General features: G+C 48.6%; 4 protein-coding genes across 11 annotated transcripts; 2 read left to right on the top strand and 2 right to left on the bottom strand.

The window, feature by feature from the left end:
- Positions 1-8,231: 8,231 nt before the first annotated feature.
- On the bottom strand, positions 8,232-41,206 carry mtcl2 (microtubule crosslinking factor 2). 5 transcript variants are annotated; one of them, XM_023834142.2, is made up of 15 exons: positions 40,794-41,206; positions 39,388-40,695; positions 37,180-37,404; positions 33,030-33,188; positions 22,482-22,544; positions 19,996-21,210; positions 18,655-18,792; positions 17,534-17,656; positions 17,104-17,334; positions 16,799-16,942; positions 16,286-16,462; positions 14,614-14,871; positions 13,180-13,229; positions 11,511-12,906; positions 8,232-11,391 (listed from the first exon to the last, which is right to left on the bottom strand). In XM_023834142.2, exons 2-15 carry the CDS (start codon positions 40,267-40,269, stop codon positions 11,218-11,220), a joined length of 5,235 nt encoding a protein of 1,744 aa, XP_023689910.2. In that variant the 5' UTR covers positions 40,270-40,695; positions 40,794-41,206; the 3' UTR covers positions 8,232-11,217. The 5 variants fall into 5 exon arrangements, with proteins under 5 accessions (XP_023689910.2, XP_023689909.2, XP_023689907.2 ...); XM_023834141.2 differs by having other exon boundaries at positions 17,534-17,659; positions 18,655-18,789; XM_023834139.2 differs by having other exon boundaries at positions 17,534-17,659; positions 40,794-41,205.
- A 4,431-nt stretch (positions 41,207-45,637) lies between these two features.
- osbpl2b (oxysterol binding protein-like 2b) lies at positions 45,638-61,815 on the top strand. 2 transcript variants are annotated; one of them, XM_023834151.2, is made up of 14 exons: positions 45,638-45,812; positions 51,873-52,034; positions 52,977-53,100; positions 53,326-53,401; positions 55,608-55,742; positions 55,998-56,095; positions 56,274-56,456; positions 56,796-56,903; positions 57,153-57,242; positions 57,405-57,525; positions 57,969-58,094; positions 58,227-58,350; positions 58,467-58,557; positions 58,745-61,815. In XM_023834151.2, the coding sequence occupies exons 2-14, from the start codon at positions 51,998-52,000 to the stop codon at positions 58,845-58,847; spliced, it is 1,416 nt and encodes a 471-aa protein (XP_023689919.2). In that variant the 5' UTR covers positions 45,638-45,812; positions 51,873-51,997; the 3' UTR covers positions 58,848-61,815. The 2 variants fall into 2 exon arrangements, with proteins under 2 accessions (XP_023689919.2, XP_023689921.2); XM_023834153.2 differs by lacking the exon at positions 45,638-45,812 and adding an exon at positions 45,837-46,105.
- A 675-nt stretch (positions 61,816-62,490) lies between these two features.
- Positions 62,491-70,356, top strand: LOC111855272 (proteasomal ubiquitin receptor ADRM1-like). Its single transcript, XM_023834123.2, has 10 exons — positions 62,491-62,643; positions 63,114-63,341; positions 67,605-67,721; positions 67,876-67,999; positions 68,489-68,575; positions 68,688-68,769; positions 68,990-69,252; positions 69,535-69,692; positions 69,873-69,975; positions 70,080-70,356. Exons 2-10 carry the CDS (start codon positions 63,132-63,134, stop codon positions 70,187-70,189), a joined length of 1,254 nt encoding a protein of 417 aa, XP_023689891.1. The 5' UTR covers positions 62,491-62,643; positions 63,114-63,131; the 3' UTR covers positions 70,190-70,356.
- A 178-nt stretch (positions 70,357-70,534) lies between these two features.
- On the bottom strand, positions 70,535-128,936 carry lama5 (laminin, alpha 5). Of its 3 annotated transcripts, none has more exons than XM_072701793.1 (80): positions 128,351-128,936; positions 126,436-126,588; positions 112,549-112,666; positions 110,434-110,552; positions 110,095-110,265; positions 109,446-109,543; positions 107,806-107,921; positions 106,797-106,915; positions 106,235-106,325; positions 105,953-106,087; positions 105,768-105,827; positions 105,523-105,663; positions 105,255-105,392; positions 104,521-104,655; positions 104,248-104,382; positions 103,994-104,131; positions 103,756-103,805; positions 103,417-103,516; positions 103,178-103,230; positions 102,789-102,894; positions 102,500-102,599; positions 102,084-102,240; positions 101,330-101,468; positions 100,564-100,706; positions 100,331-100,434; positions 100,108-100,261; positions 99,781-99,944; positions 98,715-98,823; positions 98,326-98,423; positions 98,035-98,239; positions 97,735-97,861; positions 97,515-97,654; positions 96,951-97,066; positions 96,413-96,624; positions 95,851-96,052; positions 94,444-94,588; positions 94,217-94,357; positions 93,879-94,040; positions 92,780-92,893; positions 92,455-92,538; positions 91,878-92,108; positions 91,111-91,224; positions 90,474-90,604; positions 90,132-90,212; positions 87,453-87,667; positions 87,013-87,113; positions 86,743-86,926; positions 85,108-85,251; positions 84,748-84,884; positions 84,192-84,302; positions 83,950-84,061; positions 83,401-83,568; positions 82,930-83,126; positions 82,671-82,787; positions 82,417-82,571; positions 81,807-81,948; positions 81,478-81,580; positions 81,259-81,372; positions 80,987-81,172; positions 80,116-80,258; positions 79,838-80,017; positions 78,989-79,128; positions 78,420-78,585; positions 78,171-78,304; positions 77,891-78,056; positions 77,547-77,684; positions 77,264-77,424; positions 76,740-76,872; positions 76,365-76,508; positions 75,983-76,113; positions 75,740-75,895; positions 75,149-75,269; positions 74,898-75,055; positions 74,592-74,781; positions 74,037-74,189; positions 73,747-73,906; positions 73,470-73,600; positions 72,915-73,008; positions 71,924-72,043; positions 70,535-71,804 (listed from the first exon to the last, which is right to left on the bottom strand). In XM_072701793.1, the coding sequence occupies exons 1-80, from the start codon at positions 128,612-128,614 to the stop codon at positions 71,656-71,658; spliced, it is 11,067 nt and encodes a 3,688-aa protein (XP_072557894.1). In that variant the 5' UTR covers positions 128,615-128,936; the 3' UTR covers positions 70,535-71,655. The 3 variants fall into 3 exon arrangements, with proteins under 3 accessions (XP_072557894.1, XP_072557895.1, XP_072557896.1); XM_072701794.1 differs by lacking the exon at positions 101,330-101,468 and adding an exon at positions 100,952-101,081; XM_072701795.1 differs by lacking the exons at positions 106,797-106,915; positions 107,806-107,921; positions 109,446-109,543; ... (3 more) ...; positions 126,436-126,588; positions 128,351-128,936 and adding an exon at positions 106,575-106,603.
- Between the last annotated feature and the right edge of the window lie 13,351 nt (positions 128,937-142,287).

The following is a 142,287-nucleotide window of genomic DNA, read 5'->3' as shown; positions in this document are numbered from 1 at the left end:
CAAGATAGAAGCTAGCTTGACTCTAAGCCTGATAACATAAGCAGAGTACCTCCCCTCCATCCTGTCCTCACCAAAACCCTCTCCCCAGAAAGGTCAGTATAATCCTCAACATCAAGACTACTCTGGATGTCGCCTAATCTTCAACTGTTCATTTCATTGTCTGTTCAGCCTTGACGTGGGATCTCCAGGCACGATTGTACTTCGGTAAAATGCTCGCGGTGCTTCTGCGGTACATCATGTCACTGTCAGCAGCTAGCAGGGTCTCCTAACAACGCCCGGAATGTTCTACTATTGACGCGACATTTGCATTGCACATATATCATCAGGCACAGCTTGCTGTAAACAAGAGCAGAGTGTCTGCAGTCTGGGTGTAGTATGGATGGCCTCCAGGCCATTTCCTTCAGAAGAAACCTGTCACTTAGTGTTTGTGTACTCAGTAAAACCCAGGCTTTGTGTAGATGGGGATAAAATGTACCCAGATCAGACATCACCGATTGGTGACATCACTGTGAGATGCATACCTAGCAGGCTGCTATTTCTTTGCCTCTCACCCTCCTCATAATTCCTGAATGATTAATATTTTTCCCAGAATCCATTGCTGTAGAATTTGCGTAATTTACTTACGAGTCTTAACTTCTTCCTGCGCAGGCTACCGCTCACTAAACCTCACAGTGCTGTTCCATAATATATCAGAATTCATCGTGCAGGGTACCATTCCAATTTTGAGTGTTTTCGTGACAAAAAGGAACGTCTCTCTTCTGTTAACGTGTGTTTTCATAATGTTGCTGCCATTTTGACAGATATTAAAATGTTGCCCGTCCTTCTTGAGAACAATATTATCAACAGTTATTAAGCTAAGTCAGGGTAGGCTACACTAAAACGGCATGTCTCAGTTCTGGTTGCAGGGATTTCCCGCTTTCCGAACATTCACTTTATGTCACTTTTTATGACCTACATAAGCCCGTGTTTTCACTAACCTAAAGATATGTGAATAAAGGAGAAAGACAAACAATGCATCTAGCATTTGCTTACTATCCCGCCATAGTGACTTTTCGATCCACGACGGACCACAAGTACAATGGATATAAAGGAGCTGAAACATTTCTAACAATTATCGACGTTCTAGCCATCATGATGTCATAAGACAAAGCATTTCTCATGTGTTTGTGGTGATGCTGGTGTAAGCATCCACTAGGCTGACAGTTATGAAGCATAAAAGTACAGCACAGACAATTATACATGATAACTGATACAACAGTGTGATACAACTGTTATTGGTTTATGTATTTACTATAATGTACATTTTATCATTATTTAGTCTACACCATGTAGGTTGGTGTAAGTACACTATGACGTTGTCACAATGGCGATATCGCCTGCCTATACATTTCTCAGAACATATCCTGGTCGTTTAGTGATGCATGACTGTATTGATTTTGGTAAGAGAAACTACACTGTACATAAATTATTTATACTTCATACAGGCTGTGTATCATATCATTCCTGCTTTTACTGTATGCTATTGTTATTTTAAGGTATGTTTGGTATGATTTGGTAGATACATTTTTTTCCATGGTGGGAATGCTCAAAAAATTTCCCATAAAAACAAATGCCAATTGCTTCTCCGCTTCATGCCATTTTGGCTTACGAAAGGTTTCATAGAAACACTCTTGGATATTGGGGGAAACCTGTATAAACACTGACGCCTAGGGGGCGCTCTTTCCACTAGGTATCTGGGTCTTTCCTCAACCAAGTGCTTTAGCAGAAGCCTTCGCCATCAGCAGTCAGATTATTAATTCAGGGAATTACGCAGAGGCTCCATCCCGTGATCTGAGAGTTCGGGCGAACATTTTAGTGCCTTAAGTCAGGATAATATTCCAGGCAGTTGGGGCATCAGTGCCGTCACAATATTTTTCACTTAAATTCTGACTGCAGCTTATGATTCTCTGCTTAGATATTGCAGGAATCTATTGTACTATAGACTATAGTTTCTCTTGGATACGAAGTTTGTGTGACTATTAGATAGACAGGTCTATGTTGCAGATGATACATTGCTTCTGAGCTGAATCTGCAAAATGAAAATTGAGAAAAACTAGGTGACAGAGAGGCTTTCTGGTTAATTTCATCAATGCAAAGCGACAAAACCTCAATGTTTCAGTGACGTATTATTTCGGGTCGTTTGTGGAAGAGTGATAATGAGCCCACAGCCAGAATATAATCAAGTCTGATTTGTGTGGTGTATCTTTCTGCATGAAAGGTAGATTTGGGTGACATATTCCAGTTAGTTACCTGTCCAAAATACATCACTATAGTTAAAAAACATTTCAGGGTTAGTTAACTCATATTTATTCAGATTGCCTGCCTGACCTGTTTCTAAAGTGGGTTGCTGAATTGTTCTACCCAGTAAAAAACTGTTGGATGTCCATGACAAAGGGATGGTGCCCTAGGGAGCTGCCTAATTGGTCGACTGACACAGCCTACAGCGCCCCCCTGCATTGGGGTTACAGTGGTAGCATCAAAAACACAGCCCCCTTCTCTGTGATGTCATCATCTCGGACGTTCGTAGGGCGACCTTGTTGCTCGGCGGTTAGATGAGAGCAGGCAGATAGCCAAAGGTGGCGTCTGTTACTTCCTGTTCCTGTCTGTCAGCATCTGTCAAGTCAATTAATCCTCTGCAATCATTTTCGGATCCAAACAGGTTCTTACTCCCTTCTGGTCTTTGAGTTTATCTGGTGATGTTTTAAAAGCACATTCACCGCAGTAGCATTTCTGTACCTAACACGGCAGGCTCAACATAATACATTACAGGATAGTCCTTTTCCAATTTAATTAAAATGTGAAGGATATCAGGAACATATTGTATTGCCTCGAATATAAATGGGAAAGGCAGACACACATTTCTCTGAATGAGGTTAGTCTTTTGTGTTTCTTAGCGACAATTACAGCTCTCTATGCATCAAGCTCTCGTTACAGGAGGCACATCACAAACTGCCAGGTACAAACTGCCCCCCCCCCCTCCCGCCAAAGTATGTTAACAGGGTGTAAACTGTCGTTATAGTCAGTCTGTGAGTGAACAGGTTTGCCGAATAAACTGCAAAAACAGCGTGCAGCCGCTGACTTGGCGTTTCTGTTCCTCGCGAATCCCTGCCGCACCGCTGCGGCCTATCAGAGACATATCCGTGCTTTGAGGTCCAGACCCCTACACAGCAACCACCCGGCTCCCTGGACAGTGCAGCCGTGGGCCTTGTGGGCGGAGCCTGGCTTCAGCGCCAGGGTCAGTCTCACTTTTACTGGAGGAACCGCGTCGCCCCCCCTCCCCCCATCCTGTGATTGTGTAAAGCGCGCCCCACCCTTCTCATGCCCCGGCGATAACATCGCGAGGTGATTGGATTTGGCCACATCAGACAGGGAGGAAAACAAGTGGCTGAATGTGGTGATACAAACCCGCTTCAAAACCCCTCTGCTTCATTTCAATTAAAAATGTTGGTTTTTTTTGTATTCTTGGCAGGATACTGCACCATAAGCTGTCCTTAGCTGAACTCTGCGTTACGGAGCAGCGGATCTGTGTTGATCAGCGGAGGGAGGCCTTCCCATCGTGGCTCTGTTTCCAGAAGCAGCGCTGGCTTGCTGAATGCTGCACGTTGTGTGTGGATACGGGGCCAAGGTCTGCTGGGGTAGGTAAGAGGCGCTGTGTGACTCCGTGGCTTAGGTCACCCTATCTGTGAACAGAAGGTTACTGGTTCAAATCCCAGAATGATGTCACCATTGGGCCCTTGAGCAAGGCTTTTAAACCCCAATTGCTCCCAGGGACTGGCTGATGAAAGTGTCTACTAAATAAATTTAATGTAAAAAATGTTAAATCCCCCCAGTGTGGAGATAAGATGAACTTTATCGACCCTAAAGAGAAGCGCATACAGCAGTGAGGAACATAAAGTGCAGATATACAGTGCAAAGCAGAGCATTGCACCTAGAAAGCGATTACCAACATAGGCCTCGAACCCACAACACAGAGATTAAGAGCTGCATGCTCTACAAACTGCGCTAGTCAGTCCAAGATCCATGGATTTAAAGAGCAGAGATCAGATGGAATCAGGAAGGCGGATGATCTGGCCACTTACACGCCACGTCCAATATTCAGCGCGGCGTCTTTCAGATCAGCAAGGCTAAACATTCTAACGTTATCCGGGTTCCATTTGGCGTATGTACTGACCGAAACGTTTTCTGCTCTTATCACATTTTTTCTGGTCTTATCACATTTATCTGATTATACTGTTACAGAAGCCCTTAGTCCAGGTAAATATGGAGAAAGATAATTTACGGCAAGTGTGGGCTTGGAGCATGTGACTCCTTTTTCCGGATTCAGAGCAGAACTCGGATTGATCCTCAATGGGATTAGTGTGATGCATCACTGCACTTTATAAATAGATCGCTGTCATCAGCCAGCAGAAACATGTGACCTACATCGGATATGGAGCCATGCCCCCCTTCCCGGGGGCAATCGAGTCATAACAAGGGGCAAAGCGGAGGAGGAGGACCTTCTGAGCGGGAGGTTAATGCGACGCCTTTTTTTCATGCGGGTCTCTGGGGTGACGAGTAGGATGCGCAGTCGGGGCCATGCAGTGTGTCTGCAGTGCAGTGTGGCTGCAGTGCAGTGAAAAGGACGTGAACATGGTTCTTGTGGTCCTCAGAGCTGGGCTTAATGGTGACGCCTGCGGCTGGAACAGACCCGCTAAAAAAAGGCAACTCCAGGGGGCGCTAATGCTACTGGGTTGAGGTTAGGGTTGGGGTTAATGTTTGGCACAGCACTGGCAATTGAACACAGAGGCCTCTGACTGACCACAGGGCCCTCGATCGCTGGTGAGCTACGCACAGATCACCTCTGTCACTGAGCTTTCTCTGTCACAAAGCGACCCTAAACTCCGCATTAAAGGTGGTGCTTTCAGTGCTTGTGGAAAATGTTGTTTGATCTGCCGCTTGCTCTCCTCGAATGAATAGTTTTGAAAGCAGACAAGCAGAAAGAAGCCATATTGCCTTATTTCATTGTCTGTTTGGTGTATAGAATAAACAAACTGCATCATTTTAGCTGAATACGAACAAATGGCAAAATGGCTTCATAAAGTGAGAACAAAATGTGTGTGAAGCACAGGAAGCTCCTTTATAATTAACTTCTAAGGGTATAGAGAACGTTTGCAGTGTTTTAGGAAGGATGAGAGATTGGGAGAAGCGGCCCAGCCCACGTGACTGTACGATTGGCTTGTTTTGGTGCGTTCGTTTTTCGGAAATTCCGAGTTGAGTGACATAACGTCCGACAATCTCCCGTTCGAGCTACCACATCTCGGAACAAACATGGCTGCCTCCATGAACACGCTGCTGTGTGTTGTTGCTTTATGTTTTAGCAGATTTGAAGTGAGATTATTTTTTCCGAGAGACAAACAAACAAGAAACACAAACTAGTCAAACTGCATTAAAATAAAATATTTTAGTACATTCATAGCGATATTCTTTTAACCGAGAGGCAAACAAACTACAAACAAATGAAAGACACTAACAAGTCTGGTAAAAATCTGATATTGCATGCTAGGATACTGTTATGATATGATATTCTCTAAATCGAACACGTGCAATTACTGTACATTTATAACAATACATTCAACAAAATAAACATTTTTTAAAGATTTATTAAATAGAATTACTGTTGAGTGTGTAAGCCGCCATGTTGAAATTACGTCACAGGGGAAACTCAGACAACAAAATCTTGTCCGACTTCAACGTCATAAAAGAGGCGTGTTTCTGACGGGAAGTGACGTTTTTCGTGACGTTTTCATCCAAGTTCCGACTTGGAGAGAAATGATCGAATAATCGAACGCACCATTTGAGTAAGAGGGCAACACAGTTTTGTATGTTGATTGGTTAGTAAGCGTGAGGTAAGGAGCACATGCTGATTACAGCGCATTGCCACATCCACCACACAACAAACCACCTCACGGTGGAGACCGGAGTGCAGCGGGTGATACCTCAGCGCCATGCTAGTCTGAATGGTCCTGCCACCAACCCCCAAATTTCCTTGTGAGTTGGAGGACCTCCTTACAGGACTGGATGTAGATTAACATCTTACCCAGCCAATCGCAGGTTAAGGGCCTTGCTCAAAGGCCCAACAGAGAAGAATCACTCCGGCCATTCACATGATTTGTACCAGCAATCTTCCAGTTGCTGGCACAGATCCCTACCCTCACAGCCACCACTGCACCCAGTTAGTGCGGCTGCCAATAAAATTGCGTTGTACATCCAATCCCCATATCATGTGGGTCTGTTCACTGTAGGGAATCTCACAACTGTCTTATTATTCAAAATTTAATATTTAACTGGAGAACACTGCATTTTTGTGATGCTTTCCAGGAAAAATCATTTGGGTTCTCATGAGCCTTACGGGCTGGTCTGTTTGAGTATGTGCATTTATGATTATTATTGTTGATGTGTGGCGGTGTGTTCGGCTTGTTAATGATTAGCCATACGTGTTGTTGAATGCAGTTATGTTTTTACGTCATAGATGTTTTGTTTTGGTGTGTCTATGCAATCCATTGTGTAGGGTCATGCTGTTCAGCTGGGGAAGGTGACCTGCTGGTCCCATAGGAAAGGCTTAGTTTGTTCTCAGTGTTGCTTGTGACAATACTCCCTTTGAACTCTAAAAGGGCAGCGATTGTTGTTATTGTGATGCTGCTTCTGAGCTGCACGGTTCGTTAATCAAGTTCCCATACAGAAATGACCATAGTGCTTTCAGACGCACTATATCTAAATCCTTTTACAAACATCGCATCTATTTATAGCAGATGCTTTTGCCCAAAGTTACGTACAGACGAGGATCAGAAAGCAGCACCAGACAATGTCCCTGCAGTAACTGGTGTTAAGGACCTTGCTCAAGGGTCCAGTGGGGATATAATTACTCTGAAAACTATGGTATTCGAACCAGCAATGTTCTGATCAGGAGCACAGAGACCTAAATTGCAGAGTCACACACTAAAGAACTAGCAACTATTGCACAGCCAAACAATTATCATGTTATAGAAAATATGTATATGTTTTCTGGCCAGGCTAAGCTTCCCTACACACTAGTCGATGAATATGTTTTAATATATTTTAATATACTGCATATGAAGAAGTTAATTACCGTGAAGTGTTTGTTTCGGATGCATTTTATCACAGTAAACATTGAGTACGAAAAAGCCTAAAGCAGGGACTGATGTAAGTATTTTAAAAACACGGCAGATCGACGCATGTTCATGTTATTCACATTGGGAAGTTTGGAGCGTTTCAGGTTTTTTTTCCCTCTCCTCTAAGCAGACCGTTATTTTGCTTATCAGGGTCTTTTTAAAAAGAACGAGGTCACTTCCTGTCTTGTCGGGTCGATTCAAATGCAAACTTGTTTTGGTTCAAAATACAGAGAAAGAGAGAGAGCGAGAGAGAGAGAGAGAGAGAGCGAGCAGTAACTGCACGAGGACCCCAGATGTTCCCAGAAACGTGAAGCCACATGCCAGCTGATCCCCGATTTCCATTCCGGTGATGTAATCGGCTACTGTGAGAGTCACAGGAACAGTGGATCCCCCACTCCCCCCCCCAAAAAAAAACCCCCACAAAACAGCCAGCTGCCAAAACTCCCTGCAAAGTAGGAAAAAGGGAAGAACAGACCCAGAAAGACCGTTTTCTTTTTTTCCGCTCCACTCGTCTGTCAACCCCAACCCCCCCCCCCCCCCCCCCCCCCCCCAGCCCGGAGCATTTCCTGCTGTTTCATCATGTTGCTGTGCGACTGGGAGTGGAGTCTGACAGTTACATTGGTGACAAACTGGGGAGGGCCGGCGCAGGGGGGGGGGGGGGGGGGGGGGGGGATATGCTATAGATTTGTAACAGAAAAACATCAGAAATAGCGGTACTGTGGAAAGGCGCCTAGTTTTTCTCAGAAAGGGAGTTTCAGCGTTGGTCCATAATATGAACATTGCAGATGGAACGTAATGGCAGAATCTGCTGTAATCGCAGCAACATTTCTAAAACAAAATGCTCTTTCCTTTCTTTTTTAAAAGGGAACTGACCACGTCTTTCCTGGCAATTTGTAATGGCTTTCCATTTTCACTCAGTAATAAAATTAATTGATGAAATGATACTTTTGTTGCAATTTATGAATTCTGAAGTGGTCCCAAATTCTCAATATTTCTAGAAATGATGACAGAATTGCTCATGGATTATTTTTAACATTTATTTGTGAAACATGACAACCAGTAAGCAATGAACTTTGGCAGTCAGAAAGGCCTCTCCCCTGCCTCACAATCCAAAATGAAATTCCATTGCATTTTCTTTAAATCCATCCATTTCCTAATATATATTTACAGAATTTCTAACTACACGCAGACAGGGGAGTTTACCTTTTTAACATAAAAGGAGACTCAAATCCATTAAAGACGTTCCATTTCTCCATTGCAAGGATAGAAAGAGTATAAATATTTTTTTTCTTTTCAAATTAAACTTTTACGAAGGGTATGCTTATTTCAATTTAAAAGTTATTAAAAAGAACAAAAAAAAACAAATATACAGGCAGTTGTGCAATAATAATTTAGCAAATATTATTAACAGTTTTTAACTAAGAATACATTTTCATATTGCTACACACTGTAGTTCTCAGCTGGGCCACAAGGGGCAGTCATCAGCACGGAGTGTGACGCACAGATGGTCTCGGTGGCAATTCCACAGAGATGACATGGTCACATGACTACTCCGATCCTTTCTCATGTGTCTGTGTTTAGCCCACCTGTTTCACTGAAGTGTCCCTGCGGCTAAGGCCAGTGAGGATTGGGGGGTGGGTGCGGGGAGTGGACAGGAAGGGCACTATACAAGGATGCTACAACAGTGGAGATATCCCACTGTACTGCAGGAATGATTTGTGCGGGAGATTACTGACTGACACACTGCTTCAAAGCCAAGAAGTGTAACAGGATGACCTCAACTGTGCTAAGAAAACCAGTTAAAACAGTTATAACAATAATAATAATAATACAGCTAACATATTTACAGTAAGACAACAGTTTTTGTATTTGTCGCCAAATACTGTAGTTCTCAATGACTGGACTGGAATATTGTAAGTTAATTTCCGAGGACTATGATCTGAACGCAAGGAAAATATTTGAGCTTGAAATGGTTTCTGATCGGTTCAGCTTTTCTTCTTCGCTTTCCTCACTTTGTCCCGGGTTCGACAGGAGTGGGGAGGAGGAGGGTGTCCGTGGGGAGAGGGGGGGAGGAATGTCGTATTTGGTCATGTGGTCATGCGCCAGACCAGTGTTTCCCAATCCGGACCTCCAAGTGGACTGTCTGGCAGGGGGCTCGGAGGGAGCAAAATTGTGGACCGGCTGTGGGTCCCTGAGAACCGGACTGGGAAACCCTGCTCCACACAGTTTGGTCAGCATGCGTTCTTTCTGCGGTCAGACTCTCCTTTGCCTCCGGTTGGATTCTTTAATTACTTTTTCTTACCACCATATTAAGTCTGTAGGAAAAAGGCACTGACGTGACCTGCTGGAATTAACCATCGTTTGTTTATTTTAACGCTCTTCGTTAAATCAGGGAAATGAGTGTGACGTGCCAGGTGTATTCCTGTGATCGTTAAGGTACTGAGCATGAGGAGGTAGCCATTTTGGAGACAGCAGCATTAAACGCCGGAGGACAGAATTTTCAGGTTCACTATCTGCCATTCTAACTACCGTCGTGATCTGTGCATCTGCTCTCCATGTGACACTAAAACAGTGTGGCCGTCACTTTCACGAAAGCAGGGACACTGACACAAGCTTCACGCGCCTAAGACATCAGCGATGTTGGGAGACGAGGTCGGACAGTCAATCTCAGGCAGCACGAAGTCGGCATGCTTGGCAAGAGATTCCTCCTGTCTTTAAGGCATCTGCCCGGAAAGCTCATAACACACTAGTCTTAACTAGAGAGCCAGAAGTGTGTAACTGCTATATCACTATATAAACACACTTAACGAAACCTGTTTGTCCAGCACCATCAAGACAGAAGATATAAATGTTTAAAAATAATTTTAAAAAATTAAAAAATAAATCCCTCAGTATCAAAAGAACATAAATATTTAGCTTTCTCCTTTTTAGTCCTTTTAAAATTAAGAAATAAAATACCAACATGAAATATGTCATAAAAGGTTTCATAATGGGTGCATACGTCACTCCCGAAGCTGCTACGCTTCAGTGTCAGGAAGTGACACGTTGACCTGGACATCCAACCAGTTTTGGTCGTTTCGGTTCACCACCAAATGCCTTCTGGACGGAGTTCAGAACAGTAAAATAACGTCAGAATACAGAACGTAGATAAAAAATGGCGTGTGGTTCGGAAAGGATGGAGGAAAAACAAAACATCAAAAAGGTCCCGTCCACTAAGGGTGGTTCATGATTCTGACCCGGCATAATGTTTACAGCTGGGTTTGGACCGCCTGTAATCGTGCATAGCCTCAAAACTGCATGTGGCAGACGAGGCAATGATAGCCTTTCCTGTGAAGTATACTGGCTGTATACAGTCTGAGCCACAATAGTAGCTCATATCAATAAAAAAGTACCACTTTCAGGGAAGATGGACTTGAGAAATATCTATAAGTGAGTTTCTTTCTCTAATTTGTATTGGATTCCTGTCATTCTGCTAAGACCTGCTAGATGGAGTTTCCCCCGGATCCCATGTCAGTAAATGGTCTGATTCCAACACATCTCTCAGATGAGGCATTCGTGGGTGGGGGCGGGGGTGAATCTGGCCACCTTTCGAGGCACGGGTATTAGAATCCTTCTACCCCCTTTCCTTGGCGTGGGGAATGAGGCGATCACGGAATGGTTTGGATTCATCCAAAGAGGTTGCATGGAAGAAGGAGAGGATAATTCTCCCTTCAAATTCTTAACCTTTGAGGGGGGGGGGGGATTGCTACAGAATGGGATGGTGAGGCACGTAAATGCTGGGGGGGCAAGAGGGGTTTGACAAAGTTAAGTAGTTAGAATACAGCACAAACAGTCAGTAGAGTACGGTAAGCTGTATTCCCAGCACTCTTGCTCTGTCCTGGTGATGTTGCTTCCTGCTGGTAGTCTTCAGTAGTTTGGGCGATATTCTAGAAGACAAGCTCTTTTTCCTTGGCATTAGAATCTGACATCTAGCCAGTGCACCTTTCTGCCTGGGTGCGGGAGGTGCAGATTAGGCAGAGCCACCTCCTGTCCCCTCACTCCACGGGGCCACATCCCCTTTCTCTTCCAGGGAATCCGGCGAGCGCAGCTTGCAGTGGCCTGGGCCATGACGGGTGGCCAGGCGGGATGGCCGGGAGAAACAGGAGGTCAGAGATGGGGAGGTGCATTCGCAGGCCGACTCCTGCTTTGGGGTAAAGACAGCGAGATCAGGAGTGGATCTACATTTGACAATGCTCGAGGATGTTTCCTTTTTCAGGAGGCTAAACTAGGGGTTACTTTGGGACAGTCGCCATGGTAACTTACCTCGGACGCAGCCTGGGCCTGCTCATCCCGCTGACTCTGCTTCATGAACCTCTTGTTAACAATCTTGGTGACATTGTCATTCCCAGCCAACGTGGTGCTGGGGGGCCACTCTGGCTTCACCTCATCGGCCGGCATCCCCTCCCTGAGTGGCCTCTCCCCTGCGGCTGGCATGGGCGTCTGCACCCTGCCACATACGTTGCGGAAGAACTCATGGACGATGCCATATCTGTGGACACCGGGCTCGGCGCTGGGTTTGCCAGCTGCCTTGGGACCAGTGCTGGGGACCTCCATCTTCCACAAGGACTCCACACTGCCTGAGTGCTCTACCACGTTGAAGAGGCTGGACAGGCCGTCGTTGAGGCCGCTGAGCACAGGACTGTCACGGGTTGTGGTGGAGCGGGCCCAGGCAGAACCGTTCTGCCCACGGTGGTGCAGGTTCCACAGGCTCCGGTCCTTGGATCCATCCAGCTTGGAGGACGAGGCAGACACTCTACGCTGGAGCTTGGGTGAGCCGTACTTGGGTGAGCAGCACGGCCTCTCGATGCGACTGTGGACCTTCTCGAGGGAGCTCGAAATCTGGCGTGAACGTGTTGATGCCAGTGAGGACACCCGTGGTGGTAGGCCCTTGGCATGGAGACTGCTGCTCCTGGGCCCCTCAGTCTGGAGGCCCACACTGACAAACTGGGCTGTCTGGGTTCCGGTGCTGACCACGCCCACTGTCTGGCACGCGGTATCCTTGCATTTCCTCTCCAGGGAGCTGGAGCGGATGGCTTGCCGGACACAGTTGGTCATCTCCTTCATGTCATCGCTCAGGTTGCCTGAGATCTCCAGGTCGTGGAACGGTGAGGGAAGGCCAGCTGAGGCCACGGAGGTAGGCCCGTTTTCCAGCAGTTCCCTATGCTGCTTAGAGAACTTGCAGAGCCATCTGTCATAGGTGCTGGGAGCAGGGTCCTCCTTGTCCCCAGGTCCTCGAGATCCTTCACCAATGTGCGAGCTTCCTGGCTCATCCTGTGGTGTTTCCTTAGCCAAGCACCTCTCCATACGTCGAACCACGGGTGGGCTGTAGTAGATGCGGATCCCAGTCTTGTCGGGGGCCGTGTAGCTCCTCTGGATGTGCTTGAGGCTCTGGTCCAGGCCTGGGAAGCTGCTGGTAGTGGTAGGACAATCCCAGGTTTTGAAAGGATCTCCCTTCTCTAAGAGAGCTACCTCGCTGGTGAGGTACTTCCAATTCTTCTTGTTCAGGTCATTCAAGTCAGTGTGGGTTAGGAGGTTGGGCAGGACACCAGGCTGTCTGTTCCTTCCCTTAATATTAATCCCATCAATTTCACGCATAGGGGCAAAAGGACAGGTTTCTAGAAGATTCTCAAATTCTGGCACCGAAGAGATGGATTTGGTCCTGCAAATTACAAACGAACAGAGGAAAGCAGTGAAGACAACAACTGGATGGTACTCTATAGAACAGGGAACACCAACTGTTGGGACTCCAACATGCAACGGGACCCAACTACTAATCCATCCTACTCCCGGCCCCAGGTGGAAAAATCAATCGATGGGGGTTACCCCCACCCTGACCGCAGTGGACCTTGGAATTGTGTTGCTGATAGAATTTGGGGAAAATACTTAGGAGATGTCTGCTCATGAAGATCTGCACAGTTGAGAGGAACCTCACCTCTTCGCGTCTGCTTCTGATGATCCCCCCTTTTCTGAAATCTTCTCTGGCTGCAAGAAGTGCAAGAAGTCAAAGTTGAGAAAAATGTAAACACTCGGGAAGGAAGACACAATAACCTTCTGAAATTGATCATCTCTCTCATTTCACTATGTGGAAATGATCTAGAAATTCCAGCTGTGCAAAAACACATCAGGGAACATGACTCTTATCAGTCACACAGTTGTACTGCTAATTTGAATCCCATATTCCTGCTTCCACAAGGTCATGAAGCATTAACCAAATGACGGTCTTTGATCTGTTGATGTGGTACACAGGACCCTCATGCACACCTTTCATGCACACTCCTCGTGCACACCAGGTGCCCTACTCATCCTCCTAGCCCACAAGTAAGCAGCAGAAGTTGACAGCACAAAGAACCCGCACAACACTTCTCGTGCTGTTGGCTTCTGCCACTTGTGTGTTATAGCTTAACTTTGGTTCCTCTCTACTTTTCTCGGGTTCAGCAAAGCAAGAAAAGAGCCCGGACTGACTGCCTAATGGCCCGGAAGAGGCAGAAGTTCCATGGGAATGTGGCTTTCCTGTTTTTTAGGAATGGGCCTCAATCTGCGGCAGACTGGATCGGGTCCAGACAGGCAGTAGGTCCTGCCAAGTGGAGCAAGGCTTTTTTTGTAGGGACCCAGAGCTGACTGGGTCCCATTAAATCGAACAGGAAGAACGGCGACCAGATCAATGCCTGAGGGTCCTTTTCAGCTCTGGTACATGAATGGACAATCACTCTTTAGGAGATAAAACACTAACGGCATGCTTAGCGATAAATAAAACAACAGTGAAGCTGGATGTGTACGACACGGGATTTTCAACAGCTGGCCGCCACAAATATCAATTGGCCTTGATCCATTACGGGATTTAATTTAGGGTTTGCCAGCATCAACAAACGGTTCTGAACGTGTACCGCAAGCCCAGAAACCATCCTTAGTCACTGAACAGCGATCTCTACTCCCTGTGACCAAGCAGAGTACTTTACGCATGACTAATCCCACAGCTTCCTCGGAGGAGCACGGCTATATTTCATGCTGCTGTGCATCATGAGGATTCACTTCCTTCCTGGCTGTGGCTGAATCCTCGTGAGAAAGCTTCCCCCACATGTTGTCCCTGAACCCACAGCTTGCCATCATGGTAGCTGCCTACAGAGGTTCAAACGGCTTCTCAACGAGTGCCGCTGGAGACACGAAATCACTATGTGTGCATCATAATGACACACTGTATCTCTGTGGTAATTCGTCGTGATGCCATTGTCTTGGAAAAATCAAATCTTCTCCATAAATAGCGGACATAGAAAAAGAGTAATAAGAAAAGAAACAAGGAGGAGAAGTGGACGGGAATGCAGGGCAGGTTCCCAGGGGCCAAGCGGAGGTTCAGGTGCTGGCGGCTAACCTGGCCGGTCTTGGCCTGCGTGTCTCGCAGCCGCTGCTCCCACTGGCCACGCTCCTGATTGAAGCGCTCCAGCAGTTCCAGCTTCTCGCGGCTCCAGTTACGCTCGTTGATCTGCAGCTGCTTGGTCAGGTCCATGACGGCGGCGTAGGAGTCGGCCAGAAGGTGCTGGTGCTCCTCGCGTTCCCTCCTTAACGCTGCCTTCAGCTCTGGGGCCTCCTTCTCAGCTGCCATTCCAGCTTTCCCTGCCTTGGACTCCAGCTGTGAGGGGGTGGGATGGCTGGTTGGTTCATGGCTATGAGGACGCCCACGTTTTCAGGCATTAAATTTGGCAGATTATATATAAAAGGCACAGAAATAGACTGATACATTTCTTGATGATAAAATAAAGAATTAAATAATATGTGCGAATATTTAAGGCCAATCAGATATAAGACAATCAGATATACAGTGCCCTCCACGATTATTGGCACCATTTTTCTAAAAAAGGGTTAGAAAAAAAAAACACCTTTTTGTGAAGTGGCTTCACAAAACCTCAGTGTGAGATGACGTTACTTCACCAGAAGGTGGATTTTTTCTACCCTTTTCACAAATCTTTACAAGGGGTGCCAATAATTGTGGAGGGCGCTGTATATATAAAATATTTAAGAAACAAAACCAGCAACACACCAATTCTCTCAGAACTAACTACAAAACTTGGAAATGCGTTATTTACAATAGGTATGTTTTCTCCCCTGTTACAATTGGACTTGATGAGCAGTGATGTCTGGTTTAACAGCTGTTGCTTGTTTCTGAGGCACAGCAGTCCCACAATCAACACCAGACCCATTCAGCCACCATATTAAACACAGGGGTCAGCATGAGTCTCCTCTTTCCCAGCATGCAATCTGGATCTTTACGAAGTTTTTGAAGCAAACCTTCGTTGGCTCACGTGAGCCGCAAAACCCATCGGTTGCATACATAAACACAATAGTGCTCTTTTGTCCTGGACATGAATGAGGAACCGTTGCAAGGGAAACTTGGGAATAGTACCAAGGCATCCATTTTTTCCGGGTTCTGGTCAAAAAGTCACCCAACCTTGAAGGCCCAAAGCAATGGCGACTTGCCATCGGCTTCCACCGCCTGCCTTTCACACTACGCCAAGGTCAATGTCAGGATGGACGAAATGACGCTGAAATACAGCTTGCTGAATGCAGTAAATCTGCCCCCGGCTGCCACGGCATCCCATCAGCACGGTGCCTTTCGGGTGCCCGTTTTCCTTACAGCTCGTCTGCCAGCTCCCCGTAAAACACTCAAACTGCACCTGGCCGCCTTCCTTCACCGCAGTTCTGAGACCAAATTAACATCACTGGCATCAATCGTTATGGAATATCCTTAAAGGGGCTGAATTGACGGCTTTGCTGCTTTTTGGGATAATGACTTATTGCAAACTCCTACAGAAAGCTTAGAGAAACACCAAAGCTTTACGACAGGCCAGAGATATAGTCTAGTACAGTGGTTGGGCTCTGCTGGAGCTTTTCAAGGATAGACTAAAGCTTGCTAGAGATTCTAGTGAGATTCCAGACCATGGATATTTTTATCAGTGGTGCTGAACTCCTTTGGAGACACCAGAGCTGAAGCACTCGGTAGAATCGCTCTCATGACGTTAACGCGAGTATGGAGGGCAGCTGCTCACCTGCGCAATGTGACTCTTAAGCTCAGTGCGCTCCGCCTCCCATGAAGCCTTTGCTCGGGCAAACTGCTGGGTGAGCTCCTGAGATCCCTGCCGTTCTTCTCGCAGCTCTGTGGTCAGGTCATGTAGCGCCCCCTTCAGGTCTGCCAAGGTGCTGCTCAGCCCACTGGTCTGTGAAAACTTTGTACTTTAATTAATTATAAACTGACCGGTATTTCTATTCACTATAATTTGTATACTTTATGCAGCCAATAACGAACCATCATCAAATAGCTGATATGTCTTTGGGACAAGGAAGCCGTTCGATTTCTGACAATGAGACCAGGAAAATCAGTCCCATTATGAAAGCTGTATCATCTTATAGCCATTTCGTAATCTTCTCAACTTGTACGCTATGTCAGATGCTGTTGACCCAACAGCTCTCTTCTCAAAAATTACTGTAGCTCTCTGTGAAATTCGTAAACATGAACCCCCGGCTCTGGGACAGATCTCACAGACGTCTCAGACGGCTGGCACCTGTTTGATGGTCCGTTCCAGCTGACACACATCCTTGGCCACAGGGCTGGACTCCTCCTCTGTCAAGGAGGCCTTGTTGTCCCCCTGATGGGAGGCCAGGCCCTCCTCCTCCAGCAGCAGGTAGAGGTCCTTCACGTTATTCACCTGAGGACAGAATTCATTTTACCCCAGAACCGTTGAAACACAACAGTACATTAAAATATACTCCCTCAACCTTCCCTCTATACCTACTATTGCAGCACTGAAAGGGTTAATGTAGTGCCCTCTAATGAACGTCAAAATAAAAGTCCCCTGTGCTTGCATACCTCAAGGATGTCCTTCCCTTCTCCCTCCAGCTTCTTGCCCAGCCTCCACTGTTTGAGGAGCCACCGCAATTTCAGGCTGAGCAGCAGCAGATTCTGCTTCAGCTGCTGGGACTCCTGCACCATTAGGTTCCTCTCCTGGCTCCAGAACTTCTGCTGGAGGCGGGTCTGTAGGCTCAGACTCTGCAGCTGGAAGTCCCTCCGCACCAGGGCCTTCTGGTGCTCCTCTTGCAGCTGGGAAGTGAGGAGGCCGAGGGGGGTTGGTGGAAGGGAGCAGGTCCCAACAGAAAGTGAAGACACGAAGGAATGGATGACTGGGAGGAGACTATAGGGAGCTGTGTGTGTGTATGTGTGTGGGGGGGGGGGGTTCAGGGGCTGACTGCAGTGTGTGGGGAGTCCATGGTGCTGTTGTTGTCTTAGTGACAGCTGGTACCTGCACCAGTTTCTGGGAGTCCTCCCTGCGCGCCTGCCTCTCCTGGGACAGCTGCTCCTGGACACTCCGCACACCGTCCCTGGCCTCCGACAGCAGTACCTGCAGCTCTCGGATCTGGTCTAGCTGCTGGGGAGAGGAGATGGCGAGGATGTCAGGCGCGAGGTAAACGCCCCCCCCCCCCCCACCACAGCAGGGGAGAGAGACGGCTCGTCTGGAGGGGCCCAGCTGTGCCTCCTGTCTGATTTACGGGGCTTCGGATGCGTGCCGGGCCGTCATCCCGGCTTACGGCAATCCAGAGCATCTCTGTAAGGCCGTTCTGCAAAAGAGCATTGCTCCATTTCTGCATAGCGCCAACGATGCAGAAGAAAATTCGCAATCAGCTACAGCTGGGATAGGAACCCGATGTTACCGCGGTATCCAGTTTGAGCCTGACCATTGCTGCCTGTGACCGTGTCCCTATTTGGTTGACAGCCATCGCTGTGCCACTTTCCACAACGTGACCCCGTAACACTCCAAAACAGCCTACGATAGCATCTGCGCTGATGGCAGCTTGCCGGAAGGCTCCGGCGTCGGCAACTGGCCACCCGCCGACTTGATGGTGTGAAGACAAATATGTCCAATACGAAACCGGCTACCAAAACAAGAATATTTATTTAGATAATTCCGGAATAACCCTTCTGAAGTTCGATCTAAAATTAACTCAACTCCTCCTAAATGCTAATGTTAGCAGAGAGATGCTGAGGCTTAGTTAGATGGGAGCAGCCGGTCGTACACCGATTCGGGAGGGCCGTGAGACCCCTGAGGGAGTGAAGTCCACTGCGGAACAAAACGCCACACACCAGAAGTAACTTTCATATTATTTTCTGCTTTTGAGAACAATAAACGAACATCCTGTGGAAGGAGATGGTGCCATTGTGTTGATCTCAGGCATCTCGGCCTTATAGCCTGAACAGACTTCCCGTTATAACCTGTGTTACCATGGAGACTGTTTACCTAAAGGTCAAATCAACAAGGCTGTGGGCAAGCTCTTGACTGCATGCAGCTGTTCCAAAACATTTCACTGAACTGATCTGAGAATATTCCAGAAGGGGCACCTTGTGATTGTAAGTCAACTGACACACCTCTGTGGTGTCGGTCTCCTTTCCCTCTGGTTGCTGGGTGTCCTGGTCCTTTTCCTTGTTGTCCGCCTCCTCTGTTTTGCTCAGGTGCACGTTCTGACCTTTGACCCGATGCGCTGATTGGTCCCTAAAGTCAGGCTGCTGCATGCATGGGCAAGTTAATGAAAACAGAACAAAGGATAAAGAGAGGGGAGGCAGGACAGAGGAGGAGAGGGGGGACCGGGAGGGTGTTAATGTGGACCACAAAGGGGGAGAGGAGGAACAGGAGGAGGAGGGAGAGGAGGATGAGGGGAGGGGTTCCAGAAACAAAATGGGACAAATTGATGGTTTCCGTAAAGAACATCAAGAGAACTTACAAGACGAAGAAAAGTATGTAAAGAAAAAACAGTTTTGCCACAGCGGCATAAGACAGCATGGAGAACAGAACCAAAACAAAAATGAGGACCAAGAACAACGACTGCAGGGGGGCAGGGAGCGGGAGGCGGGGGAAGAGGAACAGAAAATCAAAAAAAGAATAGAGAAGAGCGGAAGAAGGAGAAGAAGAGAGAGAGGAAGTAGGAAAAGGGGAAAAAACGTGTGTAGGAACCGTCGGCTATGATGCTCATGCAATGAGGGGAAGAGCCGTGGGGATTAGCCTCTGATGGAGATTTCCGGAAGCCTCCCATGGCCAGCTTCAGTCCGATGTACTTGGCCACATACCAGGAGAAGCTGGATGCTCAGGTAACTTCCTAAGGTGAGGACTACACCGGGGAGGTGGCGGTGAACCAGCAGGTCCAAACTAATATTATCCATCCATTAAACCATCCATCCACTCATCTCCAAGAAACACTTATCCAGTAGAGGGTCACAGCGGGTCTGCAGTCTACCCCAAGCAGCACAGGGCATGAGGCAGGGACTCTTAATAATTAGTTGGTTGAAACTAAATCTTGGTCTGGATTTTTACTTTCTGGACCTGAAATGTCTACCTCTGGACACCAGGGTGATTACATATATATGGACAAAAATGCTACTAATACCATAATATTCTGCTCCTGAATGCTATGTAAAATACACAGCTGGTCATTAACTTCCATGCTGAACATTACAGCCAGGAGGATATTCAGTCTAATGTTACATTTTAATAAGAATATCTTTTGGGGAACTCCATTAGAGGCTAATAGGTGTCAGTCTACGTGTGTGTGACCAACATGCACCCGGTTCTGGAAATTTTAAGTGTGGGGGTGTTAGTGAGCTTTGGGATGGGATATAAAGGAGAGGGATAAACAAAAAAATGTTGCGAGGAAGGGGAGAGTTCAGGGAACGGAGGAAATCAAAACAAAAGGCAGGGGGTCGAAATGTCCTCACCTTCCGCTCGACCGTGGCCTCCCTGCTCTTGCCCTGGTCCTCGGTGTTGCTGCTCTCCAGCAAGGGCCCCTCCACTGACTCCCTGGCCCTCAGGTCCTCCACCCGGTCTATGAAGGACAGCAGCTGCGTCTGCAGGACGCCCAGCCGGCCATTCAGCGCCTCCATCAGGGGCAGATCCTGGTTCTTCTCTGGCTCTGCCGGTTCGTTAGGGCAGGATGCTGTCTTGCGGTAGGGGAACAGCCAGCCTGAGCCGGACGCAGTGAGCAGCTGGATGGCAGTGGTGACCAGGTGTGCTTGGTCCCTCACTGCCAGGAGGGCCTCATAGTCCTTCGGTTTAAGGCCCTGCAGGGTGGCCTCGACGTGCCCGTCCCGGCCGCCCTCCGCCGGCGTCTTTTCCGGCTCTGCTGGCGCGCCGCTCTCACCGCCCACAGGCCCCTCGCGCCGCTGCTGGCACGGCACACACTCGGCAGAGTCACCAGCCTCGGCGTCCGTCTCCATGGCGAGCCGCGAGTAGGACGCGAGGTCGCAGCGCTGCAGGTTGGACAGCAGCACGCGGTTCTCGTACTGCAGCTTCTTCACCTTGCCGCTGAGCTCGCCGATCTGCAGCCGCGCGTTGCGCAGCTCCTCCTGCGGCGGCTCGCCCACCGTGTAGCCATCGCCGGCGTCCTCATCCCCTACCGTCCCCACCGCCAGGTCCCCCTCGGGCTCCTGCTCCGATTTGTAGCGGTTAAGCTCGTTCATCAGCAGCTTGTTCTGCTCCTCCATCTCCAGCAGGGAGCGCCGCAGCAGCTCTGCCTCCTCCTCCACAAACTGCAGGTGCCTCTGCAGCTCCACGGTGCTGTCTCCCGTGGCCACACCCCCTCCCAGTGCCAGAGGCCCCGCCCCCCCAGGCAGGTCCTGGCACTTCATGTCGTCCATCTCGGCTCGCAGGCCCCGGTTCTCCACCTCTAGCTCCACGATGCGGCGACTCAGCAGGTTGGCTTCCTCCTCCACCAGCTTGAGGTGAACCTTGACCTCGGCCTCACGGCTGTGAGGCGAGTCGGCCACCTCCTCCACGGACAGGGAGGCGTCCAGGTCTCCGTAGAGCGAGCGGTACTTGGCCAGCTCCTCCCGCATGCCCTCGCTCTCCTTGGCCATTTTGGTCAGCTTCTTGCACATGAGCGCTGATTCCTCCTTGGCGAAGTGGAGCTGGCACTTGAGATCGGAGCTATCCTCCTGGGAACCACAAGCGACACCCCAAGTGAGCACCCCCGCCTCAACGGGACAGCTGTGCCCCCCCATTCTGCATTTTCTTTTTAGAGCCTAGGCCATTTCGTGAATTCATGATGGACGGATATACCGATCCATCCATTTTCTATACCTGTTCGTCCTATGCAGCTAGGGGCACAAGGCAGGAAATAACCCAGGATGGGGTGCCAACCCACCCCCCTCAACATGTCTTTGGACTGTGGGGGGAAAGCAGATTACCCAGAGGAAACCCCACGATGAGAACGTGCAAACTCCACACTCATAGAGCCAGGGCGGAGACTCGAACCCTGGACCCAGAGGTTTGACTTCTACTGTGCCAGTGTGCCCCCCCAGATGGATACACGCATATCTAAATGCATTAACCTTCCATTGTTTTATTTATTTAGTTATTGCTTTATTTTTAAACATTTATTTCCTTAATGTCCTTTTTAAGGATGCTCTATTAATGTACCGTGTTCTTTCTAAATCTGTCTGCACTATGGATATTGTCTTTGTACATTCTCTTTGTTTTGCACTGAGTGTTTGTTTGTCCGCACTTTACGTTCCTCGCCGCTGTATGCAGCAGAATTTCTCCTGGGATCATTAAAGTTCATGTTGATCTTATCTTATCTCCTAATATAATCCCGCCCACCAACTCGGGATGAAAAACTCTAGGGAACTTGGATCTGCTGCCGATTCCCTTGACGACTCATACCTGTTTCTCGAAAATATGAAGGAAAGTACTAGGAGGTTTGATGGGGAATTTCAGAGATTTCATCATAGGTCAGAATCCCCAAGATTGCACGGCTGCGTGAGCAGGATCAGTGCAGTGTTACGCAGTGCACAGAGACGAAAGCTAAGCTCATAAAATGCAGTGTGCTTTTTGGCTGCCTCTGGGAAATACACACATGTGTAGTTTGACATTGTTAGATAGAGAGTTTGTGCTTTTAAAATGAAACCGGTCTCATTCAACTGCAAGTTTGTGTGTAATGAAACCCGCTCCATTTTCATTACTGAAGGGGGGGCAGGACACATTCCCCACCTAAAAATCCCCCTACAGGCTTGAATTCACAGCAAGAAGCATAAAAATGACACAATTTTCTACATGCAGCCATCGGGATGGGGGGGTTGGATCGATTCTGCCTTTTCACCAGATCAGAGCTGCGGTCTCAGGGGCATGGCCTGTTCTGCTGTCTGCTACCTGCCCCCCTCCCCCGCCTGCGGCTCAGGGCACCTCTGCACAAGTCCCCCCACCCTACCTGGGGAGAGGGCTTCTTCTCCGCTTTGTTCGGCTGCCGGGAGCTTCTCTTTTTCAGTGAATTCTGTCAAGAGAAAGAAAACACATTTATGGCTCGGGAGGAAATCTCATACATGCGAGACGCTTGGCGTGCATACAGCTGCCAGTGCACACAGCTGCCAGTGCACACAGCTGCCAGTGCCGTGAATCAGCGGCCATGTGTAAATAAGGGGGGGATGGATCGTTCGGGGGTGTCATGGTACAGGCTGGACACACACACACACACACACACACACACACCTCTCAGACACACGTGCCATTTTCTGTCACGCTTATGCGGCGCTGCACTATCTCCAGCAGCCATCTCCATGGCAACCGCCCAAAATGATGAATGCGCTACGGCAAACAGCGAAGCGGCCCACAGATTATTCTCCCGCTGGAGCGTCTGCCTTGCTCTTAAGCACAAAGAGTGGAATAAGTCAGACGCAGGCGGGTGGGCAAGTGGGCAGGAAAGCAGCAGGAAAAGCTGCGGGGTCTGCGAGCAATCGGACATAAAGCCGCATGGGGACAGTGGCTCCCGTAACATGTCTGCACGCCGGCAGCACGTCGCAATTCAGCTGCGAAAAAAATAATCAACGGGCTCCAAAACTTCATTGCTAAATCGATTAACTCTCCCCGCACTGCGACTACGGCGTCAATTTCGCATCGATCCGGTTTCTGATATGTTTCACCTCTCGCTCGTTTGATCCGATCTGTCGCTAAGGGCGACGGGGAACCACACCCCTGCCTTCCCCAGTGCAGAGACACACAAACACAGGGCACATGAAGTCCAAGCTGATGCAACCTGGCAAAGCTCCTGAGTGAAGGAGCCCTGCCATCCCCAGGCATTTAGGCAAACACATCCTGACCTAATATGGGAAACAAACAGTCATGCAGGACCAGGGAGGTAAATATTTGGCGAAAGCGGCAAAGCTGAACAGACAAATAAAGCGCTGACGTCAGGTATCTCCCATGCTGAGAGGCCCCCTCCTGCCCCCCCGTGTCTGCAGGGGAACGTCACGCTACCTGCCTGGTAATCACACACCTCACATGCCTCAGCTATGTACCTGCAGAAATCTGAGCCGACTGCCAAGCCCAGGCTGAGTTCTGAAAACGGGTTAGTAGAGAACGACATCCGGAAGGGATATTTTTCATGACACAACCTGCAACCTTCAGGAAGCGAAACCCACTATGTTACATTCAAACTGAAGATTAAAATGCAAGGTTTGCATTTGGTTATAATTTGCAGCATGCTGAAGAGTATCTACATATATGGAGAACAAAGTCTGGCTTAGCCATGCAATCCAAACACCAGTTGTCACTCATTCACCAAAATAAATCTGATTGGTCTGGTCATGGTACATTCACAATACTCATTACCCTATTGGTTTAAAACAGTTGCTCTGAAGAAAGGCATTCTGGGTGTTGCTTGGAGTTTGCTGACCAGTAAGTGTAAAATTGGGCCAGCTGACAAAGCGCCACCTGCAAGCCGTGGATGAGTCCTGCGTCACAAAGGAGGCGATTTAATGGGGTCTCCGCTTACCTCACAACTCTAAAGGGTTAGACAGGGAGGTCAAGATCACCTCATTCACAGGGTGTTTCAGGGGGCTTGGAAATGCTGACTCTGAGGATTACCAATGTTGCGAGTCCTAGCCAATCCAGGTAGATGGTGATACGACCCGGGGTGGTTGGGGAGGGGTGGTGGTTCCTCTTACAGTTACATTAATGCCTCCATCAGACATTGAGACAATAGACGGCACTGTCGATGCCCCATGCTGGCCCTGGAAATCAGGAGTCAGTCTGCTGCTAAAACAACAAAGAGAGAAGCATCGGGTTTCACTCGACAGTAAACGCTGCAGGGCGTCACGGACGACCGCAGTGTGGGGTCCTCTGTTATGGCTCCCCGTGACTGCTCTGCTGGGCTTGACGGGAACCTGGGCGGGGGGGGGGCTGTTCAAAGGGCTTTGAAGATCTGAGGCTAAGGATGGGGGGGTGTTTACAAAGACCCCCCCCCCCCCCACCTCCCATCTTCTCTATCAAAACACAGGCACTACAGGAAAGAGGCTGGGATTACAGAGAGCTGCCTAAGTGGCTCTTTGGGCATTGCGCACCAACAGCGCCAGTGTGTCACACGGCAACCAAAGCGTCAACACTGCTGCCCTATAAGGCCGTGCTACCTCCAGTGTTACCACCAGGTCCCGACAGGAGAAAGGGTCACTATCAGGTCCCGACAGGAGAAAGGGTCACTATCAGGTCCCGACAGGAGAAAGGGTCACTATCAGGTCCCGACAGGAGAAAGGGTCACTATCAGGTCCCGACAGGAGATAGGGTCACTATCAGGTCCCGACAGGAGAAAGGGTCACTATCAGGTCCCGACAGGAGAAAGGGTCACTATCAGGTCCCGACAGGAGAAAGGGTCACTATCAGGTCCCGACAGGAGAAAGGGTCACTATCAGGTCCCGACAGGAGATAGGGTCACTATCAGGTCCCGACAGGAGATAGGGTCACTATCAGGTCCCGACAGGAGATAGGGTCACTATCAGGTCCCGACAGGAGATAGGGTTACTATCAGGTCCTGACAGGAGATAGGGTTACTATCAGGTCCCGACAGGAGAAAGGGTTACTATCAGGTCCTGTCAGGGGAAAGGCGACCTTTTGCAGTGTGAGGAATATGTGGAAAAAGGCAGATGATGATGATAATGATGAAGATGGAAATGATGATCATCATCATCTTGGCGCTTCCCCCATTAAAGGCAGATGAGATTCTGAGAGCCACTGGGCTGCTCCGCTCACAGCCGCTACCGCAGACCATAATCGGTCTCCATGGCAACCACTCCTGCCGCCCTTCAGCTGAGTGGCTAACGACGAAGCCTAGAGCCGATCGGGGAGATTAGCTGGTACCCTCCCAGGGTGAGATGGCTGCGCTCATCAAGCAGGCAGATGGTGCGGCAGCGGACAGGGCTTGCCCCCCTCCTCCGACGGAGGCCGTGCGTGCAGGGGGGGTGGTACAATGCACGCCTCTCGCACTCGCCATTAGATTTTATTACAGGTGCTTTGCATTTTTTGGTAGCAGGTGAGAGTAACCGATGAGGAATTAAGTAAATGACACGGGAAATGATCAAAAAGTCCAGGAGAGACGTGTTCCGGAAAGGACCTGGCCTGGCGTTGGGACTGGTATCCGCGTTCATGTCATCTTAAGTTTCCATTGTATGCATAAAAGGGGGGGGGGGGGGTAGATGATTCACTAACTTCCCCTCCCCCACTGGCTCGAGGACATCTGAACCGATGGCAACTGTTGCCAAGGGAACCTCCATGAATCTGAACACTCAGCTCCTGAGCTCACCACCATCTGCCTCGTGCAGCACGGCCGCAGAGATCCAGCCCGTGTGCAACCAAAGCACGGTGCTGAGATGCGACCCCCCCGAAGCATTACGACGATCGCCGTGGAAACGCTGAGCCTGCAGGACCCGCCCCCCCACCTGGCTCCCGTCCTCGTTGGGGGGTATCGCACCAGGGGTGCCCATTAAAGGAGGCTTTATCCTGCCCTAAAACACGGCTCATGCGTGTGTGACGCTGGAAGCGGTTAAGCGGTTTCCTGGCGCGGTGGGGGTCTCCCACATCCCGCCATGACCTCATCTCCCCACTCAGGTGGCTGGCTTTTAGCAGCCCGTGACAGGGACGTAATTCCTGCGGGTGATCAGCCATCGTGGCAGGGCGGGCCGGCCCTTCTCCCGTCGCTAAGGCCGTGTCTCTCCATCGTTGTCATGCGGCAGCCTAGAGATGGTACTGGAAAGTCCCAGGACTCTGGAGTTGCCGTCACTGTTTGCGTGCTGTGTTCAGGCCCCCCCCCCCCCCCCCCCTTCTGATTTCTTGGCCCGTCCTACGTGCTCATCACACATCTCTGCTCAGCCTGAACACTTCAAAAGCGTTGGATTGCGAATGGTTGCCACGGTGACTCCCGTAAAGGGAGGGAAAATCCGAGTCTTGTTAAAATTGACTCATTTTAATTAGTCAGTTTATGTCTGCATATTAAGCAGGACTATAGGGCTGCCATAGGTTCACACTTGTAGGGTGTTTCTATATATCTGCCGCAAACTTTCATAAACCTCAATATCTCTATTCCATACAACAGCAACAAACAGGTGAACAGACAAAAACATTTAGTCCTTCTTCTTCCACCAGACAAAATTTTTTCAGCAATGGACCACTCACGGGCCTGTCCTGCAGCCTTTTGCAGACGAAAAACCTCCTCAGAAAACATTTCTGACCATCCAAGCTCCATCAGAGCTGGCTCGGTCATCGACTGAAACGGTCTGTTTACGGCCATGTCATGTGGTAAAACCAAAAAAATGCAGAGCTGGAATCCAGAGATTACACCGGGGTGTTTGTGGTGCCCAGTCTAGGGCCCTTAACTGAACCACTCTCCAGTTTAACCAGCAGTAGAAAACCCACAAAAGATCACTGTCAAAAAACAAAACAAAAATCCAGTCTCTTCCAGCGAAATGTAATCAAGACCACAAGCTCTGGGCTCATTAGAGACCCCCGAGCATTCAGCCCTTATTAAATCCTCTGACTTGCTTCAGTAACGTTTCATAGAAGCTGCCTGCTGTCCCCAGGAAACTGAGGTGGGCATAAGACTGGGGTCAGCCTCCATTTTAGAGTAGAATGATTTAGAAACATGTCTCCCCAGTGTTAAGTCTTGGTTTGAGGTTGTGCCATAAAGCCAGCGTTTTCCACATGGAACAGGGAAACCATCGGCCACTTACTGCCTCACTGCGACAAATCTCCATGCAACTGACAGCCCTGCTCATGCGGAACCAAACGGAACACAAGCGCTCCCTCTGAAAATTCCAGGCCTGAAATTCACACCCTTCTGCTGTTTGCTGTGAACATAAGACTACAGCATTTCCACATATCTTCCTAGCATGCGGGGAAAGTGCCATCTTCCAAACGTCAGTGCGGTCATGTCCAAAAACCTGGAGCGAATCTCCGACGTCCTGCCCTGCCCAACTTCTGCAAGCTTTGCACCAATCTCGAGTCAATTTTCTAGCGTGTGCACCTACTGTAAGATAGACAATGTGTGAAGCTCCTTCATGATGCTAATGCAGGTTCTACACTGAGCCTGGACACGGGTCTGGGTCCAGCTGCAAGTCCCTCAGGATCTCAGTACCCGGGGAGGGACATTGGACCGTCTCTATGATCCTCCACTGTTCTTATTGACACGCAGCACATTTTGATCACCCCCCCCTTGGTGTTTCATCCAAAAATCACCTTGAGATCGCCAAAATCCATGGTGTCTTCATCCACACCGCTCTGGGCGGGTTTAGGTGTTTGATCACCGCCCGCCTTGGCGAAGCATACCTCCAGCGATCCCGTGATCGGAGCGTGACGAGCCCTCTCTGTCATCATCATTATGCAATTGTCGGAATATTAGCCGTGTTTAATTAAAGTGTTAATTAACGAAGGAGCAGGCCTTCATCGCTCAGACAGACAGAGAGCGCCTCTCCAGAGCAGGCAGTGATGAGCGGTGACAGTAACTACAGAGGTGACCCAGGTGATTCCATCTCCCAGCTCTCCCCAAAGAATCCCACGCGGAACCCTGAACTTTCCGCTGGAGCCTCTGAGTGGAATCCAACACCGTTACTCGTTTAGTTACATGTCGTTTGGTATCAGATGATGTCATTATTATTTTTATAACATTGCTTGAGTATTTAGTTTTAATGAGAATATCGTTATTATTATATTTTAATAATATTATTTTGGGCAAAGCGGATGACTAATGGCATGGGCGTCGTTAGGACCGATCACTTGGGACTGTAGCTCCGAGTATTTTAGCCCCGATGCCGATCTCAAGACCCAGGTAAACTTGAGTTAGCCCCTGATCTTTTCAGTAGACAGAAACGCCCCTGATTAACGGCGAGATGTATATTTATGGGTTAATCCAAAACATCAGGTCTCCTCAAGGCGACTCCTTTCACCAGCTCCTGGTATATTTAACGAGCTCTGGTATCAGTTTCAGCTCCTTGTGCGGTCTGTCTGGGTTACATCTGCCCGAGACCGTCAGGCTGCAAACGGAGCACAGCTGAGCCCAGGCGCCGCACGGGAGGCATCGCGCTCATCCGCAACCGGGGAGCCCGTCCTCCATTCTCTACCGCGTATAAAAGCTTCTCTACAAAAAAAAAAAAAAAAAAAGCGTTTCAACCGACCGATTTTATACAGCGAAAGAACGGGATTCAACAACACAAAATGCAAAGCAGACGAATAAAGGTTTTTCCACTGATCTAGGATATTCTGATGCGATGAGAATGTAATTAGCTTTCAAACAGCAGGTGGCAAGACAATCAGAAAGTCGCGACGGATCGACTGTAAAACGAATCCTATTAACGGGCAAGACGGCAAAGATATTTCAGGACAGCTTGAAAGGATGAAGGCAGATTACCATAAAAAAAAACCTTCCCTGCTGTCTCCCCGGTGAATATTTACAGAAAAAAACGACTTATTTACTTTCTGCAAATTAATTAATCATCTGATATTAAATGAGCGATTGCCGCTTGTAGCCCAGCAACCGGATAAACAAGCAAAACACGTTTCTGGGTCGCAGATTTGACAGAGATCAGGGCGAGCGACCTTCGCTGAGCAAGCGGTACAAAAAAAGCACAAAAACAACGTGAGCTGAGATTTAACAGAGAGCAGATAATGGGGGGGGGGGGGAGGTTGAAGAGGTGCCTGAGAAAACAACAGCTTGTCAGGGTCTGACACCGTTATGCATGCCTCTTGGCAAACTGTCCGACCTGAGAAGAGGGATGGGGAGGGGTGGGGAGCCAGATTGCCCCCCCACCCCCCGCGGCGATGTGCGAGTCCTAACCGTGGGTCACCGGGCCCAGCCGAACGTGAGAGAAAAGGCACTCGAAGGAGCAGAGACCCGGGGCGGGGGGGATCTCATGGGGATGCCGAGCGCAAGGGAAGCGTGAAGGATTTCGCTCCGATCCTTGTTCAGATACGAACAAACCACCCTGCGTAAGACATGGCTTATACGGGGGCGGGGACACGCAGTCCTGGGGGCAGCGGAGCGGGGACCCGGAGCGCACTGTGATGGCACCAACAGGACTGTGTCATGACTGTGACTGTGTCATGACTGTGACTGTGTCATGCGGCCAGCAAGGAAGCGAAATGCTAGACGAGGGAGGTGGAGGGTCAGAGTTTTTAGACCACAAAGCTGCCTGAGATACAGTCCAAGACTCCCGTGACCCAAACCAGGACAAGCGAGTGGAAGACGGATGGATAGATGGATGGATGGAAGGGAACTTCAAGGTCATAAAATCAATTATGCTAAAAATTGTACTTTCCTCTGTAGCTAATTTATAATATAAATATTAACACCCTCTCATGTTTATGCATTATATTAACAGGTTTATTAAAAAAACTACACTAAGGGAAAAAATCCACTAAAATGTTAAACATTTTAAACGTTAAGCATCTATCTATCTATTTATCTATCTATCTATCTATCTATCTATCTCTCTGTTAGTTTTCACAGCAGCCCCTCATTGGCTGTTGTCACTGATGGATGGATGGATTACATTAAATGTAGATTTACTACAGCAGTTCATTGTTGAACAGTGCGGGAAGTGACTTTTCACATTTTTATACAATCTAGCCGCCTTATTCGGAACATAGATGGTGGAGATATGAATAGATCTGGCACGTTTTTGTGGCTGTTTTTGGGCCGATCAGCCAGGCCGCTGCATCACTGGTATGGGATACGGGGCTAAAAAAAGAATGAGAGAAATCAGGGCTGGGCGGCCGGTTAGGGGGGGTGTCTAATAGGGGAAGCGAGGTAAAAATACAGCTGGACTGGGGAGAATCGAAGCGGATCATCCACCCAGGCGATGGAGTGGAGCTGTAGGCCGGGAGGCGCCTGGGCGTCTCTGGGAGGCCGGCTGGCCATTGGTTCTGTCCCCAGGAGGCTGCTGGGAACTATAAACAGCACTGCAGGAAGGCCTTCACACCAATCAGCGAGGCTGTTTCAGCCGGCAAATCATGACCGGAGCGTTTCTGAAGCCAGCATTCGAGGGTCCAGAATCAGACAAGGAGCATATGCAAAGGAAAAACAGGGCATGACCCAGTTCTGCAGGCCCTGGACGTGCTCCAAATATGTTAAAGACCCAGCTGCGCCTGGCTCCGCCCGCGTCTCTCTCCCATGGCCTCCGGGTGGCGCTATCCGCTGACACTGCGGTAAAGCAGTCTCAGGTTTCACGTGAGGGGAGAGCGGCGGCTGCAGCACACGGCCGCCAGCGTATCCGCCCAGGAGCCCCCCCCCCCTTCCTCCACCCCCCCCCCCCCGCAGCAGGCTGACATTCACGCCGAACGTGACACCTATGAAAAGCGCCACACCAGCCTCAGTAGCCCCTGAGAGCTCACAGCCATCGATCTCTGGAGCGTAAAAATGAACCTTTTAAAGGTGAGCGAACCAGCCCATGGAGAGAGATCGTTTTCTTTTGTCAGGCAGCTTGTAGGAGGCCGTGCTGCCGCTCCTTCACCCCCCCCCCCCCCACCGCGAGGGAGAGGCCCCCATGTCGACCGCTTTGCCCGCGGAGCCTCTTTGTTGCCGACTCCTTGGGGGCATCTGGTGTGACGTCCCGTGAAAATCACGCTGTCTTCATTCCGCTTTCTTGGAAATCTCCTCCCTGAACGGTTTGTAAACGGCCGCACCCGGGTTAATCAGTCGAATTCAGGGAAGATCCTGCTCCGGCTGAACTAAGGGGGCACGGCAAGCCGCCGGAAGGGGGGGCGGCAGTGAGGGAGGTTTATTTGAACGTACAGGTTCTCTAAATCGGAGCAGCGATGTCTTTCCCCTGCAACAGCACCTTCTTGAGATGAATTGCTGCGATGGGGACCTCCGATTGGATGATGTAATGCAATGGGAGAACAGCCAATGGGGTGAAAGGAACACAGAGGCATGGGTGGGACCAGAGGAAGATGACAAATCGGACAAAGGAAGATTTCCTTCTTTTTCTGCCGTCTCGCCTGGAGGTGTATTGGTGTGTGCTAGTACTCCCTGTGCTTCGGTTAGAATTTAACGTACATTTAGAACATTTGTTCAAATATTCAAATCCCCAGCTGAGCGACGGTATCAGGCTGCATGCTGATCTGTGAGCAACTACTGTCTGCATTTCACTTATAAACAAAGAGCTGTCGGGCCCGAGAGGAGTCGACCAAAAAAGGAAGGATGAAATGTAAACCGACGCAAATGAGACTGAGGGTGTCCTTACACCGAGAGCCCACCAGGAGGCAGCCCCGCCCCCCGCCCTGCCCTGTCCTTCACCTCCACTCGAGGTTGTTGTTGCCCATCCCCTGCCTACCCCCTGGAGTGGCAACAGGGGGACGTAAGATGAGGTGGGGGGGGGGCAATGTCAACACTGCCTTCCTGCTGTTACCATGGCGTTAGATTACAGGGTTATGGCCTGAAACGACACCCACATCCCCTCTAATGCATAAGCGACTCTGATGTCAAACTGCTGTGATGATTAAGCTGTTAAACGCATTTAATTTGGGCCGCCCTGCCCAACCTAATCTGCCCATATCTTGGTCAAAGTCAGAAGGGGCCTGGAGTCTATCCCAGGCAGCAAAGGGCACAGCCTGGACAGACCGCTAGTGCATCACAGGGCATTTACACACTCACACACACACACGTACACACGCGCCGTACAGGCAATTACCATAACTGTGCATCCTTGGACTGCAAGAGGAAACCTGTGCAAATGAGGAGAGCATGGAGAGACCCTCCACACACAAGCTGAAGTGAGATTTGAAACCGCAACTGCAGGAGAGAGAAAACAGTGCTGCCCATTGAACCACGTCGCCTAAATTAGGGCTATTTAATGTTTTAATCAATATTACAACTGACCTGCAGTTCCTTTATTCCTGACTGTAATGTGTTTCAGCAGTCAGCTTAATTTACAACGAATGTACAGTAATTTACAGTGCCTGTCCAGTGCTTAACACTCACACACAGTTCTCTCTGTATCCACAACAGAGGAACAGACAGTGACGATTTTGTGCCGATCAGTCAGCCAAGCGTGGGTAAGCCCCCTAAATGTCAAAACCGGCTGAAGCGAGCCAGGGAAGCCGAGAAAGGGCCGGCGTATGGCTGAGAGAGACCCCCATTGACATGGGGTATTCCTTGCCACCTTTCAACTTTCTTCGCCATGGCAACTGGGCGACAAACACGGAAAAGACCAGTGATCATCAGGAAGGGAGGCAAAATCCAGACTGTGAGAGGTCACAGGGGCGCCCAAGTTCGGAAGTTATTTCTGGGACAATGCCGCTGATTTTATTTTGGTCTGAGGAAAAACCATGGGGGAGACTTTATAGGTCAGGAGAACGTGGACGACCTTAACATCTACCGAGAGGTTCCTTCAAAATACGTAAAAACCGTTCCTGGACTGGCCAGCCTTCCACAGTGCCCCAAACAAAGGCAAACGGACAGGAAGCCGTAGCCCCTCCCCCGGCCCCCAACTGCAGGACGCACCTCTCTGGTCTTTTCCATCTCGGTCTGCAGGACCTGCTTGGAGACCTCCAGATCCTGCAGCCGCTGCCGCAGGTCCTCGTTCTCCTGCTCCAGCTGGGACCTCTTCTTCTCCACTGCCTCCAGCTCATTGTGCAGCCGGATGGATACGTCCTTCGCCACCTTTGTTCCGAACACAGAAACGGAAAGGTGCACTCGGGTCACTTCAAAGGCGTCCTATACTTCCGTGACACTTTAACATGAGTATCTTTCACTTTTATCCACAGAGATGCAGAGTTACCTGTTCTTTCAGGTTATTTACACTGAACACTTCCTGGCTCTTAAAAGTTACTTTAAACTTACACGCCTCCACCTTTAATCATTATGTCGTGTGTGATCAACCTTAAATTAGCTGTGAAACATCTCTAATTTCCCCCAAGTAAGATTCACGCACAAGGCAAAGAGTCTGACTGAACGATCGTTCCTCCTAATTTCCTGTGTCTGTCGGAGCTGGAGAATGAGGGCCAGAGGTTGGGGCTGATATAGCTGTTGGAGAATGAAGATTTAATGATGCTCTGGGACACGCAGCACAGAGACCCATCAAACTGCCTTAGCTTAAACATGGGCATCGCAGCAAAGACGGTTTCTGCATGGGTCATAAGAGGGACATGCAGGGAGTGTAGCCACAAAGGTAGGGAGACAGACAGACAGACAGACAGACAGACAGATAGATAGATAGACAGACAGACAGTGACAACAGTCAATGAGGGGCTGCTGTGAAAACTAACAGATAGATAGATAGATAGATAGATAGATAGATAGAGAGGCAGACAGATTAGATAGATAGACAGACAGACAGACAGAAAAATAGATAGATAGATAGAGAGATAGATAGATAGATAGATAGATAGATAGATAGATAGATAGATAGATAGATAGATAGATAGAGTAAACTAGTTTCCTTTGGGATAAATAAATTATCTATCTACCTAAATACCATCTTGGAAGATATTCAAGGGTGGATCATACTCGCAGGTGACAATGACATCCTGATGAGCTGGAAAATCTTCAGATCATTCAGTCTGATGGCAGCTGACAGTGGAATGTTTTTACAGCAAAACAGCTCCTGACTAATCACTAAAAAATCCAGCTAATTGAAAATGATCGCGGGCGAACGGCGACACGCAGCTGTGTGAGAATCTGCTCCCTCGCTCCCTAACTGGCAGCCGGAGGCTGGAAAGGGCAAGAGGAGCCGAAATGTGGGAGGGCGCAGAACGCGGGCGGCGGGGGGGTGCGTAAGACACCCCCCCCCCCCGTGACGACTCGCCCACCCACCCACTCAGCCGGCACCGGGTGGCAGACAGCCCACACTGTAAAATCAATACCCTTTTTCATTAACAGCCCAGAAGGCTTCCCAAGGCAGCTCTTTAAGTGTAAGGCTACATTTTATAGCAACAGTGACTCTTGGTAGTAGTAAACCAATCAAACTGACTCTTTATACATGTACAAGGCCTGACCAATCAAATGTGTGACACTCTTCAGCCAATCAAATGCCGCTATTTCTAGACAGTGACTGGACTTGTTGACATAAGGCTGATTTGCTGTGGATTGCCCCCTCCCCCACCCCACTACTGTATTCTACTTTAATTTGATTTGGATTCACCCTAAAGGAGCTGCTTTGAAACAGAAGACTGTTCTGAGGTGCTAACAGAGTCATCAGCAGTCGCCGTAGTGATAAACACCACTGTCTGCTTCCTGCCTGTCCGTGATGAAAGTGTGTGCGCGAGTGCGTCAGTTCACTGCCGGCCTGAACCGTCACGGCCGCAAGCCTCGAGCGACCGCTCCGAACGACCGCTCCGAACGACCGCTCCGAACGACCGCTCCGAACGACCCCGCCACAGCTTCGGAAAATGTCACGCAGTCAGCCCTGGAATGCTACCTCTCGTCGTGGCAACACAGCGAGCACCGTGGCCTCAGGGACTGGAGCAGCTTCTCCTCTCTCTGTGTTTAATAGATGCCTGACCATATGGGGAGGGGGGGAGGGGGGGGGATGTCAGGCCCCCAGCTGCGTGCCTCTCAACCTGACAACACCCCCTGACTTTTCCAGGGACACCGCTGAGTGTCCCCCTCATCCTGCGGAGTAGACTTTCGAGGACTACCCTCGGAATGGTGAATCAGCCGTATCCGCTGCCTCAGAGCCAAGCCGGATGAGTAACGATCCCTCTGTCTCCACATCAAAGGCGGAGACTCTACCTCACGTGCTGATCCTGCCCCAGCTGCTCAAGAGAGGGGGTGTGCTCACGGGGGGGGGGGGGGGGTCCCATCACATTAGCATTTATTTGTTGCGCAGCAGGTAAGGACACAGTGTCTGTGATCAGAAGGTCACCAGTTCAAATCCCGTAGTCAGTAGAGTGTCATCACCACCAGGCTCTTGAACAAAACCCTAACCCCCCTAACTGCTCCAGAGACTGTCTGACGCTGCTGTCTGAGCTGAACATTGCCTTTGATAAAAGTGTCTACTAAATAAATAAAATGTAACTGTAGTCTGCCATTCTGAGCAGGAGGACAAGCGTCGAGACAGGAAGTGGATCCCTCTTGAAGGACAGATAAGACACGCAGAGCATCGGGACACATCCACAGCTAGGAATTCACCAACCATAAACAAAAAAAAAAAAACAGGAAATGCACTTCCTGCGGAGGTCATGTTCCCATATGACACATTTCACTACATACTCACCATCCCTTATTTGGAGAACTTGATATATAAACATTTCCATGACACGGGTCCCAAACCACAACATTTAAAACTGGTTTTCTAAACGATTTTGCAGATATCTCCAAATTCCCTAACCCCAAATGACAGTCCCTGGGGCAGTTGGGAGTTAAGCGCCTAGCTCAGAAGCCCAACAGTGAGCTCATTCTGCTGACCCTGAGATTTAAACCAACAACCTTCTGATGACAGGCACAGCCTTCTAACCCACTGAACCACTCGTCACCCCACAGAAGACTACCTCATAATGAACCCATTTTTAAATACTGCCTTCAGCTTACTCCGGGTTTAAAGTTACAATTATGGTGTTTATTAAACAGGCTGCTGTGGCAGGACTTCAGGGACGCCTCGGCCAAACAGCACTTCTAAGTCTGGCCTCCAGCTAAATGATGTTTTGGTTTTAGCTGGGCAGCTGACAGCGGAAACCTGACCGGAGCTGCACCAGTAGCGCAGAGAAACAATCGCCCGAGTGTTGGCGAGCCGTCTCAGAGTCTCAGGGGCCACATTCATTATCTGGGGCTTCTGGTACCTTCCGTGGGGCCTGGGTACTCGCCTAGCACGAGACTTCTGAACTCGACGACGCGAGAAAGGAGTCCCTCAGAGTCGCTGCAGCCTCACAAAGAGGCACAATGTTAGCTTTGGGGATGAAGGGGGCCTTTCTTTCTGCACTTTTTTTTCCTTTTCTTTTTTTTTTTTTTTTTTTTTTACAAATGCCCCATTTTTTGTGAGGGACAGCGACAGCGGGGCCGGACTGGGGGAAATGACATCATCCCCTCCCTCCTGCTTTCTCCTCCGTGGCGTGTGAGAGAGGTCTCTTTGTGCGAACAGCTGCATTGAAACATTGCCCCTACTGTACGGGCACGGAGAGAGACGTGGGACGTTCACGCAAAGCACCGAAAATCATTCAAGCTGGTTTTTAAAAGCAAAACCTGTCACCGGCCAGTAAATCTGCTCACTTCTGGGTAATTCATCCTGCCAGAGGCGCTTTCCTGAGTAATGCTGACTCTTTTTGGATTTTTTATGGTCTTAACTGTAGGTTGGGAGTATTGAGGACCTTATGAATTTCAATGTGCAGATTTCTGCAGTTGGTCTCACATTAACATTTTAGGTCAAACATGCAAATGGGAGCACTGATTTACTGAGGGGATACTTTTATCCAAAGTCATATACAGATGTGGAAACCATCTACAGGGTATGCCAAAGTGCCCACAGGTGATATGATTACTCTTCCAACCAAGGGATTTGAACCCACAACCTTCTGGGCATGGACACAGACCCCAACCCCCGGAGCTACACACTATGTAGAACAGGGAAAAAAATATGCAGATGCCTGGCTCAGTCCACAATTCCATGCCCACGGAGATATGCATGAATGCCCCCCCGGCCACCAAGGCGAAGACCCACCTTCACATCCTGCTCCAATGTCCGGATGAGCTCGCCGTCCGCCTGGCCGGTCTGGGCCACGCGCAGGCTGCGGCGCTCGGCCTTGCGCAGGCGGTACTGCAGGATGCGGCAGGTCTTGTTAGCCTGGTCCAGCTGCTGCCGCAGGTCCTGCAGCTGGTACACGTCGTCCTCCATGTACATGTCGCGCATCTCCAGCATCTCTGAGCGCAGCTCGTCGATCTCGTCCTGGACACGGCGCAGACACAGGGGGATCGACGGGGGCACGCGCTTCCGCTTTCATCATCCCTGTCATCATCACAGTGGCTGAAAACGTGGCTCTGAGCACGAGGTGTAGCCTGTTAGCACAGTATGCTAACAAGGTGCACTATCTACCAAGGGCCCAAGGGAAAAGAGCCGCTTCATTGTCTCTTTAACGAGGCATGAAGCCGTACAAAAGGATCAATTTCCAAACGTAATGGTGTACCTCTAACTTCTCAAGCCAAATTCTCATTGATTGCACATACCCCCGAAAAACGTTAAGGCCTGTTTATACAGCCTTATAAAAATCATGCAACAAAACAACAGAATTAACGAATCAACCATTTTCATTGCAAGAAATTTTGTATATTCAACACGTGGCAAAAAACTTTGATTTGATAGTCTTCTGTGTGGATTAACTGGTACAAATTTCATAATTTATATATAATTTGACATCACGCCTATACGGACCTGAAAATGTGTTCAATATTGTGTGAATCCAGTCATCAAAACAGATAAAACACATTTTAAAGGTAAGCTCAATACACAAGGAACACTTACACAAGGAAGTTATCTTTACACAGACCCTCCTTCATTTGTGTTTGCATGACCCCCTGAAAAACGTTAACTGTAGTAATAAGTGAAGTAAAGTATTTAAAGTATTTATAGGGGTGGTGTAAATATAGGCCACTCATTGCAGACAGTGCCGAGGAGCGCGCGGCAATGTGGGTCACGCACTGCAGCGCGTCTCACGTGATCCGCCTCGCTGGGGGGTGCTGCAGCATCTGCACGGCGGCGCTCAGCTGCATCTTTTAAATGGGCCCCTCCTCAAATTATTTTAGTGAATCGTTTTATGCGCAGGATATTAAATGGGGAAAAAACTCCGCCGAACGTGGTCAATTAGTACGAGAGCTAGGTGTGGTGCAGGTGAAGGCAAGCTCATGGCTGGAACAAGAAGAGCCGAACGCTATTATATACATACAATGTTACAATGTGGTAAGATAAACACTATGATCGCAAACAAAAAAATGTGTTTTATGACCAATAAACTGAAATTAGAATGTAAGTGCGTATTTCATTCGTGTTTCCAAAAATGTATCGTTCATCACACCAGGGAATTGTACATTAAGCATGTTATATGTTAAAAACACATATTAAATATTTCGGCAACCAGTGTATTCCTAACTGTATTAGATAGCAACAACGTTGAGTCAAATATACAAATCAACAAAGCTAACAGGCCACGTTAGTCTCAAATTTGCCTTATGAACTGTCTTTGTAAAAAATAACACTGCTGATTTTGCTGTGGAGTTACCCTGCTTCACCCCGACCAGTGTTCCAGCTTATAATCACTATTCTGCACACTATGCGCGAATACAGATTTTGACGCTGCAGGTTATTCATCCTTGTTAATCATAACATAGCATATGTTTCAAACGCACTTACAGACTATACAGAATGAAGCACCCTTCAGTATATATCCGAAAACAGTCGAAACGCATGTAAACAATCGTAGTGTAGCCCTAAATTGTCCAAAATAGAGTGTGTTCATTTTAAGGAGGAATGTATGTGTACACACACAAACACACAAATATATAGGCCTAAGTGTGTGTGTGTGTGTGCATATATATATATATATATATATATATATATATATATATATATATATATATGTGTGTGTGTGTGTGTGTGTGGATTAAGTTTATATTACGTTGTTTTAGACGTTGTGGGGACCATTAAAGTTAAGGTTAGGGCTGGGTAGGGGTTAAGGTGGTCATGTTGTGATTAGAGTTCTCCCCATAAAAAAGAATGGAGAGTCCCCACTAAGATATAATTACAAACCTGTGTGTGTGTGTGTGTGTGTGTGTGTGTGTGTGTGTGTTGATATACAATGGCATTGGGTTTATACCCGAAGATGGCGAGACGGGGACACTGTTGGTCAATGCACGCCAATAAACGCGCAGCCCTTACTTTTAAGTAGTCGTTTTCCGATCTCAGCTCTTCGATCTCCCTGACAAACTCGTCGTGCATGCCGTCCATGAACTCTTCGGTCAGGTCGGAAAAAGCCAGCGATGTGCTAACCGGCATGCGGCTGTCAAAGGAGGCGAGAGACCTCTCGTCGCCGGGAGAGACGCTCCCCTCCCCGGTCTCCAGTCCCAGCAAGATCCTGTCCTTTTCTGCTTGGCTCTTGGCATGGTGGTTACCCCGATCGCCCTTCTCCAATTCGAGGTCCCTGCTTTTGCTGTCCCCTTCCGTCCCTCCTCCGCGGCTGCTGGTCTCTGTGTCGCTGCTCAGCGCGTCCGTGGAAAGCTTGTTCTCCTCAGACGGGCAGTCCGACAGCTCCGAGCTGCTGTCCGTGGGCGATAGCTTACCGGCGGCGCAGCCGGAGTCCTTGCTCGAGTCGTCGGAGGCGTTACTGGCGTCCGATGTCTTCCTTCGTGCAGATTTACTCAACTTGCCGCCGCTCTTTTGGGAACCTGCTGCAGAGAGCAGTGATTTCCCCGACAGTTTCCCTTTTTCCAGTTTAATGTCTTTGCCGGGGCTGCGCCTTGTTAAGCGGCTCCCTAAATGCATACCTCCAGGTTTAATGCTCAGCGTCGGAGCCCCGATACCCCCTCTGATCTTCGACAGGGACCATCCAGGAACATCTTTGGGTCTTGCGGGCGATGGGGCTCGAGTGATCTTCTTCTTCTCGCCGACTTGATGCGTGTGCACCGTCGCCTGCTCCTGCCGGGGCTGCGCCTCTCCGCCGTCGCCGCTCCCGTTCTCGCTGTCCATCTTAAGCCGGAGTCTCCTTTCTTTCGTGGAGGCTAAGTGAGTGGGCGAAGTCGCGTCAACCTTTGTCTTTGTCATTCATTCCGCTGTAATATCAACCATAAAACAGAAACTAGCGCACAAGGCAAGAAGTTCCCCCCTAGATGAACCGCAAGAGCGCAGCTTTTCAAAACCTTGCAATGTTTTGCAATCACCAGAAATTATCCAATGATGAAAATAATCCACAACGTTACGGTGCAGACGACAGTTTTGTTCTTTCCCGTTATTGGGATTTAAATGCCTTTAAATCGTCTTCTCGGAGACTTGAGCCACCCTGTCGCCTCGATTTCCCCGTATAAAGAAAGGAGTGTGCGAATGGGGGGATTTTCTCTCTCTCTCTCCGCCCAGCTATAGCGGCTCTGTCTGTGACGATCGGCAGTCTGGATCCTTTCCACTGGGCTTCGTATCCATCCCACGGCTCTCTGCCGCCGCCGCCGACCACAGGAGGCGTGTGGATGATCCCTCCTAAAACGTAACACAATAATCGAGGTTACCCTCGGGTTTCTCCCCGCATTCTTGCTCGCAGTGTAACTAGTGGGTACCCATGAATTATGTATACGTACCTAGAGGTGTTGCTCGGTAATAAATAATCGCCGGCCGCTCAAAGTTATTTTAATATAAGCCACTTCCTAGATTTTTTTCCCCTTTGTATATGCAACTCACTTATAGAAATGAGATCCTGCTACTCATTACTGCACATGCACATTAGCCGTGGGCAAAGCAATTATTCGTAAAAAGGTGTTTCCGGATAATGTTTTCATATTATTCACGGTGGATTGTTTAATTGTCCTTATTTAATTAGAACACACTCCATGTAAAACCCGGTACATAATTTTCACGGTTCCAGAGAGCCTCTTGCTTCAGTACACAGCTTACCCACCATAATACACACGCCATTATTTCTGTATCCCTCGTGATTTGACGTTAATGTATTGTGGGATTCAGAAGCCCTGTGGCCTGCCCGCTAATCAGTAAGTGCTCTCCGGTTTCCTCCTCAGCGACCTCCCCTCCCCCAGTTCTGTGCCCCCCCCGACCCCCTTCGTCTTTTTTGTTCTTTCCCCTCCCTCTCGCCCCCACGCGTGTTCATGCCGTTCACTCCCATCCCGATTCTCCTGCTTCTCCGTGTCGCGCAGTTTTACGAGGTAACCGCTCTTGCGCTATTGTTGTTTTTTCCTAAAAAAAAAAATAAAATAAGATGCTTTGTCCTGGTGTCTCTTAGAATAAAACTATTATAATTATGTAAAATGTTTAATTTTTTCTTAGCGCACTTGACAGATTTTTTTGAACTCCAGAAACAAAGGCTATTATTACCATTGAAACAAAGCCATTAATTAACGTTCTGCTTATGCAGGACCTTAGAAATTCTGATTTAATTGCACGGGTATGGGGCGGTTACATGTCGCATTTATGACGGATTTTACATTGATATTTTGTATTACATTTCTGGTATTTGAGCCGAATAACTGATTCCAGCCAGCAGCATCTCGGCCACAGCTGAATGGGGACAGAAGTTCGCGTGTCGCGACGCAAAACGCAGCACATGGCCCGTAATTACCTCTTTATAGCTGCCATTAACCCATTGATTATTATGGAGCATGTTAGCCAGCTAACCACAGAGGCGGTTTTCTTGTGAAGTGTAGCGCTCTGTAGCAGCTCTTGACCCATGTTATCTGCAAAGCAGATTGTAGTGGCGCTAATTTGAGTCGGGGCTCCCCAAACGGATCGTGCAGCACCAGTTCTGTGTAAGTTCATAAATACCTCGAGAGTTTTCTGTTTTCTTCTGAACAGTTACATTATTTTCATCTAGTAGAACTTGCACCCTATACCTCCCAGTCCTTATTGATTATTAGTGTTTAAGGTGTAGCTATAACGTAACAGGTCGTCAGATGTTTCATTAAAAGAACATATCTGTACCGAGTAGTTATGCTTATTTAGATGTTAAATGCAACATTTTGTTTGCTTAAGTCAATCAGGCCTACTTGCACTACACTGTATAATATTTTTAGGCCTAATAGTTGTTAAATAGTCCAGTCCCTTTGCAGGGCTGAAGCATTGCAGGCCTATTACGTTTGTATTAATCAACACTGGGAAAAGTTGCTTCCAGAAATATCCACTTGGCACAGCATGCGTTCACTACTCTTGACAAGAGCCCAGTTCACTTTTTTTGGAGCCTTTTCGCCGCCGATACACGCAGAATAACGTCGTTCGCCTAGCATATTAGCATGTTTCCAGCACGTAAGCTTGGTGTCTAATGCCACTTCGCTAGCTTGGGTAGCTTTATGAGGAGGGCCATCTGTTTCTGTGGGTGCGATACAAACAAAGAAATTCTGTTCATGCCTGCCGAGCCTGGTTGGCAGAGGCTCAACTGGAACAGAGGACGGACACCATCGAGGTCTGATAGTTCATTACTTACAAACATACACAAGCATGACATTAAACACAGGAATGTAAACCGAAGTGAAAATGAATTGCTCTTGTGCCCTGGACCTGAAGTGCAATGTCTCAGGGTATTAAATAAAGTCGGCCAATATGCAAATCAACATAACAGCTGAGTCAGCAGGCCTTCTTGTCTTTTTTCTTTTTACCTCTGGTTAAATGAGATTTTAAGAACCCGCTCCTTGTTATGTTGTCAGGACAGTATGGCAAGCGAAAAAAGAGCAACACGTACCTTACAGCTTGGCATGGCTGTGGGAAATACGCATTTAAGTACATTATGTATTTTGAGTGTGACACTTAAGGATCGTTGCATTAACATTAATTTGTGTATAAAACTGTACAATGCTAACATCCGATTCAGTAGAAGTGTCACACATTTCCATACCTCACTGGTAACCACTAATGTACAAATCCCTTGGGGAATTTGTCTTGAAGAGCCTGGATGATTTCTGTCTCTGATTGTTCCTGATGTGCGCAATAAACGAAACAGCCAGACGCAAACATGTCGCAGTCGCGCAGACTGGATGGCCACTTTGGTTTAGATTGCAGTAATCTTCAGTGTGACACGCAAATCTTTAATTCCACAGGGCTGCAGCATTGAGATGGATACTGTGACAGGCCCCTGAGGATGGGTGTGGTCTCTGCTTAGAAGACATACAAACAGCCACGCTGGCAAGATTTCAAGGATGAATAGTATCTCCTTCAGCTGTAAACATACAACATTTTAGGCACAAGTTTTTGCAGTTCCTTCAATGTTCAACTATAATGATGTATACAGAATAAAAATCTTTAGTCCTTATGTTAACTCCCTCTGAGTCACTGTAACATGATCTAGTTGCATAGCAGACTGTCCCAGTTAATTCTTCTTTCTGTACTCATGATTAATCAAAAACAAACATATAAAAAAGACACTGTTGTCACGGTGATTCAATGGGTTGCTTCACATGTCTAGAGTTGGGTGTACAAATCCTGCCTCAGCTCCCTGTGTGTGAAGTCACATGTTCTCCTCATGTCATGTGGGCTTCCTCTGGTTACTGTGGTTTCCTGCAGCCAAGCCAAAGACACACAGTTAGGCTAATTGTCGTGTATTTGTCTGTGTGCCTTGTGATGTATTCACATCTCATCTAAAGAGTACTCCTGCCTTGTTCTCTATACTGCCTGGAATAGGCTTCAGTCCTCCCACCAATATGACCAGGATACGGATAAGCGGTTGAAAGATGGATAGATGGAAGCATTTGGCTGGAATTTATGCAGAGAAACTTGAACTCAACGTCATCGCTTTAATGCAATAGTCCACTATCCCCATCTAGTGGTGACTTCAAGAACACCACTATAAAATGCAGACATGAACGTCGAAACCGAATAGGCCTGTCACAGAAAGGTTACAATTGCGAAATAAAATACCCGTAAAGTTAGTCATATTTTAAAAGTTATGTCTCTTAAATAAATATGTGGTACAAATACGAGGATTAATTAATTAATTCTATATAATCAGGTAGTTTCAATATTATATTTTTCTTTTTTATTGTATTTAATACTATTCCGTTAGGCAGCTTAAAGAGAGACTGAATGTACAGTTTGGGGCGTCGAAAACAAAGCAATCCCGTAACATCCAGAAGCGCCAATAATCTGTGTGATTACCGTGGATAATTCTCACTGTAAGGCTCACTTCTATGGATCAAGTTCACGGCTGTTTGCTCCTGGTTGCCATGAGGCTATGCAGCGATGCTGTCGTAACAATGATTATAATTGTGCATATATTAACTGCACGGAGCAGCAAGCTGTTTTCTATGGCAGTTTATTAACACACCGCTCTTGCTTTGCGGAGGCTGTCAGTGACCCACGGGGGTTATGTTTTATCCCATGCTGGACTGGAATCTACACTTTCTGGGAGAATCGTGAGGGTTCTTGTCTCATCAAATCACTTCAAGCCAAGAAACCGTCAGCCTCAATCAACATCAAAGATAGTTAATAAAGGAATCTAAATACAATGATGTCTTTCTTTCCATCCCCTCTCACTCTGTCTGTACACACACAAACAAACACACACACACAGTGGCTTTCATTTGTTGAATTACTAAAATCCTTCAGTAGGCTGCTGATTAGTACAGGGGACATAATGGTGTCACGGTCATATCAGGTCTCCGCTCGAAAATACTACTCCATCAACAAGTAAGGCCGATATAGATATCAGTGACTGCATCAATTAAACTTTTCATTATTGATGAAGAGAGCAGTACCAGCTGGCCTATCCAATCTGTACTAAATAATGCACCATATGATATTTATTTTTAAAAACAATTTTGTGGGGAGCGAAAAGATGCGGCTAATTTGTTTTGTATACACTGGTCTCCAGTTGCAACAGGGTAAAAGTATTCAGCAATAGTATTGTGCAGTAGTATCAAGATCATCGCTAAAATGAGCAGTTATACTAGTATCAGTAACAGTAGTATTATTAATCACCTACTAAGGTGATCACGGTTTCCCTTATAAGATGACGTAGCAGATGTAACTTTTTTTTCAAAGCTGCAGTTCTGAGAAATGTTCTGGAAACAATTAGTGGAGTTTCCGAATTCGACTCACTGTGATTTTACGATTAATGCGCTTTTCTGTGATCAACAGTGTGGTATCAGACAGGGACATTTTGCATTTGAATCTGCAGTATCAGAGTATGCTACATTTTAATCAGTTTTAAACACATAATAAAAAAGCACACCACCTGTCCAACTCAATACAGAAAATGTGCAAAAGCAAATACAACTCCACATAGCTGACACACAACTCAAACCACAAACAACTCCATCACGCTGTATATGTGGTTTCCCCAACAGCGAAACGGCCCGCCTACATTGACAGCGCACCGGCCAATAAGATTCGCGCAGAAGCTCAACGGCGCTTACTTATTGGCTGGAAATGATGCCTATCAATAGAGACTCGGTTCCCCAGCTCGGCCGGACGTGCGAGCCGGAGTCGGGCGGTGCCCTTCCTGGGATAGGATAGGTCGGTCCGGTGGATTCGTCCCCGGGACCGCCCACCTTTTTTGGTCGTCCACTTCCGCCTCTGTGTCGGCTCCTTTCGGCTGTCCGCTGTCGGCGCTGTCCCCATCAGAGGAGTAAATACGCGCCTGGGCTTCGCTAACATTGCAGGTGAAGGAAAAATAATACGGCCAGCGAGTTGTTTTTGGTCGCTTGTCTGTGGCTGTTGGCGTCACGAGCGCCGTCACTGGCGGCCGCCTGACTTGTCCGTCGCGCGGCGCGAGCAGGCTGGCGCGCGGGTGGGCTGGCCTCTGATCCGCTTCCCGCGGGCGGCTCGAAAATACCAGCGGGGAGAAGTAACGATGAGACGACCTCCGTTTGCGGGCAGGACGAGCTGCCGAGGCCGTGTTTGGAGTAACGCGTCGCCCCTTGACCGAGCCGCGTCGGGTTAGCTCGCGGTTAAGGTAAGGGGCGCACCGAGCCGGGGCTGTAGCGCGGCGTTCACCGCCAAGGCGAGGGGTAGACATGGGTTCCTTGTTACCGTCATAGCCACGTAGGCCCCCGGTCGGCCTCGGTTGCCTGGCTCCTTTCGCAGACTGGCCGTGATCCAGGGTGACCCTACCAGCCAGTCTCCGGCGACCCCTGCACCCCCATGTTCGTCCTCTACGAGGCCATAGCACGGGCCTCCCCGGAGACCGTGTGCGGACCGATCAAGTGTTGACATAAATTAGGTACACCTGACCGGGCGAGCGGCACGGGTGACATGAAAGTGACTCTTGAAAATGTTCGGATCCTCTTCTGCGCCATCCTACCTTTTTCTGTCCTCCCATTAAACGCCGCATTTGATACCTAGATGTCTGTTATAGACCTCTGAAAGTGAGCGATTTGAAATCCTCCGGCTAAATAAAGCAGGACTCGTGTCGTGTGCCCGTAGGTGTTCCTCATAAAGATTAACCGTGGCCAGCTGAATTCATATGCGACTGTTTTATGCTCACATTCAGCTTAAAATGTTTTTGGAAGCCTCCTGTATGCTGTTCTCTCAATAGACCTAAACCGATTTCTTGCCTATGTGCGTTTTAAAAATGCCATTGAACTAAACTGCATTTATTATATTTACATAAGTCATTACACGGATGGTGAACATTTGTCTGCCTTTTCAATCTTCCTGGTTACGTAAGCTTTTGGTCAAGGTGATATGTATGTAATGAATAAGGCAGTATGTTGGCTGGTTTGTCGAGGCGTTTTATGAATTGGCATTGGTTGAGATGTACGTTGATTTCTTGATCTTCAGGAAGGACTGAGTGCCGTTTGGGTTTTTAGTAATGTGCTTTCAGCAAGCTTTGAGATAGTCAGACGTTCGTGTTGTGTAAATGAATCTGTGCTTTTATTTCCTTGATTAAGTCGAGCTGGTGATATTGACTGGTCTGTGAAGCATTGTCTGACCCCCCTGTGGCTGTGTGAAGCTGAATTATGCTTCAGAGGACACCCTTCCCCAGGGGCCTTGACTGCAGGGAGCTGTCATTGGTTACAAACACTGCTGTACTCACTGTGTAAAATCTTTACTGATCATTTTGTCTATGTAAGTCTGCCATGATTCTGTTGCTCTATGAACCTTTTACTCCTCTAATCTTTCAGGCTGGTAAGAGTCTTCTCGTCTGGCACTTAAGGCAAAAATACCATATACTAATGTTTCTTTCCATTAGGTGTAGATTCTTATTTGTAACTCAGTGACACTGATAGTCTTCCCTTAATATACAAAGTAGGCTTTGTGTATAACGAAGTGTGGCAATTTTTAAGTTGCTACCCATGCATGCGGAATGGAGCTATATAGGGACATTTCTGTGTCCTGATGCAATGGGATTGTTGAATATTCATTTGAAATTGAGTGTAATTTTTTGTGCGCTTTTAAAAGAATATGAGGTGCGAAACACTGTACTTGAATTTGGTAGCGTTCTGCAGCAGTTATGGAGGTTGCCTGCAGATCAGGTGCATAGTCAGGCCTGGGATTCGCGGAAGTCCTGTTATCTTCACTACAGTGTCTTTGTGTGTATCCATCTGAGATTTTGCTTGCTGCAGCTCCAGCCTGTTAACAACATTTCGAAATCGTTGGTATTCCTAAGGAGGAATATTCCGTGTGGGATAGAGAGTGCATTTGCTTGTGAGCACACATATCGGTTTTTGCCTTGGCTGTACTGCATGGCTACCTTTGTGGTTACTTAATAGAAGTGAATATTCTGAATAATGGAAAGGAACCAGAATGAAGGTTATTAGTTGTGATTCACTGACATTCCCATGTAGAGTTATATACTATTACTACCTTACTACTTGGCATTTTCACCCTACTATTTTTTAAGCTGATAGTGTGACTTTAACTCTGTATATGCTGTGACTCGTACTCAAACACAAGTTTTGTTCATAGAGAGGCTCTCGTTCCAATGGCCTGGAGTATGGCAGTCTGATGTGTAATCGTGCAATGGCGCCGCTCATAAGTTGCCTTGCCTGCCTCCTCGTTATCCCTCAGACTTTGAGGAATTTGTCGAAAAACATTCTTTTTCTGTGTGAAGGTTCGGGGAGTTGATGTGAACATTGCATTTTATGGGCAGGAATGTCAAGCAGAAATCTTCTGCGTAGGGTGTAAAGTAGCATGTTTAAAATTAATTTCTAAAAAAGATAAACGGATCAGAGTAGGTTGTTCTATTTATTTATTTATAAAAAAAAAAACAGGATCTTTCTCCTACATTTCAGTATAGCAACCTCAGCTGTTGTCTGAGCCTTCTGTGTGTACAGTATTGTGTGTCAAAGTACACCTGATAGCATGCGGGTCCGAATGTTGATAGAGTGCCATTATCTCTAAATGGGCCGCCTGGGTGTGTTTGGGTCTCCTCTCGTTCTTAACTCGCCCATTGCTCAGTGTGACTCAGCTCAGTAAATGCGATCCTGTTTAGTAAACAGCGAGCCAGTTGGATGTGACCATGGGTTCATGCCTGTCTTAAAGCAGCAGACGTAGGTGATGGAGTGTGCCCAGGGCGCCTCGCACAGACACTTATTAGATTAGATTAGATTAGATTAGACTTTATTAATCCCACAATGGGGAAATTCTTTGAGAAACAGCAGCAATAATGAAAAAAGGACAGGATCCATAGGATTAGCAAAAAAATAACAATACAGATAATAAAAACAATAGAAAACAATTTCTAAAACTGTATAAATATATAAGAAAAAATGTATTGCATCTTCTCTTTTACTTATAAGTTAACATTAAGTTTGCAAGTTCAAAGTTGTTTGAAATTCTTGGTAATTAGATGATTTTGTGGTCGATATGAAGCAGCGTGTGCTTGTAATGCGCTACTCATGTTGTATATATATTTTTTTTGTTCCTCTGACTGTGCTGAACTCCTGTTTCATCCCCCCACAATAGAGTTTAAGGTTAGTTCAGAGTAAAGACGACGATAACCTCGATTGCATTTGTGGTTATCTTTGGGCTGATTTGCACTTAAGAAAATAGCTTTAAAAAAAAGTTTTTTGTTGTCATCATATAAAGGTCTGCCGATATTGTGACTTAATACTGTAGAATTGCTTACTGTACAAAGTAAATCATGTTATACATGAATGAAATTATTTCATTTTACAGAGGCTTATAGAAGCACAGGTAATTATCTCAATGTCATATCACTTCGACTGCATCCTCTTGGTGGGGAAGTCAGTATGTCATCAGGAGACACTAAGTCATAAGCAGAATACAGGAGCGCAGAAAAGACACCGCAGCCCTCTAAGGAGTACCTGTTGTGGCCCTGGATATCTTTTAAGATTCAGTGAACCCGTATATTTTGGTTATTTCCCAAAATACAGGAGTGACAATGGGGAAAAATGTACATCTTCTATTCCCTGTGACAGTCATGTTGCAGTTGAATGTTTTGGTATTCTTTGAGTTACTGAGGTCTCATCTTGGTTTTTTTCCATGTGACTCGCATGTATTTCTCAAAACAAACATGAGCCACATTGAGGTAGATACCTTAAGCTTGGTGGTATTTGGCTTTTGGCTTTTCAGTGGTGACTGCAGCTTTTGTTTCTCTGGCTTTGGTCTCCTGTGTATTCGTGGTGGGTTTTAAGATATTTGAATTAGTGCTGCAGGATAGTGCATCGCAATGTGTTATAATCACCAGGGCTTTAGATGACAGGCATAAACATTTGTCTGGAGGCTGGATTTTTGGTACTTTGCGGATGTTTACTTACGCCCACAATTTGGTAAGCAGATTAGTAGTACACCTGAAATATTAGAGAGATGCATTTTGTGATGCCGAAATGTTAGTAATTTGTAGAAATTCAGTGAATCCTTCTGTTTATTAAAATTTAGTTAGTGGCGGACGCCACATGCTACTATTTTGGTATATCATGGAAGTGATACGCACTGAAGTGGCGGTGAAGAAAGGAACAGCTGAACAACTGTAATATCTTTTAAAAGAGGAGACTGTGGATAAACACGTAGATGGTGTGGCAGTATTTTTGCAGTTTAAAGTCCAACACGTTTATTAAACGTAAGAATACACCAAATTTATACAGATTACTAACTTTTGGGCGTCACAATACGCACAATACAACACAATACATGCCATATAATCATAATGTGATATCGTGCAGCCCTAATTTGGACTGAAGTAATACATTTCTGTCATAAAGGGTACACTTTTAACCAGAAGGTTGCTGGTTCACATCTCAGGACTGATTTTACTCTGGTATCATTGAGAGAAGCTGTGTCACCCGAAATGCTGTGGTTAAAACATCCAGCTGTTTGAATGAGTAGTACTGGGTTAGCTGCTTTGGATGGCTGACTGAATTTAAATAGGGTGATTTACACAAGCCAGACCAGTTACTGAAACCTTGACATTTATGCAATCTCTACCCAGAACAGGAAGTTTGTATCTGAACAGGACAAGCAATGAAATAGGCCTTTTATTGCGACTGATATGTGTAGCTGGAATAGATTTGTGGTGATAATGGCTTATTTGTGTTTATATATAGAAATTAGTACAAAAGTCATTTTTAAGATAATTGGCTGTAGATCGACTGCTTAAGGTGGTTATTTTTCATCACTAATTCATCACTATTTATCAAAGCCTCACTGGGTCATGTTTTAAAACCTGCATCCTTCTTGCCTGAAAAATAAGATATTAACCGGAGAGAAAGTGTTGTTCAATGTCCAGGTACTCCTTGGGGGGTGGAGACAGCACTGAAATGGATTACCCTTTATCATGCAAATTATCGCAGTTTTTTTTCCTTCCCCTGCTATACTAATGTGTAAAATAAGTTTGAAGTTTTGCATTTGAAATTGGACTTCTGATGTTTGCACTCACTGTAGAAGAGACCTGGCAGCAGCAGGGGGCCAGACGCTGGCCGTCTCACATTTTCCCCCATTGGGCCGCAGAGCTGTGCCTCTGGGTGTGGGTTAGCTGGCTTTGACATTGATGAGTCAGGCCTTTGACTGCGTACAGCTGAGTCCAAAGTACATGCGTGCAGCTGCCTGCGCTGGGTGGGGAGAGCCTCATAGACAAAGGATGCCGGTCGCTATTCCTTCCCCTCCACCCGTTTCGTGGCGGCGTGAAAAATCGATCGGAATGGTGAAGGTCATTCATACAGCACATAAGCTGATGAAACTTTATCCACAGCGTCAAATCGAAGCTCTTGGCCCCTGAAGCATCCCGCGTATGGGTTTGCCGCAAGATGTAAGCGTTCTGTGAAATGCTAAAAATAATCGTGTTTCTTTTTTGGAAGGTCGGCAGGCCAACTCGGATTGGAAGTGTATTTAATGTGTCCCCTGGGTGAGCGTGCTCTCCACTGCCGATCCAGCATGGCCCTCTCAGTGTCGCCTACGGCCTGTGTGTCCTGAAGGGTCAGCGCACACCCTTAGTCCCCTTCCCAGAGCACCATCTAAGAACAGTGTCCCAAAAGCGAGTGGTGGGGAAGTGGAAGACACATAGCTGGTCATACCATTTTGTTTTTGTTTGTTATGGTAATGGGTTCAGAGGGATGATCGGTGCCACCTTCTGATCTTTGGCTAGAATTAATTGTGCAGAAAGGAAAATTAGTTTAAGCAGTTAATTTTAGGTGTCAGTTCTCATTGCGTGCAGTGTGGAGTGTAGTGTTTTCACTGAGTGCGCACTCCTTTTGCGTAGTATGTTTGGCCTGGTATTTTTTCTCTGCTGATGTGGAGTTTGTGTGGATTCCTGTTTTCAGAGTCCCCCTGCCTTCCTCTGTGCTGTGGAGACCGAGGAGCCTGAAGAGTGACAGACACTCCCTTATCTACAGGAAAGACAATGTACTAGGGAAATCTCCATCGGGGAACAGCAGTAGTTTAAAAAATGAACAATGAAGACGAATTCTATGATGCCGTTACAGGTGAGCTGTTGAATCACTGGTGTGAACTAACTGTCAAAACACTTTATTGCACTTCTTCCCCCCCCCCATCCCTAAAGTAGACTTCCGGTAAATATTCAGTAAAAATCCCTCAAGCATTTTTTTATTAATGTGTATGTTACTGGATATGACCCCGTTCATCGATAAGTGTGATCTGATAAGTGTGACCTCATTTAGCTAATAATTAGCGACTGACTTTTCAGGTTCTCTTGCGGGTGCCATATGGGCAATTTATGAAGTGCTGAGCTGGCTTTCGTGCCACTTAACCCTAGAGGACACCAGCTGTGAATACTTTTGCTTATAGGCCTGTAATCCAGGTGTGAGCAGCACTGTTTTATCCTGGAGTTGTTGGAATGGAGTGGAGGGCCCAGCTTCTGTGATGTGCTGCGTATGATCAGTGTTTGAGGAGATGCTGACGACACCTGTGTGTTTTTAAAGCCATCAAGTACCGTGGGCTGAGAGGAAAATATAATATATGCCTTTTTAATCAGCCCCCCATTTGTTCTTTTGTTATATAAGAGTATCACAGTGCCAGATCAGCTTACCTCCATGACTGCTGTCTTTAATAATGCAGTGCCCTCTTCCCCCTCAGTAATTAAGTCTATAATAGGGAGCGTGTTGCCTTTGAAAACAAATCTTGAAAAGATCGATCAAGGTTATTGCTTGTCATTAAGCAGCTTTTTAATTGCTTGTCTAAGCCTAATGATTTATGAATAGATAAGTAATTAGTATGTTGGGTAGCTGTGTGCCGAGCCATGAACAGCTGCCTTGATACGATACATATTCAGTACATGAGAGTGACTGCATGGAGACCCGTGTTTGTATTTGTGTGCCGGGAGCTGGGTGATACTCAGGAACTATTCCTGCCGATGACTGAGCGCATGAGGGCCTCCTGCAAACACCCATCTTATGTGCCCGCCGCAGGCTTGGACTCCGATGAGTCCTGCGAAGGCACGTCAGAAGCCAGCTTCAAGGACGCCATCGTGTTCGACGGGCATCCGAAGAACAATGGCGCGCCTCTGCAGGAGAACGGAATCAAGAGGCACAGGTATGCGCAGATTCCCGCCGTGCCCTCTGTGGGCCGCAGAGACACACCTGCTCCACCACGCAGTTCGATTCTCATCCACGTTTCCCTGGACCAAAGGCCTAAGCAAAGCTTTTCACCCACACTGAATATTAGTGAAACCACATTCGACACACTTACACATGCATGCGTGTAGTTTTGGGATTAACCTTCGAATAAGAACTAATATGGTGTATTTCTTCCCAAAAGGACGACTTTACCAGCACCTATGTTCTCTCGTAACGACTTCAGTATTTGGGGAATTCTGAAAAAATGCATCGGCCTGGTAAGGAAAGCTATGTTAGTCTTGTTAGTCTGGCTGATATTTGAGTTTTGAGGTTTTGTTTTTGTTGTACACGTGACATTCGTTCTTGTACGTTTCTCACCCACCATAATAACACATGTAGACACTAAATACTGCAGCTGATGTTAAATAATAAATAGCAGAAGGTAACCCGCTGTAACAGATGAGCGCTTTGCATTTACATGTGTAAGATCTGCCCTGGAGGTGGAGAACCCGAGTGAGTGCGCGTGTGCGAGTGAGTGCGCGTGTGCGAGTGAGTGCGCGTGTGCGAGTGAGTGCGCGTGTGCGAGTGAGTGTGCGAGCGTGTGTACGTGTTAATGAAACTAGGACTTTTGATACCTACCTTGCTTGCTAATAATTAGTGACTCCTTAAGTTTTCTGGTACTCTTGTGGGTGTCAAAAATGAACCCCCACAAGTGAACCCAAAATGAAGTGCTCAGTTGGTTTTCTGGCCACGTCACTCTATAGGTCACCAGATGCAAATCCTCCTGGTTTTAACCTTGAAATAGTTTGAACAGCCTGGTTTTAGTCTGGTGTTGTTGAAGAACATAAGTACTTGTCAGAAGTTGATGGTGCTGGTGGGCTTTCCTGGTAACTTAAGGCATGGTGTGACCAAGAGATGTTGTGGGTGATATTGACTCCCAGAGACCCTGATCATAGCATCTCCGCTGATGTAGATGGGAGCAAGTGCTGATGGTGCAGGCTTCTTCTCTCTGAATGAGCAGTTCCTTTGTCATGCTGACGTTTGAGGTTTTTGCAGCGCCTCTTGGTCAATAAGCCAACTTCCTCCCCATGGGTTGTGTTTGCAATTAATGGTCAGGCCTGACCCTGTCATCAGCAAATGTCGGAGTTGGAGTGAACTGTGACAGTGGCAGTGGGCTCAGCATTCTGCTGTGGGAGTGGCAGTGTTGAGGGTTCATGTGGATGAGGCTATAAAGTGTTCAGTCAGTCTGGACACAGTTACAGTATTAAACACCCAGTTGCCGCCTTGGATGGCAGGATTTTATCGTCCTGGGTGGTGAGGAGAGCGAGAGATGCAGCATCCTCTATCAGGCTGCTATGGCCATATGCAAGCTGGGTTGATGCTCTTGATATTTCCCAGCCTCTCCACGTTCCTCATTACTGTGGGAGTGAATGCCCCCAGGTGGTAATCATTGAGAGTGCGCACGTCGGTATCATATGACAGTGAGATAATTGTAGCATTTTTAAAGTCAGTGGACTGTCTCATAAAGAAATGAAAAATGCCTAAAAACAGCTTCGACCTGATTACAAACCTAATCTGCGAAGAACTGTTGGACTTCTGTAATAGTTTCCACATGCATTATTGGGTTGTCACTTACTTTGATGGGTCATTGTGACATCAAATCGTGCAAGATTACATTAGTGAAATTCACTACTAAATTAAAGTGAAGGAGTTGTACCATTTTAATGAGATGTTGGAAGCACCATGGCAGGCAATGTCAGTGTATTACTGTGTGATAGCTGTCACGGAAGCCGAGTTCACAAGGTAAACCTAAAATGTATGGTTGAATAATCCCCTGCCCCCCAAAGCCGTGCAAGCAGTAACGTATATATCTGTATGTGTTTCACAATGCCTGTCTAGATAGATATATTCATTTGCCAGATGCTAAGTAATGTATATTTTTGAGAGAGTAAGGTTAGACAGTCGCCGGAGTAGTTTGGGTCAGTAAAAGGCCTTACTTTAGGGCCCGATAGCAAAATCACACTGTTACCCTGGGATTTGAACCGATGACCATCTGATCATAGGCTTAGTGTCTTAACCTATTGAGCCCCTGTGTGTGTGTGTGTGTGTATAAAATATTCAGGTTTTTTTATATATATATATATATATATATATATATATATATATTTCTAGACTGGAGGAGGTGTAAGGTGAAGTCTGTGATCAGCAGGTCGTCGGTTCGAGCGCTGGCCTCAGCAGAACAGTCACATGTTCATGGGCCCTTGAACAAGGCCTTTAATCCTCAGCTCCAGGGACACCACGTGATGGTTGTCCCTGCGCTGTGACCCCTGAGTTAGGGAGAGAAAGCTGGGGCAGACAGAGACAAATCCCTATGTACCTATACACGTACATATGCAAAGGCCAATAAAGGACTATTATTATTATTTATCTATAGCCCACCTCTTTAGCAGTGTGACTAAATCCACTCGTCTTTGGCTGTCGCAGGAGCTGTCCAAGATCACCATGCCCATAGTGTTTAACGAGCCACTGAGTTTCCTGCAGCGCATCACTGAGTACATGGAGCATACATACCTCATCCACAAGGCAGGCTCCTTGTCTGACTCGCTCGACCGCATGCAGGTGAGATCCTCCTGGCTTTTTCATTCAAATATGAACCTTGAATTTAAAGAGCATTAATTTTAATGCTCGAGTAAGAAGAGTGAGGTTAATGTAGGTGAATGTGAAGTAAAGCGAGGCTTCTGTCCAGGCACCTGGGCTAGTTGACGTTGTGGCATGCGGCATATGGAGGGATTTAACTCCAGTGTGTCAGAGAGAGGGCAGATTGGGGGGGGGGGGGGGATGTGGCCATGCACCTCATGTCACCGTGTCCCACAGGCTGTTGCCGCCTTTGCCGTTTCTGCCGTGGCGTCCCAGTGGGACCGAACTGGAAAACCTTTCAACCCACTGCTGGGAGAGACCTACGAACTGACGCGGTGAGGGCGAAGTTAAACACGCTCCCTCTTTCTCAGTCTATGACTTCCCATTGCTTTATAGCAGTCAGTGGACAGCTTTGTGTATTTCACAGTGTGAGTGTGTTAGAAACAGGCAGGAGGTCGAGACTTTCTCCTGAAATAAGACGCAAATCTAACGCCGTGCCCCCCACCTCCCCAGGGAGGAGCAGGGCTACAGGTTAATCTCGGAGCAGGTGAGTCACCACCCCCCGGTCAGCGCCTTCTTCGCCGAGAGTCTCACTGGCGACTTCGTGTTCCACGGCTCCATCTACCCCAAACTCAAGTTCTGGGGCAAGAGCGTAGAGGCGGAGCCACGTGGGACCATCACACTGGAGCTGCTCAGGTGAGACTGCCCCCCCCCCCCTTCAGGTCTGAGGGAAAGACCAATCCCAGAAGCTCAAACAGATTAAGTAAAACCTCACCTAATATATTTACTTATGGTCAAGGACTCCGGGAAGGAAGGAAGTTTTGTCATTTGTACAAGTGCAATGAGATAAATACCGTATAACAATACAGAACAATAACCTGCAAATAACGGAATAGTGAGAATATGATGTTCATATACTGTATATGTTATATGTGCAATAGTTTGTGTGCATTGCTTTCCTGCCGAAGTTTTCTAATCACAAATGATGGGTGGAGGCAGATAATAGTCATTGTGGGGTGTGCGCGTGTTTTTCAGGCACAAAGAGGCCTACACGTGGACAAACCCTTTCTGCTGTGTACATAACGTCATATTAGGCAAACTCTGGATAGAGCAGTACGGCACTGTGGAGATCGTCAATCACAGGTGAGCAGGACTCGCTCTCTGGGACGCGCCCCCAATAGGTATGGCCTCCGCCACTTATCTGCCGCTGACTGATCGCTGTAAGTCGCGTCACTCACCCCCAACCCTGGGGCCCGCGTCACTACGCTCCTAATGTTTCATCTTGTGCAACGTCAGCTGAGGTCACTGGTCCGGTTATTGAGCTTTTACGCGAAGGTGTGGTTTGATGGAACGCTTCTCTGCCTGTCTCTCCCCTGTTCCTCCTCGGGGCAGTACTGGTGACAAGTGTGTGCTGAACTTCAAGCCCTGTGGCATGTTTGGCAAGGAGCTACACAGAGTGGAGGGTTACATCCAGGACAAGAGGTGGGACTCCGCCCCCCCCCCGCTACACAATTCATTTCTTTACATATATATATGATGTGTTTAACAGTGCCAGTCTGGATACATTTATCCATCTAGCAGTGATGTACATTTGTACACGGTCAGAGGAGTTTGTGTCGGTCACGTAGCCTCTCTTCCTCCCAGTAAAAAGAGACGCTGCGTAATCTACGGCAAGTGGACGGAGTGTCTGTGGAGCGTCGACCCACAGGCATTCGAGGCGTACAAGAAGGCCGAGAGGAAGGGAGACACTAAAAAGCAGAAGCAGGTATGACAAACTACGCCCCTGGGAGCCCAGCTCTGCCCCCTGCTGGGGAGTTTGATCAGAGGCATAGTAACCCTGCTCCATTCTGTCTCCGTATCCATTCATTTACCGAAGGGTGATTTTTAGTTTGCTCAGCAGATTTGTGATGTGATGAATTGTTTTTATTGCTCTTATAAAGTGTTTACTCTGTGGTAGGATGGGGCGGGTTGTCACCGCAGGTTTGATATATAGCCCCAGTTGTGTGAGTTCTGTTTACCTTCCGGTGCTGAATTGTACACTATGTAGCTTGAGTCATTACTGCACCCCCCCGCAGTCCTTTATTATACTAGTGTGTGATATCCAGCATGATTTATTCTGCACAGCTGTCTGGATTTTCTTGATCCACTTGATTTCTTTGTCGGGGGAGGGGGGTGTGCCCCGCTAACGCTCTGCCGTCGTTCCCGCAGGAGGAGGTCGCGGGAGCCGAGAACGAGGACGCGGACGAGATGCCGGACGTGCAGGAGACCGTTGCGGTCATCCCTGGCAGCACACTGCTCTGGAGGATATCGTCCCGGCCCGCTCACTCTGCGGAGGTGACGCAGCCGATGACACGGGGCAGGGAGTTTCACCCCCAGCAGAAAGTGCCCTCTGTGTCTGTTTTTAAATGCTGGCACCGAGTGACGTAACATCATGCCCTCGTCTTCCTCTTGTTTTCCGCCTCACAGATGTACAATTTCACCAGCTTCGCCGTCACCCTGAACGAACTGGAGCCAGGCATGGAGGTCGCGCTGCCCCCTACGGACTGCCGCTTGCGGCCCGACATCCGGGCCATGGAGACCGGAGACATGGGTACCGCCATCTGTACCTATTCTTGCTGGTCCAGGAGATAAATATTCATCGATTCAACCCTTGTTATACATTAAAATGAATAGGTACACGCTGAAGCGTGTTGCGTATCTTTGCAGATCAGGCCAGCAAAGAGAAGGAGAGGCTGGAGGAGAAGCAGCGGGAGGCTCGCAAGGAGCGGGCCAAGGATGAGCAGGAATGGTCCACGCGGTGAGCCGGGGCGGGGGGGGGGGGGCGGTTCTCCTGGCAGACACATCCTAATGATGCTTTGCGATGGAGAAGGAAAAAACCTGAACAGACATCAGCTTGTACAGGAAATAACATCATCAGTACAGAAGTGAAATATTTTAAAACTTTCTGCAACACCTCAGTAACATGTTGCTTTGCTCTGTTCCAGGTGGTTCCAGTTAGGCACAAATCCACATGTGGGAACCCAGGATTGGATCTACACTGGGGGGTACTTTGATAGGAACTACACTGACTGTCCTAATATCTACTGATGGTGTGGGGGCGGGGCCATGCCCCCCCACATCCCTTCACAAAATCATCACAATGTCTCCAGTGGGAACTCTGAAAATCCTTAGATGCATCTGTTCTTTTTATTTTTTATTCAGCACAATTTCCAACATCCATATGAATACCCCTGCATATACGTAGCCGGTTCTGCCTGAACCCGTCACAACAACGTAAAAATCAGGGATTTAAACCATCGCTCGATTGTAGAAATGTATTTGGAGACAAGTCGCCCAGTATGTCTCAGTTATGAAATGTGAGGCTTTATTTTGTATGTGGAATATATTTTGCTAACCTCAGTGTCATTATTGGGAATGAAATAGCAGCATTGAAATAATCAAGGCAGACAAGTTGGTTAAGGAACATGGAATGGCTTTGCAAGTTCAAAGTTTGTTCTTGTGGCAGGAAATGGGTGTTGAACCATGGAGCAAAGGTGCTTTATGGTCATTTAAACGTATAGCTGTATAAACTGGTAATGTGTAAATGTTAAGCTATGTAGATAGAGGCCCTCTGACAAATAAAAAAACATGTAATCAAAGTTTTAAATGGTGTTTCTCAGCTATTGGGAAAGGTTAACATGGTTAACCTGACAGTCCTAAAATAAGGCACAATTTTCTAGGTTTCTAGAGTTAGACACTTAATAGCTATTCACTGTTTCATTAATCAGTACGTCCCTTTGTTGTGTATGTGCTGATACCTAAATCACCTGCCATTCTGGATGGACTATTTGCTGTTGAGTAGGTGCAGTATAAACACTGCATGATCCTGTACTTCTGTCGTCACTACCTTTGTGTTTATGTGTTTCAAACTGATAGCTTAGGATTCATCTCAGTACAATATGAACATCATTTGCTATCCGTTAGCAGGTTCACATGAGGCTTGAATGAATACATATTAACTTCCAATGGTACGGACCACCAAAATTGTTTGATCCTTCCCACCTCAGCTTTTACAGAATATCCAGATCTTCGGGTACACAGTTAATTTTAGTATAAAGATTAACACTTTTATTTTTGTACTAAAATGTTAAAATGAGCCTGAAACTTTTGTTTCAGTAATTTGCGTTATTTATATGATCACCAGGACATTGTGCTTTTGATCCTCTGCTTGTCTCATAGAGTAGGCTGCTGGTTGGCCCGCTGAGGGATGTTTTGAAATAGGATTGACCAATGGGCTGACCCGTTCACCGATGCATGTGCGCAGTGAAAATGGAGAATAGTTAGTGATAAAGAAACCTGTACGAAGATGTCCCTGTATTGTAATGCATTATTCGGAGGAGTACAAAAAAAAAAACAAAAGTTAAAGCTTTTCACATTTTTAATCGCGAAGGCCCTTTGCGAGAACCTAATAGTAACATCTCTATGGATAGTAATGTCAGTGGTAGACAGGAGAATGAGCTGCTGGTCTCTTTTCTATCAGTATTCCTCGTTCAGTCTTAATCCCACAACTATAGCATCTTAACACAATCCTGACAGTCAAGCCTCATATGTACAGAACAGCAGTGACTGTGTGACCTGGCACATTTAATGTTAATTCAGTGATTTAAAGAACATTCTAATTATGGGTTTTAATTCTTATTTTCCTGCATGCGTATTGAAAATATTTTAAGTGACACAGTACAGCAGCTGCTTAGTACCTTGTTTTCCCAGTTTCTAAACCTACCCTAAGTGGTTTATAATATTTACCACCATTAATATACAGCAGTAAGATGTGCACAAGCAAAATTGCCGGACGTGCATCGCGTGGAAAGCAACAAGCTGTGTGGTTTTTGTGTTTGATTCTGGACTGCAGTTTACAGTGTTGGATGATTTTTCTCAGCTCAGAAAGTGTACCCCCACCTCGTAATTAGCTTCCAAATTCAATAATCATTTATTTTTTTTTTATATATATATATATATATATATATATATATATATATATATATATATATATATATATATATATATATATATATATATATATATATATATATATATATATATATACACATATACACACACCCCCCTTCATTGTCTTTTAAGCTTTGACGTATCCTGGGAAACATTGCAGTTTATTATTGTGAACATTAGTATGCGCAGATATTACGGATTACAGGCAGATGATCAGTGGGATTGCTTGTTTTGCGTTGTTTTCTGGTCTAGTATGCGTTATGCATTCAGATGCATATTTTTATTTACTCCGTTACAGGAATTATTTCAGCTAAATTAGCCCATTTCAGTAGAACAGCTTCTAAAAGTAATGTAGTCTTCCATGTTAGGCATTAATCACTGACAATGTACCTTATCCTATACGCGAGACTTACCCTGTCATAATACTTAAAATTTCTTGTGGTCTAAAACTCTCAAATCTATGCAAGCAACAATGTCTTTGGGTGTGTGTGTGTCAACTGTGTACAATTTAAAAGCTACATAAAAGGTTGAGGTTCCCCCTCACTGCAGGTGTAAATAGATGTCACAATTAAATAGATAACGCCTGTGTGTTGAATGTACATATCCATCGTTATTTTCAGAGTGTCAGGATGGGAAGAGTTCACCATATCCTGAAAAGTATCTGCATATTTTGGGGTTAAGGAGACATTTCTCACTCGTTTTAAGCATGTCATGTTGCTTTTGACCTCATTTTCAGTAATCAAATAATGAGAGATTTCATGAAATACATTTTATTTTGACATTAAATGTTTCAAGAACCCATTGATTTATGGGAAAAAGTTCTGCTTTGCTAATCTGTTGCACATCACTTATGCCTGATTGTTATTTACATGTTAAAACAGGTGAACTAACTGTGCAGGTGTCTACATATTTTCACCATGATTGTACAGAAAATATATAAAAATTGCTCTGCTGCTGGTTGTTCCTACACTTCATTACTGTCTGTCTGTACATTTGGTAATTTGTAAACTAGCAATATATAAAAAAATCACTAATGTAACACCATTAAATGATAGTTTTTATTTTACTTTGTGTTTTTTGTGTATTTCTTTTCAATTGTTAATCTACAGTCCCAACTGCATCATGCAACTGGCAATGTAAAACATTTCCATTTATTTACAAATACTGCAAAGGATGTTTGCAGTAATAAATATTTTGTGCAACTGGTTTATTTTTAATATTTTAAATTATTAAACTTGGGGTTGGCGCTGTGGAAAGTGTCATGACCTGTGAAAATGTTCAGTACTTATATATATATTCATTAGGTTACTTGCTGATTTAATGTAAAAAAAAATCGTAATAAAATTTTAACCAGTTTAAGTTTGTTCTTTTTTTAAAATAAACAACTAGTGAACCAGTCTTTTTTCACTTACTGAACTGTTTTATACTAAACGATGATACATAAGAGAAACTGCATAACACCAAGTTTAAGGAAACCTCCTCGGTGCGTGACAACTGTGCGTCTGATCAACCCGTGTGGGCAGATGTTGCGCAACTGTGAAACTTGAAAGTAAAGTTAAATTAATACATATTGAGAATATTTTTCAGGACAACAGCACGACTCTCTTGTTTCTAACGCTTCTTTTGCACCTTGGACCAATTATTCTAAACATAGAACACACGGGTTGCGCAGAGGCTGTTCTATGACACAGCAAATTCAACCCCAGGTGGCTATGGTAGCGCCTCGCAGGCGGTTTGATTGACAATCCATTGGACCAATCGAAGGCCAGAGATCTAAACGTTCCGATCAATCCGAAGCCCCCGTCCGATTTGCGGAAGTGCACGGTCTTGTTCCTCCGGTAGACAACGGCTGGTTACTCAGAAGCAGAGCATCTCACTTATCATCGGAACGAAGGTAACGCCGAAAAGTTACACTATTTATCAAAATATATCTATTGTGTCGAGGTCTTATGTACACGTGGGTAGACTATGCTATTTCCACTCACGTTTTCTGGTTAAACATTCAGCTTAGTTTGCTAACCGATTCTATTTAACCGTCGGCTAGCTAGTCGGGTAGCTGTTGGCTAACAATGTTTCGGCAGCGCAGGGTTGTTTATCCCGGAGGCGGTTAGGGAACAGCGGTGTTGTTTTCTGGGGGGAAAAAGGACTCATTTCGGGGAGCAAATGTGGAGGTTAGCACAGTAAAACGCACTTTAGCGACTGGAAAACCTCATGGGGCCGTGCGTGCGGGGTTATTCGCGGGGTGCAACCGCTTACACTAACCGCAGCTTCTGTAGAACGGCGTTAGCTGTTTACTGACGCGGTTTTAATGATGAGCTTATGAACTGGGTCTTTGCGGAGCGTCTGACATTTTAGTATTTTTAGTCACAGGCTTTCACTGGCATGTCGTCTGGAGCGCTCTTCCCAAGCCTGGTGTCAGGCTCCCGCGGTTCTTCCAGCAAGAACCTGGTGGAGTTCAGGGCCGGGAAGATGACCCTCAAAGGCAGCACGGTGACCCCTGACAAGCGCAAGGGGCAGGTCTACATCCAGCAGACCGACGACTCCCTCATCCACTTCTGCTGGAAAGATCGGACTTCCGGGAACGTGGAGGATGTAAGTGGCCCTGCTTAAATCTGTAGGTGCTCTGATGGCTTTGATGGCAGGGCTCCAGAGTGCGACCAAAAATCTTTCTAATGTGATTCATCTTTTTTCCTTGGTGGCACTGGTGCACTTAACATTTTGCAGGTCTGCTTTTTTTTTTGGACAAAGCACATTAAGGAGCCAATCAAAGGCAGAGAAGGAGCGGGTCTTCACCTCTGATTGGCTCTGACTCTGAGATTCTTCTACACTGATACTGCGCTTGAAATTACCACCTGTAGGGTACTCATCCTGGAGCAACAAATGAAAACGCAGGCAACTGGTATCTCCAGATCAGTGTTTCTCAACCCAGCCAGTCCACGTTTTTGCTCCCTCCCAGCTCCCAGCGCACCTGTACCAGCTATTCGGTGTTCCTGATTGGCTGGGAGCTGGGAGGGAGCAAAAACGTGGACATTTTGGAAAGACTGGCTAGCCCAGTGTCTGTGGCTTACGTACAATAAAATGGGCAATGTGATGCACTGCGTTTACTGCAAAGGATGTGGCCAAAGGATGCCCAGTGACAGTGCTTTTGTTGTCAGACCATCAACATTCCTAATTGAAACGCTTAAAAAAAAAAAAAAAACATGTCTCAAAGAAACACATCTGTGTTGTGAAAAGTTTTGTGGCAGGGCACCTAAATGAATCAGTTAGGTGCATTAGTGCAACCAATGCAATGAGTTAGTCTGAAGTCCTGGATGGTGTTTCAGTGGTTATAATTAATCACATATTCACATGTTCAGAGGTAGGTTTATTACTTTGTCTGCCTCCAAGCCCAGTGTAGTAACTTTATGATCAACAGGGTGCCCCTAGACCTTTGGGAACCACACGGATGCATGGTTCAAGTCCTGGTAAACCCCTCCACTGTACATACTACAGATCTAAATGCCTCAGTGGGGAAAAATGAGGCACAAGAGTGCGCTGTGTGCTCTACTGGCACCAAAGGCAAATTGAGGCTCTGTATGGTAGACAGACACAGTCTGTGGTGTGGAATGTAGTAGGGAGAGCCTCAGAGATGGCAAGTTTTAAACAAAGAGACCTTATTTCTGCTAACAAAATGGGGACAAAGGTCCTTTAAGAATAACATGCACAACAGTATCCCAATACTATGAAAACTATCTTGTAAAACAACACCAGCAAATTTAAAATACCAACACAAGCCCTACCCAGCCAGCTCAGAGTCAGTCAGGTATAAGGAAGTGATGCGTGTTTGCCTGTGGCTGTCAATTCAGCCTATATTGTGCGAGGTCACCCCAGGCAGCCCTTGTGACCCTGCTAGTCTCTCTCCCGTTTGCCTATGCAACGGTAATGTGTGAGGTCACTCCAGGCAGCCCATGTGACTGCTAGTCTCTCTCCTATTGGTCCTTGCCATGTCACCCTAGCTAGCCCATGTGACTCTGCTAGTCTCTCTCCCACTGGCCCAGGAGAGTCATTTGAAAAACCAAAGAAATGTCCCTGGCTGTTCTCATGATGCGCTTTGGCTAATCGGACTCCCTGGACAGGCCTCCAGGCTAACTTTCCTGCTGGTTGCACAGCTGCTACCAGCTTTCTTAGTTAGTCTCCCCAGCACGATTTGGTCACCCCCCTTCTTTTTGATGCAGCATGGTGTTGAATAGTTGTCCTAATTTGCATACCTTGGTTTTTATATTGATGAAAGATGACTGTGACTTAGGACTCCATACAGTATCCCCTTCACATTCATAGGGGTTAGGGACAGCAGATCCGCGAGAATGTGACACTTCACCAATAATACTTGGGACTCCCAATGTCTACCCATAAGTCTGCTGACCTGAACAATAACATAAAATTCTGTTTATTACCAATTTCTTAACAGACAATACTGTACTGTACACTTTGCATGTTAAATTACTTTGTCATTGCCTATCAAGACCTTTTTATATGATATACGGATCGTCTAAATTGTGCCCCTGTATGTACAAAGTTACTACTGTACACACTGGGAGCACTGCGTTTTGGGCTCGTTATTAAAATGCAAAATTAATACCACTGAAAAGTTTAAAAGTTAGAGAGAAACGTGAGATTCCATGGTCACAAAGGCACTAACATGTGAGTGAGGCTGGTTACTGAGACAAAGATGTGTGCCGTAGCCAAGTCAAGACTTTTAGTAGGCCCGTCTGCTTACACGAACGGATGTGCAGGCCTGTGTGCTTACACGAATGGATGTGCAGGCCTGTGTGCTTACACGAACGGATGTGCAGGCCTGTGTGCTTACACGAACGGATGTGCAGGCCTGTGTGCTTACACGAACGGATGTGCAGGCCTGTGTGCTTACACGAACGGATGTGCAGGCCTGTGTGCTTACACGAACGGATGTGCAGGCCTGTGTGCTTACACGAATGGATGTGCAGGCCTGTGTGCTTACACGAATGGATGTGCAGGCCTGTGTGCTTACACGAATGGATGTGCAGGCCTGTGTGCTTACACGAACGGATGTGCAGGGCTCCAGATGGCGACTAAAATGATTGCCAGTGCGCCTAGGTTTTTTATTTTGCGGCTATTTTTTCATTCCAGTGCATCTCACAATCCAAGAAAAAATAAAATAAAAACTAATAAGGCAAAAAAAGTGACAGCTTTTAATTACGTGCGCACCTAACATGCGTCTGCCTTTCCTGGTACATCATCACGTGATTAAAGCCTTGTTCGGTCCAAAGCAGTGTTGACAGATTGGGTGGATTTCAAATTGTCGTGTTGGAATCTCTTCATGCTATCTGGCAGCCTGTTGCAGAGAGTATTGAGCTCCGTAAGGGACACGGAGGGAAAAAAATTAATGGTTGGGAAAAAATGGACTCGCACAAAGGTGGGATAGACATTGCAAAATGCCACAGTACTTTTCCGTTACCATTAATAACTGCACGGTGTCTGTTTAAAGTGCAAAAGAGAGAATTTATTTATGGATTAAGTATAAACCTAAATGATACAGATATGTCTTGTAAGGTGTGCTTTAAGCATTAAACCATGGGGGACAATGCACACCATGTAACTTTCATGTAATACATTTTTATACGTATTTATTAATAATTGCATGCTGTCCATTCACCACCAGTTAGGCAAGACAGCTGGACTAATGAACGTGAAAAATATTACAGCAAAAGATATTACAGCCAGAAAACTGTATACAAAGCTAATTGCACTGCGGTGTTGGTGTTAAGGTTTAAACTGGAATCCGCTTTCTGGGATATTTTGGCATAGATCCTGATGCCCCCATGGTGTGTTGGGGGTGACCCCAGGCTCATTGTGTGACTGCTTGTAGGAGATGGATGGGTATTGGGCTTTAGATCACTAAAATGCAGCCATCTTGAACCTCCATAGTGGCATTTTAGAGGATATCTTTACTTTAATGCTGGCAGTATGTCAGCTGTTAAGGCGATTCCTCGATGCTTCATGAAAGCAGAAGGGAAACTTCCCATTGTTCTTTCAAAGAGCATTTATTTACATTAATTTATTTAGCAGATGCTATTATCTACAGCTTTATACACCTTTTTTTTGAGATAGCAGAGTCAGACAGTCCCTGCTGCAATTGGGGGTTAAGGGCCTTGCTGAGGGGCCCAGTGGGGAAATCACTCTGTCCCAGTGATTTTAACTGGCCACTTTCCAATCAAGGCACAGCTTCCTAGTCACATATTGCCCTGTCTCAGCTCTGTATACCATCTATGGAGTAATCTGGGGGGTCCTGCTGTGTTTGGCAGCTGTGCTGGGCTGGCATCTCGCCCGGGATCTCTCCCTCCACGTGCCCCCTGACTGTGGGCTGTCTGTGGCCCTGTCCTGGTTACACATTTAGGAAATATGGTTATGTAATCCATGGTGATGGAACCTCAGAGGTTTGGGGCCCCCTGTTGGCCATAAACAGGCACTACACTAAATATTAAATTACATGTTCCTTATTGTGATGTTGAAGCTGCGTGTGACTTTTTGAGTCAGGGGCTGGAAATGATGACCACGTTCTTATATGTAAAATATGCAGTTTAGTGACTTAGGAAGGTTTCTAAAGATATTGTTTTTCCAGTGATTTGTTTATCAGTACATGGTCCAGGTTTAGAGCTGAATTGGTATGTGTGATGTTTCCATGGGGTGGAGAGGAATCGCTTGAGTGTCAAGGCTGGGTCTGATCCATAATGGAAGGACGATGTCAGTTTTATTCATTTAAGAGAACATAATCTCTGACTGATCCCAGAGGAATTCAGGGTCTCTGGAACCTTTGGTGATCTAGTCCTTCTTTTGCAGGATCTGATCATTTTCCCTGAAGACTGTGAGTTCAAGAGGGTGAACCAGTGCACCACGGGCCGTGTGTATGTGCTGAAGTTCAAAGCCAGCACCAAAAGACTCTTCTTCTGGATGCAGGTATGGGGCCTTCGGTGCTCAGGGAAGGGGAGTCAGGACCACAGGTCACGTTCTCTTTCCTGGGCTGAAAATGAGGGGAATCATAAAGCAGGTCGCTGAGGTGCCGGGATGAGCGCTTGACGTGTCTTGACACCCCCGATTTCCCCTCCCGCAGGAGCCCAAAACGGACAAGGACGAGGAGCACTCGCGCAAGGTGAACGAGTACCTGAACAACCCGCCCATGCCAGGCGCACTGGGCAGTGGGGGCAGCGGGGGCCACGAGCTCTCCGCTCTCGGAGGTGAGGGCCGCCCGGGCCTGCACGCTTCTCCAGGGAGGGGCACCCTGGGTGAAGGGCTCTTTCAGAACCTTCTTAATTATGATCAGAGCCACTTTCAAACACAGTTGATGTGGGCACCCTTTTTTTGGGGTGGGGGGCGGGGGGAGTATGGTGACACTGTGGGTAGTACTACTGCCTCACATGTCCAGGCGTGGGGATTTACGTCCTGCTTCTTTTTTTTTTTTTATATATATATAAATGTGTCCTGTCCGGCAGCTTTTAGCAAGTCCTGCTTCTGCTCCGTGGATGTGCATGATGTCCCCATGGTGTGTGGGTTTGATATCGGGACTCTGTTCCCTCCCACGTTTCCAAAGGCACACAGTGATAATTAGTGCCTCTAAATTGCCCAAACAGTGTGATTTTATGTGTGTGTGCCCATGCCTGACCTGTGATGGCCCGGCATTAGACGATAAGAATAACGGAGTTTGACGTTTCCTCCTAACTGTACAGGTGAAGGTGGCCTGCAAAGCCTTCTGGGAAACATGAGTCATAACCAGCTCATGCAGTTGATTGGACCAACTGGGCTTGGAGGCCTTGGTGAGCATTTCTGAGGTTTTAAAAACCGTTCTGGTCATGAATAAGGATGGAGGGGCTCCTGAAGCCCCCCAGGGGGACAGTGGGAGTCATTTTCCCCACCCTATGCTTTCAGGAGGCCTGGGCGCCCTGGCAGGTCCGGGTCTCGCCAGTCTGCTTGGCAGCGGAGGACCTGCGGGCAGCGGCTCATCATCTAGGTGAGACTTGGCGCCCCCTTGTGGCTCTTTATTAAATGTCACTGAAATCCAAAACGCTTTGAATATGGGATGTCTTGTCCACATTGCTGTCTTGATGATATTTGGCTGTCTAGGGGTGGGGGGGGGGGAGCAGGGGTGCTCAGCCCAGATGAATCTGTAATGAAAGTGAATCTACTCGCTGTTGACTGCCTTCCATCATTTCATGCCCCCCCCCCCCCAGCTCCCGTAGCCAATCTGCCGCCGTCACCCCCTCCTCCACCTTCTCAGCCCCGCGCATCACCTCGGTCCCAGCCCCCACCACCCCCACCACCCCAGCAGCCACCATCAGCTCCTCCCCGGCCGTGACGCCTACCAACCCTGCGACTCCCACCCCCCCGCCGGCGCCTGCGGCTGCCAGCCCCGCCCAGCCCATCCAGCTTAGTGACCTGCAGAACATCCTGGCCAACATGAACGTACCGGCGGCGGCCTCCGGGGCCCAAGGAGGTGAGGAGGGGGCGCTGGATAGCGGGCAAAGGAAGGAGGGCGGACCCTAGTGGGGGAGAGGTGTTAGTCTTTATTTATGGCATAGGCAGGAGCTTGGGTGTCATGGATGACATAGGGCCTTGGGGTCAAAGGTCAAAAGGCCAGGATGCAAACTGGGATGGGGCTGTGGGGGGGGGTTGGGGAGTGGTACAGTAAACTACAGCTATCAGCCCATCTGTTAGATCATATTAGATGGGGGGTTTCCAGTTTAGGGTCCTGATGGTATGATTTGTGCGCCCCCAGTGGACCTGGCCAGTGTGTTGACCCCCGAGGTGATGGCTCCCATCCTGGCCAACGCCGAGGTGCAGCAGCGCCTCCTGCCCTACCTGCCCTCGGGGGAGTCCCTGCCCCAGAGCGCCGAGGAGATCCAGAACACGCTCACCTCCCCGCAGTTCCAGCAGGTACGCCCCTGCTTGCCATGGAGCCCCCTGTTGGCCACAAACAGTCATTACACTGAGGGGGTGTGTCCCAGAAACGACGTAGCTCCCCTTTGTGGGGGAGGGGGGGTCCTGCTGCTTTCGTAGCGAGCTGTAATCCCATGGGTGCGTGATGTCCTCCCCCCCCCCCCGCCCCCCCCACAGGCGATGAGCATGTTCAGCAGCGCACTGTCCTCCGGGCAGTTGGGACCGCTCATGAACCAGTTTGGGCTGCCCACAGAGGCCGTGGACGCGGCCAATAAGGGAGGTACGGCTCTAGGGCGCCCTCCCATGGCACTTACCGGTACTGGCGGGTGGGATTTGTTGGCGGGTTTAATCTGGGAATTAAGCACAGAACCTCTGTCCTGTTAGACGTGGAGGCGTTCGCAAAGGCCATGGAGGAGGGAGACGCAAAGACGGACACCGAGGGGGGAGACACCAAGGACAAGGATGACGACGAGGAGGACATGAGTTTGGATTAGGGCGTCCGTGGCCCCCTGCCTTTCACATTCTTATGACCTTACTGTAGGCTGTTAATTTAGCCTGACGTATCAGTGATACTCTGCTCTTTCTTTCGTTAAATATACAGTCTATATAACATGGAAGCTATGAGACAAGCATGAATAAATCGGTATTGAAATGGCATGAAGTTCCCCGGCGTGATGGTAGATTATTCTCCGAATGTGATTGCAGGGCTGCGAGAGGCTCCATCTCAGAGTTTATATGCATGTTTTGGCTGCCATGGAAACGTGTAATGAGGCTACACTTCCTGCCCCAGCGATGCGCTTACATCTTCCGACAGCAGCACTAGGAGAGTAAACACGAGCTTGTTTCAAAAAGAACTTTATTCACTGAAAAGTCAACAGCTTTATTTGACTCCGGGAAACAAATTTAAGCATGAGGGCAAGGAGAAATGTTTTTAAGGTCCCTGTGAAATTTCTCTGCAAGGCTGAGGGCGGAACAAGGTGGAAATTTGGAGACGGATTGAGAACCAGATGGTGTGCGTTTCAGAAGCGGTGCGGTTCTCAACATTGTAGTATAATTAAACGAAATGTTTGTATAAAATGAACACCTGCTATATTCTCTGGTCCCACAAAATATCTACAAAATATTTCAAATATTTATTCTTTTAAAAAATAACATTTAAAATTTTTAAAATACTGCATCCAGAAATATGTGATTGGCATTAATATCCCAAATATAAAATACACAACGAAGGGTATCAGCACTCAAAATGTTTAGTCTCTGTTTAGCTTTTACAGATTTAGACATTATGAGCCTTCACAGGTTCCCTGCTGGTCTGACTTAGTACCTAATGAAAAATAAAATAAAATTCATGAGGTACAAAGGGGTCCATTGTTCTGCAATTGTTTCTGGAAAGTCTGGTACAGATATTTCTACAACAAATGCACTTGAGACAAACAGGTTAAAGTTATGGGCAAACTCATTGTCCAGCCCAGTGTTTTGAAAAGTGTATTTTTGGTCACATAAGGGAGGGAACCATCCATCCATCCATTCATCGACCACTTTCATACGGCAGGAGGCCTGGAGCCTATCACAGGCCTGGGGTACAGGGGCCATCACAGAACACACGCATGCACACGTACTGTGGGTTCCCCATATTAATTAGCGTAATTGCATGTTTTTGGACTGAGGACACTGGAGTACCCAGAGGAATCCTGCACGGCACTAGGAGAACGTGCAAACTCCACACACACTCGGGGGTCGGGGGGCATCAGGATTGAAATCCACAGTCCAGCAGGTGATGGAACACTGCTGCCCAGACTGACCAACTTACTAAAGGTACCCAGTGCTGATTTTTTTTTTTTTCCCTTAAATTTTATAAACAATTTTAAAATCATAAATATGTTTAAATAAAAGTTAAAAGTTTAGCCCCACCACCGAAGATTACAAGCATGTAGAAGGTCTTGTGAGAGAAGAGTCGCTGTTACACAACGGGGCAGCCCTGGGTTCCGACCCCCCCGTGGACTGAGAGTGGTTTGGCCAGGTTCACACGCTGCCGGTTAAGTATTAGCCCCTGGAAGCAACCATGGAGTGAGGGGAGAGGGGACGGCAGGCCGGGGACTTCAACACCATCTGTCCGAAGGGAATTTAAAAGGTTAACAGGCTCTGTCCAGCTCCAGTGAAATGGCCAGTACATAAGATGGATGCCAGTGCTGTGCGGTGGAGCGGAGAACACGGATGTGAGTGCTTACCCGGCACGCCCCCGAGGTAGAGCATCGATTCTCCTCTAACGCGGACGCCCTGTGCGGGCCCAGCGGTGCGCCGACTGCTTGTGTCCACATCGAGCTGGACCCAACTGCCCTTCTTAACGACTGAAAAGCAAATGCGACCCAAACGTGAGACAGGGGGGAAAATGGGAGATGGAAGACACCCAGGGGGGGGGCGGTTTGTGGTTTCTAGGCCCTCACTTACCCTGATGTGTTAAAAACAAAATTAATAGCTAGAGAGTCAGGAGATTGTGGCTCTAGCGGATCATGCTGCGTTAGCATAAGGAATTTAATATTTAGTGTGGTGATTGTTTGTGGCCAACAGGGGGCCCCCAAACCTCAGGGGCCCCAAGCAAATGCATGATGTGAGGGGTGGTAAAGACTGCGACTGGGGACACCAGCTGGGCATCTGTGTGTGAGCTGCCTAGGGTTCGGGGAGCCCAACGTCCCCTGGGTGACGGGGATGAACAGCAGAGGTGGGACTGGGGGGGGGGGTGACGGGGATGAATAGCAGAGGTGGGACTGGGGGGGGGTGACGGGGATGAACAGCAGAGGTGGGACTGGGGGGGGGTGACGGGGATGAACAGCAGAGGTGGGACTGGGGGGGGTGACGGGGATGAACAGCAGAGGTGGGACTGGGGTGGGGGGTGACGGGGATGAACAGCAGAGGTGGGACTAGGGGGGGTGACGGAGATGAACAGCAGAGGTGGGACTGGGGGGGGTGACGGGGATGAACAGCAGAGGTGGGACTGGGGGGGGTGACGGGGATGAACAGCAGAGGTGGGACTGGGGTGGGGGGTGACGGGGATGAACAGCAGAGGTGGGACTGGGGGGGTGACGGGGATGAACAGCAGAGGTGGGACTGGGGGGGGGTGTGACGGGGATGAACAGCAGAGGTGGGACTGGGGGGGGTGACGGGGATGAACAGCAGAGGTGGGACTGGGGGGGGTGACGGAGATGCTTCCGATCCACTCGCCTGCCATGCTGTGCCACTGGCCATCGCACAGCGACTGCGCGGGTGACAGGGAGGCGGAGAACGAGCCATTTCCGTTATTCACCGTCACTGTGACCTTTGGGAGAGATCAGAGATGTCGTCACTGTCAGGTAATGTCACAGAAACCAACAATAGCATCACGTTCGTATGACACGCAGTTTGGGTGTCGCATGACTGTAGTTGGTGCCTTTTCACCCTCAAACCAATGGCCAAACAATTTTCTTTCATTACCAATTTTTAACCTGTCAGTTATTCAGTAGCTTGATGTTAATTAACCCTTTTGCCCTCGGTCATTGCAGAAAATCTTTCAGCTTACATGTATATCATTTGCATGTATTTAGCAGACAAGTTTGTCCAATGAGATTTGCTCAGGGGTCCAACATTGGTGGTTCTGGGATTTGAACCAGAAACCTTCTGATCACAGGTACAGTGTCCTAACAACACAGTGCTCACTACTGCTACCACTTTCAGTCTCTAAGTTTTTGGTTTGGATGATACACACAGCTGAACACTCCCCTGGAAGACCCCCCCCCTTACCTCCCCCCGGTTCAGGTAGAGTGTCAGCTGACGGTCTCCTCCTCCCCCAGCGTGCAGCACCACGCCGGTGTCACCAACCACACGCATCTCCAGCTGGATCTCCAGGTCTCCTCCCACCAGCAGGGTGTTATCTTACAAAGAAGGATGGTTGTTAGCTGAACCTCAAAACCAAACAGGTTCACTGAAACATCTGCCAGAAGAGGATCGCGTATGGATCTTCTGATCCTGCCTCAGACCGTGCCCCAGGCCACAGGGGGCCCTCCCACGTTGCTCTCACCGACTGAGACGTGTCCACCCTGGCTGGAGATGTAGAGCCCTGGCTGCTGGGCACCCTGGAAGCAGGGCACCACCCCCACGGAGCGAGAGGGCGCCCCCAGAGGCTCCTCCTTCAACTTCACGTCTCGGACGCAGCCGGCAAACCCAGCGGACCCTGGTGCCTGCATTACCAAGGAGACCACCACGTTTCCACGACGACCATTTGGATTTCAATCATCCATCCATCATCCAATCATGTATTCCACATATATTCTAGCCTTGCTGTTTAGGTGAGATTGGAGGTGTTTATACCGCTTGTGCCGAACTTGGGGGTCCGACAGGGAGACCGCCGATGTAGAGGGGGGGCACCAGACGGCTTTTCCCCCCAAAAGACACCCTTCGAGTCTGAGAGTTGATTCCATCAACGACCAAGCTGACCATCTCGCCATCCCTCCTGACGAAGACCTGGCATGATTGGAAAAGAACGCATCGCTATAAACCAGCAGGTGGGGAATCTTTTCACGAGTGACATCAGATGCTTCAAAAACCAAATAAATAACTAGTAAGCAGCATCAGAGGATGGTAGCTAACTAGCAGTTAGCAGTACTTGCTGCTTCAGCATCTCGGAACATATATATTTAATACTTGGTGCAATGACTGTTTGTGGCCAACAGGGGGGGCAAACCTCAGGGGCCACAAGCAAATGCATGGTTTGAGTTGCGATAAACAACGCCGCTGGTTGAGAGTCAGTTTTTAAGGTTATGGGATTGGCTCAATGATGGTGAGGTTATTGGAACCCATGACCTCCCGGGCGCAGATCCTTAACCCGATTAGCTCCACACCGCTAGCATTCCCCGTGTCTCTCACCGTGTGCCACTGCCCGTCGTCGTACTTCCTGCGGCTGCGTACACTAGCTTTCCTGCGGCCGCCATTGACGAGCAAGACGAAGTGCCCACTGGACAGTGACAGCGCCATCCCGGCTCTGCCCCCCTCCCCAGCAGCATGCAGGATCAGGCCCTCTGAGGAGTTTGCACGCACCCCCAGGGAGAAATGGGGCCTGGGTGGAGACAGCAGGAGCAGCTATTGTAATTCCTTTAACTTAGCATGTCGGCTAACTTTTCATGTAGAAAATTGTGCATTATCTGGAAGAGGTCGCAACACTGTAGAGCTTACATCTTCCTGAAGCTGTCAGGGAGTGTGTCGAAGCGCTGGTAGCTCTGTGAGGAGCTGCTGAACTGCAGCGCCCCCTCCTGGTGGGAGGCTAATTCTGCCTGACAGGACTCCCGTGTGCTACGGCTCCTGGACCTTCCGTGTGCTTTCTTGCCCTTCACCTGTTGGGTGCAACATGGAAAATTCTCTATGTGTTACCTTTGGCTGTTTGACCACCTCCCCCCCCCACCAGCTAGCTGGGACCACCCCCCCACCTTCATACTGCGAGTGGGGGCCATGATCTTCCATGGTCTTTTGGCAGCAGGGCAGGTAAACAGGATATCCACGTTTCTTTTCGCTGTCACCAGGTCCACGACCATCTGGAACTCCGACATGCTGAGGACACATTAGATAGGTTTAGATTCCCTTTTTGAATTGAGCATTATTCCATCCATCCACCCACCCATCTTCTAACTACTTATGCTGTTGGGGTTGCCTGCTCCAGGCAGCACAGGGCACAAGGCTGGGGTCCACCCTGGACGGGAAGCCAGTCTCTCACAGGGTCCATACTCACACCAAGCAATTCAGAGTCACCAATTAGCCTAACCGCATGTTTTTGGACTGAGGGTAGAAGCCAGGGTTCTTGGTGAAACAAGCCAACTCCACAAACAGAGAGAAGTGGGATTCGAACCCCTAATCCTAGAGGTGTGACGCAACAGTACCATCCAGTGAATCAAAAATGAAATTTTACACAAATGGCACATTTTACTGTTACTGTAAATTATGTCAACATAAATAGGCCCAAACATCCTCGCTGTGATACAAGCACACTATGAGACCCCTTCCTCTTTGTCTCTCGCCCTCACCGTTTGATGAACAAGTTGCTGATGCAGCCCGTGATGTTGGACATCTGTGGTGCCCCCCCCAAATATAAGCCGTCCTCCCTTGTCTCCATGCTGCCGGCCCCAGCCGCGGAAAAGTCCACCGTTTTCTCCAAGACGTCGTCCATTAACACGCGCAGCCTGAAGGGGGAGACAGTCAACACCAACGACACGGCAGCACCGATCTGTCCGGACGTGGCCCAACGCACATGTGACTGGCTTGCCTACCCCTGACTGCTGCTGTAGAAGGCTATGTAGTGATTGCTTTCATCATTGTAGGTCTTCAGAGTCCTCGCCGCACTGTTGCCCGACTCCACCACCACATGGCCATTATCGAGGTAGACCTGGCAGGTGTTGTTCTGTGGGAAGATGGACATGGAAATCGAGGCCCGCCATGAAGCCGCACGTGGACTTGAACCACGTCGTCAAGGAGACGTGGGAAAAAGCGCTGATGGTTATGAACCTCAGATCTGCCCTAACTTTAGCATCACGGCGTTGGAGAATGAACACTTCAGTTGACAGGGAAGTTACTCTGCATTCTGTACTGCATTCATCCATTAATATATCCATCCTTTCATCCATCCACTTGACTAGAGATGCAGCTCCTTACATTGGCTTGGTGGTAGAACATCAGTCCATGTGTCTGGTCGGTGCGGAAGCCAAATCCGGCGTAGTAGCCATCCTGAAGGGGGGACACTTCCTGCGGCTGCAGCTCCAGGTAACCCACACCCGAGAAATAGGCCTGTCTGGCGATCTGGGGAAGGAGCAGCCTGTAAAGGCGCGAACGCACAGCTCCGGCCAGAGAGGGCGCTAATGAGCAAGTATGACCAGAAAGAGAGTAAACAAACAGCTATGACCTGAGCTTTGACATGAGATCTGAACCACCAACATTCTGATGAAGCCCCTAACTTGCATAGCCACACCCCACCCCCTGTGTCAGGAATACATCCGTTTATATTGTCCCAAAATAGGGGTCACTACTCACCAGGAGGTCATTAGGACAACCGTAGCTGACCCCAGAGGTGTTGACCCTCTTCAGGTCGATGTGAGCACTGATGGCTTTGATGTTCCTGAAGCAAGCCCGGATAGACGTCTTATCAGGGTAAAGACTCTTCAGGCTGTCCAAAATAAATAAATAGACAAATAAATATTACACTGTTTTACTTGTCTGAAAACGTGTTTCATTTACCAAAAGATTAGCAATTAATCCATAATTGAATTATTCACACATGGGGCAGGAAATTGTTTGGGATAAATAGCATTTTGATTAAAGTGTGTATTTCTGTTTCATGGCCAGTAGTAGAGATACTTCTAGGATTTTTATAGGTGGGGAGCATAAAAGGTACTGTAATTCATATTAGGGAGCCAACCTTATAACATGGGACGGGGCACTCCAGAAGCCAATCAGCTTCCAGTTGGGACCAGTGCCTCTGAGGCCATGCCCCTATATAAACCTCTGGCCAATAGGCTGCCCTACCTTCCTCTAGTGCCCCTCCCACCTTCTCTCACCTTTGAGGAAGCTTATCAGCAGGAACTCCTCCCATGTAGTAAACCCCACTGAAGTTGGGAATGGAGCCATTGAGGTTGTTGTTTTGGAACAAGGGCGTCCTGTTTTTGCGTAAGAGCAGTCTTGCTCGGGAGTCTGCATTGCCGAGCAGGATGATCTCCACCTTGAGGGGGACAAGGCAGCGCAGTCATGAGCCAAACCTCAGGCTCGGTCACACCTTCCTGATTATCGACATACAAAATGGCCGCCCGGCGGATGGAAAACGAGAGGAGGGTGACATCTCACCACATAGTTCTTCCCGTCACTGATCACAAAGTCCTCTGGTAACCGATTTGCCATAGGAGTCTCTTCCTCCATCCCAGCACCTAAGTCATAGAAGAGCTTCAGCCTTCTCTGGATGATGGCCAGACACAGGAATTTCGTCTGGGAAGAGAAGATGCCCAAACATCATTTTACACACAGGGCAGATGAGGTGGGCCCCAAAAAATGTGCTTTGATGTTCTTCAGCGTTCGACATTCTCTGATTCACACCCCTCACAAACAAAATGGCCCAAGAAGGAATCATGCTACCGCATACCTTCTAATAGGCGCACCTACAGAAAAACCTGAGCTAGTAATGCGGTGCTGACCTGGTCTTGAAGCAGCAGCAAGATGCCACTGTGGGACAGCACACGGACCTCCTGCTCGAACCGCTTCTGGTTGGTCTCTGACGATGGCAGGGGGATCTCTGCATACCCAGTGCCGTCGAAGTATGCGCCGTCATTGACCCAAGGCTCGTTCAAGACTGGCTTGACCCTAAAGATACGAGTCATCATGAATGAGAACTGTATTAAAATGCTAAGCAGAACAGAACTCGATTGGATGCTGGGGGGGGGCCCTGCACGGACCCGGCAGGGGTGCCAGGCCTACCTTCCGCAAGGCCTGACAGCGGTGGTGTCCAGCTGGAAGGTCTGCTTAAAGTTGTAGAGGCTCACTATTTGTTCATTCAGGGTCTCCAGCTCGATGCAGCCCTCAAAGCCTGCTTTCGGGAGCTCGGGGGGAGGCTGAGGAGGAGGAGGAAGAGCGAGGGCTTTAAAGTGACTCCTTCCGCAGGATGGAAATAGCAGGCACCAACACTCAGGTGCATCAAGGAGAAAGCGCAGGGCCGGCTGCTCTCACCTTAAACGTGTCAGGGAACCCCCCCACGTAGAAGACGGTGTCCTCTGGGGGCAGGTTCAGAAGGCCGTGGTCACCTTTGACCTCCAGTTTCCCCATAGTGGTCTTCTTCACTTGATCCTGATCGGGCTCCCCCAAGCCGATAGCGATCTGTCCGTACTGCAACGTCCTGGGAGAGATGTTTGTTTGGATCAGTGACTCGTGTCGAAACATTCAGTTCCTCATATAGATATTACATACCATGGTTAATCTCTATACCACTCTAAAACAGATAATCAACAACACATTAATGATAAGTAATTATCACTAAGGACAAACATAATCAAGAATCATTTACACAATCTTCTGGCCAACTATCATATATAATTACAGAAAACAAAGTAATTGCTCATTATTTTTATTGTCTATTGTTTTTATTTCTAAAGTTTTTAGTCATTTAAATGTTATTCATTTTCACTCATCCTTTTTTTTATTCAGACTCCCATTTCTGTGTATAATTCCTTCTGAGCACGATCCACTTGGAAGAACAGATGACGGAAGCCCGAACAGATATTTGCGAGAGCGTGACTGACCTCTGCAGGACGACGGTGTTAAAGCTACCATCCGATTTAATGTCCTCCTGCACTAGATCATCAGCAGTTTGTCCACCCAGCCTGTACATCCACCGCAGCTTCGTCCCCTCGAGAACCACGGCCAGGAAGTCCGTACTGGACTGCAGGTAGGAGGAAAAGTAAAAAAAAAAAAAACAACAGCATTAATGGTGAACTGTTGGAGCACAATTGGCCCATCGGCAGAGACCCGCGTCAAGGCATCACTGCCCGTCTATCATTCTCAGGGAGATATAAAGAGTAGAATCTCGCCACACACACACTACCGGAAGAAAGCTTCTGCACACCACAGCGTTTTATCACTTTTCTACTTATTTCATAAACTGCAGATTTTTTAATTCTTGTTAAGCTACACGAACAACTGTAAACGAAAATATAAGTCAAATAAAACAAATTTCCTTTATAACATGGAAAAAGTATGTGACTGTCTGACATCCTATTAACTGGTTGTGTGGTGACGACTAACTGTTTCATCTCATGAAACGGAGGAGTATTTAATGTCCTGCTATTATAACTGCTTGAGGAGGTTACTTTGATGAATCAAAGATATTTTCTTGCTAAAAAAAGTAACCAAATGGTAAACGTACTGTAAATGTATTTGTCAGAAAAGAATACTGAGTGTATTTTTAGTGTATTTTTGGTATGTTAGTCACACCAGTTTCTCCGAAAGATGAGATTAAGAGACTTGGAAACTCCTTCAAATAAAAATATAAATTCACAAGTGCTGAGGATGAGTAGCTGGGCAAGACCTGGACTGAGGAAAGGGACGAGCAGCCGACCTGACCTCGGGGCGCCGTCCCCGAGCCCACTTACACTGTTGCCACCGAGGTAGAGCACGAACTGCTTCTTGACCTCAGTCTGCCTCCTCCTCCGTTTTGCCTCCGGCAGTGTGATGTAAAACTTGAGGGAGGTGAAGGCGGCCAGGTCCGCCAGATTTTCCGGGTTCCGGACCTGGACGGCCGAGGTGCCGTTAAATTTCACGGCTACGTTCACCTACGGGAGTGAACCAGGAAGTGAGGTCACAAACCAGCCATGGGGATGGGCGGGAATGCCTCCCTCTCCCCCGCCCCCACGCCTCCGCGCAGCCTCACCCTGCTGGCCGCCCGCCGGGCCTGCTCGATTAGCTCTCGGATCCTCATGATGTTCTCCGAGATGTTGGGCGCCTGGGTCGAATGGTTCTGCAGCCCGTCCAGCTTCTTCAGCAGTAGTGGGATGGTATCAGCCAGCATCCCCACTGCACCAGGACACAAGGAGGGGGAGAAGCTTGAGCAGAGTTCCGCCCCTTTTCCATCTGCCCAACAGTTCCAGCTCCACACAATGCCTCGCTCTGCACATCTTTTAGTTATGACTTCCCAGTTTTTCCCTACTGGCAGCCTGTGATCTGGGCGCTTTCCTCAAAACCTTTACACAAAAACTTGCATGTACCTAGATCATCAAGGTGTACCAGCCAATACCCAATAATATCACACATCGAGAACCAGTCTTGCCTGTACACAACTGTGTCCCACTACAGTGTTTTCCAGCTTGGTTCCTGGGAACCACCAGTCAGTCTACATTTTTGCTCCCTCTCAGCTTCTGGCTAGGGAGCAAAAACCTGGAATGCCTGGTGGTCCCCAAGGACCGGGTTGTGAAACACTGTCCTATTATACTCATGATTTGCAGTCTATCGACTTATGTGATTTTTCTATTGACCTGGGGAACATGTCAGAAAATAAGTAGTTATTGTACATAAAATAAGAAGTAAATTTTGTAAACGGCTAGCAATGTAGCCTCATACCTTTAGGGTTAAGAGTTCAATTCCTTCCCTGAAGTGTGTATGACTAGTGGTTGGCACTTTGGCGACTTTAAACTGGGTCTTTGCATATGTGTTCTGTGATTGGCTGAGACCCAGTCCAGCGGGTAATGTCTTTCCTAGAATAACGCCCCTGGCTTGCCTTGACCCCGCCCCCTCTACTGGACTACCTGACTTATTGGCTTCCTGGAAGGCGGCGTCTAGGTCCTTGTTCGTCATGTTAGTGTCGCCGTACTGCGTCTTCCACTCGTCAAGCTGCTGTTGGATGGGATGTAACTCGTCTTTCACCCGGTTCGCAGTGGCGTTCGCCTTCTCCGCCGCCTGCTTGGCGTCGGCGATGTCTCTCGAGGTGTCCTCTGAGGTGGTGGCAGAGACAGGCGGTCCGGAGGCGTGGGTGGGGGCTACGTAAAGTCAGCTATTTAAAGTCAGGCGTCATATTTACCTCTGCTGAAATTGAGATTTTTCCTGACCATCTCGAGATCCTTGGAAAGTGAGTCTTTTTTACGTATCATGTCTCGCAGCTGGGAGTTTGCGGTTTGCAGTTGCGGCTTCAAATCTGCAACAGGGACAGATTTTTTAGTATAATGATGATCACTCAATTTCCATATGTGAAATTCCGTTCGAACCTGTGACCTTCCAGCCAAAGGCACAGTTGCCTCACCTTTATTCAGCCTGTCCTGTAGCTTCTTGGCCTCCTCCACAAGACGGTTGCTCTGGTTCTTCAGTGCGCTGGCCAGCATAGCAAGGTCTTCACCTTGCACAGTCTTAAAAGACCAAACCAATCAGACAGGCCTTCTAAGAAAACCATAAAATCGGCACACGTACAATCACATGTGTCTGCATTACATCATACTAAATAATACTTTTATCCTCAGCAACCATGACAGGCAGCCATAGATCTTCCCGCCTCTTTCAAATAACCGTCCCCATTAAAATATTCAGACGTCATAACGGTTTGGCATGACGGCTCAGGCAGGACGCCGGACAGACCTCCAGGGCCTCTTTGCTGGCCAACAAGGCGGCGTTGGCGGCAGCTTCGGCCTCCAGGATGGCGCTGACGATGTTGGTGTAGGCGCGTGACGCATTCACCAAGCGCTGGATGAAAGCGTCCCGGTTTGTGGCCGCGGTGATGCTGTCGATTTGGAAGAGAGGGACAAGTCACTGAAGAATGACTGTCGCAGAGAATGATGGGAATTAAGCCTCAAAAATGTCTGGGCGCTGCGAGAGCTAGTTGGAGGAGGTGTAAAGAGAACTTCCCCACAGGGATCAATAAAAAATATCTATTATTATTATTGAAATGCTAAGAGAGATAGATGTGCACTGATCAGGACTGTTATGAATGACTGCTCCTCAAACCTTTTAGTAGGTTTCTATATATATTGATGTTCAACACTCTTCTGAAACCCTGAGCTAATGCAGAGTTTGCTGCTCTGCTTACAAGCGACTGATCCTCCCTGATACATCATCGTCCAAGATCGAGGTCTCTTGCTTTTCCCAAAAGGAACTAGAGTGATGGACTAATCAGCTGGTTAGTCCTTCCAATTAGATAAGACCAAACTGGAGGCTGAGGCCTCTCGCAATCCTCTTAAGACCCGCCTACCTGGTGAGGTTATTGGCTAGCTCGTCCAGTAGCTTGGCATGTTGTTCTGCATCTTCCACCAATGGGATCTTGGCTGCTGCGGGGGCAAACTTTTGCACCTTCTCCGCTAAAGGCTTCCGAGCTCCATCTAACTTGGCAGCCAGGCGCTCGTAATCCTGAGGGGAATAAAGTCCAGGGAAGTTGTTTGCATGAAAATGATTTAGTCTGCCTTCTGTAAGAGCCAGGTGTTTGCTGGTGCCCCTGAAGAGACTGACCTCCTTGGACTCCTGTAGCATGGACAGAAGGTCGTTGACCTGGGTCACAGCATCCTCTGCCATTTGTAACAGGTCATCCACCATCTTCTTCTGGCTCTGCAGATCCCGAACTCTTTGCTAAAGAATATCAAAAATGAACAACAAGAGCAACGCAGATGCCGAAAGCATGTAGGTCAATGCAAAATCTGTGCAGAACTTTGTGGAATTGTACTTTATCTGCACTATACAAGCGTGTAAGTTGCTGGTCCGTGTCCCTCACCAGGATGTCCTCCAGCCTCTTCTCATTGATGTTGTTTATCTCCGTTGCATGGGCTGTGTTGTTCTCTGCTTCATTGAGGGCATTCCTCAGGTCCTTGAGCTCGTTGTGGAACTTAGCGAGCTTGTTTCTGATGCTCTTTACCAGATCTTCGTTGCGGGAAAACAGGTTCACAATCTCCTTCTTCACTCGGTCAATTACTGAAGGTTGGGAGGGAAACAAGGAGGGCAGAGTGAGATCAGAGACAATGGAAAAATGAAAGGAAGTCAGTATGAGAAGGAAGAGTCGAAGCTGTATGCATGGAAATCGGAAAATTCTTTACCGCAAAAAACAATCAAGTAAACACACAATCATCTGCAAGTAAAAGACTCCAGAAGCCAAAGAAGGAACTATCAACAGGAATCATTAGAACAGGAGGAGCAGCAGATGCTGGGAGAACCAGTAGAGGTTGGTGAAGTTCAGCAGGTCACTGACATTTCTTGGCCTCTGCCAGCTCCGTGTCTGCCAGGAACTTCTGGTGCTGGAAGTCCTTGAGGCTCATCTCCCGCAGCATGTCCTGCACCTGGGTCAGCTTCTCTGACAGGTCCTCCACTGATTCTACAGTCTTGTTCATGGATGTGCTGTTAGCTTGGGCTATTAAGTCTAGGTATGGAAATTAAACGAGGACACATCCTTTAATGTGTATTTGGCTTGTTGTATTAAAAGCTTACTTTCTATCTGGGCTAATAAGATATCTTCTAAAAGATCTTGATTTAGTAAGTAAGTGATTAAGTCCATCTATCCATCTTGCCCCATCTGTGTGTGTGGAGTTTGCATGATCGTCCCATGTTTGCATGGGTGTATAAGGGTCTACATATATGACACATTTATATGTGTGGCCTGTGATGGAGCTGTATCCCGTCCCCTGGGTGTCCTGCGCTTGCTGGGACAGACTCCAGTCTCCCACTGTTACCCTGGATAAGTGCGGATAGATGGACGTAGGAAAATTTACAAACAAGTTTACACGCTGAAATGGCCACACACCTTTGATTTCTTTCACAATGCTCTGGATGTGCCTTAGCAGGTCCTCGGCACGCTGGTGGGTCTCGTTCACATTGTGTTTCAGGTCGGTCGCCTTCTTCCTCGTCAAATTCGCCTGCCCGGGTCAAAATACAGAAAACTCTGTCAAAGAAGTTTTTCAGTGGGTGAACTTTAAACCACAAGCCCGTGGGATGGACGGCCTTCCTGAAGATCTCTGAATGTCATGAGGAGTTCAGCTGTCTGACCTTCTTCTCCAGGTCGTCCGTGTCCGACACGATAACCCGGGCTTCGGCCTCCAGCAAGTCCATCCTGTTCCTATTGTCATCCAAAGTCTGGTTAAACTTCTCCAGGTCTTCCTGAGGTAATGACACATAAGAGTGGGAACAAGAGGACACTGAATGAGACTGATGGAGAGGACACGCCTGTCATGTGACCAGTGGTATAGGCAGAGCTCATGTGACGCCCCCCCCAGGACAAATTCCACAGGCAGGGAAACACGGAGGGTTTGTTAAGTTGGATCCCCCATCAGCAGATGGTGCCCTAGGTGGCCGCCTACGTCGCCTAGCGGGTTCACTGACTGTGGGGGCCTTCCTACTGCCCTGTGAGGGCGGTCCTACGGTGGGGCCCGGGGACCAATCCCCCCAGGTTGAATCCCTGCCCCCACACAGCGCTACAGCCAGGAGATGTGTGCCAGGCTCCGCCCATGTAGAGTCGCTATACATGTCACGTGACACAACTAACCAATGAAAATAGAGGACTGCTGATTTTTAAATGACGGGGGGGGGGGGGGGGGTCACTCACAGCCACAGCAGCAATGGAGATGTTGAGGTTGTGCAGCTGCTTCCAGGCAGTGGAGCTAACGTTCAGGTCGCCCAACTGGAAGAGGTCGTTCAGGCGCTCCAGGTCATGCAGCAAGGTGATGACACAGCTGTCACATCCTGTCAACGACGGAGGCCAGAGCCAATCAGAATGCACCCCAGCGCCGGTCACGCCCACAAGGCAAACTTTCGTTACAGGATCTCGTTACTCTGAGCCGACAATAAATTATCAACGGAAGAGCTATGTGAGAAATGATCAGAAAAGCACAGGAAGTATCAGTGGAGCTGTAGGATCCCACAGATGGCGGTTTGGCCAGAAGGGGGCGCCGCTACCCACACTCACTCTGGCAGTGCAATGAGTTCGCGGCGGTCAGCACAGGGACGCTGTTGTGCTCCACGCAGAGGTCACACTGCCTCCCCATCAGGCCCGGGCTGCAGTGGCACTCCCCCGTCCGGGGGTCACAAAGCCCTGTCCGGCATTTACACTCTGGGGGAGTAAGTGAGGTTACATGCTGGGTTACATTTTAAGATGAAATGTCATCCTCTTTGTTTATTAAAGTTTCTTTCACTAGGAGCAGAGTATAAATGTGTAGGACATTTACACATGACTACTGAGACATGGACATGCAAAATGAAAAATATAGTAAAATAAAATATATGTAAAGAAACACACTATATGAACAAAAGTATTGGGACACGTCTCTTAATTATTGAATTCAGTTGTTTCATTCAGACCCACTGCCACAGCTGTATAAAATCAAGCACCTAACCATACAGTCAGGTTTGAAAATATTTCTTAAATCATTCTGAAGAGCTCAGCCTGGTGCTGTCATAGGATGCCACCTTTGCGTCAGTTTGTGAAATTTCTTCCCTGCTATATTCCACAGTCAACTGTAGGTGGTACTAATGCAAAGTAAAAACAACAGAAACTAACTTGAAGCTAAATAACAGAGCAGGGTCGCCGAGTGCTAAAGCAGAGGTCCAAACTTCCTCTGGCATTAACTCCAGCACAAGAAACTGTGCCAGGAGCTTCATGGAATGGGTTTCCATGGCTGAGCAGCTGCATGCAAGCCGCACATCACCAAGTGCAGTGCCAAGCGTCAGATGCAGTGGTGTAAAGCACGCTGCCACTGGACGATGGAGCAGTGGAAACGTGTTCTCTGGAGTGACGAATCACGCTTCTCCGTCAGGCAGTCTGATGGAGGAGTCTGGGTTTGGCGGATGCCAGGAGAACGTTACCTGCCTGCCTGCATTGTACCATCTGTAAGGGGTTAGGGTGTGTGGCTGATCCTCAGGGGGTTGGACTGGACCCCTTCACAGCTGCAACACCACATTGATGCCTATGGATATAGAAGGGGGGCAATCCCTGTGGCTGTAATAGCCAAGTGTCCCAATGCTTCTGGCCATATAGTATATGTATATATAGAAAACATGTAAAGACATAAAGAAACAATAAAAAAATACAGTTAAATGCAGAATCTAACCGAGGGGATATCAACTTAGCCCTCCACCTTCCCTTCCCTTTATGGCTGCTTCCCTCCTTGTCCTCTTCATTTCTTCCCTCTCCCTCCTTGCCTTCCTCACTCTCTCCTCCCTTCCTTTCATTCCTCCTTCCCACCCTTCCTTCACTTCCTTCCCTGCCTCCCTCCTTCCCTTTCTTTCTTTCTCTCTCCCTCTCTCCCTCCTTGCCTTCCTCACTCTCTCCTCCCTTCCTTTCATTCCTCCTTCCCACCCTTCCTTCACTTCCTTCTCTTTCTTTCTCTCTCCCTCCTTGCCTTCCTCACTCTCTCCTCCCTTCCTTTCATTCCTCCTTCCCACCCTTCCTTCACTTCCTTCCCTTTCTTTCTCTCTCCCTCTCTCCCTCCTTGCCTTCCTCACTCTCTCCTCCCTTCCTTTCATTCCTCCTTCCCGCCCTTCCCACCCTTCCTTCCCTGCCTCCCTCACTCTCTCCTCCTTTCCCCTCGTGCCTGTGCCTCACCCCTGCAGCCGTCAGGCCCGTATGCCCAGTATCCCGGGGCACACTGTTGGCACTGGGGCCCGTTGACGCCAGGCTGGCACGCACACGCCCCGCTGCTCTGGTCACATGGCAGTGAGAGGGCGGCGGCCGCATCGCAGTCGCAGCGCCTGCAGCCATTGCAGGAGTCGAACCCGAACGAGCCGGCCTGTAGGGGGTAGCGTGGAGGTTCCAGTCAAGTTGGGTGGGCGTGACTTACTTGGCCATGCCGCGTAAACGGGCGCATGCACTCACCTCGCAGCGATCGCACTGGGCCCCAGTCACACCGGGTTTACAGTGGCACTGCCCTGTGTGGGGGTCACATGATGCAGTGCCACACGGAGAGCAGCTGCATCCTGGGTAAACGAAGAAGGAACGCCGCATGATGAACCGAGTGACCGGAGAGCGAGATGCTTCATACGCACAAAACACAGCTCGGCTTCGTTACCATGACACTAAAACTCAAATAACTATAAAATCAAAAATGTTGAAAGGCAATAAATCAATGAAAGAAATTTTACAAGAAACGTAGATTAAAACTTAAAGGAACAAAAATACAACAAATAAATGTAAAATCAAAGAAAAAATAACTGGGTTGCTGAAAGTGGCAAAAACCAAAATACTCTCAAAAGTGCATATTAAATATGAATGGAAAAAAAGGCTCAATCCCATAATCCGGGAGCCGACTTTCTTACTGGTGCAGTTCTTGGAGTCGATGGCGTCACCATGGAAACCTGGCGCGCAGGTTTCGCAGTGTGCCCCAGCGGTGCTGTGCATGCAGCCCCGGCACACGCCTGCCAGCGGGTCGCAGTCGCTGAACAGCATATTGGGATCGGTGTTGCCGTGGCACTGGCATGGCTGGCATGTGCTGCCGATCACCATGGGGTTGCCATAGAAACCTGGAGCACACCTGGAGGAAGCAAAAGGCAGCGATTATGCACTGTGACGGTCATACACGGTCATATGCGGTCATAAGTTGTCATGCATGGTCATTCGCGATCATACCGTTATACGCTGTCATACATCGTCATAAGCTGTCATATACGGTCATATGTGGTCATATGTGGTCATACATCGTCATACGCAGTCATAAGCTGTCATATACGGTCATATGTGGTCATATGTGGTCATACATCGTCATACGCAGTCATAAGCTGTCATGCACGGTCATACGTGTTTATGCCGTGTTATACACGGTCATACATCATCATAAGCTGTCATATACGGTCATACGTGGTCATACATAGTCATACACAGTCATAAGCTGTCATATGCAGTCATACACAGTCATAAGCTGTCATATGCAGTCATAAGCTGCCATATACGGTCATACATGGTCATACATAGTCATACGCAGTCATAAGCTGTCATATGCAGTCATAAGCTGTCATATACGGTCATATGTGGTCATACATCGTCATACGCAGTCATAAGCTGTCATATGCAGTCATAAGCTGTCATATACGGTCATATGTGGTCATACATCGTCATAAGCTGTCATATACGGTCATATGTGGTCATATGTGGTCATACATCGTCATACGCAGTCATAAGCTGTCATGCACGGTCATACGTGTTTATGCCGTGTTATACACGGTCATACATCATCATAAGCTGTCATATACGGTCATACGTGGTCATACATAGTCATACACAGTCATAAGCTGTCATATGCAGTCATACACAGTCATAAGCTGTCATATGCAGTCATACACAGTCATAAGCTGTCATATGCAGTCATAAGCAGCCATATACGGTCATACGTGGTCATACATAGTCATACGCAGTTATAAGCTGTCATATGCAGTCATAAGCTGTCATATACGGTCATATGTGGTCATACATCGTCATACGCAGTCATAAGCTGTCATATGCAGTCATAAGCTGTCATATACGGTCATATGTGGTCATACATCGTCATACGCAGTCATAAGCTGTCATATGCAGTTATAAGCTGTCATATGCAGTAGGGGTGCACCGATCGATCGGCGCACCGATCGATCGGCCTCGATCACGTTAATTTGAGGGGATCAGAAATCGACCATATTCCCATGAGATCCACCGATCTTAGTTATATGCTTTTAACTCTTTGGGGTCGAGTATGTCGTCGACGACATCGCGTACTTTTCGCGTCTATTTCAGTTTATAAATATCTCGCTGAAATCTTAATGTATAATCATGAAAAAAACGCTGGCTAAATCCGTAATCTGTCTTCTTTTCAAAACGTCCATTGTCGGAAGTATTAAAGTTTTAAAAATTAGGTTAAATCGGCAAAAAATTAAACCATGTCATCTTACTTTGTTTTACCTGCATCGGGGGCGTGTAGTACCGCTCTCACCCGAAGATCGCTATTCACATTCTAAATAGCCGCATTAGCGCGTATTCAAATCGCATTCGCATGGTAATTTGATTAACAGCGCAACGGTGAAACGCGATCCAGATACATCCCCTTCAGCGCCATAAAAGGGGGTTGGGGACGTGGCCAGGTGACAATGGCTCATTCATACACATGAAAGTTGCTACATATTCAATGAAAGGAGCCAGAAATAGTTACATGAGTTAGGTTTTTCTTATTTATTTATCCAAATTAATGTTGCATCTACACCATTTAGTCATCTTCATGTAGCCAAGACTTTGGTGATCAGATATCTGGGATCAAAACAAACTGCCAGCATTGCTTACTATGTACTTTTATAATGTTTCTGCAAGTGTTCCAAACTGCATTTTGCAATGTCTATACTTTGATGTCAAATTTCAAACTTAACAAAAATCTGACATATTTACAATATATATTAAAATAAAGATGAGTGTAATGGCAAAACAAATATATAAGAAATAATTTATTTGCCATGAATTAAGTGTGATGAAATGTGTGATCATGCCCCAGTCAGTGAAAGTGTGTTTCCTACCCCTAGGCCCCAGAGGGTTAAATCAGCCTTTTCTCCCATTCCCGAGAGAGGTGCAGTGCAGGCTGCCTCCCTCCCTATTTTTTGGACAAGTGTGTCATAACAGCTATATATATATATTTTTTTTACAAAATTAGAGAAATTAAAGTCTGGAAGAAAAAATATGATTTTGTAGTTCAAACAGCAATGCTCATTTATATGTTTGTTTATATTTGAGGACACTACCTCATGTTTTGTGAGTATTCATATCAATTTACTCAATAAAAATGGAAACATTGAAGTAACTGTCTTTTAGTTATGAAAGAAACAAGATCGGCAAAAAAAAATCGAGATCGGCAGGTAAGGTTGCCTAAGGATCGGTGATCGTTGATCGGCCAGAAAACTGCAATCGGTGCACCCCTAATATGCAGTCATAAGCTGTCATATACGGTTATACGTGGTCTCACAGAGTCATATGTCAGCACTGACCTCTCACAGTTGGGGCCGCTGTAGCCTCGCATGCACAGACACTGCATGTGGCCCAGGCGATTCACACAGCCCTCTGCAAAACTGACAGGGAGTTAAAGAATAGGGCCAGTTAGCGGAGAAGACAGGGTGCTCTCGATCAGTACAGACCTCCTGTCAGAAAATGGACCACCCTGGCAGAGTCGGGATTCCCCATACAGAGTTTGGACCCCCTCAAATAGGGTGCAGACCTACCTGCAGTGCCACACAGACCTTGCTGAATACCACAAGCCAATAAGTTGGCACCGCACAGAGTGTGTCACTCCTCTCCCCCCACCCCCCCATACGACAGAGGGCCGCACTGACTTGTTCGAGGTGACCTGCAGGGGGCAGGGACAGCTGGTGCAGGAGTGGGCGTGGCCGTCGAGCGTGGAGTTGCCGAGGAAACCAGCGCGGCACTTCTCGCAGTGGTCCCCCGCGGTGCTGTGCTGGCAGTCCTGTGGGGAGAACGGCGTCAGTCTCCGTGGTGAGGCAGGCGGCCGCTGCAGGGGTGTGGCCTAAAGCCTCAGGGCGGGGCCTCGTCACTGACACTCCTCAGGGCGGGGCCTCATCACTAACACTCCTCAGGGCGGGATCATCAGTGGAGAGTATCCCATCCCCTCAGTCAGGAGCCCGAAATCTCCACCGGCACCCCTTCCCCCAGAAATACAGGTACCAGACACCGACTCACATTTTATTTATTTAGCAGAAACCTTTAGCCAAAGCGAAGTACATTTTTGAGAGTCACTCAGCCCCTGGAGCAATTGGGGGTTCAGGACCTTGTTCGGGGGTCCAACGGTAACATCACTCTGCCTACATCCATATAATTACAGGATATGAAATCCCAAAGTCTGTGGGTCCAGCTTGACTATAGGAAAGCAGGCAAAGAGACAGACAGACGGACAGATAGAGCCTGTTACAGATGTCCGTCCTGTTCGGATACACACACACTGTAAATACTCACGGTGCATATCCCTGATCCATCCAGGCAGTGGTCAGAGTGTCCGTTACAGTTACAGGGGACACATTTCCCGAGGAACAAGCCCTTGCCATCCCTGTAGTACCCAGGAGCACAGCGCTGTGGGGGGGGGGGGGGGGGCACCGAAAACACAGCATACCAGTGTGAGGCAGGAGGGAATACAGCAAGTTCGGCCTTGTTACGGCAGCCATGTGTGACCAAAGGCAGATGCGGCTGGACCTGGAATCACACTCCATGGTTTCTGCACCTGAATGGCTTCTTCCCCCAGACCACTGTACTAAACCCAAAAGCTGTTTGTAACCTTGGTGTCTATCCTTAATTTGTCTACATGTTTGTTTATTACTTGTACATTTGAATTCTATTTCTATCTCAATTTTATTTTTGTTCTATTCATTGTTTTTTGTACTGTCTTGATGGTATGTATAACTACATACCCCATTGCCACCCCATTGCCACCACCGTCACCAAAACTAATTCCCTGTACTTTTTTTACTTGCTGAATAAAAGGAATGTTTGACATACGCACAGAAGAAATTTTGAAATATAACATCATATGTTTCAGCATTTAATCATATAACGGCTATATATTTAAGTAACTTTTCATTAATCCTCAAACCAAATTGTATTGTTCTATTTAAAAAAAAACAGAAAATATTGTGGTGTGGGTTATACTCCAAAACAGCAGAGGGCGCTATTTAAAGCCGAGTTTGACTTGGCCGGACAGTGGCAAGCGGCTTAGCGTGTCAGAGCACCTGGCAGGAGTCGCCCTGGTAGCTGGCAGGGCAGAGGCACATCTCCACGCTGCTGGCCGGCTCCCCGCTGGAGGAGTGGTTTGCACCCTCCAGGACCGCATGGCGCAGGGACACGGCCAGTGACGACTGAGCGTGCAGAGCGCGGATATGCAGGGCCTCCAGGCCGCTCAGCACCATCATCAGCTCCTCCCGAGATACTGCGTTGCCCGTCTGAGCATGCCTGAAACTTCCCTGGGGGGGGGACAGGGTGGCAGGAGATACAAAGGCAGGGATGCATTACGATAAGGAACAGACTCACAATAAACGGGTGAGATCACACAGGAATGAAAAGCTGTTCTGTATTTATTACCTGTGAGAAAATGTTTAACTTCAATAAAACTGATCCACATTTATGGTAACTTTTCCATTACAAGAATCGAGACTTACTTTCCTCATTTCAGCAGGAAAATGAGAAGTTCAAACCTAAAACTCTGTATAAAAGCTGTAAAACTCCCCCCACATATCCAGTACATACAAATAAACCACAAACACGGATAGCAAAGTACAGTGATGAGCCAGAAACGCTGGAAAGCGTTACCTCCACGAGGTGCACGGCCCCCTTGTGGGGACTGCCGGGATCTGGGTACTCCTTTTCCATGTACACCACGGTCATCTGGCTCCCCTGAAGGCAGACAGACATGTGTGCACCGGCCAGATTTCACCGCGCTGTTCATGCAAACTCACGGGGAAAAAGGCTGTGAATTTAACTCTCAGTTTTAATTATATACCCTGATCTAATTAAATATTTAGTTTTTTATTAATTAAGTTTATAAAATCTTTACTGTCTAAATGTGTGTTGTGTCTGCCATCCATCCATCCATCCATCCATCCATCCAAAGCAGACAGCCAGATGCTGTCGGTACCTTGAGTATGACGTCAGGCCTGAAGGTCTCTGCTGGCAAATCCAGACCGTCGCCCCTTACATGCTGGGTCTGGGAGTCCAGCTGGTAGCGTAGGTGCCCCCCGTAGGACGACACCTACAGGAGCGACGGGGACATCAGGGGTGAGTCACTAAATCATCTGCCCCTTCCGATTAGCCCTGGATGACCTCGGGGGCGGAGCTACAGCGGCAGCCATTGGGAACCTGATATTCATGCCTCAAATGCCCTAATTAGACATGAATTGAAGTATTAATGTCGTGTGCTCCCCGCCACACCCAAAAGCATCCTTTCTTGGCAGTCAAATGTAGCTTTTTCAGATACACTATATGTACAAAAGCACTGGGACACACCTCACAAAGAATTCAGGTGTTTCATTCAGACCCATTGCCACAGGTGTAGAAAATCAAGGGCCAAGCCCTGCAGTCAGGTTCACAAACATTTGTGAACAAAATGGGTCATTTAAGGTTTGGGTTAGGCTCCAGTTTAGGGAACTCTTAATGCTTCAGCGTACCAAGACATTCTGGACTATTCTATGCATCCAACTGTGTGGGAACAGTTTGGGGAAGACCTTATTCTGCTCCAGCATGACTGCGCTCCAGTGCACAAAGCAAGGTCCATAAAGACATGGTTGGATGAGTTTGGTGAGGAGGACCTTGACTGGCTGCACAGAACCGTGACGTCAACCCCATCAAACACCTTTGGGATGAACTAGAATGGAGACTGAGAGCCAGGCCTTCACGTCCAACATCAGTGCCTGACCTTACAAATGCTCTGAACGAATGGCTAAAAATTCCCACACACACACTCCAAAATCTTGTGGAAAGCCTTTGCAGAAGAGTGGCAGCTGTTACGGCTGCAAAGTGGGGACCAGCTCCATATTGATGTCCATGGATTTAGAATGGGATGTCAAAAGTTCCTCTAGATGTAACGGTCAGGTGTCCCAATACTTTTGTCCAAATAGTGTATATCAGCAGAAAACCCCGATCTAGTTAGTTGAAGGTCAGACGTGCGTAAACGAGCTGTAATGTTCTCTGCAGAATGTTGCACAGGCATGTTGTGGGAGACCACAGACTGACGGCACCTTGTCGCCCAGGTAGCTGCGGGGGCCCTGCCAGTGCAGGTCTTGATAAACATCGGGCACGTCCCTCAGGTCGGCCTCCACCAGGTCCTGCTTCAGGTCGGTGTAGACGGGCACTTCCTGTCGGTCTCCAGAATGCAGGCTCCACCCACTCATGTCCTTCAGCTGGAAGACCATGAGCCAAGTACTCAAAACAAAACAGTGAGCTATTTAAAGGCATCACTTGCAGTTGAGGCCATACTGGGGATTTTTTTTGAAGCAGTGGAGGAGTGGAATATATCTGGTAGGGCAGGGACGCCCTCGCTGGGGTCTGAGCACACCCGCTCCCCCTGGTCTAGTACCTCGGCCCGACGTTTGTCGGAGCTGCGGCAGCGATCTGTCGCACCGAAGCAGAAGCAGCTGGTGCAGCCTCTGGGGTTAGCAGGGTTCAGGAGGAAGGTCCCAACGCGGCACTGGGCACATCGGGGGCCCTCCACGTTCTCCTGCAGATGGGCGACGGAGGTGGCGGGTGTTAAGAGCCAAAATGCGTGGGTGGAGATGGCGGATGGGGGGCGAGGGGGGGGCTCACCTTGCAGAGGCACCTCCCCGTGTGCGGGTCACACACGTCGTGCTCCGTGCCCTCCTCGTGACAGTCGCACCGGCGGCAGTGTGGGAATCCATAGAACCCGGGCACGCATCGATCACACTGACGACCCACGATGTGGTTCTTGCACCTGAGTGATGAAATAGCGGGAAGTCAGGACTGTCGCAGAATCTTCCGGAAGCGTGATGGAACGCCCCCTCCCCCCCCCATTAAGGTCAGGCTGCCACTATGCAGTACCAGGGCGAGTACGGAACCGGGCCGATGGGGTGCCAGCGTGTCCCTGAGCTCTTTCCTCAAAATACACCTGGAATCTGGGGGGCCCTTGGAAGGCGCTTCAGCCCCAGGCAGTACGGAGCGCCCATCATATCCAGACACGTCTCTTGGAGCGAGTCGGGAATGCACACTGACAATGTGGCGTCACGCAGCAGGATTTCCCCCCCCGGAAAAAAAGCAGAACTGCATCGATCTCCCGGCCCCCCATCCTGACAGACACCACCCGTGGGGTCCCTCCCTGACGAAGTCCTGCAGCATCACGGATGACCAGCACAGGGACACGTCCCTCGGGATCCGGAACGGTTCATTCTCACACTCGGGGACTTGGCCAGCAGGCTGGAAAATCTGATTCCCCCAAACTGAAGCACAAGGACAGATAATGTTTCCCAAAATGGCTCCGGGTTATTTTTCACTGGCATGTCGGGAAGGGCAGCTGACATGTCTGCGGGGGCCGGGGGGTCACGGAGAGTCTGGGTGGATATGCCCAAAAAGGGGAAACCCACCAACAGAGTCCCTACTGTGACTGCCACAAGGAGGGGGGGGTGTAGACCAAAAAATGTTGAAATATTAATCTGCCAGAAGACTCTTAAAGGAACCATGGCCAATTACACTAGACTGATGAGCAGCCCCCACGATGCCCACGTCCCGCCTCCATGGCCATGCAGGGCCAATGAGCAGCCCCCACGACGCCCACGTCCCGCCTCCAGGGCCATGCAGGGCCAATGAGCAGCCCCCACGACGCCCACGTCGCGCCTCCAGGGCCATGCAGGGCCAATGAGCAGCCCCCACGACGCCCACTTCCCACCTCCATGGCCATGCAGGGCCAATGAGCAGCCCCCACGATGCCCACGTCCCGCCTCCAGGGCCATGCAGGGCCAATGAGCAGCCCCCACAACGCCCACGTCCCGCCTCCAGGGCCATGCAGGGCCAATGAGCAGCCCCCACGATGCCCACGTCCCGCCTCCAGGGCCATGCAGGGCCAATGAGCAGCCCCCACGATAGCCCATGTCCCGCCTCCATGGCCATGCAGGGCCAATGAGCAGCCCCCACGATGCCCACGTCCCGCCTCCAGGGCCATGCAGGGCCAATGAGGAGCCACCGTCGATGCCCTGTCCGCACCTGCACTGTCCGCTATCTGCATCGCAGTTGGTGTCCAAGGCAGCCACTCCGTGCTGGGAGCAGTTGCAGACCTCACATCCGATCAGGGGGTGGCAGCCGAACGTCTGGGGCTCGCACCGCACACAATCGGGGCGCAGCGTGCGCGGCGGGCAGATGCACTCCCCTGACATGGGCTCGCAGAGCTGCGCTCCACATTCACAGGCTGAGGAGACAGGGTGCAGTCAGTGGGGGAGAGGGCGGAGCCATTAAAAAGGGGTGGAGTCAATAGAAGAGGGCTGACAGGTGGAGGCAGCAGGGAGAGGGTGAAGTCAGTGGGGGAGAGGGCGGAGCCATTAAAAAGGGGTGGAGTCAATAGAAGAGGGCTGACAGGTGGAGGCAGCAGGGAGAGGGTGAAGTCAGTGGGGGAGAGGGCGGAGCCATTAAAAAGGGGTGGAGTCAATAGAAGAGGGCTGACAGGTGGAGGCAGCAGGGAGAGGGTGGGGTCAGTGGCAAATGGACAGAAAGACAGAGTCATGTGACTGGTAACAGGTCCCCACCCTCCAAGGGGGTGGCTGACACCTACGTCTGCAGTTGGGGAAGCCCCAATAACCCGTGGCACACTGCGAGCAGTCCCGGCCAATCACGTGTGGCCGGCAGCGGCACTGGCCGCCGAAGGGCTGGCAGGTGTCTGACGAGGCCCCAGCTTCGTGGCAGGAGCATGGCACCGCGCCGTTGTTGAAGAAGGCGGAGAGCGACGCTGCCGACGTGCGGCAGAAGCGCGAGGACGTGGTGGGGCTGGCGGACCGGAAGCGGATTGGGGGGTGGGGTTAAAAGAAACAATTGGGGGGGAGGGAAAGAGGAACAAAAAACAGATTAGATTAGGGACGTCTGCCATTGAGTCTAATTTCAGCAAAACGTTGATTTAACGCACTGGGATGATTTAACGCACTGGGATGATTTAACACACCAGAATGATTCATGTTTTAATGAACCTGAATAATTCAATGATTTAATGAACCTGAATGACATATTTTCAGTGTCTGCTTTGTCACAAACAGATATTTAGTGGAAAATAACTTTCTGGTGAATGGGAAACCATTAATGTACGACTTTAAACTTACTTTATGTAAAAGCTGTTTTGGCCACAGCTACTGATGAAGTCGTAGGATTTGTCAAGGGGCTCTTCGTCAAGATAATTAGAGCTGTAACTCTCTTCTGGGACCAGCAGAACGTAATCCTGGCAGGTGGGCAATAATGCTTTTAACAAATCCTCATTATGTACCATGAATACGATGAGTTAACTTCACTCAATACAATTAAAGAGAGGTAAGGAGCAGGCGCTGATTACGGTGCGTAAGGAGCAGGCGCTGATTACGGTGCGTAAGGCCCAAAGGAGTAGAAACGCTCCAGGGATTCACCGGATTTGAACCAGCAACCTTCAGGTTGCTGGCACAGACCCCTACCCTCAGAGCCATTACTCCACCCTGGATTAAAGCTTGCAATTAATACAATTAAAACTTAACAACAATTCAAATGACTATTAGTTAGTGTTACCAAGCTGTAAATTGATTGGATTTGGAGTCTATATTTGAACCTTACAAACACACTACATCTTAGACACCTGAAATTGACATTAATTATCCTTAACGAGCCCAATAATGATCCGGAGCCCAAGCGCCTCCTACCAGCCACAGCGTCTTGCCGATGGGCACTTGCACGGTGAGGAAGACGTCGTTGTCGGTCACGTCTAGGATGATCTGGTTCTCGGCGACCATGATGCTGCGGCAGCCATAGGCGTGGGGGCAGAACGTGGCGTTGGCGTGCCCTGGAAAGGCACAGCGGGCGGTTAGCACGCGGCGGCGAGTCTGGGGGGGCTGGAGGGGCTGCAGGGCTGCTTCCGCTCACCTTGCCAGACGCGGCCGCCGTTGAGGAAGACCTGGAGCGTGAAGGTGGCATACAGGGGCTGGTGGTGGTGCAGGATGACGACGTAGCGGCCCAGGGTCAGCACTCGAGTGGAGTAGGTCACTGCATTCTAACCAGGTGGGGGGGGGAGGAGATATCAGGTTAGCAAAGAAAGCAAACAGACTCCCTGGGGGGTCTGCTGGGAGGATTCCTATCTGTGTAAAGGAATGAGATGCACGGGAACACACATGTGAACATGTGATGGCCATCAGGGGTGTGTGTGGGGGTGGGGGGAGGTCATACCTGGGAGGAGTCCAGCCGAACATGCTCCGTTTCGTCCGCTGCAGTGGGTGGGCCTTCACTTGACACAAAGTGGGCGGAGTCTGCTGCAGGGGGCAGGGCCTCGGGTGGCTGTGCCAGGACCTGCTCTGGGACTGACGACGGCTGGCCCTCCTTGAGCACCAGGGAGCGGGAGGGGGTCTGGAAGCGGGACGGGACGCAGGCCTCTCTGGGTGGGGAGGAGGGGGGTGTCGGTTAATTCACCATACTGGGTTCGCGGGTCTGACGACTGACCGCGGTCCGGGCGGCTTTTACCTGCCGGGGGAGAAGGAGCCGTGGGAACTGATGCAGAACACTGAGGGCTCCAGGAACTCCATGGTGAAGCTCTCACGGGGGATCAGGTGGACCTTGTGCTGTGGAGACCAACCGCGAACAGATACACTCCTCAGAAAATCCCCATATATCCCCTAAAACACCCTCAATCTGAAGGCTGCAGATGGAGTTAAAAGTCTCTCTTAAAATAACTAAAACATAAACGCAGTAAGTAAATAAATCAGCTGCTTCTTATGGTAGAACGTTCCCTATTATTACTATATTTATGATGCTGGTGTCTTCAGAACGAGTCGTGCGCGTGAATAAATGTAAACAGGGCGCCCCCTGCAGGCGAGGGGGCGGCCCACCGGCCAACCAGTGTGGCGTCTCACCAGAAAGAAAGTGGCTCTGCTGGCGAGAAGCTGGACCTCAGCAGAGGCAGACAGGCTGAAGAAGGCCACGCGATGCTTGTCGTCCACGGCGACCACCCGGCACAGGAAGCTGGGGCCGCAGAGAGATGGGACTCCGTGTTAATCATTAGGGGCCCGCTGGCAGCCCCCCAGGCCCCCAATGGGCAAGTCTGTAATATGCAGGTTGTGTGCCCCCTACAGGACTGCCCTCTGAATTTGTGACCCAGGAGTTAAGCTCTCTTCATTAGTTTGACTACATTACCCCCTCCCTATCCAATACAGGACAGATAAATATACTAGCAACACCAGTAGCGTTTAAGATATGCTAGCGCACCTTTAGCATTTACGACCTGCTAGCGCACTTTTAGCATTTACGACCTGCTAGCGCACTTTTAGCATTTACGACCTGCTAGCGCACTTTTAGCATTTACGACCTGCTAGCGCACTTTTAGCAGTTACGACCTGCTAGCGCACCTTTAGCAGTTACGACCTGCTAGCGCACCATTAGCAGTTACGACCTGCTAGCGCACTTTTAGCAGTTACGACCTGCTAGCGCACCTTTAGCAGTTACGACCTGCTAGCGCACCATTAGCAGTTACGACCTGCTAGCGCACCATTAGCAGTTACGACCTGCTAGCGCACCATTAGCAGTTACGACCTGCTAGCGCACCTTTAGCATTTACGACCTGCTAGCGCACCTTTAGCAGTTACGACCTGCTAGCGCACTTTTAGCAGTTACGACCTGCTAGCGCACCTTTAGCAGTTACGACCTGCTAGCGCACCATTAGCAGTTACGACCTGCTAGCGCACCATTAGCAGTTACGACCTGCTAGCGCACCTTTAGCAGTTACGACCTGCTAGCGCACCTTTAGCAGTTACGACCTGCTAGCGCACCTTTAGCAGTTACGACCTGTTAGCGCACCTTTAGCAGTTACGACCTGCTAGCATACCTGTTAAATTAATTAATCAATCATTTATAAAACACTGTACTAATCACAGGCTTTCCAAGTGTTTTACAAACATTATATAGATCGTTACGACACCTCACCTGTAGTTGCAGTGCAGCAGAGTGAGGTACTCCAGCTGTGTGCCCCCTCCCACTACGGTGACCGACACCGTCAGGCCCTGGGGGGCCTCCCCCTCGCTGGCATACTCCACCACTATGGCATAGTCCCCGGGCTGGGGGACCGGCGTGCGCAGCTGCACCGTCACCTGGGGGGGGGGGTTGACAATTGTGTGATTCTAAAGGACAGGCAGAGACAGATACACAGACCGGCACAGACAGACAGACACAGACCGGCACAGATAGACAGAAAGACCGATACAGGCAGACACAGACAGACAGACAATGACAGACACTGCGGCCGGCACTCACGTCGCTGCCCCTGCACACGGCCATGGGGGGGTGCTGTGCTGTGATCCTCTCTGTGTGGCAGAGCCGGGGCAGGTGGTTCCCGGACCGGCAGCTGAGCTCTGCGCCGGAGACGTGAGGGAAGCCGTCCAGGGAGAGGTAGGTATAGAGCAGGCAGCTGGAAGACAGGGACGTTATGACCTGGACTGTGACCATGCCCCACCCTCCTTGGCTGCGGGTCACTCACTTCTGGCTGGCATCCGCCAGGGGGGCGTAGGTACACGGCTCGGTGACTGTGACCTGCAGGATGGGAGCCTCGTAATACGCGCTGGGCAGCAGCACCAGGAAGTCCTGGGGGGGGGGGGGTGGCATAGATGTTACCATGGCGACACCCATGACATCTCATCAAACATGTGTGGCATGTGTGCGTGTGGGGTGATTCCTGAAAGCGCCCCCCACTGTGACCCCCCCCACACCCACCAGGAGGATGCCCTCGGCCTCGATGACCACCGTCCACATGCCGGGGTTCAGCACAAACGGCTCCACAAAGCTGTTCTGTGGCACGTTGATGAAGGTGGGCTCCGTGCTCGGGGAGAACAGGATCTGTTTGGACTGCGCTGAGCCTGATGGGGGACAAAAGAGCAACAGAAAGGTGAGTAAGATCATCCACCCATCCATCCATCCATCAACGGCTTATCCTAACTGGGGTCATGAGGTCAGGTGACCATACACAATCCAAATCAGTCTGTCAGTCATTAGTTATTCAGTTAAAGTAAAATTGAAAGTGTATTACAGCACAAACGTTTGAGACACATGTCATGGTTAGCGGTTCTCCACAAGGTGGCGCTGTCGCCCAGGGCACACGTACCTCTCTTACTGGACTGATAGGCTGTTATTTTACCATAGGAGACGGCATCTCCTCTATTTACATATCTCAGGATGACGCGGGTAAGATAGAAGTTGGCTTCCATCACGTGCACCAAGATTTTGACTTTGTTCTGGAACAGGGGGATGGGGATGGGGATGGGGATGGGGGGGTGGGGTGTACCGGACACAGAATCTGAGTTAAACAACTCGTGCTGGGATGGATGGGGCGGGGCTTCGATTAGCCGGGAGGGAGATCCCAGAAGCGTGCGCGGAATGACACCTCCTGATCAGACCCTCTGGCTCCCACAGAGAAAGACAGCCAAGGGTGAGGGCAGGGGTTAACAGGGTGGGGGGGGGGGGGGGGGGTACCATCACTTACAGTTGCCACAAACAAAGTTCCTCCTGTCCTCGAGCACAGACACGGTTCCCCACACTCCGCTGACGCCATGATTGACGTAGCGCAGCACCACGTGGAAGAGGTCCGGGGACACAACGAGCACGTTGACCATCACCTTGGACTGGGGAGTGGGGTGGGCCGGAGGGAAGAGAGAGCAGGAAGGAGAATGGTGCAGAGCATCCCCCAACCACACCAGCATATCCCATAATACACCCACAAACTCAAGCAAGCCAGCAACAGAGCCAAAGTAAAGAATGGGCAGGAGAGTCGCGGAACTTTCCAGATAAGAGCTCATGAACATGCAAGCTAGAGAAAGCCCAAGGATGTGAGTAACATATTTACATTCTACATTTAAAAAATTGACATTACAAATAATGCAAATAAACACAGTTCTACAAGCAAAGTATGCATTCATTTTATCCATATATAAAAACATGACGCTAATTGTATGACATAAATAAGTGATGTTGCAGCGATGTGGAACACAAAGTTGCAGTGATGTGGAACATAAGGCTGCAGTGATGTGGAACATAAGGTCGCAGCGATGTGGAACATAAGGCTGCAGTGATGTGGAACATAAGGTTGCAGCGATGTGGAACATAAGGCTGCAGTGATGTGGAACATAAGGTTGCAGCGATGTGGAACATAAGGCTGCAGTGATGTGGAACATAAGGTTGCAGTGATGTGGAACATAAGGTTGCAGTGATGTGGAGCTGACCGTCTGGCTGGCTCTCACCTGGATGGGCGACATCTGGGCGTATCCCCTCCAGCTGAAGCCAGGGAACTCCAGCGGGTCGTAGCCGAAGCGCACCGGCCGTCCGTCCAGCATGCTCCCGTCTTCCAGTTCGAACTTCAGGTGGTGCAGGTCCGGGAAGTAATGATCCGGACGGGGCCTGTGTGTGTTTATGTGTGGGGGGGGGAGTGGTTTCTGAGACCCCACTCAAAAAAATTTCCCCTCAGATTTTTCAAAAACTATATGAAAAATATATAGCTAGTTAGTAGAGTCAGAAGATGGTAGCTAACTGGTTAGCAGAACATGCTGCTTCAGCATCTCCCACATAAGGAACGCGTTTATGTAATATTAAGCGTAGCGACTGTTTGTGGTCAACAGGGGGCCCTCCCAAACCTCGAGGGTCCTGGGTTCACACTCACTGGTTGCATTTCGGTCCCTCCACATTGGGACGGCATCGACAGCGGCCATTCCTCTCTCCGCATGACAGTCCAGCAGACCCGCCGATGTCACACTGACAGCCTGTGGGGGGCGGGGGAGAGGTACGGACGGGCACAGACACAAATGACATATGTAGACACGCAAACAGACAAAACAACACACAGATAAACACAGAGGTAAAAACACGCAGTGGTGCATGTTAATAAACACCGAAAGGGAGCAAGGAAATAAGAGAGAGTTTCCGGGCGTGAGTATGTGTGTCAGACTCACCCTGACAGCCAAAGAAGCTGTCACTGCGCAGGTTAAAGTAGCCGTCTTTGCACACGGCACAGGTCCCCCCACAGACACCGGGCTTGCAGTAACACTGCCCCGTGCTCTAGGGGTCGACAGAGAGTCTCGTTCAAATTACATACAGTGTAATGCGGTCGGGCCGGAAAAACACGGAAACAAATCGGAACATCGATGAGCTGCTACCCACATTTTTCTCCACTAATTTGCCGCGTAGAGTACACGCGTGTTCCGGTATAGCCTAACCAGTTGTGTCAGTTGTGTTTCTGTATCATTAAGCATGTGCCAGAGCAGACCTTCCCATCGGCCAGCCCCCCCCATGTCAAGGCCAGAAATGGCTGCATATTTACGAGTTACACCCAGATTCGTACCTGAACGCACTCCGCCACTGAGCTGATGATGCCGTCTATGTTACATTCGCAGCCTGGGAAAGAGCACATGCGGTCACACACGGTCATGCTTTGTCGTTAATTGTCACAAATGGTCATTCACAGTCTTGCACCTTCACACATGGTCATTCACAGTTACACACGGTCACACACAGCCAGGCTAATGGACCATGAATTGGCTATCCATATACGGGTGTGGTGCTTTCTGGAAGGTTCCTTACTGGAGCATCCATACGGGGTGTCGGGGGAGAGTTTCCAGTACAGGGGTTTACACTGGTCACATGCTGGTCCCTCCACATACACGCGGCACTCGCACGAGCCCTGAGGAGGGGAAGCGGGCAGGCGAGTGAGACGGACCAATGAAAATCCATTCAGATTCCCGAACCTTCCTCGGAAGTACAGATACATTCAGGAAGAACGGCATCCAGACTGAACGTGCCAAGACCCGTTGTGAGTGGCGGATGGCTTCCTAATGAGTAGAAGCAAGAAGAACCTGCAGGAGTTAAACCCAGAGGGGATGCAGGTCATTTTTCCACTTTTCTGGAACGTCCTGTACTTACGGCAGGGGAGGCCTCAATCTGCAGCGAACCCGCCGGGTTGCAAGTGGCCGCTGCAGAACAGAGAGACGGCAAACCTTGTCAGTGTTACCACTGACACTGAAACAGGCCCAGTGTGTGCAGTAACACGGAGCACGTGCTTGCCCAGAGCCACGCCCACCAGTAGCCACACCTACTGTGTGGCCACACCCACCCAGAGCCCCACCCACGTGGAACCCCACCCGTCACCCGACGACGGTACCTTGGCACAGCGGAAAGCCATAGGATCCGGGGCTGCAGGAGTCACAGCGCTGACCTACGACACTGGACAGGCAGCTGCACTGTCCTGTCAGCTGGTCGCAGGAGCTGAAGCGTGACCCCTCGTGGGAGCACTGGCAGGCTGCATGGGGGGGGATGTTCAGACGCGCAGTGAGTAGAGGGTTCACATCCCTACTGGATGAGGAGGTTTGTGAGCCCATATTATCTAAGTAAAAGCTTGAATGTAGGTGGACGTACGGATGCAGCTGGGGTAACCGTAGTAACCGGGCGCACACTGGTCACATGACGGGCCGGCAAAATTGGGCCGGCAGCGGCAGTGTCCGGACGGACCGCAGTCGGAGTCCAGGGAGGTCCTGGGATCGCATGAGCACACTGGGAGGGGAGGAAGGGGACTGATTCAGCACAGAGCAGAGCAATCAGGGCCAGCCAACAAACACGCCCTCAACGTTCAGTCACTCAACGAGGAGCTGAGCCATTCAGGTAGACGCTCCCCCAACCCCATCCACACACCTTGACAGTACGGGTACGAGAGAAAGGCCGAGAGACACTCGTCACAGCGTGGGCCCTGGAACCCGGGACGGCACCGGCAGCGACCAAACTGGTCACATCCCCCGGAAAGGGAGCCCACAGCACTGCAGCTGCACACTGTGGGGGGGGGGGGGGGGGTGAGAGGGAGAGAGGGAGGGACAGAGGGAGGGACAGAGGAGGGGAAAGGGTAGGGAGAGGAGGACAGAGGGAAGAGAGGGAGAGAGGAGAAGACAGGGGAAGGAGGGAGAGGGAAATAAAGAGGAGGAGGGAGGAGGTAGAGAGAGGGGAGGAGAGAGGGAAGGGAAGGAGAGAGGAGGAGAGAGGGAGAGGAGGAGAGAGGGGAGGGAGGGAGAGAGGAGAAGATAGGGGAGGGAGGGAGAGGGAAATAAAGAGGAGGAGGGAGGAGGTAGAGAGAGGGGAGGAGAGAGGGAAGGGAGGGAGAGAGGAGAAGATAGGGGAGGGAGGGAGAGCAAAATAAAGAGGAGGAGGGAGAGGGGAGGAAGTGGAGAGGAGGAGACCGTAGGAGAGAGGAAAGGAGAGAGCAGGAGAGACATAGAGAGGGTGAGAAAGAGGAGGAGAGAGGTGGGGAGAGAGAACGAGTGAGAGGTGAGAGAGGAGGAGAGGGGCAGAGAGGAGGAGGAGCATGAGTACCGCTGAGTAACAGCCTGGGAATGATGGTAGTCGTGCATGAGGAAACTAGAGAGCCGGGGTCTTACGCTGGCACAGGGGGTAGCTGAAGTAATCAGGGGCACACTGATCACAGGCGAAGCCCTGGTACCCAGGGTGGCAAACGGCCTGTCCCGTCACTGGGTCACACGCGCCATCCAGGCAGCCAGGCCCCTGGCACTGACAGACTGGGGGGGCGTTAAGACACAGAGACACCTCACTGCCGTGCAAACGGCGGCTTAACACATTTCATGCTCGCACCACAATCCCCCCCCCACCCACTTAATGGATCGTTCTGTGCAGAGAAGGCCTACATACTCTGGCAGCTGGGGCCGTGGAATCCGGGGGCACAATGGTCACACCGGGGGCTCGCAAAGCCCTCCTTACAGACGCAGGCGCCTGTGTGGGGGTCCGCCCGGCACGTGTGGTCCTCGGTGCCGGCGGGGTTGCAGTCGCAATCTGGGGAAGCAAGACAGCAGACGGCCAGCTACTTCAAATGCCTGGCCAGCAGAGGGCGACACTGTCCAAGCTCCCCTTCCCCTCTAGGCACATGATTGGCTTACGTATGATGTGACTCGCGGGGAGGACCTCGTCTTTCCCATTGTTGGGATAAGGAGGGGTGGCTGTAGGTGAAGCAAAACAAGGTGATTATGAGGAGTCAGCAGGCTGGGCTCCAGGTTATAGGGGGCGGGGTTAAAGTTAAGGGGCGGAGCTGACATTAAGGAGGCGGCCCAGATGGCAGACTTACGGAGACACTGGGGGAAATCGAGGTAGCCCTCGGCACAGGAATCACAGTTTTCGCCCGTGTAGTTGGGCTTACAGTAGCAGCGGCCAGTCAGATCTTCACAGGTGCCGTCCGTGAAGTCCGATTGGCAGTCACAAGCTGGGGGGCGGGCAGAGGGGCGGCGGCCCGGTCTTAGAGACAGCCCAGAGGCGCTAACATGGGCCAGTATTACCCGGAGGGGGTGAGCGAGCAATGATAGGGGAGAATGGCAGCCACAAGGGCGGCCACAAGGGCGGCGTCACTCACGCGCGCAGGCCCACGGTGAGTCCAACGGGTGCTCAGGGGACCGATAGTATCCGGAAATGCAGCGGTCGCAGTTGATCCCCATAGTATGGTGCTGTGCGAGGAACCAGACAAAATGTTTCACTTAATGGAAAAATAAATAAATAAAAAACACCCGTTACCCTGCTGTACCACCCAACCGTCTCCATTACCCACAATACTTTCCATCCGCCTATCTACACAATACTCCATTACCCCACCGCGGGTCAGACCCACCTGACTGTCCCGGCAGACTCCGCCCCCCTGCGGGTCAGACCCACCTGACAGTCCCAACAGACTCCGCCCCCCAGCGGGTCAGACCCACCTGACAGTCCCGGCAGACTCCGCCTCCCCGCGGGTCAGACCCACCTGACAGTCCCGGCAGACTCCGCCCCCCCTGCGGGTCAGACCCACCTGATAGTCCCGGCAGACTCCGCCCCCCAGCGGGTCAGACCCACCTGACAGTCCCGGCAGACTCCGCCCCCCCTGCGGGTCAGACACTCCTGACAGTTCCGGCAGACTCTGCCCCCCAACAGGTCAGACCCACCTGACAGTCCCGGCAGACTCCGCCCCCCCGCGGCTCCCCCTGCAGGTTGATGCTGGCTCGCTGCCGGTCCACCTCCGCGTCGAAGTGACAGTCATATGCATGCCCGTTACAGTTACAAGCTGCAGGAGGAGGCAGAGAGAGAGAGAGAGAGAGAGAGAGAGAGAGAGACCTGCTTTAAACATTTAATTTACATTACATACATACTATATATGTGGTATATACATACACACACACACAGATACCCAGGAAACAAGCAGGCAGCAGGGGCCACAGATAGAGGGAGGGGAGAAGGAGAGAAGCGGAATGTGGGATGAAGAGGGTCTCGAGCTTAAAGAGAGGCGGCCCCTCTGAACGCGATACCACATGACTCCAATCCCCGCCATGTGACCCAAACCCCTGCCGGGGGCCGCCTCGGCAATCACGTGCCTTGGGGTGTGTTCAGGCGACACGGCGCTTAAGATAAACCCGTACGCAGACACGCACCGCCCTCCACTTTAAGGTAAGTGAAGGCTAATCGTTTTTGGACTCATTTCAAAGCCTCTCGTCCACTGACAGCCGCGGGGGAGGGGGGGGGGGGGTCTGGTGACAAAGAAGTTTGTTTCTGTGGGGGTGTTGACACCTCGATTGAGGGTATAGGGTTTCACATAATGCTGGGAGGGTTAGGGTCTCAGACGAGGCCTACTGCGTCTATACGTTTCACGGCCTACTTTGGTCCAAGCCTGAAGGAAAAAAAAATCTTTATTCATAAAGTGATGACCTTACAGAGCATTCGGTTGTTTTATATTGCTGTAAACAAATACAAAAAATTACAGAAACAGTTGTCAACAGTGATGTGCCCTCTTATGGAAAAGTTCAGAAAGTCTAGGACGCGTTACTCTCGAATTCAGGGATTAGTTAAACTAATACCTTCAGGACACCTGTTTCCATAGCAACAGATGAGGAACACAAAGGGCTAAAAATTTGAGTCTCGCGTGCACGGGTGTAACGGAGACTTCCAGAAAGGACTCACGTTCGCATTCATTGGCGCTGTCGGTGGTTGCCGGTCGCCATGGCATCTGGTTGAATCCGGGGCAACACTGGTCACATGATGGGCCACACGTGTTGTGTTGGCAGTCACACTGCAGCCTGGGACGGGCCAGAGAACGCCGCAGGGGTTAGCATACGCTAAACACACAAGACGACTCTTTCATTTAACTGATACTCTAATCCAAAGCAACATGCATTTGGTGAAACAGGGTCAGCCCGTCCCTGGAGCAATTGGGGGCTAAGGGTCTTACTCAAGGAGAAACTGTACTGCCGACCCTGAGATTTGGTCCAACAACCTTCTGATCACAGGCCTAGTGACCGAAACCACTGAGCTACACTTCATCCCAACATCAAGCTGACAGCCAAGCGTGACAGGACATTAACCCCAGAAACCTTCCCCGTGGTGAAATTACCCTAATCCTCTACGAGGGATCCCCCTCTGTCTATGCCCCTCCCCCCAGCCTGGTTCAGTTACCTGCCTGTAATGCCTAACTGCCTCCATTACCCACAATCCCTCAGCCCCAGGTGACCTGACACAGAGATCTGGCCTGTATCCGCCTGCAAAGTCTAGGGCTCGAGTCAGGCGCTTTGAGAACGTGCGACTTATTCCCAGGAATGACATACAGGCGTGTGTGTGCAATCAAAGCGGAAATGTATCTCTTTGAAGGCACGAGCCACCTTCTGTGACCTTCCAGTCACCATATACAGATGAAGTCCATCAACCGAGTCCCTTGGCTAGAATTTTACGAGTTATAACTGTATGGGCCTCTCTGCCTTCCTCACTCACTGACACACACACACACACACACACACACACAAGCAGGAAACAGGAAACATTCATTACACTTCACACAGAGACTTATACACAAATAAAGGAAACCCCCATAAGTGTTTCGAAGGATCACCGATGACCTCGGCAGCGATGTGTAAAATTGAAACAATTTCCCCCCCAAATCGCAGACAAACGGCCGGTCTCCGCAGCCTGCTTTGTGTCACACTGATCGCTATTCTAACGAAAGTCACAGACCGTCAGAGACCTGGGACCCGTCACCATCTGTCACCTGACACCCTGTGCAGGTCAGCGTCCGGGAAACGGCCCGCCGGGGGCCTGATCGCCCGTAAGCCACAGGATCCTGCAGCACACTCCCTATGGCTCTTATCCTCTTCCATCCCTCATTCTTTTCTGCTTTTCATGTCCCCCCACCCTGATCCATCTCCAGATGAATCACACTCTGTGTGCTTATCTTCCAGAAGCTTCCGTCCGCTTATCTATCAAATGCCCTTCACTTTTCCCCGTTGAGCATTTGGTATCCTTTCTTATTTTCCCTCTTCCTCCCCCACCGATTCAAATGATGTCATTTCCTGTTTCTTAGGCTTTCAGCATCGAGGACCCCAGGAGACGAGACTGACAAAACCCTACATACCCTAATTACGATTTCGCTCTGTATTCCAGATTTATTAAATCCCTACACCTTTACCCCAAGTGTGATTTATTTATTTACATCCACACGGATAATGTTAAGCAGTAATAGCTAGCTAGACATTAATAAGTAATGGCTAAATCAAGCTGAGCATTGCAATCAGAGAATCCGTGGCCTGTGAAGAGGCAGTTCTGTCGCTCACCTGTAGGGGTTGTTGGGGTCCTTGGCGTTGCAGGCATCTGCGTGCCCGTTGCACACGCACCGGCCACCAATGCTGATGTCCTTGATGCTGTAGTAATACTGCAGTGGGCAAAGAGGGATCAGTCACCGTGATTTTGGTGCAAGCACTACGGCAAGTCTTAACGGTTTATGAAATAATCCCGGCCAACATCAGACATAGTGGTCCTGATCTGGGTCGGGCCAAGCTGTATCGGAAGGTGTGGCCCGATCAGCAGGGACAGAATAGCATGTTTGCAGTCAATGGTCAAAGGTGAAGCTCGTGTGAGGAACAAACGTGTCCATCGGCCAGTGCTTCTGGGGACGGGGTTGTCGTTTTTGGGGCCCCAATCAGAAAGTTACTTTGGGCCGCCCCTAACCCCCCCCCGACTCAGATGTCTCAGAAACTAAATAAATAGCCAGTGGAGTAGTCAGAAGATCATAGCTAGCTAGCTAGTTAGCAGAACGCGCCGTTTCAGCATCTCCTAAATAAGGAAGGTTTTTATTTAATACTGTGGGCGGCCGTGGTGTAAATGCTGGTAAACTCCGCCGCTGGATGCTTCTACACGAGGCAGTTGCTAATCTCCGGCACCCAACCTCCGGAAGGTTGTTTTAGGCCGACGGGAGATGCCCACCCTGCGTGTGACGGTCGGGTCGCGCAGCGCCTTGCCCATGAGGTGTCCCAGCAGGGTGTTGGTGCGTAGGAAGCGCAGGCGGATGTTGGTGGCCTTGGTGAAGTCCCTCAGTACAGGTGAGTAAGAGAAGTTCATAGCCCCCGGACGCCCGTTCACCAGGGAGACAACGATCTGCCGTCACGGAAACATGGGATTAACTGAGGCCCACACGCCACACCCCGAAACATCAGCAAGCCCGGAGGCAAAGTGACGCGACTTCACACATCTTCCAAGCTTAACAGTATTACGGAGACCGAATACACAAACGTCTAAGTGCCGTAAGTGTCCATGTATACGCACCTCCCCATTTTCCAGAGGGACGATGCGCGAGTATTCAGTCGTGCAGATGACATCGTTGTCCTTGTTGATACGCTGGATTGTTCTCTGACCGAAGCGCTCAATGCAGTCCCGTTTGGAAGCTGATCCAGGGCAAAAACAGACAAGAAACATCTGCTAATCTATGCTGAACATAAACAGAAGTATAATAATAATAAATCATTGCTAGAATGTTTCAATTGTATTTATACACAGATACTCCGAACATAACAATGTGATTTCAAATCTCCAGTCGACATAATCACACACTCCGGGGTATTGTGGAACTGTAAATAATGGCTCAGTTTAATTATCACCGACTTGTCTTTGGAATCGTTAGCTATTTATGGAAACTAAAGCCAGTGTTTTCATTGGGGACATTAAGCGATAGCTGGCAGATGACTTGCCAGCTCTTCTCAGAGAATAAGCAGCATCTTAAATGTTAAGGGAGAGTCCTGCTTAGGCAACACGGATTCGAAATCCCTCAACCTGGGGCGACACTGAGCATTTAGACACGGAAGCAGACGAGAAGAGATCAGAGCGAGAGCCGCTAACCGCTAAAGACCACAGGCGAACGCGGCAACTTCCCCGCGAAGTGCTTGCTGCTTCTCACGGTGTGGTGTGCATTCCTGAGAGAGTCACTGTGACAGACGGGCTGGGGGGGGGGGGGGGGACGACAAACAGCGTGGGAGCCACAGCTCAGAGTCAGGCTTCGGCCTTCAGGTCCCCCCCCCGGACGCTCCCGGCCACCTGCCCTTATCTCCTGGCCCAAACCCCCACACACAGGCATGCTGTGACCTTCCCGGGGGGGGGGGGGCGGAGTGCTGCTGCACTGGCAGCCTGGACGATCGGGGTCAGGGGGGGTGACTTTCCAAGTTCTGGGTTACAAAGCGATCCCCGCGCACTGGATCCAGCAACCCGCCGCCGTCGTGCCCTTGAGAGGCTGTACTGCTGCCATTGTTCGCCGTCTCCGTCGGCGTGTATCGAGTGACACCTGATTTAATGCAGGAATGCAGCGGCTGCGTTTGTGCTACAAGCACAGAGAGGATCTGCTTATGGGGGGGGGGGGCATGCAGACAGTGTCTCACTGGGGCCTGCTCTCTGCTTCGAAGGAACTGGGACAGATGACTGGAATATTTTACCCTCACGCTGGGGCTGACAGCTTCAACACAGACAGACAGACATAGACACACAGACGCACAGGTTAATGATTACATCTTTGTGGGGACTCTCCATTCATTTCTATGGGGAAATCTCTAATCCTAACATGATGACCTTAACCATAAGTAACCAAACTAAATACAAGACAAGACATATGGCTGTGTTAGTGAGGCTAATATTGTGGGAACCTGAAGAATGTACCTATAAGCTAAAAAGTAACAGGGGACATTTACTCCCCGCAATGTGGTAAAGACAAAGACAGACAGACAGACACTAACACAAACAGATACAGACACAATGACGCAGACCATAAACAGCCCCCCCACACAGGCACAGTCTGCATGCCTTCACACGCACATGGGCACATGATAAATTACACACAAACACGCAGGCAGACCCTCACAAAGTCACATACACAGTACAGGGTAAACAAAACACAGGGCCACACCTTTACATTACTGAGCGAGTTTATCGAACAGGTAAAGCCAAGTGTGTTTGCATTCTACTCTTTCCCAACAATCCAAACATTTTCTGAAAGGCCAAACACGTCATCAGTAAAAGCACAGCCTGATCTGGGATCTCCCCGGAAACAGGGACGTGGTGAAACTGCACGGGACTTCAAACCAGCTTAAATACCACGAACGTCGTCCAGAGCCTGAACCTGTGAGCTGAAAGTCCTCCATGGAAAAACATGAGTCACTCGTGAAAAGCAAAAAAGTTATGATTTTTGTAAATGAGATCTTCAAGAATTTAGGAATTCAAGACACTCTGCAATTTTCTTTGGGATTAATAAGCCATCCATCCATCGACAAACAGATTGATCAGCTCAAGCTCTTTATTTTTGCATCATCCCCCCCAACCACATCCCCAGGGATTCCCGGCTACATCAGCAAGGGCTACCATCACGGCCGGCAGATCAAGGGCGCTCACGGTACTCACAGGCGAAGTACTGCCAAGGCTGATAATTCTCCCCGAAGTCGACGGAGCGCTCCAGCACCCAGAGGTCCGGCCGGGGGGAGTTGGCAAACTTCACGAGAACGTAGGCGACGTGGAATAGCTGTGGGGGCAGACAGGAAAAATGGCACGCAGTGAGGACCAAGGGGCCGAGGAGGTGGCCCGCCTGCGTCAGTTACGGAAAGGAAGTGTGGAAGTTGGGGGCTATGTAACACAGTGGGGTAGGGCTCTGCGCCCGGAAGGTTGTGGGTTTGAATCCCATGGCTGGAAGAGGGTGCTGATGTTGACTGCCATTGTTCTCTTTGACCCCAATGTTTCATGACTTCTACATGACTTTGGACAAAAGTATCTACAAAATACATATTTATATAGAAACAGGAAAGTAAAATTACTGTAACATTAATCAAAAGTGTTACATACATTGCTTCCCGTACCGATGAGTGCCCGAGCGGGGACACCCCCGTAACCTTATATACCCCAGAGTGGGGACACCCCCGTAAGGCCCGCACTGAATTCCCACAGCGCCTCAGTGATTTACACCTGCTCATCAAGGACACACTGCGCGTTCCCAGTATCGTCCTGCTCTCCACCAAGTGCGCCCCTTAGTGGCCAGCGCCGAGCTCTGCAAGGGACAAGCCGGAGGCTCCACTCGTATGCAGACGCTAGGAGGTCAGAGGTCACTTGGGGATTGCGGCAGGATAGCCAGATGTTAGAGGCCTTCTGCATGCGATTAGTCAAGCTGAGAGCGACAGACATCACAAATCAACCCCAGCCCCCCAACCCAGGGCAGTCACTGGCAAGTAAAGCACTCCTGTAAATCTCAGTTCATTCTACACCCCTGCGGTCTGCCACATTATAAACACCCGGGGGTGCTCTAGTCAGCTGTTGGGGGGGCATCTCCATCCCACTGCTGGCTAGGGAGGCAGGAAGGGGGGGGGGCTGTTTAAATCTACTTACCTATTAAGGTATTTCTTACCACTATGGACCAGAAATATCATCCCTATATACAGAACATCCGAACATTCATTACTCCACTGTACAACTCACCATGGAAGACAATTCATTACTGAGTCGTTACTATGGAGTTCTGCACAATATTTTATTTGAGATTCTCTGCACTGTTACTGTTTATTGTTACTGTTTATTGTTACTGTTTATTAGTGTCTAAACATCTTTTTTTTTACTGTCTAAATGTTTGTGTGTGTTCTGCTACTGTAAACCTGCAGTTTACTTCAGGATTAATAAAGTCTGTCTGTCTGTCTACATAAAAGAGCTCTTCAGGTAAGCACAGGAATGGAGTATTTAAAATAGCAATGAAGAATAATAAACACTGACCACGCTCACCTTTGTGAATTTAACAGATGTTTATAGGATCATTCTAATCCAACCGTGCGAAAGGGTCCTGGGGACATTTAGTTCCGTTTTGAGGTTTAAGTCTTTAGCTAAAGTACCGTTTCTAGAAAACATCAGGAGGCCATGAGACACATATCCCCCCCCTGGGGAGGGGCACCCATGAACGTGGCTTCAATGTTAGATAAAGAATGTTCTGGAATCATTTGAGAAACGTTTGCAGGTTTCTCCAGCCAAAGGCAGGTGTGCTGGAGATGATGATGGAGATGGAAGTGAGAAGGAAAGGCTTATCGTTCCTCTGTGACCGGTGACTCTCAGACGGAAACCCGGGCGAGTTGCACGATTCCCCTGTAAAAGGTAGGGGAGCGCAATTACACACTTTGTGCAGGTGTGCGACGCGTTTATCCAGATAAACAGCCGTGTCCTTTGAACATCTTACGAATGACATGCTTGTTTTACCTCGGGCTATAAACAAACACACTACCGGCATGGTGTAGATGATGGGGTCATCATTCATAAACGTGATTTTCAGAGGGAGCGGGGAGCTGCAGAATGCGGGGGGAGCACAGTGCAGCCCCCCAGTCCGATTCATGGCTGGCTTACGAAGACATTTTACACAATTTTTTATTTTTATTTTTTAAAAAGCATTATTCCAAGTATAAGGTACTGAAACTTCGTCTGACTTAATGGTCCCACTTTACAGGCATCACTTGGCAATTCTATACATGCTACTCATATATAACTTTTTTTTCCATTTCTGAATATTTTTTCACACCATTTTAAATAGACAGCTTTATAGACCAAAACCGCAGTCGAGATCCCAAAACATCCAGCGCGCACCCGGCAAGGACGCAACATCATTCCCTGCAGTGAAACAGCTCTATCAGACCGGATTTAACTGGATACTGCAGCCATGTGGTGATTGAGGCCCCGCCCACAGCAATGCCCCACCCACAGCAATGCCACAGGCGCTGCAATTTGTCACATGGTCTCTGCCAGGAGCGGATCAGAGAAGATTGTAAAACTTAGGGGCACAAACAGCTCAAGATACAAAGTATGCACAAGAAACTGAGCCTGAGGTCACGTTTCAGCGTGTCAAACTTTCCTTGTCTTTTTTAAAAGCATTTTCTAAATTCCTCCAGTGGTGGACCGCAGGCTGCATCTGAACAAGGGCGGGTGACATAATGTCAAGTCCACTTATCCGTTTGCTTTTGGATCAGATGTAACTTGAGCTTTAATTATAAAAGTTTTATCAGTCTGCATTAAATTATTTGTAGGTGATTTTGTTGTGTCACTTTATCACTTCATTCTCAATTATGTTCCAAAATCAAACCCGGGCATGGGACCTGGTTGGCCCCGCCCTGTTCTGCAGTCCAGACCCCGCCCCCCCCCACCCACTCACTTTAAACCTCAGAACGGCAGCCAAGTGGCTCCTTTCACTTAATTAGCTTAATAATTAGCCAGCGGCTTCGGCTTTCACATGCGGGAGAGATAAGGGGACCGGGGGGCTGCCTGGGGAAATCAGTGAACCCGTGACCCCGACCCAGCGGGTCAGCTCAGGTCCTGACGCGTCTCCGTCTGCGGGTACCGGCAGGTCTGAGGGTCGGGTCCCAGGGGGTGGGGACAGCTCACACTGACCACGGGAGGCTGGATGCTTTAACGACGTCACTCCACCCGTAGTGCGGAGAGTCATGTGACCAGAGCCCCATGGTTGCACTAAACCCCCCTCTACCCCACTTTCCCAGAGATCCGTTAATCCCGAAGCATCTCAGACTGTCGTCGTCGTCCCCCCCCCCCCCCCGACGGAGCCAGGGGACACTGAGACCAGCTGTAAGGGGACGCGGCACAGCTGTGGCCATCAGTACACCAGGTGGGTGGTGGGTGCATGCCTTGCAGCATGTGCTATCCGTCTGACTGAGTCCAGACACCAACCCCCGTGCAGAAATACTACAGAGGACTGAACTGACTCCCTCTGTCGACAGGCCATGGACACCTATCCCCCCCAAGGGAGATTTTAATGAATTGCTTGGTTTGTCACTAGCAGATAGCGTGACCTTGAATCTCAGATCTCCTCAAGGCAAGTCTGAAAAAAAATAACCCCCCACTCTATCTGTGGGCAGGGGGGGCGGGGGGGTTAGGTAGATTCTTTTAAGCAGTTTTTATCCAAAATGATGAACATTTTTGAGAAAGTTTTGGATAAGTTGGGGGTTAAGGGTCTTGCTCAAGAACTTAGTGGTGACATCACTCTGCTGGCCCTGGGATTTGAACTGGTGACCTTCCGATCATATGCATGGCGTCATAACCCACTGAGCCACATATACCACCCTGCCGTACTGCCATTCTGCCTGCAGGGGGCCCTATGCAGGAGGCATTGGGAAGGGCCCTATGCAGGAGGCATTGGGAAGTGTGGTGCTTCACTGCAGCGCGGTGGGTCCCTGCGGTCTATGCATCCAGACGCCCCTGTGACAGTCATGGCAGCAAATTGAACACGGGATTCTGATTCCGTCTGATCGCCTTCCCTGCTCCACTCGAGCCTTGCGGCTTTCAAAACTGTCGGATGACTGGCTGCCGAGGAGGATGGGGCAAGGAGGTGTGGGGTTCAAGCACCCCCCACAGGACAGGAAGGGCCACAGACGGAGAGGATCGGACTTGACCGCAGAAACACGACCGCCTGAGGGTTATCTGAGGGTTAACTGGGGTTAGGTTTAGGGTTAGGGTTAGGGATGGGACTGGACTGCTTACTGCATTTCGAAACTCTGGCCTGCTGGAAAATGCTTTTGGATATTGGGCAGGCCGAGTGGGGGGGGGGGGGGGGGGGTGCAGTGAGGGGGTGCTATCCAGGGAGATGTTCAGTCAAGAACATCCAATTAGCTAAGCCTGGGGAAGTCGACTCCCCAGCCAAAAAAAACAACGATAAGAAAAAAAACATCTCTGAAACACCCCCGTGTGTGATGCCGTGTTTGTGATCATGGGAAGACGCGTCCACCCAAACGGGAAATCGTGGGATTCAGGAACGCCGGCATCCTCCCCTTTCTCCAAGAAGCAAGGAGCCCAAACAGCCTCACATCGCTCCCCCGCTTAGGGGACTTCAATTTTCTAACCATTTCTAATTCTCTGAGAAATTCGTAACCAACCCCCCCCCACCTTCTGCTTGCAGTGGGCCGCTCTGAATTTGACACTCACACCAACATAATCGCAGGGTAGGATGCATGGGGATCTTTGCCCTGGTGTGATGGTCTTGGGCAGCGCCAACACACCGCGAGCCGCGGAAACGGCCGACATCACGCGTGACATTACATCATGCTCAACTTGGGAGTGAATATTCGAGCATCTGAAAAGGACCCGGGTGGGGGGGGTGATTTTTAAGGATCGTTTAAAGGTTTTTTCCTGTCAAAATGTGTTACTGTAAACCTACTACACCCTTCGCGATTATTTGATCGTGAATAGTTTTAAAGACACTGCTATGTTTACCGCTTAATAAACGAGTGAGAATTAAACTGACGCAAGGGGAATTTTCACTTTCACTAGGAGAGTGAGACGAGTGTGAGGAGGGGGGTGTCTGGAGCACCGGGGGGGGGAGGGGGGTGTGCTCAGCAGTGATAAGGCCGCTATCAGCTGAGATAGTCTCAGCCCTCCTGATATGCCACCCCGCCCCCCAGCCCTGACGGGAGACCCCAACCTCCAGGAGACACAGGAACAGGCCACGTTGTTAGGGCACCTCCTACAGGAGGGGCGGAGCTCTGACACCATATCAGTACATTTACATTAACTTAGCAGCTACATGTATCCAAAGTGACGTACAAAGGAGCAATCACACGATTAAGGGCTTTGCTCAAGGGCCCTACAGTGACATCACACTAGTGACCCTGAGATTTGAACCAGCAACCTTCCACTCATGCACACTGCCCACCAGGTGTATACTTCTGCTGGCATTATCCCACACCGGCTAAACCCAGGTTCACTTCACTGCGACCCGTAAGCCTCAGTCTAGATGCGCGATCATTTTTGGGGATTAGCGTGTACTGACATGATTTCAGCTGACACGGATTAAATTTGTTTCCTATCTAATGTAAAACATTAATTACCCATTGTTTAAACGTTACATTCTGAATCAGTCTGGGCAAAGAAATTTCTTGGGAACCTTCATAATCGCCGTAATTATAGGATTTAGTTCTTATTCCCCACCCCCACTCCCCCCCCCCCACCCCACCCCACCCCACCCCACAGTCAAAAAGCTTGCTAAGGTGAATTGGAGTCACCATGTATTTCTAAACCTGAAGCACAGGTAGGTATTCATATATAAGCATTATCTTAGATGATAACAGCCCAACAATGCATTAGTAGTATTTCCACATTCTCAGATAACATGTTCGGCTGCGAGTTTAACCGCGAGGTCTGGTGAAAGCGACCGTCCCCGGACTCACGGTCACGGCTCTGGACTCTGCCGGGGGGGATCCGGCACATTTCCCCATGGGAGCTGGGGGGGTGGCGGCCTGTCTGGTATCACGGCCACCGGGGCATAGCTACACGTGCCCACAACGCTGTCCTACTGGCAGAACCTGTGGCATTATGGGATTGGCGCGGCCAATGCATCCGGATCGCTTACCGCCGGCTCCTCATAACCGTGACAGTCTTGTGACCCGGCGCTGGCATACCACGCACAATCCGTCTCCGTCTGGTAACCACATTTTGACAGTAATGTATACTAGTTATGAAATGCTGCAAACCAGCCCAGATCACCCCAGGGACTGTCTATGAGGCTTTTTGTGGCTGCTGAAATGACTTTTGACATTTACATTTTATTTTTGATTTAGCACACATTTTTATGCAAAGCGAAGATCGCAGAGTCCCCGGAGCAACTGCGGGTTGGAATCACTCTGCCGACCCCAGGATTTGAGCCGACAACCTTCCGACCAAAAGTAACCCGATGAAAAAGGAAACACCATGCCGCAAATGGACATAACTAACATTAAGGTGAGTATTAAGCACTTTACTGCACCTCCTCCCTCCCCCAAAGTGATTTGGAATTAGGGGAGGGGCCCCTTTTTAGGGCGAAGCGTACAGGGAGCCCTATAGCCAAATATTACGAGAACAATAGTCTGAGATCCTCCAGCTTCCAGCTTCCTGTCAGGATTTTTCAAAAACATCCCATGCTGGCATTAAAATGATTTCCAGGGCTTCAGGGGTAAACTAAAATAAACAAGGTATTACATAGCGACCAAGAACCATGAAGAGAATAACAGTAGACAAAAGACTATCAGACCCCCCCCCCCCCCCCCCCCCCCCCACCCATACATAATGTATAAGTCAATTGTTAAAATAACTGAACTTTAAAAATGACAGCCACATGTTTAAAATGTACATATGTTACTTCTTGAAAGCAGTCAGGGTGTGGCTCAGTGGGACAAGCCTGTGTGTCTGTAATCAGAAGGTTGCTGGTTCAAGCCCGACCTCAGCCCGTCCTTCAGCGAGGCCCTTAACCCCCAGCTCCTGGGGTGCTGCTATGAGTGACTGCTCATTACAGCTGAGCTTGCTCTTCCCTATAGAGAGGGGGAGGCATATAGAGAACTTCCCATGGGGATCAATAAAAGTATCAATTATTTCCAAAAAAAACAAAAAACATCCAAGCACAGTGTTGGGCAAGATATGGGTTTGGTCTCTGGTTCCTGTGGTTGGGAAGGTTGTAGGTTCCAATCCCAGGGGTCAGCAGAGTGATTTTACTGTTGTACCCTTGAGCAGGTACTGGGGGGGGGGGGCTTTGATAAATGCATTTGCTAAATAAGAACATAATGGCGTAAGATACGGAACTGAGAACTCGAGACAGCAAGGTGCGGAGACAGCTAAGGGCCGACCGGCTCCAACCGCGATCTTCCAGACAGCAGCCCGGCGCGCGGTGGTGGGACAGCCCGTACAGGCCGGGAGGCAATCAGCACCAACTACACCCACCCCCCCCCACTCCCTGACCCGCCCCTCCTCCATTTTCTAAATTTCAAAGTATTCCGCGACTCCCTTCGACATTCTAAGAAAGGCTGAGGTCGGGAGGAGCAGGAAACACCAGCTGACCCGGTGCTTAGCATGATAAGAAGCTCCTGGTGAAAGGGGCCAGCTGGTGGGGGGTGGCGGCATTTCCCAGAAAGGCTAGTAATGCTAACGATGCTAATGCTAAGGGCCACCCATCCTGGGTGTTTGGCCGTCCGCTTTCCATTTGGAGTTTAGGAAAGGGTCAACCCCCCCCACCCCCCCCCCACCCCGAGCAGGACCCCACCATCTGGACACTGTCCCCGACGCTATCAGATCACCGCTGATGTGAAACTGCCAAAGTTGTCAATGTGAAACTGACGACCTAGCAATCAGACATGAACAATCTGGGGGCAGCACTGCAAATTTAACAGACAAGCCCCTCAGTCCCACCCCCCTCAGGTGCCACGGCGGTTTCCTGTCTCGTTGCGAGTCACGATCATCGCCTGAAATGCTCCTCACCCTCCTGCTACACACGCAAAGAATGCGTGCAGAGAGTTGACACCAACACCTAAATCACAATAACTTTAAACTTTGGCTTCAGATATACAAACACCACCCACGCAAAGCACACAGGGGGGGTGGGAAATGTAATTGTAGGGATACTTTTGCAGAAGCATCTGTGCTTTATTTACAGATAAAACAGGTTTAAAAAAGCAGAGCAGGCTGTTGGATCCAATCCCGCTTTCGGGCAGCACTCCCCCCGGAACCCAACACCGTTCACAGCTTAAATCGACATTCCAAGTTTATTCGTTTTTGATGCTCTAATATCCAACAACCATCTTCTGTCCTTGACAAACGTCGGTTGGACGACCCAGGCTGTACCGGGCCACACGCGCTGGAGTCACCGGTCTGGTTAAATTGCCACGCCGCGGAGTGATGCTGCGGCACGGAAAGCGACTCACACTCAGTCACGTCACGCGTGTGTCATAGGAGCCTGGCCGTGTGGGACGGCGGGGGCGGTCCGATTAACACGGGGACGTGCGGGACGGACACACACCGCACACAGAACACACACACTCCCAGGAGCAGCTTTGAGTTTCCCTATATTAAGAAAACAGGAAATTAAAAACGGGTACCTAACCCAGGCTGCTACATACTCTGGCAGGACCTTCCAGAATGTTCTTTACATGCAGTGAATGTCAACTTAGCATTCCTCAGCGGAAGACCACTGATAATACAGACACTTCACTGCGTAATTACAGGGTTCTGTTTCTGGTGTCAGAGATCTGGCTCTGGGCCACTTACAATTACAGTACGTCTCACTACGCGGTAACCCCCCAAATCCCCCCCCCCATCCCGCCGCAGGGCTTGTTTTTCCTTTTCCTAACCGGATCCTCTTCACCTCCCTGCACGCAGCCTCTCTCACTCCATTCATCTCTCCTATTAAGGTCAATGTGTTTCTGCCTGTGTGTCAGTGACAGCCTCACTGCTGGGTACAGATGATGAAAGAGTCAGAGAATAGCAACAGGAGTGTGTGTGTGTGTGTGTGTGTGTGTCGGGGGGGAGGGGTGCTGATAAGATTGTTACAGAGCATAAAAGACAAATGAGGGATGAGTAAGAGGTAAGTTAGTCAGGAGGAGGGGGGGGGGGGGGACTCTGTACAGACAGAGCGGCATGTCCGGGGGGGCTGAGAAGAAGATGAGTAGCAAGATGAATGAGGTCATCTCTTTCCAAACCCCCCCCTGCTGGACAGTGGAAGCTTTTGTAGGCGACTGTATCTATGGGGAGTGGTGAGGGTGGGCACAGGCAGCCGAGTGGCCCCCGTATCCGCTGGGGGAGAGAGAATCGACAGAGATCCAACGGGCTGGTTCATCCCCCGAAAGCTGGAAACACTGGCGTAGTCGCACTGCGCATGCGGACGTGGAAGTGCTCCTTCTTCTCCGGTCAAGCGGCACAGTTTGCCGATAGCGGGGTGACAATGCGCGTATCCGCGCGTTCGTACTCCGCGCGTTTCGTACTCCGCGCGTTTCGTACTTGCTACGCCATGTCGAGGAGGAAGAGCTCGCCCCCGTGTGCAGTGTGTCCAGAGCTGCGCGCACGCTGTCCGAGCTGCGCGCACGCTGTCCGAGCTGGCGCACGCTGTCCGAGCTGCGCGCACGCTGTCCGAGCTGCGCGCACGCTGTCCGAAGCGGACGTGAATTTGTGTAGCAGGTCGTTAGTCCGCGGAGGGGCAGGATGACGGAAAACGAGTCGTAAAAGTCCTACAATGGTGTCCGTGACCTGGGGGGCTGTCATCACGAGAGACAGGCCTCATGGTCCACAGCTGAACCCGCCCTAATAGAACATATCCATCCATCCATCCATCCTCAAACTGCTTATCCTGCTCAGAGTCACAGATGGGGTTCCAAACCATAAGAAGAGAGTAACCACACGCTGAGGGGTCCATTTGCATGTCATGTGACAAACAAGGTACGTGTCATGTCACAAAATCGAACTACATTTGGGATATAAATAAAATTCAACACTAATGATACCGCTGGCTCATACCGGTACAAGTAACGAAAGTTGGGTTTATGTAAGGTCATCGTGTAGCCAATCAGACGTGACAGCTCCATGACAACCACTTGACTCACGGTCCGCCCACCCTCTCGCTGCTGGAAGGGTGACCGGGGAATCAGGAAGGCCCCGACCCGGCCCGAATGCACAGAGGGAAGTCTGTTTCCTAAACTGCTGCCTCTGTTTTAATAAAAACATGGCAAATCAAACGTGCTTTCTCCCACGGCCGGGAAGCCAACCTTAATATCCACGTTCCCAGTCACACAACAACAGTGAGTGTGAGTCGCGTGCTGGAAATGAGCTCCGGGGATGAAGGCGGCTTCTGCTTTCCGGAATGTTCTGCACGGCCACGGGAGCATACACACTGAAGACTCCTGACTCTGCGGACTGCTTTCAGCCTGAGAGTTAAAAGGAGTCAAGCGGCAGGACTCTCGATGGTGTCCTTCTTAGGCAAAAAGCCTTCAGGAAAAACTACAATGAAACAGACCGGCCCCGGGACCCAGACAACAGGAAATGAAACAAAGACCGCGATAATGAAGCAAACACAAAAGCACCCAGCGCCAAAGCTCAGCACTCAGCAGGCCGAGACGCTGGCGGGTAGCGAAAGCGAAAGAACACGGCGACTCCTTCACAATGCAAACAGCACAAGGCAGCTAACGGGAGCCAGAACGTTATCCAACGTGATGTGAAGCGAGGTCAGCAGGGAATGTTCTTATGGGAGCGTTATTTAGGTCGACAGTACCTGCATTCTTGTACCAGTGAGGAGAAACGATTCCCACCTGGGGAGTTTCAGGCCCAAAACTATCCCCCGGAAGCAGTGGGCCAGAGACCCAACATGCAGAGGCCCATTGGCAGGGCCTGATCCACGGCCACCGGGCCCCTCATGTCAGCGGGAACGCTGGCACTTAAGGACACCCCTTCACTGAGCCCCCGAAAGCAGAAAGATCCACATCATGGGTCTGTGGTCACATTCAGGATGACCTGGCTTTACGGACTACTGCTGAGCAGACAGAGAAACACCTAAACAAGGGTCAGGTCTTCCATAAGGACTATTTAATGCATTATAGCAAGACACAAATCTGTGGAAGATGGGGGCGTGGCCTACAGCCAGTCAGTCAGGTGACCGGAGGCGACGTTTCTGATTGGTTACCTTCCGAGTGATTCCAGTGTCTAATTATTTTTTTGTTCCTTTTATCACTGCCGCACAAAGAAACGGCACCGTTTGTCTGTGGTGTTCACCATTTGAGTCGTGCTGATCCCCCATTTCTACTGAAAAGGGACCCCTCCCCCCCTTCCCTACAGACCAATCGCTGCCCGGTGTCAGTGTCATGTGACCAGTATAATGTTATTTCCACATTTTACATTTTAACAAAGGTTCTGTCATTGTCAGCATGATAACATTATTACCTGAATAATTCATGCTGAAAAATATTGTTCATAATATTGTACAAAAGTACTACGAGTATATAATACAAATGCCCCATCCTTGAACCCACAACCTTTGATGCACAAAGTAACAGTGTTACTCACTGCTCTGCCACACATTCAGTTTGCTTTTATATTATTACTCTTAGTTGTAGTAGTGGGAAAACGTTCTAGGAACATCAGGAAAACTGAACACTTTGAACGCTTATATACCTTAAAATGTAACTTTGGTAAAGATTCCTAGAATTAAACATTTTTAGCAGGGAAGGCTGACCTTCCATTTCTTTTTTTTAAAAAAAATGGGTTTATAATGACTTTTGAGGGCTTTTTTAAGGGTTTTATTTGCATACATTAGCCTCTTCAAATCTCATCAGAGCCATCAACCCAGAAAGAAGCCAGATGCGTTTTTAAAAAGAGCCTCATTTATGTGACAAACCGCTTTCTGTCTCATCCACGCCGAGCGGAGATAAGCGGCAGAGTGATGAGGCAGGAAAGCGCGACCTTTTCCGGAAAAGTCCATTCACCGCGAAGCCGGCAATCTCCACTCCCCTAAACACGCAGCGCTTTTGAAAAAATTCTACATAATGGGCGTCCGGCACGAGCGCAGAGACCAGCCCGAATTGCGTCACATTTACGTTACATTAAAAAAAAAAACGCAAAAATTAACCTTTACTTCGAAGTGAAGACTGAGACCCCTGATTGGGTAAATTTAAATAATTTAAGTAAACCCTCCCAGGGTGCCGTGACGAGGAGGAAAACCAAGGACTGACTTCCAAGGAAAAGGCTGCAATCCGGGCCGGCAGGCCGAGGCAGATCGGGTTAACAAACATTCCAATCTTTTTTCTCTTGCTTTTGGGGCTGGACAGGGGGGGTGGGGGGAGGCAAGTCCAGTCTGTCCCCAGTTCTCCTGTCCCCAGTGCCCCCCCTTCCCGGTTCTTGGCCCACAGTACCTGCATTCTTGTACCAGTGAGGAGAAACGATTCCCACCTGGGGAGTTTCAGGCCCAAAACTATCCCCCGGAAGCAGTGGGCCAGAGACCCGACATGCAGAGGCCCATTGGCAGGGTCTGATCCACGGCCGCCGGTCCCCGTCGGGCCCCTCATGTCAGCGGGAACGCTGGCACTTAAGGACACCCCCTCACTGAGCCCCCGAAAGCAGAAAGATCCACATCATGGGTCTGTGGTCACATTCAGGACGACCCGGCTTGACGGGCTCAGGAGAGACCTTCAGCTTCTGCTGAGCAGACAGAGAAACACCTAAACAAAATGGGGGAATCCGTCCTACCCAATTAACGGCTCCAGTCAAATTCCACGTTCCATAATAAGTGGAAGTATCACCTTCCGCAATGCAGGTGGATTCCTGCATACAGAGCCGTGACTTCTGGGATAGGTTGCGGAAGACCTGACCCTAATTCAATTAGTAAGTTTTAAAATTTTAAATTACAAGCAAGGACTATTTAATGTAAAATAACAAGACACAAATCTGTGAAAGATGGGGGCGTGGCCTACAGTCAGTCAGAGTCAGGTGACCAGGTGTGGCATTACTGATGCCAGTGTCTAACTCCTTTTATGTTCCTTTTATCACTGCCACACAAAGAAACGGCACCGTTTGTTTGTGGTGTTCACCATTTGACTCGTGTCGATCCCCCATTTCTACTGAAAAGGGACACCCCCCCTTCCCAACAGTCCAATCCCTGCCCAGTGTCAGTGTCATGTGACCACTATGCTACAGTTTAGTGGGCTGTCAGTAAAGGAGCACTGGATTCTGCTCACCTTAAATAGTGGAAAATCTCTGCTTAAGTAAACAAACGCTTATTCAATGTCACAGGAATCACCCTCCTCTTCCTCTCTCCCTCTTTCTTTCTCTCTCCTTTCTACCTCGACAAATGACTGTTTACAAATGCTTTACCTGGGACCTAAGTGCATATATAATACTGTAAGTCACCCTTTCAACAGTTTAAACACGCCACAAGGGCAGCAGGAGGTTACAGGTTTTGGGAGGTGGGTAGCTCACGCAGTCGAGATTAAAATGACGGGACTAATGCTGTTTCACAAGCACAGTCAGTGATTAGGAAAAAAGCCTGACATGCATCATTAACCGCTTAAAAACTCTGTGAAAGACAACCAGGCAACATCCTGGCACAAATAAACAGCATAAGAGTTAGACCCACTCAGCACAAGGCGCTCACAGTGAAATTCATATACAGCTACTGAAGTTCAGGGTGTTAAATGAGCAAATCCCTGCTTCTACAGACAAACATCACCCTTTCTGAAAGGCTAGCTAATTATTACATTTTATTTATTTAATCAGACACTTTTCTCTAAAGCAGTATACAAATTAGAATCCCAGCAGTCCCTGGAACAATTTAAGGACTCTGCTCAAGGACCCAAAGACATTCAAACTCACAACCTTCTGGATGCAGGCACTGATCCCCATCCTGCTGAGCTGCACAGCACCCATGAGTCATGCTAGCTAAATACAGCTGCATGCAGAAAGTAACGTTTTCCATCAAAGTCGCACGTGGCCTAACGGGGAGCCAGAGGGCGCAACCCAGCCCGGGGAGCGAAGGGGCAGACTGACCTGTCCGAGGTCCAGCGTGACGTTGACGGCGTTGTACTCCAAGCCGCGAGACAGCGGGGGGCTTTGCCACCAGCGCTCTGTGCCATCGATGGCGTTGGTGATGGGGTGAGCCTTGTCCACGTTGCCCGCCGTGCAGATGTCGCAGTACTGACCCTGGGGCCATGCAGGAAGGGGTTAACAACATGTTATTCCACAAAAAAAAAAAAGCACATTCTTCACTGACGATGTACGATGAATGGTTTAACCTGTTATTAGTATTCTGCTGCATGGGTAAGTTAAACTTTTACCACAGCTCACAATCTGAAGTTAAACAGACTCCTTTTTTTTCCGCCCCACAGCGATTTAATTTCACCTCTACATTTCTTTCTTTTTTACTCGCCGTCTTATTGTCAAACCTCGACTGGCTGCGAGTTGAAAGGCTTGAAAGAGGAGGCCTAATCCCCTCTCTTTAAGCCACAGGTTACGGGGGGGGGGGGGGGGGGGGGGGGGAGGTACACACTGCCCTCCTCCAGAGTGACTCGGTTCTGTCACGAAAGGCTTCCCATTCATGGGACCCAAACGCAGCCCGGGAGCCTCTATTGAAAAAGGGACGACCTCTAACCTCAACCCTAACCTCCCACTCTACACCGGGTGGTTCAGTCAATCAGTTCAAATTTACTGGTTTATTAACTTACAATACGGGAGAAATCCACCACTCTGTGAAGGCTGAGATATATATATATATATATATAAAAGATATGGATACTGGAAACATCAGACCAAAATCCTAAGTGGAAAAGCATACTACATTAGTTTTAACAGAGGGAAAAAAAGCTAAACAAACAAGCATTTTAATGCACAAAGGATCTAAGGTTCAAGGTTCAAAACAAAATTCTAACTCAGTATTTATAAGGTAAGCACCGCAATAGTCCATAAACTGGAAATGGAACGGAAATTATACATAAAAAGGGGAGGGCGAGAGAGAGAGAGAGAGAGAGCGAGCATGAAAGGGCTGAACACGCCAGTGCCAGCCTATGTTTTAATTAACACAAACATACTTCTGTCTTACACACAAAACAGGATTAGTGGCACCGGACACCGGAGGAAGTGGGGATTTGTAATATATTGAAGTAATGCATCAACTTTGTGACGGATTTTCTCCCTATGTTGCTATTAAACTGTAGAACAACTTTCCGTGTATTGCAAATGCTCGGGTAGCGTAGATAAAAAGCGCGGGGTACTTACGTGGGATGTGGGTTATTATATTAATAAGACATATTGAAAAACGTCACGGACATTGTGGGTTGGTGTCTTTTCCTTTTTTATATTTGCTTGGCCAGTGTGTGTGGACCAGGTGGGTGGTGGTAGTGGTGGTGGGGGGGGGGGGGGCTGTGAAGAAACAGGGCAAATTCCTGCCCGAGGCGCATTTTGCCTGCTGGCATTTTCTAAGAATTCCTGAAATTCCCGTAGGAATGCTGCCCAAGGGGTAACATTGCTGTACGTTTCCCTGAATTCACACGTCGGGATGAGCAGCACTACAGAAGCAGATGTTTCGCAATAAAGACTCATCAACACAGCCAGCGATAAAGCAGGTGGAGCAGACGGACTCTGCTTTGCGTGATCCAGCCGAGCATAAGAAGTTTCTCACGCGGCATCACGATCGACGGACTTAATCTCACGGGCTATAAATCGCAAACAATCCCATCGCAATCGACTGCAAAATGAACTCCCGAAATACATTGATTTTTTTTTTAAAATACAGTACTTGACAAAAGTGTGCGGCCATGCATTACCTACATCATTCATACAGTAGCCTATATGGTGCATGAAAAAGGGGGAAAGGGAAGGAGGGGAAGAAAATGCCAGGAAGGATCGGAGGTGATGATAATATAGAAATTATGCAGGATTCATGGCGCGAGAGTGTGTCCGGCTTTACCTGGATGGTCTGGCTGGGGTCTCCGGACACCGGCCCCCCGACCAGCTTGCAGTACAGGTCCTCCGTCCACCTCCTGCTCTCGTCCTCCCCGCAGGTCGCCGTGGCCGTGATCTTCGTCCCCTCGGCCAGGTTGAAGTACGGGGGGTGCAAGCTGAAGCCGTTCACGCCGCTGCCCGGCAGCTCCTGCGCCGATCCCCAAGGGCACAGGATGGACGACAGGAGAAAGACGAGTGCGGAGGGGCCGTGAGGAACTCCTCTCGCCATGTTCACCTGCGCTTCACGCTGGATCAACTTAAAGAGAAAAAGGGCGAATCGCTGGAAAACCCGCAGTCAGAGAGCAGAGAAGTCAAAACGGCATGTAGGAGAGGAAAACGGCCGATCTGCATGTATAAAAACGAGTCTGAATAGTTTTAAGAAGCGGCGATCAGCCCCGTCGGTGCGCGCTGGGAAGTCCGCCGAAACGCCGCACTTCGCTCCCTGGCTGGCCTCCCTTTCTCATTCACCCTACTTCTCTCCCTCTACTCCGGGACTGTAAAAGGAGGTGTGGCTCGGCATATCATCCCTCGCTTTGTGTTTCAGTTGCACCTTAGGAAATAGTAAAAAACCCAAACTGCTTCCCCCAGTATAGCCCCCCAATCGCCTGTTACGGCGTGAATAGCATTTATTTACAACCTCGCTTCCAAAAAAAGGTGGGACGCTGTGTGAAGTGTGAATAAAAACAGAATGCGACGCTTTACAAATCTTATAAACCCATACTTAATTGAAATTAGAACAAACACGACATATCAAACGTTGAAATACAATCTTTATTGTTTTAAAAAAGTTGGATCAGGGACATGTTTGCTGCATCACCTCTTCTTTTAGCAACACTCTGTAAACATTTGGGAACTGAGGAGATCAGTTGTTGCTGTTTTATTTGTCATAAAACAATAAATTTCTCAGTTTCAATATGTTGTCTTTGTTCTATTTTCAATTAAATATGGGTTTATATTATTTGCAAATCGTTGCATTCTGTTCTTATTTACATTTTACACAGCATCCTAACTTCCTAGTAAACGGGGTTGCGGAGACACTTTTATCCAAATTGAATAAGTAGGGTCAGCTAACCCCAGGAGGATTTGGGGGTTAAGGGTCTTGCTCAAGGGCCCAATGGCCAAATCACTTTGCCGACCTTGGGATTTTAACCGGAAACCGTGATATCACAGCCATAGGGTCGTAACCCAAAAAAAATCTACACAATACCTCCTCTAATAACTGGCAAATAGGTTGGAGTACTGTGGCATTGAAAATGGCTTGTAGGGGATTTTTGTCATTATTCACGTTCGGGATAGAGGCTGCTGGAGGTGGAGGATTTTTTTGTTTTGTTTCAATAATAAATCTGCCAGCATGGATCCTAACAGGAAATAAAACATCTGTATCATTCTGGAAATTGTTCCAGCATAAACAAACTCATTCCTTAAAGTGAAAGGAGCATAAATGAATCGAGGTTTCGTCTTCAAATGCAGAAACTTTTAAGGCCGTCCGAACATTAATAATTAATATATAGATTAAAATCAACAGTATTCCAGTCCAGGGTGTTCCCCTGCCGCGTGCCCTATGTTGAGTGTTGGGAGGATGGGTATAAACATTTTTATAAAAAAAAAGTTTGTTTTTATCGTTGGCTAAATATTTATTATTATTATTTGTTCTTTCCTTTGTATTTATTTTTACAGTCACTTTAGCGACTTCCTGTGATTTATAAGTTGCCATTGTCTTCCAATTTGCATGCGACACAGGCAGACAAGCGCAGTCTCGTCAACATTTTGTTTAACCTTCCGCGATTTGTCATGGCAAGCTTCCAGACTGAGAGACGGCACAGCAGAGTGTAACAAGAGCTGCTATATAGTATGACTTAAACAACTCAGTACGGTTCATATTCATGTAATTTTATTCCCAGCACAGTTATGTTTATGGACTATGAATTTATGAAAAGTAACGAAGAACAACACAATAGAATAGCAGATAACAGTCTTAAGTTAAAAAGCCAACAAATAAATAAAATTTAGTAGAACCGTTTATTCAACACCAGGTTGTGAGCAAATGTCGGAGTGAAAGCCTGAATTTTACAGCTGAATTAAGTGGAAGACTTTACACATCGAGGTTTTATTACAGAAACACAGAAGAAAAAAGCCCGTTGACCCAAACAAGCAACGGGAAGATGGATGGATATTGTGAGGGAGGGGAACATTGTGTGTGTTTGTGTATCAGACACTATTATCCAAAGAGGTGTACTGTATAACCGAAAAGGCAGGATCAGCCAGAGTTAAGAGCCTTGCTCAAGGGTCTAATGATAAAAATCACTCTACTAACCATGGGATGTGAACCAGCAACCTTCTGATCACAGGCACAGAGACCTACCCCACCAAGCCACACGTCACCACTATTGTACACATCTGTAGCTCATTCTCAAAAATACAGCATCATTCAAATAACATTAACTGAAGTCAAGATACAATCTTTAAAGTAATCTGGATAATAATAATAATAATAATAATAATAATAATAATAATAATAATAATAATAATTTACACTTTATTAATCCCCGTGGGGAAATTCTAGCATTCTGATTATCAGATGAGAGGCACTAATCTACTCCTTGCAGAACAGCATCTTTTTGATTTGGCTTGTTTTTATGGCTGCAGTCTGTAGGCTATTGCCCTGCTCCTCAAAGTTGTGTCTGATATCTCAACATGGGAGGGCGGCTGTAACATGAATCCCTATGTTGTGTGAAATGTTTAGGTTGGACACTGAGTGTTGGTTCCTTATGGTAGATTTAACACATTTTTATTTAAATGTGCCAACTGTTTACACCACTGAAGATTTTCCAGATCTGCTCTGACCTCGTTACTTCAACTGGAGCTGGCGTTAGAGGAACTGTCCATGATGCTTAAGAACTTGAGAAACTGGCTGTTGAGAAGGTGAATCTGACAGTGTTTTGTAACCTATACATTATTAAGCTGTGAAATTCCCTGTTTTCTGAGATCAAATATCCTCCTATTCTACAACCCACTTACTTAGGTCAGGGTAATGGTGTGGGCTTGGAACCTATCCCATGCACCACACAGTTTGGGAAACCCCCTGAGGTGGGACACCAGTCCATCAGAGGGCTCATTCACTTACACACATGTAGCGTCTGAGCCCACTGACCAATCGCCTCATTTGCTCAGCCCCACAATACAGCCAATCAGGAGGTCATACGTTTTTCAAGGGCGGTGAAGTCTTTACACCTCAAGCAGAATATACAGGCCTCGTTTGACAGTAAAGTGCAAACAGAACGGGCCTGAATTGAGACAAACTAAGATATCAATCGTGAATCGGAATTGATGTACAGTTGTAAGTATCGTTTGAAGAAATCACTAATGGAGTTTTGAATGTGTCTGTAAATAACGATTTTACGGTTTCACGCCTCTTTCGTGAGGCTTGTTGGGAAAGGTGGCAGCCAGATGTGGGACCGTTGTTCCCCTCGAGGTCTTTGGAGACTTTGCTGACCAGTAGGGAGATAAACATGGCAGGGGGTGAACCGTGACTGTACCTGGGCGTGGGAATCAGCCAGTGGGACGGGACTCTCGTCCTGCAAAGCCCAGGCCACACCTATATCTTACGCGTGTTGACCTTTGCCCCCTGCAGGGACGGGGGGGTTATTCTCAGCAAACTGCTAGAGGTCAGCACGCCGTTTCATGTGGGGGGTTGGGGAGGCTGGAGGTGACCTGCAAACACCAAAGTGCTCATTAACTGATAAACGACAGAAATTCTCTGACCTGAATGCCAAGAGCAGGAAGGTCTGAAGACCCCAGACCCGATGTGTCACGGGACGACTAGGAAACTGACCGTCACAACTTACAGATTTAAAAGGCAAACTGAGTAACCGAGAGAGACGAGACCCCAGACCCTGTCCCTAGTTTAATCGACTTTCTCCAGGTATTGGGCCACAATGACTTCCTGCTTGCCGGGGAGGTCCTTTGGAGGTGAAGATGAAGTGTTGTGTTTCCATAGTAATGGTGCATTCAATGCGTTCAATCCCGTCAGCAGCAGCACAGTGTGGGAGCAAAGCCCCAGAGTCACAAACACCGCAGCCATGTCGGCAGTAGTGCTGTTCACTAGCGCTCAAACCACCGATTTGCATAGGGCCCCCTGTTGACCGCAAACGGTTACTACCCTAACTATTAAATAAACATGTTCCTTATTTGGCTACGTAGCACGTTCTGCTAACCAGCGAGCTAGCTACCATCTCCTGACTGTAAGCCTGAGGGGGGGGGGGGGGGCAGGGGGTCCCAAGGTGACTTTTTGAGAGGAGCTGCAGAAGGAGCAAACCGACTCCTGTGTGTGGGAGATGGTAAGGTGAGATGAAGGTGTGGGGCCCTTGTTGTGTCTGCATTGCAGCCGGGCACCTTATTCCACGGTCTGATGGTCTGATGGCGTGAACGGGCAGGACGCGCGTGGAGGAATGCACCGAAGACCCCCTCCCGTAATTACAGAGGCACAACTAGGCAGCAGGACTATGCACCACAGATGATGTCATCCCCCCGCCCCCCAAGTCCCAACACCTCTCAATTACTGGTACTTATATTAATGACAGGGTCCTCCCTGGGGGGCTTTTTTTTTGGGGGGGGGGGGGGGGACTGTACCGACGGTGGCAATTTTACGATTGAAAGACAACGGGGTGTCAACGTTTTGGTGACTGAAGGTGGTCTCTCTTTGAGGTCTCTCAACTGGCCAAAAATTTTCCCTCCCGAAATAATTTTTTATGAACATCCTACTTAAAAAAATTCATTACAATGAAAAGCAAACAAATAAAGTCTAACACTCAACTAATAATAATTCCAGGATGTTGAGTTTCCCCATCTCCCGGTTAATGAAATAAAAACTAACAAGGGAATTACCAGTGGATCTGTACTCTGATGAAATGCCTCGCCATGTCCCTGGGGTGTACATCCAGTGTCCCACGCGGCTGGTGTCACACCGGGCAGGGGAGACCTGATCCCTTCGGGGGGAGCCTTGTTTAAAATCAGCCTGTGGGGGCCCTTTGATGTCTGCCTGAGCTGGCAGGTAGCTGCACGTCTTGTTTAGTCTCCCTGTGACTCCTGCCCCCCCCCAACCCCCTCCACAGGCTTTCCTTTGAGGAGAAGTGTCAGTCCGATGCCCGATAACGAGAAGACAATCAGTTTTTTTAAACTGCAGACGCTGCTATGCACATTAAGAATTTCTGGGGCCCCACTCAAAAAAAAAATCACCCCCCAGATGATTTAAAAGCTAAATAAATAGCTAGCGAGTACAGTCAGAAGATCATAGCTAGCTAGGTGGTTAGCAGAACATGCTGCTTCAACATCTCATAAGTAAAGAATGTGTTTATTTAATATTTAGGGTAATGACTGTTTATGGCCAACAGGGGGCCCCCAAACCTCAGGGGCCCCTTGCAAATGTGTGGTGTGAGTGGTGGTAAACACCACCAATGCGATCAGGATAGATGATGATGTACGGACATCCAGTTGTAAAATAGGTAAAACTGTGTAACCGACTTCTATGAAGGAACTCGCAGAAGCCCATCCGGTTACTGCATGAGCAGGAAGAAAGGCTTTTTGTTTACTGGGTAAAGTGCTCTACAGACCTCGCACCCGTGACTCAAGACCCCCTCCTCCCTGTAAATAGCATCCACGGCTGCCATCACCACAGATGCTTGTTAAGGGTTGAATTTGAATGTGTCGTCAAGCGTCATCTATGTCCCAGTGCTTCACAAAGGCGTTTTTGTGGGCTCGCATATACACTGTGCGTGCCAAGTTTTGTGAGGAATGACTTTTACCAGAGCAGCGTACCGCTCAAAACAAGACAAACCAAGACCTGGCAGAGGAGCCCTTAATGGCGTTAGCCACGTAGCGCGTTAGCCTGTAGCGCGTTAGCCTGTAGCGCGAATAACTCAGTAATATAAAAACACACAGACATGTGTATTGCTCATTCATTGTTCATATTCGTTTCCTACTCTCATTATTTCCTTTTATTTTGCCCCCCCTCCCTCACTCCCTCGCATCAGGGTTTGGAGGGCTCCTTTGTCATGTTTCAAAGAGATTGACTTTTTTTTTTTTTGCCTCCGTCACCATAACAGAAGCTGTAATCTGCTCGTAACCCTGTGGGTGCCTCAGCTGATAGACTCTGAGTAACAGTATGAAGATGTTTGGGCCTTCGAGAGAGTCTATCTACTTCCTGCACCCAAACACGAACGCCGGGCTGATGGGAAAGCCTGCTGTAAGCTGTGTTAGGTGATGCAGGCTAACATTTTTATTTGTTTAGCAGTTGCTTTTATCAAAAACAATGTGCATCTTTTTGAGAAAGCAGGCTCAGCAATCGGGGGTTAAGGGATTTGAACTGGTGACCTTCCGATCATAGGCACACAGTCCTAGCCCACTGAGTCACAAACCACCCCCACTGTTATAGCCACTAGAACAGCTTCATCCACATTTGTTACATCTCTGGTTCTAATATCCATTATTTATGAGCTTGCAGATTAGCTGGTTGGTTTGGCCAGACGTTCTAGGATATACTGCTGAAAAACGTTACAGTAGGGTGACAAAGATGCACACAGAAGGTAATTCTGACTGTAGAAAGCAAGGGCCGATTTGTTGTCTCTGGGCCCCACTCAAAAAGTCACAAAAAGCTCCCCCCCCCCCCCCCCGGATGTTTAAAAAACTAGATTAGCTAGAGAGTACAGTCAGGATGCTCCTTCAGCATCTCCAAAATAAGGAATGCTTTGATTTAATATTTAGTGTAGTGACTATTTGTGGCCAACAGGGGGCCCCCAAACCCCAGGGCCCCCACGCAAATCTGTGATTGAGTGGTGGTCAACACTGCTGCTTTGTTTAGGATAGATGTTGATATATTGATGTCCAGTTATAAAAAAAAGGGTGAAATCTATTCGCCACAGTCCAACAGAGCCCAATCAATCACTGGAGACTCCTGTCTTCATCTGAACATCTGACCCTTGTCCCCCCCTTGCCCCCCTGTAAGACAGACACAAACTCAGAGCGCTAACATTATCCAAGCCTCATTCCTGAAGTCAGCCGGGTCTTAGCAGTTGTCAGGAGGTCACGGTGGCACGCTTGACAGCCAGATGAAATAATCCTCCGCTCCGCTGGCGGCCAGCAGGTGATTTGCCCTCTGCCTCCCAGGACCCACTGATGGTGCTGACCTCCAACCTCTGACCCCGAACAGCTGAGGTCCCCGAACATCTCCTGAAGATTCCCAGTTACACCTCAGCTTTTTAAAGTTTAAAGTTACAAATCCAGCTCAGTTGGTGGCTAAGATGTAAGAGGAACACGCCTTAAAGTTACAGCTTTTTAATGTTAATTTGAATTTTTTTAACATTAATAATTATTGTCTCTCCCCACAGACACAATAGATAGATAGATAGATAGATAGATAGATAGATAGATAGATAGATACTAAAAGGATTACAACAAATGTGGATTATAATCCTTTTTCTATCTGTCTGTTTGTCTGTTGTCCAGCCGCTCCACAGGGGTCTTCATTTCTTACGACACGGCACACCGAAGCCGCGTTGTGTGTCCGATCCCAGATCCGCAGTCATGGGAATGGCATGGGAACCCGCTGGCCGCTCGCTCCCACACGTCGCCCCGGATCATGTGCCGATTTCTCCCCGGGAAAAGCTCCTCTCAAATTAGTGCTGAGAGCCCGAATCTGCGGAGAGCAGAACCAGACACCCTGCTCCGGGTCTGTCATTTCACCTGCTGGGAATCTGGGCCAAATCAAAGCCCAGCTTTAAAGGAGCGTCAAAATTACAAACCTGCCTCCTGCCTGCTCCTGTTCTGATAAACGCACACCATCTGGGAGTGACGCCCACTTAAAGGTTGTACTTATTTTCTAGTTTCGCTAAACGTCTCAGAATAATGCAGCCTTTATAAGAAAAATAAAGCTGTTTGATCATCCGTTTTACTTTTACGTGAATGATTAATAATACGAAGTAACGAAAGTACGATCAACAGCTGCTTTAATTACTGATGGCTTTTTACTGCCATCTGCTGGTGGAAAAATAACCAGCGCATCAATTTTTTCTTAAAAGCCTTCAGCTGGAGTCTGGGGATCCCCGGCTCTACCCACAGAGACAAATGCGAATGCAACGTTCAAGCTCCTGCGGCTCCTCTTAATTACTCAGATAATTACTCTGCTTTTCTGCGTGATAATTGTAATAAATTAGGTGTTTTTTTTCCTTCCAAATGGAACGTGACATCTGACTACCACAGGTGCTCAGGGCCCAACGGTGATTTTGGACAGAGGTAAATAAATGACATGCTTCTTGAAGTAATTAGGTGAGGATAAATAAAATGAAATGGCCTAATTGTTACTACTTAAAGCCGTACTGCTTGTAGTTTGCAGGAATGGAGTTTGGCTGTGCAAGTTTGAATTCTGTGGCCAGCAGAGTGACCAGGGGCGGATTAACGCACAGGCCTAGGGGCCCCACATGTGCCAGCCTGCAAGGGGACCCCCATTGGTGAGGAGGGGGGCGGGGTTGGGGGGCCCACAGACTACTGTAGCCTAGGGGCCTCTGTACACCTTAATCCGCCCCTGAGAGTGACTGTATCCTTGTTGGACTCTTGAACAACATCCTTAATCCCAAAAATGACTCCTGGGGTGCTGGGTAAATGGCTGAACCTGCACTCAGACCGCAAGCTTTGCTCTGACCTCTCTGACCAGTATGTGTGTCTCATAGGACTGAAGAATGGGAGATGTGAAGACTGAATTTTATTCTTCGATCAATACTTCCTGTATAGTATCAATCAAGACTGTTAATAAAGGTTCTCCCTCCCCGTTCCCTCTCGCTTGAGGCCCCCTTCTCCAAGCCGTTCGGCTGACTAGTCCCTTTAAATTGGCTGCAGTGTGAGTGTCTCTGCGTTCCCTGGATGGACTGGCATCCTGTCCTGGGATAGGCCGCCACAAAATGTTATACAACACAGCCTCAGTTTACATTCACTGTCACCTTATCTATTATTGTAATTCCATGCCTCATGTTATTTATCGTAACTGTCCTTTGATGTGTGTCTTTGCTGTTTATTGATGTTGCTATGGATACTGCTAGGAGTGAGCCAAGGACGTTTTTGTCATATGCACAATCGTACAATGACAATAAATAATTCTGATTCCCATTCTGATATATTAATGCCTTGCTTTACTTTTGCAAAAAAGCAATATTGATTATGCAGTGTTTACTTAACTATGGAAAATGAGAAATTGGGAAAACATTACAGTTAAAATGCTCGCCTTACCAGAATTACCCGACAAAGTCCTTCCATCATCACAGGGTAAAAGTCTACACCTCCCAAAACTGATGGTTACAGACGCTGCCTGTCAATCATAAATTCCTGCGCTGTAGTCACCTGCTGACAGAAGGCAAAACTCTTCCCATGTGTCGGAACAAGCCAATGACGCTCAGAATAGAAATCAATAATTAGCTCATTGCCAATGTGATTCGTTAAAATTTCTAGGTAATTACGCTATACTGGCAAGTTAATTTAATATCAACAGCCCAAGCACTGCTTGCCCCAGTCATATTGGATAATTACATAGCAACAAAACAGCCATTTAGGTAAATTAAGTTTCATTTTGAAGGGCTGTCTTTTAGTGGTAAATATTAAGATAAGACCATCTGCATCGATTTGCTTCTAAATTCCGCCACTGAAATATCCGTTGACATCTGTCAAAATATCAGTGGAAATTCTCATTGTTTTGAGGATATATGTCTCTGTGACTTCTGGGAGGACATTGTGAATGCTGTCTCACTGACAATACAACCAAAATAAAATCTTACAGGAGCTTTACTGTGCAAGTGGATGTCCTCAAAAACTGTCACTGACACAGCAGCAGTCTGAACCAAGGGCTGTTTAATATGAGACTGACACTAAACTGAAATTGTGATCTATTTGCCATTTTTAAAAGTACGGGAAGAGGCACATTAGCCTGTGTTAGTTTTTGCATATTCCATCATGCTCTCCTGCGAAACACACGCAAATACGGGTCAGAATGAATCTTACTGCTGATCCTCCATGTATATGCATCTGTGCCTTACAATCATGTGTGATTGCACGCACAGTTATCTGTATGTCCCTCACAATGATCTGGAGGGCTTTTGGACCTCGCTTCCTTGCAATATTGCTTCAGTTCATCGCTTTTTGCACAGCTCTCTCCAAAGATCCCACCACAACATCTCGGTGTTGAGGTCTGGATTTTGACTCGGTGATTCCTAAGTGTTGATTCTTCTCTTTTTCAGCCATTCAGCCGTAGGTCTCCTCCTGTGCTGGTTCAATGTCCCCTTCTGTGACGCAGTTTCAGCTGTCAGACAGGTGGCCTCGCATTCGCCTCCAGAACACTTCGGTATAAAGCGAAGCTCGGGGTCGACTTTGGCTGCAGAACAAGTCCAGATCTTTACTGTTCCATGCGACGCTTCACGGTTGGTGTGAGGTGACTGCAGTGTCATGCTGTGTTTGGTTTTCGTTGTGTGTTATAGCCAGATCTCTACTTTTATCTTGTCTTGTCTCCAAAGATTTTTCCAGAAAACCTGTGGCTTGTTTAGACTCAACTTTGCCGACCCAAACTGTGCTGTCATGTTCTTTCTGGAGTAAAGGAGCTTCTTCCTGAATTTCCTTACATGAAAATCATACTTGGTAACTTTTTTCCTGATTGTTTAGTTATAAAGTTTGACATTTAATAATTTAACTGACGCCGGTGAATCTCTGTAGTTATATGTTATTTGAGGCAAGACTAATTTTAGAGGCTGGTTAGGAACAGAAGATTGTTATTTGCTCTCTGTCTAATTCCATAGAAATGAAAGTGGGTGTACTTTCTTTTTCACATCTCTGTTTATAATATGGACAACTTTTAATGCCACTAAATATAGCCGTGAACACTGTAATCTTGTTACATCTTAATTCGCAAAGAAGGTGTCTATATATGATTGTGGTTTTAGGTTTCCAGATCCAAGCAGATTTTCAGAAAAAGAGTGAGGATTCAAGCCATTCAAATCAAGGGGATGTTCTGCTGTTTAATAACACTCAGCTGGTGCATGTCAATGAAACAGATCAAAGGGCAGGAGCGGCGAGATGAGCAGCGGGGCGGATGACCTTGCACTTTCAGAGGTGCGAGACGTCTTCGATCAAAATGTGACCTTGAGACTCACAGGAACACACCTTCTGGAGCCTGGTAGTCTGAGATAGACCTCAATCAGCAGAGGTAGTGCTGATCCCGCAGACCACATGCAGGTGGTCAGGGAGGAATCAAGAAATTCGAATAATGGCAAGGCCTTTGCAAACAAGTAGTGAATTGGTTGAGATGGAAACTGGCAAAACCTTGGCAAATCCTACCTGGCACTACTTTGTAAGGCACACACACACATATATATATATTTAAATATATGAGGGTGCAGCTGGGAGTCTGAACACAGAGTCAGCCATCCATCCATCACCACCTGGAGCATTTTGTTGGGTGGATGCTAAGGGCTTTGTGCAAAGGTCTAACAGAGATACAGTTACTCTACCAAGCATAGGATTCAAACCCATAACCTTCTGCTCATAAGCATAGACGCCTCTCCCACTGAGCCACACACCATCTGACTACTTCAGCAAGCTTCAGATAGTCCCTAACCCTCACCCTAACCCTAACCCTAACCCTCACCCTAACCCTAACCCTCACCCTCACCCTAACCCTCACCCTAACCCTAACCCGTACCAGAGCTCTCTCTCTGAATCTTACCTTGCAAAAGGCAATTTATTCTGGCACCAGAAGCACTTGACTAAACTACAGATATTTATGCTTTCATCTGTTTGTCTGATGTGCCCACCTCCATTTGGCTTCTAAGAAGGCAGAGCTGCAGGTTAAAGGAGAAGCAGAAAACTGCATCCTAGCTGTTTGGCTTTGGGAGATTTTAATACAGGGTCACAAAAATACGCCGGCAAAAATCTTATCCTTTGACACAGTGAAAGTGGAGCTAAGCCAAATCGAGGTGATGTGAATCTTTGGGTCTCCCTTTCAGCCAAGTGTTTGACTCGGAAAATTGCCGAGACCCTGAGCTCTGCTTTGCAGTATCCACACCCCTCTGCTGGAGAGGCGGAAACGGGAAAGGGGTGCCGTCCTGGGGTGGCTCTTTGGTATGCGTTGTTTATCCTCCCCTGTCAGGGCTGTCTGAAGAATTCGGGATGCTAGGATATCAGTTGGCCAAGGTGCCCAAAGTGCATTTGTCATTCAGGAAAGGTGGGGATCGAAAAGGCAACGTTGCACAAAAGTTTTCTAAATGCCCGAGGAAATCTTCAGCCAGAGTTACCGTGAAATAATTGAAGTCCCGATGACTGATCTGAGATTTGACTGGAAGACCCTCACAGAAGGTTAATAACTCCTGCCACGGACAGTTGTCCTTGTCGAACCTTAAGGGAGTCACCGCATGCTTTGGCTGGCAACCAGGGGTGATTCTAGGATTTCTTTAAGGTGGCGTTGGTGGCATAAGAGGGGCCAAAATTCATACAGAGGGGCCAACCTTATTATTAGCCAATGATATCGTTTTAATCAATGATTGACATGGGAGGGAGCACTCTGGGGGCCAATCATCTTAAGGCTGGGACCAGTGCCCCTATGATTCCGCCCTCCTATAGGGCCCTGCAGACCCGCTTACGAAGATCTAACCATGGCGTCACAGAAGCCCGACGATGCAGCCATTCCAGAACTCACCTCGGGTATAAACGTACCAGCATGTTGTCTGTTTAAGTCATCTTCATCGCGCAAACTTCTCTCGGTGGGAGACGGAGTCAAGCGTATCCCAGAATCCCCCTTGGGAGCTGTCATGTGCTCCTGGCTTCCTAATTCACCAGCGAATGGCAGAGGGCCCAACACTTTCAAAGCCATTATCTAGCAGGGATTACAAATTACACATATAAAGTTTGAATTTACAGTAAAGCGAATCATGCATGACTTGAAGAAGCAAAGGGGATATTGGACTTTTATATTAATTTTGAGATTTATAAAAGGCTCAAAAATCCAATAAAAGCATCCCATCCAAAATGGAGAAAAAAGCAAAATATGCTGCACTAAGGTCACTGTCCTCCCCTCCTGTAGTGTGAACATGGACCTCATTGTGCTGACATTTCATTTCTCAAAGAATAACACGAGAACATTACAGTGGCCAGCAGTGGGGCGAACTGGAACATTAAATTAGGGCAAATCCATCACTATCCCTCTGCATAAACTGAGGCTTACAGATTCTCGAAGGAGTGGATCAAGAAAAAAAAAACGAATAAACTACTGTATATTATCGTTTATGTTGCTGAGCCAATTATTACGGCCATAACTGTGTTGGTAATGCATTTTCGGAGTTACCGGCATCATAAAGAATGGTATCGTGTACTTTTCCTGTAAAAGGACACTAGAAAGTAGGATCAGAGTAACTTTAATCTTTTGGCACTTGGTTCGCATGCATTTTATTTACTTTAGCTTATAAGTGCTAATCCCTTGGTAGAATACGACACCTCCAGCTGGGACCAGTAGATCTTGTCTGCTGGTTCCGAATACTTGCTTTTTAACCATTGATGTTCAGTGTTAAATTAAGGCTCCCGATTTTTACTGGTCTAAATTAATCACCAGTACACCTGGGTCCAGTTACTGGTACAGAACAGCTGATTTCCCTAAACCAACTCGACTGGATCGATCACGTTGATCTGAGTTTTTTCACGTAATATCTTGGTGCTGCATATCTCGAATTGTGATGGACTGAGCATACAGCGCAAAATATTTAACTAGGCTATGTTTAAAGTTGCTAATTTTTCGATAAACTCCTTAATAAGCATATGTGTCTTTCAGTGAGTCCAGCGCAAAGAGAAACCCGAGAATAAAATAGATTTGAGGGAAGCATATGT

The sequence above is a fragment of the Paramormyrops kingsleyae genome, chromosome 18 (assembly GCF_048594095.1).
Source record: "Paramormyrops kingsleyae isolate MSU_618 chromosome 18, PKINGS_0.4, whole genome shotgun sequence".
Taxonomy (NCBI): domain Eukaryota; kingdom Metazoa; phylum Chordata; class Actinopteri; order Osteoglossiformes; family Mormyridae; genus Paramormyrops; species Paramormyrops kingsleyae.
The sequence above is the reverse complement of the archived record's forward strand: the minus strand, read 5'-3'. Positions and strand labels throughout refer to the sequence as shown.

Bases quoted from the DNA above. Each gene is read 5' to 3' on its own strand.
- mtcl2 (XM_023834139.2), bottom strand. From the start codon at position 40,269: ATGACAAAGACAAAGGTTGACGCGACTTCGCCCACTCACTTAGCCTCC. The intron at 33,189-37,179 runs GTGGGTCTTCGC...TTCGGAACAAAG, and splicing joins CATTGGAGCAGGATGTGAAG to GTGGCGAAGGACGTATCCAT. The intron at 11,392-11,510 runs GTAAGTTACCAT...TTTACCCCAAAG, and splicing joins AGGCCCAGGCTGCGTCCGAG to CAGGAGTCGGCCTGCGAATG.
- osbpl2b (XM_023834151.2), top strand. From the start codon at position 51,998: ATGAACAATGAAGACGAATTCTATGATGCCGTTACAG. The intron at 58,095-58,226 runs GTGACGCAGCCG...TCCGCCTCACAG, and splicing joins GGCCCGCTCACTCTGCGGAG to ATGTACAATTTCACCAGCTT. The intron at 58,558-58,744 runs GTGAGCCGGGGC...GCTCTGTTCCAG, and splicing joins GAGCAGGAATGGTCCACGCG to GTGGTTCCAGTTAGGCACAA.
- LOC111855272 (XM_023834123.2), top strand. From the start codon at position 63,132: ATGTCGTCTGGAGCGCTCTTCCCAAGCCTGGTGTCAGGCTCCCGCGGT. The intron at 69,693-69,872 runs GTACGCCCCTGC...CCCCCCCCACAG, and splicing joins CCTCCCCGCAGTTCCAGCAG to GCGATGAGCATGTTCAGCAG. The intron at 69,976-70,079 runs GTACGGCTCTAG...CTGTCCTGTTAG, and splicing joins GGACGCGGCCAATAAGGGAG to ACGTGGAGGCGTTCGCAAAG.
- lama5 (XM_072701793.1), bottom strand. From the start codon at position 128,614: ATGGCGAGAGGAGTTCCTCACGGCCCCTCCGCACTCGTCTTTCTCCTG. The intron at 92,109-92,454 runs GTAACGCTTTCC...TCCCCCCCCCAG, and splicing joins GGGCCGTGCACCTCGTGGAG to GGAAGTTTCAGGCATGCTCA. The intron at 78,305-78,419 runs GTGAGAGCAGCC...CCTCCTCCTCAG, and splicing joins GGTTCCCTGACACGTTTAAG to CCTCCCCCCGAGCTCCCGAA.